The 123,296-nt window shown below is 40.6% G+C and overlaps 4 protein-coding genes across 4 annotated transcripts; 2 read left to right on the top strand and 2 right to left on the bottom strand.

The window, feature by feature from the left end:
- Positions 1-1,791: 1,791 nt before the first annotated feature.
- On the bottom strand, positions 1,792-42,478 carry LOC138194405 (transcription factor HIVEP3). The gene is given in 10 exon segments (XM_069143109.1): positions 1,792-5,469; positions 5,604-6,265; positions 7,025-7,126; positions 7,211-7,386; positions 10,596-10,741; positions 11,152-13,173; positions 13,328-13,611; positions 13,927-15,598; positions 15,600-16,259; positions 42,234-42,478. Coding segments are annotated over 9 exon segments (6,048 nt in total). The 5' UTR covers positions 15,924-16,259; positions 42,234-42,478; the 3' UTR covers positions 1,792-4,809.
- Positions 42,479-46,393: 3,915 nt separating this feature from the next.
- serinc2l (serine incorporator 2, like) lies at positions 46,394-53,882 on the bottom strand. The gene is made up of 10 exons (XM_069143108.1): positions 53,749-53,882; positions 52,553-52,714; positions 52,046-52,233; positions 51,858-51,937; positions 51,629-51,766; positions 50,899-51,068; positions 50,327-50,417; positions 49,111-49,261; positions 48,802-49,011; positions 46,394-48,079 (listed from the first exon to the last, which is right to left on the bottom strand). Exons 1-10 carry the CDS (start codon positions 53,785-53,787, stop codon positions 47,941-47,943), a joined length of 1,368 nt encoding a protein of 455 aa, XP_068999209.1. The 5' UTR covers positions 53,788-53,882; the 3' UTR covers positions 46,394-47,940.
- Positions 53,883-57,322: 3,440 nt separating this feature from the next.
- On the top strand, positions 57,323-60,236 carry stmn1b (stathmin 1b). Its single transcript, XM_069143107.1, has 5 exons — positions 57,323-57,408; positions 58,491-58,534; positions 59,273-59,445; positions 59,541-59,732; positions 59,829-60,236. The coding sequence occupies exons 2-5, from the start codon at positions 58,519-58,521 to the stop codon at positions 59,886-59,888; spliced, it is 441 nt and encodes a 146-aa protein (XP_068999208.1). The 5' UTR covers positions 57,323-57,408; positions 58,491-58,518; the 3' UTR covers positions 59,889-60,236.
- Positions 60,237-63,525: 3,289 nt separating this feature from the next.
- Positions 63,526-70,422, top strand: paqr7b (progestin and adipoQ receptor family member VII, b). Its single transcript, XM_069143106.1, has 2 exons — positions 63,526-63,662; positions 66,851-70,422. The coding sequence occupies exon 2, from the start codon at positions 66,864-66,866 to the stop codon at positions 67,920-67,922; it is 1,059 nt and encodes a 352-aa protein (XP_068999207.1). The 5' UTR covers positions 63,526-63,662; positions 66,851-66,863; the 3' UTR covers positions 67,923-70,422.
- Positions 70,423-123,296: the final 52,874 nt, after the last annotated feature.

The raw sequence follows: 123,296 nt of genomic DNA, 5'->3' as shown, positions 1-123,296 counted from the left end.
TCCTTAAAATCCTAACAATAATGAGTACAAACCGTAAATTTTGTTACAGAAATGTACAGCAATGTGCTGTGCTGGTGAAAGAGTAGTGCTTTAATTATTCTGCTTTTTTATGATAGATTTTTTTATTTAAATTTTGTGTAAAATATATTATATTTTAATGAAATGCAATTTCACATAACATAAACATCTATTTTTTTGCCCCTGGCCCTTCATCCAGATTAATGTTTGACTCTCCATAGGAAAACTTTTGGGCACCAATTAGAGCGTTTACTTAATAGGCTACACGAGCAGAGACATGCATCCTGATATGATCTAAAAAATAAGGGAAAGGGCCAAGACAATGGATCCCAGTGACTGTTGGAAAGATGTGGGAAGAGAAGAGATTAAAGGGGAGATGCAGTGATATGCTGGTATGTAAAGGAGACATTTTAAATGAGGTTCCCTTGGATTTCCAAGGCTGGTTTCTCCACTGGAACAAATAATAAATGAAATGATTGTTGATCACTGCTATATCTCCACTTCCAAAAAGAAAAATCACAGGACAAGAGGCCTTCTGTCTCCAGATTTGTCTCCAAATTCCAAGATTAAACCAATTTGTACAGCTCCTGATACAAAGACTGGCGCTATTTCAGAGATGATTCTGACCTTTTAATGAATCCTTTTCTGAAACATTTCCTGAAAACACATTGTTTTGAGCAACAATGGACAAACCTGCAAGAAGTGTAATACTACAAATGTTGCTGTACTCTCCAGAGTGATATTTTTTATATAATTTAACACGTTTGGTTTGCAGTAATTCATGACTCCACTGCAATATACTGTATGGACTTAACACCTAACACAAGCAGCTCTTTTAAATACAATTGTGGCAATTGCCAATGTGAAAGGTGTCGCTTGTAGTGAGATTTATCTGTGAATGTGCAGCTTCAGTCAGATTTGGAGAGCCCTATTAATTCATTTTACAATGTGGTGGTAGTCTCTGCAAATTCATGGTACTACCTCCTTTATAACTGCTGAATGTGTGAACAAGCAGCTGTTGGTAAACAAATTTGAGGCAACAACTTAAAGGGTGATGATGCGATATTTGCCCACCGTCTAAAGTGTGGTTTTATAATCTTGGGACTGTGTGAGTTGCAGAAAAGGAGTGTAACATGTAATATTGTGACATTTGACTAAATTGAAGCCTTCATCCATGATGGCTGGTGCAGGAACAGAACAGAGATAACGCGACTAATCCCTGCCCAGGCAGTAGGGCTCCTGTTCATGTCACACCCACATGGTGCCAAGGCAGATCAGCCATGCCAAAGACATGCAGATAACCAAATGGCAGCCTTAACACATGTAAATACAGTTCAGATGAGCAATGTGGATAATATCTTCACTGCTGTCATTTCCCAAATGATAACTGGTGACTTGTTTTCTGAAAGGGAAATGGATTAATAAATAGGAAAATTTGGAGTATGTCAAACTGTCATGTGTTGCCACAATGTGCTCACTACATTTGTTTTCCAATGAAAACATTTTAAGCAGACAGTGTTTGAGGAAGAATATAAATTGACAGGTGAATGTGTAACCACTTTACAGAATCAGCTGGTTTGTTTACTATAAAGGGAGATATAGCTTTCCAATAAACCTGACACCTGAACATTTAGAACGAGCCCCACTGTTCATTATGGTGTGCAGGTCCAAAGACCACAAAAGTTAAATATATATATGTTTTTTAAAAAAAAGATGAAAAGTTTTAGAAACAAAAGAGGAAAAGTTGAAGAACAACACACAGGACATAGAAACTCATTAAAAAGATTTTATGATACAATACAACATTGTGTAACAATATGATAGTTAAACCTTAATTTTAGAAAATGCACACATTACCATAGTCTGTTTCTTTTCATCCAAGATCTGAAAAGAAACTTTATCCATTGGTGAGTTAATCAAGATATTGTAGTGTCTAATATGTAACTTGGAGACTACCTGTTGGGAGGGGATCATCTTACATAAAGGGGTGTGTATTGTGTAACATGTGCTGTAACTGCCATACTTCACAATTATGTGCATTGTTAACATTCTTGCACCAGAGGTTATAAATTCAGTTCCCTCTGGAACACAGATGTGTGCTCGTCCTCCCAAAAGGGGAATCATCGCATCACGTGAGGTTGCCCCATCACTGACAAATGACAAATAGAAGGAAGCAAGCCAGAGGGAAGCAGACACATCAGTGTCTTTGCAGACTTCTGTCCTGGATGCTGTTTATTTTTAATTAGCATTGCCACCTCCTCAGTTGACTCCTTTGAAAATATAATCCACGACTAACCTTGCATGGCTCTGTATAACTGTGGTCAGCATATACAGGCTTGTGGGTGGAGGGAGGAGAAACATTCACTTCATTTTTTTTTTAAATATAATATATATATATAATATGTATATATAATATAATATATAATATAATATAATATATAATATATATATATATGTGTGTGTCTAAAAATACAAGTGCCTGCATGTTGCCTGTTTTGTAACGCGTTTTGTGGAACGGTTGATTTGGGCTTCTTTTCAACAAACTTGCTTGCTACGCTTGAGTGAGTATCATATAATCTCTGTTTTGCTGTGCTGTTAAACATTGTTGTTCAAAGGGCCAGTGAGAGTGAGTCAAAAACACTGCAGGGAGTGGATGGGAGTGATGCTGTTTATCTAAATATTATATCAGTAGTTGCATATGCCAGAGTGACTAGGACATTTCATTTATGAGGTATGACAATGCACATGTGAACAAGTGGACGTTTCCAGAAATTAGTTACAGAATCAACCCACAGCTGACCCAGATAGCCAACCAAAGTTCCTGGAGTTTATCATGTCATTTAAATTCATATTGGCTCAGAGTTGATAAGGTACATTTCTTTTTAAAGGTGTGTGTTGACCTGTTGATCCCAATCAAAACTAAATGAAGCCAGAAAGCAAAGGTTTCCAGTGCTCGTATAGTCAGGTTTAAGATCACAGCTCATTTATAAAGCAGTTTATCAGCTGCAATGGTGAGACAAATATTTTGCTCATTGGTGGCTTTGTAACGACATCTAGTGGTCGTACTGAAGTCACACTGCTGCCTTTTTCTCCAACAAGGAAAACACTGAGCTTTGTCCGGTTTGACTGTTATTAGTCTTGGTTTAAATGTGCTATTTAATCCTCATACAGACATTAGAGGTCAGAGGTTAATTTGGTACCAATGAAAATGATATAAATCGCATACTATGGCAATGACCAGATCACAGCCTACTTGAACACCCAGGACGAACATGTTCAACATCGCTCTCAACCACCATCATCAAACACGAAATGATGGGATATCTCTTGGTCAGCTTGTGATGGCCCAGTACCCTACTGAGAAAAGTTGTTTTAGTTGTCCACCTGTAGCTGCAGCTCCCTTCTAAAACTATTTTTCTTGTCTCATCATATTGCAATATTCCTTAGAAAAATCAGAAAAAAGCAAAAACACATCTAACACAAGATAAAACAACTTTGAAATATTTCACACAAAACGACTTGTTTTTGTGAAGGGTATAAAAAACCTTTCCTCAAGGCAAGATATCCATTCAAAAGGGCCGTTGCTACTAATCATCACAAGAGGGCCACAGTGTACCAAACAACTACACACAACTACCACAAGCAACCACAAGGTGTAATACAGAACTGGCTATAAAAAGGTCCAATTAGTTTAGCATCATTGTATAAGTTTATTATATAGTTATGATGTTTTTCTTTTTCCATTTTCCAACTTAACTGAAACTAAATACTAATCCTGTCAAAAAGACATACATTTGCCCTAAACCTCCCACACTGTGTTTCAAGAGGACTGTGGTTCAAACTCTTGGAAGAAAGGAAGAAGACCTTGAGGGAATCTGGTGCATTTTTTTTTATTTCTTCAATTACTAGAAATTTTGCTGTGTGAAATCTGCAGGGCACTTGATCTTCTGGTACCAGCCAAACTAAACGTCTCATCTTTGCCACCAGTTCAAATTACAAGAACATCATGAAAAAGACACACAGATGTAACAAAAAAAAAGTATTTTCTCAATAACAAAAAGTAGAAAAAAAACCAAAAACCAAATAAAAACCTTAAAACAATGATCATCATCAAATAACAATAAATAAGGAGCGCTCTTCCCTGTACAGACATATATTCTAATCTAAAATCTTTTGTAATAAAAATAGAACTTCAGTGCATTTCCTTTGACACATTTCTGCGGCTCCTTCAGTATTTGCGACTCTCGTTTACCCTGGCATTAAAGCAATGGCCTTTTAAACAGAAACAATCAAAATACCAAATATTTACCCTCCTGAAGAACACACACAAAAAAAAAATGCAGATATAAAATTTCACAGCCGTCTCTTTGTCTATCTGTACTGCACATCTCATAAACACAAATCTGGACAGAAAAGGCACAAGTAACTACAATTTGAGTAATACTGGACAAACAAAAATTTAATTATTTGGTCATTTACAAATTTATTCATATTCCTTTACACATACTTAAACAGACATTAAGATTACCAGTATCAATATAGATACAGGAAGGATATATTTATATATGTATATATATAATTTATACATAGGCATTTACAGAAACATTATTTTCAAAAAGAAAAAAGTGCATTTTTATAACAAACCTGAATATTGCCAAAGAACAAACATTTAAGTTAACAATAGTATTGAAAACTGTATAAAAACAAAGCAATACAAAAAAAAAAAAACAAGACTAGTGTAGCAACAATAAAGCAAATTGGGATGCACGATGCATCAAGGTGTAGACACTGTTAAGTGCTCTGGTTTGTCCTGGTCGAGTCTCCTTTAGCTCGTCCCTCCACCAGATCACTACCAGACGGTAGCTCCTCCGTCTCTGGCTGTTGTCCAATGACACACGAGGCTCCGGCGGCTGCTAGACTAAGGGGTGCTCTTGAACGACTGTCTCTGGCGCAGTGTTGAGTGGTCTCAGTAGCAGACCTGTGGGTGTGGACGGAGCTATGTGAGCTGCCATATTGCTTTGAGTCTGTGGTCTCCAACTCTGGCTTGGAAAATGTTAGTGCTGTGCTAAGACTGTGCCACCCTGACTGGCTGGTTCCTGCTCCCTGGTGCTCTGACCAGTGGTCTCCAGGAGTCCTAAGCCCTTGAGTCCTGGGGGTCCCGCCCCAGTATGATTCAAACCTGGCCAGCGTTGGCCCCTCCAGGGGGGGAGAAGTTGGGGACGAGGGGGTGGTAGGGTGGGACCTCGGTCTGGCCTGTACCATTTGGATCCCTCCAATTGGGATCATCAAATAAGGGACCTTGGCATGTTGGGAGTGCATGGGAAGATGGCTGAAGATATTGTCTGCTGTTTGGTGGCCAGGATAACCCTCACAAGTAGAAATACGAAAAGCAGGTGGAAACAAGTTGGTCTCTGACAATGTTGGCCCTTCTCCTGCTGTTCCACTTTTCTCCTGCAGAGGGGGAACGACAATATTATTACAATTCATGAACTTGTTTGCTTTATGCTTCTCCTTATAAATTTCAAAGCACAGATCTATGACAAGACTATCATAATTCATGACATACTTGTAAAACAATGACTCACCGCTTTGACATGGCCACCCTTTGTACCGGGGCTCTCCCATGGTAAGTATCCAAGGGTTCTGTACTGCACCCCAAGTGGCGAGGGAGGGGTTCGAACCTGTGATGACGGGTAGCAGCTGGGTGAGATAAGACAAAGAGGAGAAAGGGGTCTGATAGGAGATGGTCCTCTTTCAGGGGAGGGCGAGACGTGTCGACTGGGCGAGGACAGCTCGGTCCTGGGGGAGAGGCTGTGGATAGGTGGGGACAGCTCCAGGCGGGGGGAGAGGCTGCGGCTCGGGGAGCAGCTCTCACTGCTGGGGGAGAAGGCTCTTGGAGATGCCTTCCAGCCGCGCCGTGAGAACAGCGCTCTCCTTCTGCCTGGCGAGGCTGCTCGTCTGCCGGGCCACACCCCCCGCGGGGAGGGCTCCTGACTGGGACTGATGCCCCGGGGCTCAGGCTCAGTAGTGCCCTGCTGAGAGTGCCTACTGCAGCTGGAACGCCCCCCTGTTGACGGGTGGGTGTCTGATGAACAGGAGGATGGCGGGTCGTCATGTGATGCGGACTCCTCTTCCTCATCATCCTCGTCATCCTCATCATCATCGTTGTCGTCCTCAGACTCCTCCACATCAGAAAACTGGTGATCCTCCTGTTCCTCTGAGCCGCACACGCGCTCATCACTTTCTGCTATTGGTGCAGGCACAGAAAAACATTTAAATTAAATCCCTTCACATCCATGTAGTACATTTTAAAACTCCTCATGATAAAAATCCTCACACTGGAAGTCACAGAAATACATGAACAGAACAATTGTCAGGAACAAGCACCAAGAGTTAAGACAGCACGCTGTATCTTTCTGACAAACCTCACCCACCACCCATCAAACCCACGTTATAAATAGACTGCGGGTGAAAAGGCTGGAATTTAATTGAATAGCACCATGCCTCTATTCACAAACTGTCTCAACAGCCTTGTGAATGGAAAGACCGTTTAAATTGTGCGTCCTTGGCCGTTATGAGTGTAGTCTGTCAGCAGGAGAGGGGCAGCGAGGGACGGGGTTGCAGAGTTAGGTGAGGGAGGAGATTGTGAGTCGGCTGGCTTTGAGGCTCTTTTGAGGCTTTTACAGGAAAGTCAGACGTTACGCATTCAACTGCATGTTGTTATACGTCAGCAACGCACCCTTGACACTGAGGTGTGGTGGACAGACTGCTGCAACTACATCAAGAGACAGGTTCATGCTCTACAGTCTTCATTTATTTATCTTATAGATTTTCATATTTCTTATGCAAGGCCAGAGGGAGGAGAATAGAACATGGTGTTGCATAAGCTGTCAGTGCTGAGCAGCTACTATTCTTCACAGGCAGAAGTTCATTCAGCTGTGTACCAATATTTCCACAGTGGAAGCAAATACAGTACAGTGAGATGCAGCCCCATCCCCTGAAGTACCTGTTTCCTCGCTCTCTGGCTCGTCCAGTGATGACTCAGATACTCCCATTGCCTGGCATTTTTTCCCATGAGCCTTTGACTTCATGTGTTTTGTAAGGTTTCCTAGGAAGGAATAAGACAAGCCTGTGAAAGTTTCCCCTGAGTTACACAGTGCAAAGAAAATAGAAAAGTAACTTGTCCATTTACCTTTGGTTTTGAAGGCAAAGTTGCAGTGTTTACAGATGTATGGACGAACATCAGTGTGCGTTCTGATGTGCTTTTTCAGCATGCTAGGCTTCTTGCAGCGGATGCCGCACTCTCCACATATGTACTTTCCCCTGCCGCGACCTCTCACATAAACATATTCCTCATTAGACTTGTACCTAAAAGTAAAAGAGGAGAAAAAAAGTACAAAATAACATATTAGGTTGCCACAACCCCTATTAAGATTACTTTCGTGTATACCACCGATTTAGCTGAAAGCAAGAATTTTGAATGCCCAAATACCTGCCTTCTTCATTAACAGGTAAAAGTTTAGCAACATTTATAATGAACTGATTATATGGAATTGCAATTTTAAAGCTGCACTAATTAAATGTTGGGCCACAACGAAACAAGCTGAAAAAACAACATTACATGATATTTTTTTAAAAGTTATCATAGATTCAGTTATAATTGTATTTCTGGCCCACTGGTGAATGAAAATCCAATATTCACTCTTTCAGCCTTATTCTGGTCTCTGTCAATTCCTTCAAAATATTTTGTTTATTTAGCTCCTAAATGCAAAATTATGTTCACCATCTAATATCTATTTATCCCCTGAAAACAAGGTTGATGAAAATGAAGTTAGCAGATAATAAAAAGAAAAACAAAACAAAACAACAATTCTAAGAGCCTCTGTAGAGCTAAGGACACTGCATTACTGCAAAGTTGACCCTTGTCTGTGGCTTCATTGGCGCATATTTCACATTACATTCATTGAACTCAATGTTCCTCTAAAAAATTGATTAGAGCAGCTGTATTAATAATGATGAATGAGGAGGCTAGATTGTGGGTGCAGCAGAAATACGTACACACAAAGGACACACTCAACAAACAGAGAAACAAGGCTTCCTTTATGGAGACGGGTTGGGGAAGCCCCACCAAAACCCCAGCAGCACTGAGTCCCTTGGCTCTTTCCTCCACTACACCCTGGGAGCACAAAGAATACCAGCTATTCTGCTGCGATCGTGTGGCTCTGCCAACAACAGCAACATCTAAAGTGAGGAAGGGAAGCCTGGCTGTGGCCAACAAACTAAAATAGACACTATATATAAAAATCAAACAACACATTTAGTCTATAAAAACATTGTTTATACCCAATCTCGATGTTTACCGAAAGGCTATTTGTGGACACAGAGGGCGACAGACGTTTTATATCTAAATTAATTTTCTTCTGTAAAAAACTCCTGACTCATGAAGACACATACAATCCATTCTGAATTGTTAATATCCAGTGTTTGCTGACTGTGTTTAATTACAGGATATGCACCACATCTATGAGAAACCAGGCTGCGAATGCTTCCTATTGTATAACAGAGCCAGCAATCGCAAATCAAAACAAATTGTTACACAACTGTAAAATAGTCTCGACAGTGACATTATGCTGAATTCATTCAGGAGCTGTTTAACTGCCATGTATTTCTCGCTACTGCTAAAAATATCCACCCACATCTCAGAGAAAAAAGAACGAGGCAGAAGTTGCACTTCACTTATCGAGCATTAAATCAGCAGCATGTCTCTCCGTAGATTCAACCGACAATTTTGTTTTGTAGCTTTGCGACCACAGTTTTAGATTTGTGGAGAGAACAGCACTACCAACCAGAGTGTGACTGATTGATACATCCACTGAATTTCAGCGCAGTAGCACTGAATATCAGTAAAAGGCGATAATATTCAATCAATCACCATTTGGCCGTAAAGGAATTTGAATAATGTTTTTGACACACTGTATGTATGGGTGTAACTCAAATATTTTATGTGACTCAGGAAGGGCCCAGCCCTGTTCACAAGTGTGCTTATTAGAGTGTTACTACAAATCTGCAGTATCAACCACTTCCACCATGGAACTCAATCTGCATTTTTTCACAGAATAGACAGTTCAACTTGTGCTCACTAAGACGGATTAAAGCTGATGTTCCACAGATATTTGCTGCCACCAGGATGCCACAGCTATTGTGGCTGAATTGCTGAAACGTGTTTGTGAGAAGAAAGTGTTTTCTTTAGGTGTGTGGCACTATTAAACTCTAGAGACCCCTGCACTCCTCTTTCTTTAAAGGATCTCTAAAACTGGATCAGGATATAAATATGGTAAGCCACTGGAACATAAACAAAGATACAAGATGCATATTCATAAAAGAGTGTTCCCCAGAATAAAAATGATTTCTTGACAAAACGGAGATAGGAATAATGAGTCCTAACAGAGTCACGGTGCAAAACATTTCTGTTTTTTGTTATGCTCAAGACTGAGTAGCTGTGCTTATTTGCATGCATGCAGAAGAACACGCAGAGGGACATCAAGGGGTAGAAATACACACAGAGAGAAAGAGAGGACACAGAGTAGGTTAGGAAGGAATTAAAAGAAAATAATACATAGGTAAGTAAAACTGGAAGCGCTTCCAGAGTGAAAAAGGCAGCATGAGCAGAGGAAGAAGGGTGGTACAATGGAGACAGACAAGCGGATGCATGAAGAAAGCTCTGGGCTGTTTATGGATGAAAAATGCACTTCCTGAATGTGTGTGGCTGCAAATGATAAAGACTGGTAATTAGGGCCTTATCTACTGTTAAGCAGACAACTGCTTCACACTCAATCTGTGTGCACAAAACAAAGGCCTTAATTTGCAAGTGTTGACACACATGGATGCAAAAACCATCCCCAAAATCTCCAATATTATTACCTCCTTAATTCCTTTGTCAAATACTTTCCATATCGATCAAAAGAAATACAAGTATGTTCTGAAACATTTTACTCCTCTCCACTACTCTAATATTTCCACATTTTCGAATGCTGGGGAAACTTTTAGATCTGAATAGAGTAAATATGGGAAAGAAGTCAGGCTGCACTGGAAAATAACACTCAGGCAAACACATGCTCACAGTCATGGCTGTGATTCTGATTGCTTGCAGATTGTTTAATACTGTGCTTCTGTGTTTTCTCAGTAACTTTTAGTAACCCTAAAAATATATTAATGAGAGCCTCACAAAGTGAAGTTGGAGACAACCTTTTCCCCTTCACACACATGCACACTCACACAGGCTCTCACACACACAGGCGCCACCGCTCCAAATTAACACTTCTAAAACGCAGACATTCATGCCAGCAGTGAGAGGAAAAAGCTTGGCTACAGGTACAAATGAAGTCCCTGCGGCCCCCACGGCCTCCCATCTGTTACTGTAATTCTCTGTGCACTGTTGTCAGCTCTCTATAGTTGCTGTTTTGCTGTCATCAGGCACTGGTTTGTGACAGAAGAACTTGTATAATGAGACATTGCCATTATCCGCAAATATCGAATTAAAAGGTGTGCATCTTAACAGTCTCCCTGTCGGTTCTTACCCTCCTTCAAAGATGCGAACACGCGAAGGCTCACTCTGCTTGGAGGTGGAGGGACCATCCTTTACTCTGATCTCTTTATTTTCCTCCTTCTCATGATGCTTCTGCTCCTTTACTTCAGTGAGGGTGCTGGGTGGAGTGGCATGTACCTACACTCAAGACACGCATAGAAAAATTCAACAAAACTTAAGATAAAATATGAAGTGTTTTATTGGCAAAATAGCACTGCATTGATTTTGCATTGCCTTCCTGTAACACTGCCCACCACAATGCAACTGGGCCATTGACAGCGCGTGTCTTGTGCTAGTAGAGGCGAATGCAGCCAAATTACCTAAAGCAGAGATGAGGGCAACAGAGCTTTACGGGATTGTGTTTGACATCACCTAAGACAATTTATTGGACTTTAAACAGCTCACTTTGAAGCCACAAAAGGCTGTATAAAACAATTTTTCCTAACCTAAACGGACGTGACACTTAAAGGCATATATTAAAAGTCGTTTAACAGAGTCGTTTATGTTCAATTCTAAATGCAACAAGTGTATATTGTGTTTATGTTTACCTCTGACACACGTGGGGTCCTGCTACTCGCAGGGGACAGTTTTCCTTTGGGAGACATCGGGGCCGTGGCCATGGTGTATGTCTCAGAGCTGTGCTTCTGTTTAGAGCACAGTAGAGACAAGGCCACCTTAGTGCTGAGGCCGGGCAAGTTGGGGTTGTGCCCACTGATGCTCCAGGTAGAATAAACCGATGTGTGAGGGTCCCTCTGGGCAGATGGGTTGGGTTTGACGTACTTCAGGTAGCACCAGTTGACTGAGGTGGAGGTGTGGAGGCTGGGGTACGAGGGTGTGCTTTCAACCGCATCCTCCACAATTGGCACCTCTCCCTTTTTTTGACTTGATTCCTTCTCCTCCTCCTTTTCTTCCCTCGTATTTTTCCTTGGTACTTGGTTCTGCTGCCCCTCAACTTTCACAGTTTTCACTTCTACCCCATCCGATTGTTTCTTCTCTTCTTCTTCCTCCAGTTTTTTTCCAGTTGTTTTATCATCCTCCTTCTGTCTTGCCTTCGATTCCACTTCCTCCTCCTCCTCCTCCTGTCCCTCCTTATGTTGCTCCCCCTCCTCTTCCTCTTTTACCCTTTTCTGGTGATGCTGGGCTTCTGTGCTTAGCTCCAGACTGGCTGCAGGAGAAAGCATGCGTTTACTTCCTCCAGCCCCCAGCGGACCATATCCCTCCCCAGATCCTGAGGCCAGCTCTGTTGGCAGAGAAAGAGGAAGAAGACTCTTGATGTCTGGGGAGGGGACCTTCAAGTAGGTCCTTTGTAGCTTGTCCCGCTCCACCTGGCCCATGATGACCATAGCTGTGCAGGAAGTTGGTTCCTGTGAGCGGGTGGAAGCCAGAATCTGGGAAAGTGTGGTATACATGGCACTGGTAAAGGTAGGTATATGAGTCTGAAGGCGCACAGGAACCACAAGGGACACTACTGGTGTAAGCTGTGCAAGGCATGTGGCGATGACTGGACTTGGAGGGTGGTGTGAGATTGTTTCAAGGGACTGGTTGGTAAGGGTAGAGGACATGGAAGAGATGAATGGTCTGCTGTCTATAGTGGGAGTGGAAGGAACATGTGTGGTAAGTCTTGGAGAAACAGGCAAGTACAGAGACTGACTAGCTCTAGACCTGGAAGAGAACTGGAGAGGAACTAGAGGAGGAAGCTGATGGAGGGGAATGGCCAACCGTTCTGCCATGTGGATCTGTGCTGGGTGAATCTGTACAGGTGGAGATCCAGTGTGTGAATGCAAGAAAGCTCTGTGGATGATCTGGGTGGACAGTACTTCTGATATGGCAGTGGTAACGGGGAGTAACTGGGATAGAGTTCCTGGGGGGAATGCTTGCTGGCATCTGGGCTGCAAAGGGAGTACATCCTGAGAGGTTCGGAAGATTTGTGGCTGTAACAGTTGTAAGGCCTTTCCTGTAGCTTCCAGGCTGAACCGGGAGCTTACTTCAGTGGAGTAGGGAGGAGGACGGTTGAAGTGGGAAGGACCAGGCTTTGGACTCTCTGCTCTAGACAACTGACTTATATTGCCCCCCATCTCCTGCTCAGTTTCTCCTAAGGTGGCATGCTTTACAAGAAGACACTTTCTCCTTTCTTTCCAAGAGGATCCAGACTGCTGAGGGGACAGGGATCCATAGTCAAAGGACTTGCTTCTGTTCTCTGAGTTCTGTTCTGTTTGTTGTGGGCTAGCTGGGGCCTGCTCTGAAGCTGAGCGCCTCATCTCCTTGTGGCTTTGGTGATATTGGGGAGAAGCGGATGGCACCATCAACATCTGGGAGCTTTGGCTACTGGAGGCCCAGACGGCCAGCTCTGGTCTTGCCGAGTCCTCAAAAGAAGCAGAAAGGCTTGAGATGTTGCTTTCTTGACTGGGGCTGCGAGGCAAAGACAGAGACTCAAAGCTAGACTCCCCCGACGACTGTGCAGCTTCTGCCAGGCGGAGTCTTTTCTTCTTTGGTGGCAGCTTCTCTGGAGGGAGTTGGGCCAGAGTCTGGCTACGCTGAGGCCAGTGAAACTCCTCTACTCTCTGGACCTCCTGGGACAGATAAATAGTTTATCAATTTAGTATCCTGTGTAAGACAAACAGAAGCTGAGAGCTCACATGCTCAAAATTTAGTGTGAAAGAAGTGGAATTTTTTATATATTTTTTTAACTAATATAGCTAAACAGTCCTTTAAATAATCATGTACCTTGGATGAGGATGCTGTAACTGGGGGTGACACAGATGGCATGTCAGCATCAGGCTCCACAGTAACAAGAATCTCTGGCACTTGGATGTTTGGCTGGCGAATGAGGCGAGATGTAGAGGGTGATGGTTTTGGCTCAGGTTGTTGTGTTTGCTGACTCTCTCTGAGGTCTGGTTCCTTACTTTCCATAGATATACTCTCTTGCTTCTCAAAAGAGCTAGTGTGTTGGATGACTGACACACCCTTCCTGTCCTGCTGTTGGTTTGGCTCAGTCTGTATAGAAACACCTTAAGACAAATAGCAGAAAAAACAAGTTAGCTTTCATTATATTATATCGGTATTGGGAATTTTAATGATTACTGTTTATGGGTTTTATTCCCTCATCTACAGTATGGCAATATTTCACAGTACTTTTTCATTTCTGTTCTGGTTGTTTTAAAGTAATGATGTAGATATTGACTTGTTATGTATATGTTTTCCTTAGTTATTCAGGGATCTCAGACATTAAAAGAAGATCAAATGTTCTTAAAGAAAATAAACATATTGCTTACATGGGACTATACTATAATTTGATCTACTACTACATGGATACATAAACAAACCTGAGAGGGCCTGGCTGTGCTCTGATCTGCTTGGCACAGAAATGAGGCCTGCAGAGCTGCCTGACATGGCTACAGATCCAGGGCTGGGAGGATCCTCCTCCAGACTCTCCTCTTTCCTCCTCTTCCTCACAGCCATGGCCAGTGCTCTAAACTTATAGTGCATCATCAGGGGGCGATCCTCCCTGCATGTTTTACTCACATCCCTGCTCTCTTGTTCCTGTCCTGGGCAGATGCCTCTGTGGGCCTCGTAGCCTTCACTGTGTTGGAAGCGGGTCCCACATGGTCCACATTCAAGCACACTGGGACTCTTTTGCTGTTGTTGCTGCTGTGGCTGCCTGGCTGGTTCAGAGCCTCTGGCTGAGGAAGAGGAGGTGGGACTGGCTTCCTCCAACATTAACTCAGTTCCCATGGGAACCTCTATGGCAGGCTGGCGTTTAAGCATTCGCTGAGCATGGCCAACCCTTAACTCTGCTACCACTGCTTGCTGCTCATCAAATGACTGGCAGAGGCGGTAACTTCTGGGAGACATGGTGCCAGAGGGGAAGGACTCTCCCTGGCTGGTAGATGATGGCATTGAGTGGCTTCTAAGAAGAGGCACTGATGACAGCTCCTCTGTACCTGATGGATCTGCCCCGGGACTCTGGAGTTGCCTCAAACCACTGGGGCCTGCGGTTTCTCCTTTGGGATCGAATGCGTAGGGATCTTTAGGGGCAGTAAATTTGGGTGACTCCATGCTGCTCTTCCTGGACAGGGAGGAGCGACGGGGCTTAACACTGTCAATTTCACTGGTGTCTACTACTGCTTCATTGATAGTGATGAGCTTGGTAATGTGTTCTATTACTTGGGTTTTGGGTACAGCGAAGGGAATGCTCTTCTCCTCTGTTGCTGAGGATGAGGAATGTGAAGAATGAGTATGCTGCTGGTGTGGACTGCGCTGCTGCCCTCCCAGTCTTCCATATTTCCCTAGAATAATTTCTGCGTAGGTTTTGGCACTGGAACTGGGTGGGCTAACTTGGGATAGATCAGTACTGCCTGATCCGGAGAAGTAGCCAGACTCTGTGCTGCCCTTACTACCAGGGCCTAAGGAGGAAGATGAGGTGGACAGGGAGGAAGGGGGGTCATCTGGAGAAGACATGGGGCCACGTTTTCTTTCACTAAGCCTCAGTGCCAGTCTCTGCTTGACAGCCTGGGAGTCCTCAGGCTTCTGGCTCTCCTCTAAGCCTCCAAGGCGCTCCTTACTTCCTTTCCTCAGTTGTCCAAGCATCTTTTTGGAAGAGGATTTTCTATGTTGTCCCGTCTCCTCTTCAGACTCAGTGCTTTCACCCTCTGTGTGTTCCTCAGGGTCTTCTCCAATGCCACTGCCCTCTGGTCCACTCAAACTGGGCTCATCACGACTGGACGCCAGACCTGCTTTAATCCGATGGGCGTGGGACTTGCGGTGCTTGTACAGGTTGCTCTTGGTCTTGAAAGAAAAGCCACAGGGGGCACAAGGGTAGGGTCTTTCTCCTGTATGGGAGCGTATGTGTTTTTGAAGAACACTCGGCTTGGCACATGGACGGCCACAGAAAGTGCAAACATATTTCCCTGGTTTTTGTGGTTTCTTCTCCCCTTTTCTGGGTGAGCTGACCCCTTCTGGGCCCTCTTGGCTGGAGTGAGATGGGACCCCCATGACCATGCTCAGCCCGGGTGGAGGAAGTAGAGGGGAGGGATGTGGTTGATGAGGAAGCTGTAGAGAAGAAGCTGCCTCCAGACGGACCTGCAGTGTCTGAATGCTGCCATGCTACTGCTTGCTGCTGCTGTAACCGAAGCAGAAGATCGTTGCGTTTGGGTTGACGATTTTGTAGGCGACCCAAGGCTCTGTGGACAGGACGAGGATTAGGAGGCTGCTGGGGCTGCTGAGGTGGACAAGATCCTAATGAAGATTCAGCTGTCACGTTCTGCTGCTCTTGCCTTCCAGAGCGCTCCCCATCAGCCGGATGGCTGGGCTCAGCCTCCATAGAGTGGGGAGGAGGCCTCACAGACAAGTAATGGAGGGCTCTTGGAGCCTCATTGGTCTAACCGCATGGCAGCAGAGAGGTCAGAGGCAGGGGAACATCGACAGACTGAGTTGTAAATCAAAATGGATGACCTTTTTCAGTGTGGGCCAAAAGAGGACCAAATGAGGCATCATTAAAAGGTGCCCTGAAGCTGCATGGATGCAGGTAAACATGGATCATCTCTCTGTACAAAGAAGCTCTGCTTAGCCTCAGCCATTCTAACAGCCCTCCCAAGGTTGTCTCTGCATCTCCTTTGTTGGTTGCCAAGAGTGTTAGCCGTTCAGCTTCTGGATGGGTCTAAAACACAGAAAAAGACAAGAAAGCACAGAGTCACAAAACTGAAAACATATCAGTACATTTACTACATAAAAAAGTGCCGTATAAACATCCCCTAGATTAGACGTTTTTCAAAAATAAAAGCAGAAAAACAGAGTCATAATAAAAGTCCTGCTCTGCTGACTTCAACCAAAGCCAGAGCTCATTAGAGTAAACTTAGAAACAGAAAACACAATGGACCTTGCGTAGATGACTTTTTATCATTAGTGTCTTATTATCTAACTTCATTAAAAGTGCTTCTACTTATTATATCATGACAAATAGGCCTACATTTGTCGGTGTAGTATAGAGTAGAGTCCGTGTTGTAAAGAGAAGATTTTCAAGGTAATTCATCAGTTATTGCTCTCATCTATTCTGGTTTTAAGACGAAGGAACACCTACAGTAAATTTGTTTTGAAATGATAAATCAACATGTTCTATTATTGTGGAATTTTCAAAAGGCATGATAGTCTGAGCCCACACTGTGGAGCACTTATCTGGTATGTGCATAACGGCGTATCGATTAAAACCACTTAATTTAAAACTCCCTTCAAATTGAGACATCTACTCAAAACAGGCATACTGGAATGATATCTGACCGATTACTGGCCTACTTTGCAGGAATCAGAGCAGTTCAGGGCAAGCCAAGCAACACACAGCACAGGCACCAACAGAGGAGACTACAGTGTCAAGGCAAGGAGTCAAAACAAATGTTGAAAATACAGCCTATGCTTATCTGATCTGGCACTAAAGCGCAAGGGGGTAAATGGAGGGGGCTGTTTTCTAGTGGATAAGACGACTTGACAGCAGCTGGGTTTCAGCCTACGCCCCCACACCATGCTGCCACCAGGGTGCAGTGTTTATAAAAGGCCAAGAAAAGAGTGGTTGCTTGATACTGTGCCTGTTGTGACAGGGTCCTGTGAAAACTTTTATAAAGATGGATCTATTGTAATATTTCCCACTTACACACAACTAGAAAGCTGTGTTTATGAGGAGCCAAGTAGAGTGGCTCACAAAGGCTTAGAGATGAGTCTACGATGAAATCTCATCTTTTATCAAGATGTATGTCCCGTAATATTTCCCACTTACTACAAATCCTGCACTCCAGCTCAAGACTCGGGATTCTTGTACCACAGCCAATCACAACACATTGTGGGAATGGATGTGGCCAATCATAACATTTTAACTGAGCAGACATGCCCAATGTCTGACAGTCAAAGCACAGGCTCCTCCACAGTGTCATTCACTGTTCAAGACATCGATACTACTTTTGACTCCCTAACTCTGTCTGGGATCAGAGCTCATTAAAGGAGGACACCATGTGTGTTCACTTCACAGCTGCAGATCTCTGCACTGGCTGAGCAGCGTGTACCCACTCTAATGCCTGGCTTTGAGACAGAGGAAATGCACACACTGACTGAAAGGAGTCAAAAGGCAGGAAATGTATGTTTTTTTCTATAATATTAGAGCTATGCATTAAGTGGGAGTAAGGAGAGAAGTGAGAAGAGGTGTGGAAGAGAGAAAAGACTGAATCACTGATCCAGTTGCTGAATAAACAGACCCAGCAGAAGACTGCAGCTTAAGGTGCCAGTGGTGGCAATGCAGTAGTGACAGTTTTTTATAATGAGCAACATTTTTACTCTCTCCATATGTCTAAAAAAAAAAAACACAGCACAGTCAGCCTTCATTAGAGCGAGTTTACAGCAGAAATAAAAGAAAGAGAATCACTCTTCCTTTCGGAAACGACTCGACAGATTTTCGGCTCCATCTCCACATTTGCCCACATCTGCTAAGGGCCAATCATCTGTCCGGTGTGTGTTTCTGTAAGCGCTCCAATGTTTTGATTATAGCAGACTCTCACCATCAACACTAAGCAATTACGCAGCATCACAAACCAAAATAACGCCATTAAAAATCACCTCTACATTTTCTTTTTCCTGTCTTCCACCTTCTCAGCTGTGCAGGAGGACTTATGGTGGCACCTATAGCATTTTCCATGTGAAGATACTGAGCCAGAGAGAGACAACTCTCCTGAGCAATATGTAGACAAGTTCGATCGGGAGGGAATGAAGCTTACAAAGGAGATATCAGATCCTGACTGAGGGGTGTTGTTATCCACACACTTAAAGAAAGAAAATTGACATAACAAAAACAATAGATAAAAGATTAAAGGTTGAAGAAAAGGAGTGGAGGAAAGGAGAAAAAGATCAAATGTAGCAAGAGGAGCAACCAAGTGGAAAATAAGTGAGTGGGTCTAAATCTGTAAAGGCATGATGCTGTGCATAGAAATATGAGGACAGAGCAGGAGGGAAAGCACAAAGAGCAACACAAATTGCCCTTCTCAACCCTTCCTGTAATAAATATCTTTGTTCATGTAGTTGGTTATCGGAGTGTAAGTTTAATGATCTCAAGCTTAGCTGTTGATGCAGCCCTTAAACAAAGCAATTAGAAGGTTTTAAGGTTGGGAAGAGCACCGCTTACATTATTCATGGCAGTTGAGACTGAGTGGGGAAACACACATTCAGGGCCTTGCCAGGAAGATGAGCAAAAGGAATACCAGACATTAAGCAAAAAATATACACACACACACACACACACACACACACACACACACACACACAAACACACACAAACACACACTGTACAGCCTACAGCACACATGCAGTGTACAGTACTACTCTCCCCTGAGCAACACCTACAAACGCACAGCAGCCACAAATCTACTCTGACAGATCTGACCAGCCAATCAGCTGCAGCGCCCTGAGGTGACCTGCATTGGTTTCACTCAGCGGATCCTCCTTCTGTTTGACGAGGGGTTTTCCTCTCTCATCATCCTCATTCCTCAAAGATGACTTCATATTAAAGATGTCTATTACGTACAACACACTTATGCACTCTGTCTAAAATAACGTGTGGAACTATATAACAATAAAACGTCATTCTGTAAATGTGTCTAATCTTACTGAGAAAGGGAGGGGCAGGGTCATCCTCAGTCTATCACTATTTTTAGGCTCTTGTGTGAGCAGGAAGCCACTAGTACAACTTTTAATGTTGTTATATTTATTTGTTGATGATGAAAACCGCAAAGCTAATATTAGTAGGAGTTTGCAGCCCAACAAACTTTGAACATTGGGGCATTGGACCCCCCCCCCCCCCCCCCCCCCCCCCGAATATTTCCCCTTTTAGTTCTGAACCACTGTTTCCACCGAACAGTCTATCTGGTGATTTGTTGTGCGAACCAGTTTCTGGTGTCTGCGCCTAAAATGTGATTAACAACTGGCCCACAGAGACGCCACGACAGAATGAGTGAGGAATGTGTGCAGGGAGTGTGTACATGCAAAGGGGCTTTTCAGAAGAAACAGGCACTGATGCAGGTACCCAAGGGAGCCCTGACATACGGAGGAGCACAAACTCCATCTCCTCCACACACACACACACACGCACACACACACACACACACACACACACACACACACACACACACACACACACACACAGAGACACACAGCGACACCAACAAGCTGTCACAAATTGTCACACACTTTCTCCTTCCGTCATCTTTGCTGTGTCTATTAAGTCCAACAGTTATACTTCCAAAACTGTAAATCCCATTAAAATAAACATTTAGCACAACTCCAGCTCAATAAGTAGCGCCAGATCTTCGCAGCAGTTTTACAGTTAAAACTTCACAGGAGAGCACTGCCGGCGGAGTCTGTGTTCATTTCCTCATCAATACTCAGACGTATTCATGCAGCTGGTAATGACGGATACAAATATGGGCCAAACATTAAATTACCTTGTGCCCTGAGAACAGATAAACCCTCTTAAGTGCTTTTTAAAAAATCTGCTGTCATAGCCCCCCAAAACACACAAACACACGCACACACCCCTCTCTTTCTCCCCCTTTCTCTCTTACTGGCAGTAGCCTGGTGCAGGTTCCCATGGAAACCAACCTACTCTGAGCAACGGCAGATGGAGAGGGAGCTGGAGGTCTAAATTTATCTCCCAGCATCCTCTCTGACTACAGACGCACACTGGCAGCAGGAAGTGAGAAGGGGAACTGCTTGGCCTCTGCATGCATTTACAAACTGGCATGACCCTTGACTTCCAGTCCCCTCTGAGTGACGACAGGTCGATGTCACAGCAGACGATGACAGCTTTAACAACAACAACAAAAATCACAATCTCAGTGTAGCAATGCAACCTTTGATACCATACAGGAGTCTCTGCCACATTCCCAAAGTGTAACGTAAGCAGAAAGTTAAATCTCAGTGCTTGCTCTCCCACTGCCACCAAAAACAGAGCTGTCAATCAAACTCAGACCACAAATCCTATAGAGTAACACTAACCAATCACAGAACCACAGAAAGAAGTTTGGTTTGATTGTAAATGACTGAAAAAAAACAAAAACAAACCTGATGGCAGATAGAGCAGAAAACCTCACAGGCTAAGACTCACACTCACCCAGGGATATCACTGCTGTCAGGAGGAGCCGCACTAAGGAGGATGCCATCTGACAAAACACCACATACCAGAGTCCTCACTCACTCTCAAAGCTCTGTGAGGGATGCACTGGGATCGCTGTACCTCTGCGGCCAGAGGGTGTAGAGAGGGATTTCATAGGCCTTTGATAAGACTGGCAGTTCACAACTGTTGCAGTGTTCGTTTTGATTAAACACAAGCCGGTGAACTGTAGGTCAATGCCGGTCTTTAAATCAAACACAGTAGAGCAGAGCTTGGTAATGCACACCTCGACGGCAAGAGAGGAGGATTGCACTCAGAGTTTTAATAATATTCCCGGCAGCTCCTTTGGTGACATAATCAACTGTAAAAACAAACTGACCACAACTTGGACTAAATTGCAGGTTGTGGGGTTTTCCATCATTTTATTTGTGGCTAGGATGGAAATCATCTTTTTTTTTTTTTTTTTGTCCCTTAGTTAATTTAAATTATAGCCCAAAGTTTGCCTCAGATGTCTTTACCTCTGGTTGGAGAGGGGCTCTAACGTTTCACCCTCTCGTCCAACACAGAACAAATTCCATAAATTTTCCATAAACTCAAAAACCTCAAGCAAAATCAACAGAGGAGGGATCCCTCTTCTAGGAAAGACATGCAATAAGTGTCATACAGTACACACAGACTCTTGTGGTGCAAAGGAGACTTCTTTAGAACATTAATCAAATCTGTGACATTCATTTATTTCAGTGACACCTTTTGACACGCTCAACGTCTCAGGTATGTTGTCCTTACATCAGTGCAAAAAAAGTCTTTAAAATTCATGAGACAAACTTAAATCCTTTAACTTAAAAATAACTCCTGTAGTTGCTAACGTACTCGATTATAATGTGCCCAAGTTTCAAATAATAATATACGTTAAACATACACACATAATTCAACAACAACTGTAACTGTTGCAATAACTGAATAATTAATTTGCCGTAGCTGACAAGTAAAATAATGATAAGGAGGAAAAGACTGAGGAGAGAGAGGAAGACAGAGTGTGAGTGGGGTGCAGAGAGAGAGAGAGAGAGAGAGAGAGAGAGAGAGAGAGAGAGAGAGAGAGAGAGAGAGAGAGAGAGAGAGAGAGAGAGAGAGACAAACAGACAGAGTTTAGATTACCTGACAGAGCAGTCTGGTCTTCCCCCTCAGAGACGCTTCACAGGCACTGTGAGACAAGCAGGGAGAGCCAGAGAGTGAGAGCGGATATGACTGTTTGAGTGGGTGTGTTGCTGAGAGAGGGAGAGCAAAAGCGAGAGAAAGGCTGGGGGTGAGGCGAAAAAAAGGAGTGATGAAGAAAGAGGGACAGAGGAAGACAGTAAATTAATGTTTCCACTGTACAAATGTGAGGGGAGGAAAAGAAAAATCACGTAGCAAGAAGACACCAAAAGCGACTCGTACTCCTGTGGTATCTAAAAAAAAAAATCACATCATCTCTAAAACCGCATCATCAATTGCCATGTTTCTTGGTTCCAGTTTAACCTAAGTGTACAACACACTAGGACAGTTAAACCGAAACTATACACCCGCACATTCAGGCCAGGATCGTCTGCTGCTGTTTCTTTAACTCGAACACATTCAGCGGCTGTGACACACTGCCGACAGACAGGATTACAAACAGGTCTTACATGGGGTTTTCCCTCGCAACACAGAACCCTGCAGGCGATTCCTTGCAATTATCACCTCCTTATCAGCATAAATCATCTCATTGTAGTGGTAAGAGATAGAAAAAAAAAACACTACAGCCTTCCTCCTAAGTGACGAAGCCTTTGCCTACAGAAACATGACTCGTTTACGTAAATCCTCCAGCTACAGCCAGAGTGCCATTGTGCTGCATCTGTAAATGAATTCCAGAGTGGCATCCATTCAAGCAAGCCCCCGCATTACGCAGAACTCTGGTTAGGCCTATCAGCAGTGCAATTCGAGAGAGAGAGAGGGAGAGAAACAGAAAGAGAAAGAGAGAATTGAGAATGAACGGAGGTCCTGCTGTTCCATAGAGCTTTGCCTCACTGGCAGAGTGCAGGAAGTATGAGTCACACTTTCTAAAATAAACACACTCACACAGCGACGAGCCGGCACAGAGAATGAGCGGATGGCTGGGCTACTGATCAGAAGGCAGGCAGAGAGAACATGGATCCATACAGTCCAGCAACACGTGGTGGCCTGGTGGGATTCAAAGACAGATGAAGGGATGAGTCAAAAGGAAAAGATGATTCTCTGCCACTCTAATTGTTCCCTATATTTCTGTTTTGTTTTTCTTCTCAGCTGTCTTCCACACGCCTGCTTGTTTGCCGTCTTTTTCAAATATCTTTGTTCTCTTCACTTCTTTCCCATGAATTGTCCACATGTCCTCTATTTTACATCCTCTGCTTTGCATTTCCTCTCTTGTTTTATTTGGTCCCAGTCAATAGGAGTGTTGTTCAGGACTTGGTGATTACCCCTGGCTCACTGCTGCTGATGGCCGACTGCTGTACGCGACTGTGCTGGCCTGATGCTGAGCTACTATCACAGGCTGCTGCCTTTGCTGGCCTAGGCGTTGTATTGTGTCTGCCTGAATGTGCTCATTGTCACCCTTTACAGCACGCACCTTCTATACTGTACTTCCCTGTGAGGGACCTTCACCCATCCGTCATCCCTTTGTCCTCTGTTCCTCAGACTGTGGGGTTTTGAGGGGAAGGTGCGGAGGGAGGGCAGAGGCCCGGGAACAAAACTGCCACTGTGGCGATGATTGACGGGAAAGTTGCTCTACACAGACGTAACGATTATCAAGGCCAGAGACTGGGCAGCAGATAGGCAGATCATATTTTGGGCTGCAAGTTGTACTTCAGGACTGCTCTTTATTGTTGTTGTGTTTTTTCTTTTTGTATTCGTGATTTGCACTTCGGGACCGTAAGTTTTTGTTGGTGTGTTTTTTCTTTTTGTATTTGCGCTTTGCACTTCAGGGCTGCTCATTCTTGTGGTTGTGTTTTATTTTTATTTTTGTGTTTTGCACCTCAGGACCACAGATTTTTTTGGGGGGTTGTTGCATTTTCTTCTGTTGTTGTGTTTTGCATCTCAGTGCCACCGTATATAATAAACAGTAACCATATGCTACCCACTGGCCCAAAACCTGTCAGACTTACAGTATGCAAAATTGTTTTCATTTACAGTAAATGGAAACAAGGCCTCCCCTGTGGTATGTCACATGAGCCAATGTATTGCACACACCTTCATATATAATATAATACCAAGACAAGCAACACCTAAAACGCAAACATCATGCTTTATAAGAAACTTTGGTCTCTTTTGGAGCAGCCACAGACTGTAATTTAGACTAAATGAGTGGTTTGCGCATTTACAGAGTACCATACAGATGACATATTTTTGGACTTTCACCCTGTAAACTGCAGACACAGGCAGTAAAATGGGCAAATATGGGACTATTCAGAGAGGGTTCTCTCTGTTCTGAGGGTAGATTATTTCAGACATGTGGTCTTCCAGTAAACTGACCCCTCTCTTTGCATATGACTGTGGTATTATGATAGAAACAAAATCCATTTAAAGAGGGAGCCCACCTTGTGTATAAAAGCCACTGTGGCTCTGTATTGCTCTACCTGTTTGCATGTATTTGGAAAGAAAAAAAAACTGAGGGCAAAGGAGACATCCAAATGAGTTGTGTGGCTGTGATGGCCTTTTGGAAACGGGATGTCGAAACACTAAATCCGGTCATTACTCAATTAAATGTAACAATTTTGTCACTTCATTCTCACCGTCCACCTCATGAACTTGCATAAATCTTAAATACACCTTGCGTAACATAAAGTTTAACCTCAGCACTTTTCTCTGAAAAAAGACCATGAGAAGTGAAACATCTGTCAGCAGTCTATGACTGGAGGGCACAAGTAAACAGTATGACCAGATCAGAGAACAATTTCAGTTAGGGTCATATGTAGTCATATTTTTTAGGACCTTTCTTTGCTCACTGTAAATGTTTTTCTGAAAAAAAAAACCATTAAATACGGTAAACGGGTAAAGTAAACCAAAGTTTAAAATGCATCAGATAATGTCCATCTCTAAACACGAACAGACATTCAGTAAGCAATATAATGCAACATAAAATTAACTCAATTTGTTTTAAATCAGCACATACCTTATCAAAGGAGAAGTATAGAAGGCTAAAGGTTGAGGGATGCTCTAAAGTTTGTATGACCTATCTTTAGCTTGTAGTTGTTCCAAATGACTGCACTTTAGATCTGGTGAAAAACTTGTTGTCATAGAGAGGGGTGACAGTAAAACATTGTTTAAATATGGGAATTGTGGCACTCATATTCAGACAGCCTCTCCTGGAGGGCATTGGTACAATGGTACTCGTACGCACATAACGTTCCAGAAAAGAGAGAACTTCAAATCTGGGCTGTTTTCTTGCTGTCGCACAGCTGTGTGATGACGGTGTGAAGCCGGTGTCAAAGTTACAGAAGTTACGCAGCTCCCCATTCTGACTTGGGTTAAGGTGTGGGCAGCGGATGCTGCAGAAACCGTTGGACCATCCAACAAGCACTTCTGTTGAAGTAAACTGGCACCTTAGAAGAGTTGTCCAGTTAAGTATTGCACTCTTTCAATATTGTTGTACTGGGAATACAGCTAAAAATATATAAATCAATGAGACAGCCAGACATAGCTTTTATTTATTATATGCATTCTTCTACCTTTACAAAATCTGCTGCTTACATTACCACCAATATGCAACTTGACCATGTGCAATTTAGTTGGAGGTTTTTATGTATGTATGTAAGCAGCAGATAATGTAGCATCAAGCTGCTGAAGAAAAGGGATGGTTTAATAATAAATATAATAAATATCTAATCAAAGAATAAGACAGGATAATAATGTGAAACAAGTGGTGCTAACTTTATGCACAATTGTTGTTCATATTTTGTCCTAGAAGTGCCTCAAAACAAACTTATAAACCTGATCAAACAAAATAGGCCAGAGCTCGTGTAACATGCAACCAACCAGCCAGCTAATGGAGTTGAGCTTCTAGTCTTTTGTTGATGCCAATCGATATGTACCCTCAACTGATGAGATATCTGATCCTGTAAAACACTGACAGACTGGCCACCCTCTGTTTCACTCAGCACATCAGTCTGTTTTAATCTTAAGGGGCTTCTCTGCTTCTCTTTTTGTCTATTCCTCACAATTTCTCTGAGACACAGAAAATTGCACGACTCCCTCTTTGCACTCTTTCCCTATCGAGTTCTCAATTTTAGCCACAGAACACACTCATTATCTTTTCCATGGTGCTGGAGCATTAATAAGCATCACTGTCTATATATGCAGCAAAGTAAACTTTATAATATGAGGAAGGCTACCAGGAAATCATGTCTCCAGGGTTGCTGCGGGTAATGATTATGGAAAGTAGCTTGGCCCTGAGTAAAAGCCTTCATTGGTAAGTGATATCATACACAGAGGTAATCTATCATTAGCAATTTATGATGCTAGGGTAAACCCAGCTATAACAGTTATACTGTTTAAGTCTCTAAAAGAAGGTTTTGATTTGTACCTCAAAGGAAAACTGGTCTTCTGACAAGCAACAATTACATTAGGGACAGCAGCGATGAAAAAGCGACTCGGGGGCCTTAAAAGGAGTTACTGTAACAGGAGTGTCTGTCAAAGAAACTTCACCTATCTTTGGACATCTCGACACCATACGTCAAAACACAGCATGGGTGCACAGTGTGCAAATGAAATAATAGTGTAAAAGCTGGAGGGGAAGGAGGACGGGGGGGGGAGGGGGTTAAATATAGAAAGAGGAACTGACATTTTCAAAAGCTGTCCTCCCTGTGCCCACAAGTTTCACTGATGCGTGGACATCGAGATCACGGAGCACATTCTCCCACGCAGCTTACTGTACCCACCGTTCACAGTCGGCTGCTTTATGTTTGCTCTCTCAATCAATGTGCGAACAGAAACGAAACGCTTGAGGCAAACCTGTGATGAGATAAAGGTCTTCAGTTAATTGAACGGAGATGGGAGAAGTACGCAGCTGTGGTAATAAAACTAAATGATGACAATTCTCAAATGAAAGCGTAAAATATTTAGAAAGTTTTGAGATTATCTAGCAATGAAAACATGCTTGTTTCTGTAATTTCTCTATATTAAATTTGAGATCTGCCGCTACATGCTGGTTAATGCCAACTTTGTGTATTCATGGAGTCCCACAAAGTTTTTTTAATTATATGACAGCAATCATTTCAGTTATTTTTGTTTTCGCTAAAGTTGTCTATTTTTCTTTGAAGTCACTCAAGTGGATTAATCCCCTGTGATGGGAAAGCCTGAGCTAATTCCTCTTTTTGCAGCTGCAGTGCTGCATCCTGTGTGAAGAAGCTGCAGCAGGTACAACGTAGCACTGCTAGCTCTGCGCATGACTGGGCACGATGCCTGATCTGCACATCTCGCTAACCTGTCACAATGTTAATTCAAGCCTTTAAGCTGGAGCTGCTTTCACCGCTGCCTGCACAAACAGAGACACGAGGAAAGAGTCAACAGGTGGAAGCTCAACCTGAGTGTGTTCAAACACAAGGACCAGGACGCAGGACGTATCAACACGGCGTCCGGTCCTGCCTTCCTCTCCCGCCTTGGCTGATGGGCATCCTTCTGATCAGGGAGTTTACTCAAAGCCGGGCCAGGCCAAGTAATTGCTACCCACAGTGACAAACAAGTCCATTCAGCCTAAGTGTCGGTTTACAGTTTACTCTCCCTCCTCCGCTGTGAGCCTCTGCTGCCCATTCTGCTTGGTGCCACGCTGCATTAGTGGCCCGTCAACAGAGACTCTCCTGACGCATCAACACTTCGTCAGCCGTCCTTCAAACCCGATGCACTTGTATACAAACGCCATGTGCAATAACCCGTCTGTTTGTGTGTTTGTTTCTCTGAGAGTGGAGGTGTGTGTGAGTGCATGTGTTTGGGAGAGTGTGAGACAGAGAATAACAAGAACGAACAGAAAAACAGCGTATGGAAATGCGTAGGAGAAAGGCAGAGACGTAGAGAGAGGAGCCTCTTGTATGTGGCCATTTCATGTCTTCGGTGCACGGCTCCAACTAATGGTAGTCACCCTACTGTATCTGACGTCTGAGAACATCTTTTGAAAATGCTGCCAAATGTAAGTGTGGTGCTCGGCCTCTATATCTGGAGTCTGCCGCTGCAGGGCTGAATAAGACCACTCATCAATCACACATGGCAATCAAGACAAAAACTCAAACATGGCTTTAGTAAATATGTGTGTTTGCATGGAGTTGTGAAATAATGAATCAGCAGAATACGCAAATACTTGTGTATGCAACATGAAGGTTTCTCAATCCATGCGTACACTGGGTTTTTGGTGTTTTTCTAAAATACTCAGTGACAACAATAATAAGATACAGATAACACAGGCTGGATTGAAGATGGATCTTCTGGAGATTTAATGAGACCAAACATGTTAAATCATCATGCTGTTTTCACTGTGCTCATCTTATCTTTACAGTAACAGCTGTCAACAGCAGAAACAACAACAACAACAACAACAACAACAACAACAACAACAAACAGCAAACAACAACAACAATAAAGATTTCACTGTACTGTAAATACAAGGTCTAAGGCAGGGGTCTTCAACATTTTTCAGGCCAAGGACCTGCAAACTGATAAAGAGATGGAGCAGGGACCCCCTACTATATATATTGTATAAAATTGTGTTTTATATTAAACTGGAGGAGTGCAGGAGGCTTGGAGGGAGGTCCAGGCTAGTCTCGCGCTGTGAGTGAACCGGTGCCCAAGCTTGAGAGCTCCTGTGTGCCGCTGAATGTGTGCATTTCTGACTGAAAGATAACATCTTCTGCCTCCATTTATCCATTCGCTACAATATGTTGGATTCATGTTAATGTGTATTTAAAGACATTTAAATTGGTGGGAAAAAAAATAGGAAAAATGATCTAATCAACCAAAAATTTCAGGACCCCCTGCAGTACCTACGCGGACCCCCTAAGGGTCGCGGACCCCCTGTTGAAGACCTCTGGTCTAAGGATTACGACGTCAAGATGAGAGTAGATGTTTTCAAGCAAACTCAAATAAACGTAAATTTACCTCTGCGGCAAGTGGAGATTATTTGCTGTAAGAAAAACATTTTATCCCAAGAGTAAAACTATGGAGAACCTCCATGTGACCATGATCTGAGTCAAACATGGACCAATGTACCGCAAACCAACTGGCCCACTTTGCATTACCAGACACACAGAAACGTACCACTGGCTGCACTCATCGTTCCTGGGAGGTGCAGTCTGGTCTGGCCACGAGGGAAGGCCACACACAACCAAACTGTCTGGTTTCAGGGTATGGTATTATAACCCATATTACTGCAAATACACACTGCTTCACAATCATAGTGTAAACGACACACTTGTTACGGATGAACATTTTTCTCTGCCCTGACCACCCAAACTGTTCAAATTGCTCTGAAAGGTAATCGAGCCCAAAGGTCACGTGACCTGCGTTAGGGGAATTAGCGGTGCATTCCTCCAGCTGTCATCGCCACGTAAAGATCTGGTTTAGGAGAAATCTGACTCCAAAAGCCGAACTCGCCACCTCTCCTCCCTGCTCTCCCACCATCCCACTCGTCTTCAGAGCTGCATCCTCCTGCCTGTAAGCCTGATCATTTGAATACAAAGCAGAGAAACAAAGATGCCCTTAAAATAGAGATGCTGTGTGCAGAGTGTTTTCAAAGAAGCACACTGCAAAGACAGAGCGAGAAAACAGAGAAGGAAAGGAGAGCGAGACAGCAAGATGAACAGGCTTATGGAGAACAAAGTAAGACATTGTATTGATGTAGGATAGGTGGCTGGATACATTGATTTCCTGTTAGGTCTTGCCTGGTTACGTACAGCTGATTTGTCATCCAATACAGGTTGAAGCGCCGTCTCTGAACATGCCCTAAGCCAGGCTTCACTAGCCTCTCTGTATTGATATAAACACAGTGGATCATTATGTTACCGCTGCGAATGTTTCCTCGTCAGGAGTGTTTACTGTAAGAGCTTTCTGTCCAGCGAGGTTACTAGCTAATATTTCAGTCTAACTGTTACCTGAGGTACATGACCTCACGACTGCAGATTGAGTATCAAGCAGTTGCATGATGAAGCAAATTAGCCATTATAGAGGAGAAAGCTCCAGTTATCAGTTCTCATTCAATGAGACCTGTTTGAACTGGCTGTGAAAAATGCACATCTGTGACCACATGCTCATTAATTTAATACTATGCTAAACAGAAATTACCTGTACTCACCACAATCTCAAACAAGCTGCCCGTCCACTGTCGTTTCATTTTCCTTGTGTGAGGAAAATATTTCTCAGATAAGTCTGGTCTTTTCACTTCTATATACCATTGTTTTCCAACCAAATGAGCCACTTGACACAGTTCAGAAAAGCAAAATTGCAAATCAGCTCAGCCTCTCACATCTAACTGTTTCAATGCAGGTGGTCACAGTAGATTATGCAGCATAGAAATTGAACACAGCAACATGATAAGTAACAGAGGAGCATGGTTAATGTGAGTTTCCATGGAGAATTTGGAAGACACCAATGGCCGGACACAGTTTGGTTTGTTTACCTCTCAGTATAAGAAAAAAAAAGATACTTCAATTGAAATGTCGACTCTTTTAAAGAAACGACAGGAGTTGACCAGTTGCAGAAGCTTTTTTGAGCTCATAGATTAGATGGATGTATAAGGGATAGAACCCTATAAATAGCAACCAATCAGAGATCCCTCCCCAAGGTACCATGGACAAGACCTTGACACTGGTGGCAGTAGGGCGGTGTAGGGGTGAAGCTGTGATGCAGCATAGACTATTATGACTGCAGTGAGAAATGAAGCAAGATGGTCTGAATGTTCCTGATGATCAATGGATGATAGGAAAGCCTGCGCGCAGCACCCAGGGAAGTAACTAGATGACACCTGAGAGGTGGCGCTCAGTGTCACACGCTACCTGTTTCCTAATGTTTCTAGCATTTGTGCTAAACCAAGCTAGCGGGCTGCCTACTGTATTGGACATATATTTAAGTGGTATTAATCATCTTCTCTAACTCTCCACCAGAATGCAAATAAGAGAATTTCTCCAAACTGTCAAACTACTTCTTTAAGGAAAAGAAAACTAAACCTGAAAAGTCACCTATATGTAAGATCAACCTGGGTTTTCATATGACAACAAACTGAATTGTTTTCATTTCTCTGTGGGAGAGCATTTGTATCCTTGAGATGCTCAGAACAGGAACACCCTGTTATGCATCCCATGGCAGGTTTTTTTTTGACACCGTTTAATTTCTGTTGATAGGATTTCAAAAGTTTTCATGCTATAAATTCACTGCCTCTGTGGTCATCAGGCTTCAAATCACCCTGCTCCAGCTGATTTAGCTGTGCCTAGAAAGTGCTCCTCTTTTATGGATCTCTGCGACACACACACAATACAAATTCTCCAAATTCATAAAACATGAATTTGCCACAGATTTGACTTGGAGCTGTTTTTGATATGTAGAAAATGAAAAGGTACGTCAATTTATTTCTCATATAGCCTGTAGAAGCTATACCTGGGTGTTGTGAATTCTAACACAGCCAGGAGTCAAGTCTTTAGACATAATGCCACTTTTTTTGCTTTCCTATAAGAGTAAACTGATGGGAACTGAAACCACACTGTTTGCACATGTAACAACAATTTGAGGTACATGTTTCCATACTTTACAGTATGAACACACTTGCAAAATAGTGAGTGTTAGTCCCAAGGTAGATCATTTAGAACAAAGCAACTGACTTTCTTTCTTTAGGTATCAAATTATTCAATTTTCCTAATACAATTATACACAGTGTATGCATTATATGATTATACATTCAAGGAATATTCATTTCCACAAAAGCTGACCAATAAGGGAGCTTTGCTTGTCAGCTGTATTTTTTTGTTTTTTTTGTTCAGCAGATTCAGACTAGTTCAGTCAGTTTTGACAGGGAGAAAATCTATTTCAAAACAAAGTTCCCAAGTTCTCCACAAATATTTTAGGAAGTTACGTTCGGAGAGCAGCTGCACCCACAACGAGGGTTGATGGAATGGTAGAAGGTTATTGTTTTTGACATCACTAAAAGCTGGGTAGTGCTTTGCATCAAGCTAAGATTGGGGAAATAACTACAAAAAACAGTAAAACACTGTGCAATCCAATTTTCCTGTTTAAGACCATGTCATTGATGGTATCTGGATCCGTCACACTAAACACATTTGGTCATCAAGCATGTCACTTCCAATACAAGTGTCCTCAGTGAAGAGGTGAAGAAATGAAACAGCTACAGCAGCCCAAGTACTTCAGCAAACTCTACAACAGATGGACTGCAAACTGAATTTTCTAGAAGGATAAAAACTTGTTTAGAGACCATGTAAAAAGCTGATGAGGAAGTCATAAGCCTGAACCCACAAAATCTAAACAAATTGCAAGATGTGCCCTCCAGTTAGCAGCTAAGCTGAGAGGGAAAATCTAATCTACAAACCAAGAAAATCGAATCTGCCGACCCGCAAGTAGGATAACTTTCATTAACTGAAGCAGGCTGACTACAAAAAACTCAAACTGTGCATACCGTCAAAGTTAAACAGTATCTGAACAAATGCAACAAAGTGAAGGAGGGAAAGAATGAGCTCCACAGCTGCAGTTTGTGATTTTAGAAAATGGAGAAAAGGAACAGGACTGATTCAGATTTAATGATAACACTTCCCGGATTTTCTGGTCAGACACACATACTTTATGCTGTACAATGCAGATGCATATATTCACATGCCCAAAACACAAAGTGACACATACACAAACAAAGTCACATTAGTTAAGCCTGGGCAGACCTGATGTTGCCAGCCCACAGCTTTAATTTTACTCATCATGGTCAGGTAAGTCTTAATAGGTGTTTGGTTGAAAGAAACGTCATTTCAAAGCTCTACAAAGTAAATGATTAACCAGTATAAACTTCTCTTCTGTTTGAGGGTTAAATTAGTGTAAAACAAGGGTTTGTTGAATTCGATTAGCTCTGCTTATATAATATTGGAAAAATACTGGACCATCACCAGTGTTGAGCTGCTACTATAGAAGGTGTTATTTTTCAAACAGACAAAGTTAATGAACCCTGTGGATACATTTATTTTGTGAAAAACAAATTTAATGAGTAACTGAAGAAGTATTTTAACAGTAACAGTCTACTACAACCATGTTAGCAAACTTCAAGTTATTTGGGGATCACCAATGTTATGACAACCTATCCAAAGGGGACATGAATATATGTGAAGAATTCCTTTGCTATCCACCCAATGGATGTTAACATATTTTACTCCAAAGCAAAAATATCAATCGCATATGGCGGCACTTGGTCTTTCATCAAATAGATATATTTAAATCTGGACTAAAGTGACTGAGCAGCCAACTGAGAGGATCACACTGCCGTCCACTGAGCCACTCCCTAACATGGCTAAAATTTACTGCCATTACATAGCGCATAGAGGCTACAGGACTTCCTTGGCTTTTTCAGGATAACATCTTTGTACAGGCTTGTTTGATGACACACAGACAAAAGTTGTAAAGACTTGGCAAATAAGAGGCATAATACAATGTAAGATGCTATTCACCGTGAAAAACTGAACTGAGGATAATCTGATAACACTGTAGCTACAGAGAAAAGCAATAAACAGTGAATTACATGGATTGATGGGATGAAACACATACTCTCTACAAAGCAAACGGAGTTCTGTGGTTGCACTTCTTGAGCAACTAAAGAAAATGTTCAAACAAAAAGTTTAAGAAAAACAACATTTCAACCCAGTCAATACAATGAAAACTAAGCTATGACTTGTCTATCTGTAACGCTGATAACATGACAAATTAGACTCAAAATTGACACAAATGCTTTTCACATGATTTACAAGTGACAAATAATTTTCAAATGTGTACAATCATTTGTGCATAATTTTGTATAGTCATAACAATTGCTTGGTGCTGTATGTGTGAGTGGACCAAAACAGACAAAATGTTAAATCCTATTTTTCATGTGTAGATCATCTAATACACATTTGTGACCATTTCCAGTCTAACTTCTCTCCATATGGAATGAAAAACACACTATGACCAATGAAAGAAAGACTGTTGCTGGCCAAGCAACGGGGACAGCTCGCTCTCACAAGACCATGACAGATCATACATCTACCAGGCTGACAAAGAAACATTATACTTTCACCCTGACAAAAAAATATCTAACATTGAATCTAGCTCAGGATGTTAACTCAAGATCTACAATCTTAGTACACTGCTTGTTATAAAGCCAATTGGAAATCATCCCCTCACACAGAAGATTGTGTCTGTGTGTGTGTGTGTGTGTGTGTGTGTGTGTGTGTGTGTGTGTGTGTGTGTCACTCTCTTTTGCTCAAAGACAAATTGATTTCTCTGCTCTACACCCTCCAACCCCCTGTCCTCCCTCTCTCCAAAACTCGCTGGGGTTTCTCCTGATCTCCCTCTTCTGTGTAATTTAGGCACTCCCACTGTAATGGACACCCTACTCAGGGGCAGTGAGTGGGAATCCAGCCCCGCCACTCCAAAAACTGTACGCACAAAGAATCCCAATCTGCCTCTCAGATAGCACATACTACTACTTGGGGGCTCATGAGACAGAGAACGAAAGACAGAGGGTCCTGGAGAACAAGGAGAAAAGACGTCAGGGGAGCTGAGCCCTCTGTCTCTTCAGCTGGTCACATGCTACCAGCCATGCAGCCCCTGGTCTCCCTATGGGTGCAGGTGTCAGAGTGAAAAATGGCATCCAGCCCTGAGCCAGGGATGCAACAGGAGCACAACGTGTCCCCCCTGCCACACTTCCTCCTTCGCCCCCCTCCAATAGCCTATATTCACTGGCTCAGAAACCTGTCAATCAGCTGACACCGTAGATCAAGACGCGGGTCCTCAGAGGACGAGAGCAGTGCCATTAAGCTATTAGAGTTGCAGAGTGTTGATAAAAAAAAAAAAAATCAAAGTCTGCAGTGACAAAGCTGGGGTTGCTCCCGAGCATTGTGCTGACAGTGCAAATCTGGGGGGAGAAAAGGGAGGAGGTGGGGGTCTACCTGGGTGCAAACACTGGGACTGCTGACTGTTTGAGGTTGTTGAGGACGCTCGGATTACATAATAAAAACTACTGTAACACCTCAGACTGAGGAAGAGCTTCCTGCAGCATTCTCCATCTTTTTTACCCAAAACAAATGCTCCCATGTCTGTTACAGTCCTTTTTGTTCGGGCTGCAAATCCTAAATTATAACATGATTTACAATACACAGGTAATTACATTTTTATATTATGTGCCTCTAACTGAATATGTGCTACGGCATGCTCCAGATCATTTAACCCAGCACAGGATAGGACGGTACGGAACGGTTAGATGGATGGATAGGAAGATGGATGCAGCGTTTCACGTGTTGGCCTCAACTATTTACCTTCACTCTGCTTTTTTCCTCAACTTCAACCACAACCCTCCCCATCTCATCCATCTTGGCTCCCCGAAAGGTGATGAAAACCTTGGCTCTAACATCCAGCAGCAGAAGATAAACATGTAGCCCTATCATGAGCGGCACAAGGTTGTTTTTTTCCTCATCTGTTTACTTTCTCAATTAGTCTGTGTCAGCAGCTCTGGGGTTTTGCTCTGGCGAGAAGCGGGAGGGTGGGAAGGTGGGATCCCTTCATGGGGTGCACAAGTTTCTCGAGAAAGCGTGGCACAGACGATGTTGTTCAAAAATACCATGTGATCATGGAGATAAGCGCTGCATTGTAAAAAGAAAGAGATGTTGAAGCTACAGTGTGACAGAATGTCATCCATACCTTCTCTAACAGACGGATTCATGCTGAGCAGCACACTCACAGTACACACACTCAATGCAGTGCATTGTGGAGATGATTCACCTACAGCTGTGTCTTTTGTTTGCGTGTGAGGCTGGAGGATTATTTGACTATTTGGACAGGCACCAAAATAAACACAGGTTCCATCTTAAATCCAGACACAGGAAAACATAATGATAAACTAATATTAAAACCAGTAATACAGTAGGAGTGCAGACAGTTTTTGTTTTTTTGTCACTTTGTCACCTTAGTTTCAAGGACCAAACCAACAGCAACTCTGCAGCGTTCTGTTCCTAAAAATAAGGTGACAAACAAGAGCCGAGTTTACAACCGACAATCAGGTTGTTAACAAGCCGATCGATGTGCCTGACAAGCTGCCACTTTATTTGGAGGCACAACCAAAAGGGAGAACACCTGTAATGTCACGAATAATTCTTCTGTGAAACTGTGATAAATGCTTCCAAAGAACAGTGTGGGGAATGTTTACTATTTTTGCCTTTGTTTTCCTCTTCAAATAAATTTGGAAAAACATGGGTTTGTTGCCCATGTGGACTTACTTCAGAGCTTCACCTGACTTTGATATTTAATGTTGATGTATTTGATAGAATCAACGATCAAGGCTACAAAAATGAAACAAAATTGTAAGAAAACATATAATTCCTTTAACAAAACATAATGTACTTTACACTTTTACTGACTACTTTCAAGTTTTATATTTTTCAATACACCACTGGTGTCTGTTCTTATCTGACCGAAACCGAAATTAAGTACCAAATTACACAAATTACAGACTGGATATTTACAATGATGACTTATAAACACGAGCATGTTGTCAAAGTTATACTGGTGTGTCACATTGTACACAGATGGATGGACATCAGTTTATACCTATAGTAGAAAAAATAAACACACAATTCTAAAACGGGGAAGCGTAGTTTGCAAAACAGTTTGCTTGATAAATGAGATGATTAATCAACAACCAGAGTAGTTACCATTTACTTTTTGATTATTCGACTAGTTGTTTCAGCTCTAGACGCAGGTCAGTCACTCCGACTAGACTGACTAAAAGATGTGGACTACTGGAATTAGCCCGAGTATTTCACTCTGCTTTTTGTCTTTTCTCTCTTCCAGTCATATTTGCTGCTTTCCAAGTCCTTGTCTTGGTAATACAATTTGAAAATGTACTATCAAACAGGGACATTTCCACATGTTTGCTGAATTTAATTAGCCATGTGCAAAATGTTTCTCAGACTCATTCCCCAGAAATATTTAGCAAGACAACTGGTGAGCTTTGCAAAGTTTAGGCCCTCCCCAGATAATTCAGACTGATTTCACAAAATCAAACAACCTGGAGGAATCTTTTTTTTTTTTTTTTTTTTTTTTTTACTAACTGTTGCAATAATTGCAATGAAAGACTGTTTTCTTGCTTAGGCACAGTACAAATACAGTGTAGAGAGACAGGTCTGGTGGCGCTAGACCAATATGACAGGCACTCTGATTTTATGGAAGTACAGTGGCAGCCAGTTTTCTGTCTAGATCAAGCCAGGAAAGTTATCTGTAGGAATGCTCATGCAAATATTGACCTTCAATTAGGTGAAACAGACGCCCTCGCTTAGAGGCTGCAATATGGAGGCATCAGCAAAAACATTGTAGGCTACAGATAAACAGTTACAGAATATATATAAACATGCAGAGAGTGTACAAAAACACATCTTGTGTAAATACAGCCTCATTTGCAGGGTGAACTGACATCAAACGGAAGACAACTGCAAAAACTTGAACTCTTTTAAAGGTAGTTTTAACCTCAAACAGTATGCGAGCGCAGCATCAGTACGCATCGCAAATCCACAACAAAAATGAACAGTTCTCTCCTGCTAACACAAAACACACACAGACCAAAATCTGTAGTTTTGTGCCCTTTCTTGGGGTGAGGAGCAAATGACCTTCCCAACTGATGGCAGTCGACCACACTCCTGCATAATTAACAGCATCTAAAATGAGGTGTTCTTTATATGACCTTACCTGACAATGCCAAGGAACAGCTTGCCCCCAGAGACTCTGTGGTAAATAACAAATACACATGCATGTGTGCAACACTCAGAACATGTATAAACCATTTTGCGATTCAATTATTTATATTTATAGGATAATACTGCAGCGTATGGACCCAAAACATAAAGAGGAGGATACCCCAGAGCTCCCCACAAGCCAACATACTTCATAGCATGAAGGCACGCCAGGTAAGAGAGTGTTCCTCAAGGCTGAACATGGTACATAGCAAGCTGACAGCACCATGAGACAGACAAAACAAATCTGGATCCTACTGAAGGCGGCTCTACAGATTTCACAGGGCTTTTAAAGACAGCTAAAGGAAAGAGTCGGGGGGTTAGTTCAACCTCTCTGCTTCAGTGACAGTGACATGGCTGGGGAGGATTGTGCTGGAGCATTGCCTGCTGCCTTGATTTGCTCGGCAGATTCACGGAAGGGTTGGAAGGGTCCCCCCCCCCCCCCCCCCCCCACCACCACCACCAAAGCCCTCTTACCCACCCACAAAGCAGAAATCCCCTCGAATCCCCATTAGCTGTTACTGCAGGGATGACTTACACAGTGAGGCAAAGGAGGAGAGGAGAGGAGAGGAGAGGAGAGGAGAGGAGAGGAGAGGAGAGGAGAGGAGAGGAGAGGAGAGGAGATATATCATTAGGAAAGTTCCTGTACTGTCTCTTCCTCTCCTCCTTCACACACACAGTATATATGCATATCTGTAGACTCTGTACTGTCACAAGACTGGCACCAGTTATCTTTGCAGGTGTTATTTAATGAACACAGATAAGTGTGGTGAACAGACGTTTGGAGATTGTGATCTGTGCAGATGCATTATGGGCTGAGGGGTGTGGTCAGCGGGGTGTCTTGGGACTCAGTCAGAGAAAGCGAAAGATTTGGAAGAGATATCTGGTCGTGAAATGTAATACCTCGCCTGCATCATTGATCTATACACACACGAGGCTCACATCGCAACACAAGACCTTACAGGACTATGCCTGAAAAGAAGTGACATTTAACTCTAAATGTGGATATTCGCTAATTGAAAAGCTATAACTGCACTATATGTGTGTGTGTGTGTGTGTGTGTGTGTGTGTGTGTGTGTGTGTTTTTTTCTTTCAGTTATCAGCCTCTCCCCACCCTACCAGTGACATCCGGGTCAACCCCTTCCCAGACATACCTGTGGTGTGCAGCACAGAAGCTTACAATCACACTACAACAATAACTATTGCACAATGCAGGCCACTGTGGAAAAGTGCACAAAAATGCCCTCATTGTTGATAAAAGCAGAAAACAGATAGATTACAATATATACAGAAGAGAACAATAGAAAATATAAATCTAGTGAGGATGGCATAGCATATGACCCGACAGAAAGTTGGGAGTTGTTGTGATGTAATAAAGTTGCGGCCTATTTTTGAGGGAGCATTGCCATTACAAACAGCAAACCCTTTAACATTCCACTTGGCTATACAACTGCGCCAAAGTAGGTAATGATTAATTCTTATGAGGGGACTGTTTGAATGAGTTACCCCTCTGTTCCAGCGGAACCTGCGCTGCCTGCCTGGCTGTACGTGCACATCATCGGCCACATTACATAACCTGGGCGAACATGCACGGGAGCCACACTAACACACATCTACAGAAGAGACTCTGCTCCCTGGCAAGCAGAAGGAAACTCTATCTGCATTTGAAGGGGCAGCCAACACACTGGCCTGGGCAAGAGGCCGAGTGGAGGCCAGATACTGATAGACAACTGTATCTACAAAACACATACACATACACACGCAGTGACCCAAAAGATACAAAAGCAGAGCCACTGAGATGAAGCCACAAGATTGTATAACGATAATAATAAGATAAAAGGTCTGTTCAGAATGTGCTACATTATAATACAACTGAATGCCTGCAATAAAATTATTAGGCTGGTGGAGCATTTGTGATGCTGCCAGACTGGCAGTCCTGGCCTCCATTTTGCACTGTGTGCTTGCACGAGCGTGTATCCAAGGTCTTGTTCCTGGTTCACTCCGGTCTCCCAGCACTACAGTGGCTCTATTCTTCTCCGGTGCTTCAGAGAACAGGATTAATGCCCAGCAGCAGGGATGTGAAAAGGTTGTGTCCACCAGCCACAAAGATTTTACAGCCTGGGTGTGTCGATGTGTTAATTAATTTTTGTTTTGCATGATAAGAGCTAACTAACTAGAACTAACCTTCTCCCAAAGAAAACAAAACTTAAACATGCTCATACATGCAATTTAATACTTTGCGTAATCTGTAAAGCTAACAGTGGAGCATGAAGCCGAACAGACTGCGAACTAATCCGCTTGTACAGTTCGGTATCCCACGTCCACGTAACACCTAAACATTTCGTATCAAGGGTTCAGACTAAACTGTCAGTCTTGCAGTAGAAAAAAACAGCTGATCCCCTGATCCTTTGCTCCAGCATTGCCGTGGTTATCAAACCTTGTTATCTGTAGGAGTTGTGTCTGAAGATCTGAGCAGGAGCTCCGCATGACCCCCTTGGTGCCGATGGCATTTCATGCATTTAAATCAACATGTCGCCACCTGCAAGGCTGACTCAGTGGGTGAGAGCTGGAGAAGCAGAGAGCGTATGCCAGGTGAGTGTGGGTCTGTGTGCGCGTGTGAAAGCAGAGATGCAGTATATGAGGTGTTGAGTGCTTCTGTGTTAATTGGCAAAAAAAACATGGCCTGTTTCCATCTCCAGCTTTACTTGTGCCAGGGAGAGATATAGCCACACACAAACCTGTCTAACTAACTGACTGAGGTCTTCAGTGATCAGTGTTACTGCTGACAGAGTTATGTTGCCCTTTTATTGTACCAGAGCAAACTCATTGCACAAATCTACAGTTACGATACTGAATACCAGAGCTTTTTGTAATGAATTGGCACCAGTAAAATGTTGAATGGTAGGTATAAAAGCAGTTATACGGATAAGAGCACATTCACTTCCAGCTTTAAAACACAGTAATTATTCTTAACAAGCCACCCTCTGACATTTCAGCCAAGTTACAGCAATATAAAAACATAAGAGTGAGCTTGACTCGCAGCTGTTATCCCCCTCCAGGTTTTAAAAAAAAATGTCAGTAATCTCTAGGCACAGGTATTTTTCAAATAAAAGCTTCACGATGTCAAACAATCTTAGAACTTTGGAAGGAAATGGAGCAGTGCTCTCCTTCGGTGCCTGCTGAGCTAGCGCCTTTTCTTCAGCCAGCACCACAAGTGGTCTTGATCCAGGCAGGAGTGGAGCACTGCCACTTTGTGCTGATTCAATAAGAAATAATTGCATATTGGCCCCTCTCCATATATCCAACTTCACCGCCATGGACCGACACCTTACTGGGTTTTTGTGTTGTAAGGACCAAGAAGGACACTGCAGCTTTAGTAGTGCTATTGTTTTTTTTGTTAACATCCACATTCCTCTGGTTCCATTGATGAGGAATTTCCTCTTCTATAAAAAATGTGCAGCACCTGGTTTAAGAGCTTCCAGCATGCATAACCTGTGGTCTTCATCAACAGACTGAGTCAGTCATTTCAAGTGCTATCCAAACCTGACTTCCTGAGAAGAGATGCAAAAGACTGCCTCATGTAAAACTTCTAATTATAGATAGATAGGTAGATAGATAGATAGATAGATAGATAGATAGATAGATAGATAGATAGATAGATAGATAGAGATAGATAGATAGATAGATAGATAGATAGATAGATATAGATAGAGATAGATAGATAGATAAAACATGACTGTTGAATACTCAAGATGACTGTTACTTCCTGGGTTCATATGTAAAAGACTATTTTGCATAATAAACAAGTGAGACAACAGTGGCACAGTCGCTCACTGTTTCAGTATGCAGTGTACCTTGCAGTGTAAAGGTGAACCCTATGTGGGAACAATAAAACTAAATAATAGAAGGACTTAATTTGAAACACAGGGAACAGCTGCGAAAATAAACCTGTTTTTGGTCAACTCATCTATCATATCACAGCGAATCAAGAGAGTACAAAAGCATGATGTCATCCTGTAGAAATCTGGCAAATGTTGGTGCAGCCCATTACAAATAACTTCACGGTCTTGATCGTGAATCTCTTATTCGTGCGTGTGTCAGTCACCGCTGTTGCTCGCCTGACCTGGTTTGTTAATAAGGATAAACGGGGTGAAGTAAGGAAGGTACGTGACGAATCATGTACTGTATGCTGTCAGCTGGATGTACAGCGCCCCCGCCGCTACTTCAGCTCAAAGTGCTGCGCGCACTGTAGTTTGGCGTGCCCAAAATCCCCCTGACCTGACTGCTGCCGAGGTCCACTGCATGCAACACGTCTTTAATCATTCAGCATTACAACACGTAGCCTAAATCCAGGCAACTCAACTTCAAGGCTGTGGAAATACGGGTGGGATCTACTCTCAACTTCCCACCGTAGGCTATCACTCCTCTCTCTGACAACCACCGCAACACAAGCGAAACTAAGTAACAAACAGGCAATAAGATTTCGGGTAATATTTACCAGCTTGCTACAGTGCGGGCGCTGCAGCCATTTATCCCGTAGCGAAAGGGCCAGAAGTCCGCATTTCCTGGATTGCGATGCGCTGGATACAGCTGCGCTATGCCCGCGTTTCTGTGGCGGGAGAGCCGGAGGGGTTCGTTGTGCTTCCCACTGCTGTGTCAGACCGGACAGCGATGCCACATTCAGCTGATCGCCACAACAAAACAACATCTCGCCCTACGCAAACCACACTCCGCGGCTCCGCACCACCCCGCACGGCAGGTCCAGTGGGCGTCGCCCTCCTGTCAGCCTCCACCAGTGGGCTGGCGCGCCGGGCCCGCCGCGTCAATAATCATGAGGTGGCGGAGAATGCCATTGGTCGAAAGGGGCAGCCCCCTGGTTAATGCTATTCATTCTAATTAGCCAGACAGCCTCATGCAATGACAATATGAGTTTTGGTGACTGATTGTGTCAGGCGTGCGCTCCCGACCTGTGCGTCTTCAGATTTCTTATTGATTCAGCAACAGCCTATTTCATTTCCACCTCACACATACACACACACGTCCCTCCTACACCACACAAATTAATAGTCTACCTGAAGTAGTGCTGCCATCACCCCATAGACTGAATAAAGATGTTATGAATGTCATTATATGAGGCCACAAATCAATTAACTTATCCTGTATGACAGTGTGAACTCTTAAAGGGCCAGTGGCACTTTTGCAGTCATTTGGCACACTTCTGCTCTGAGTGCATTTCCTGCTGATCTCGTGACCCTGTCTGTCTGACCTCCTCACACCTGAGGAACCCCGAGTGGGAGAGTGAAGAGGATCGGCTACAGTAAAGGTCACTGACAGACACAGATCTGACTGTAGCACGCTTTGGTGTCCCTTGTAGATCAAATGGAGCTCTAAAGGCCAGCTGACCATCAGTGCGCACAGGTGGTGGTGGCTGGCAGTACACCTTCTCTTTAAACCCAGCATCACTGTCCTGGTGTACAAGTAGCCCATGAACGAATAAAGCTGCTCCCAGATATCATAACATCCAATAACTGAGGTACACTTGTCATGTGATGCGTAGTAGAGGAGAAACTGATGTAGAATAAGTCACATATCATGTCTTCTGCATTTGAGCACAGGGAACTCTTTTGTGTTTCATATTTTCAGAGCTGTCTGTGCATCTGCATACAGTACGCTAACTCTTTGTTCTCTGTGTTGAGAGCAGCGCTGCAGCAGAGAGGAAAAGGAAGGAAACGAAAGGAAAGCAAAAGTGGGAGGGGAGGGTGGTGAGGAGAGGTGTTGAAAAAGAGGAGAGGAATAAAGAGCAAAGAAAGACAGTGGGAGGAAGTGAGAGACAGAGCAGGAGATGGTGAGAGAAGTGCAGGGACATGCTGTGGTGTGAGCGCTCCGTACTGCTACAATATGACTCTGACAGGCTTATGTAACCAGACTGGCCTGGCATTTGGCTCACAGCAGACGCCGGCTGCACTGACTGTTATATAACTGCATTAGCTGCTCCTCTGAGCTGGGGGGGAGCATGCGCACAGGAGAGCTCAACACACACACACAAACACAATCAGACTTTCAGACTGGTAGTTTAGGACAGAGTGAAGGCATTGCACCGCAGCCTGGGTACTCTGACAATGTAGAAGTTCAGAAGAAGTTCATCCGTTTATTAGAAACAAGAAGATCTATCCCATTACTGGAGAGAAACTACACCGTGAATCTGTCAGGCTTCAGAATTTTCACTTCCCATCATCCAGCAACAAGTTTCCCATCCTGAAAAGCCTAATTGGGGTTTAATGTTGGGTAAATGTTTCCAGTGCACATGCAGTATGCCAGCAGGGCCTCAATTAGCTCCCTTGCATGCAACACATAATTTAATGGGCCTGGATTCCACCCTTAAAACCCAATTCCACCTCAGACAGGCATTTCCAGTCACTGTGTCAAAAGAGGTGGTCAGCATCAGCAGCGTTGTACTATTCACAGCTCATTTGTTGTAATAATGAACTCTGAAGCAGAGCTGGAATATTGTGATGATCTGTGTTTTACTGCAGAGGATGACCTTATTCTTGACAAGTGAATGCAAAATGCAGCTAAACGCTGACATTTCCAAACTAATGTGGGAAAGTGGAAATGGAGATTAAGGTCAGGGCTAACACTGCAAGTGATAACCATTGTCTCAGTCAATCTGCAATTAAAAATCCCAGGATGGCTCACCAAGCATGGCTGCAGAGCTGCACTAAGTGGCTCATAATCACCACATTACAGCCTCTGATCTCTTATTACAGCAACAAATTGCATGATGATAACATGATGGAAATTAAGGTGTGATTTATGACACTGGAGCCAATGGCCAAAGATGGAGAGTGTCTTCAATCTATCCTGGGGAAAAAAAAAAAAAACTAGTTCACATTTGTACATCTGATGATAACAGGGGAAATAAAAGTGCAATGTATAATGCTTATATCATTTTGTTCTCAGATGCTGTTGACTGTGTTCAGAAGCTGTTAAATTTCAGATGGGAGCAGTTGGAGAAAAGTAGAGAGTAAAAAGTGCTTTGGTTTCATGAAACTCCACCTGGTAGGCTTTTTTTCAACTATAAATACTTGAAACATAAAGAAATATAAAGTTTATAAGAGTCAGGGCAGTTTTTGAGATGCTGCATATCTTCTCCTGTAAGAGAAATGACATCACATCTATCGGTTTGAGTTTACTACAAAATGTCCTGTTGCACAAGACTCGGCAGGCATCCTCTTCTGTGTGTCTGTTCCATGAAGTGAAGTTATGTGTCAGGCTAGTGTGCCACACACCACTGCAAAAAGCAAGAGGACTGCTACTCTGCAAAACATTCATGCACATCAGCATTACACTACAAGTCAAGTGCAGGAAAACAGAGCATTTATTCATGTTGTGTCCATGGATCTAGTTTTTACTCAGTTTGCATTAGTGCTTAAGTATTAACTTTTCAAATATGTGAGTTCAAACAGGATATTTAAACAGTATCATTTTAATATTATTTTCCGATGGTGAAGAAGAACCACATAGGAGTGTACTTTTGTCTGCAGCACACAAACTCATGCTGGATCAGCTGTCCTTGATGCAGCAGTTATGTGATGCGAGGTGTTTTGTTGTTTTGCTTATATTGTAAATTTGATGTGCGTTCCTAATTACAGAGTTTATAGATCAGTTTTTTTTTCCTTCACTCTAATAGTTTTTTTGTTTGTTTGTTTGTCTGCCCAACAGTGTTTCTTTACTCTATTTAATTTGTAAGACCTTAAATTTCAGTCCCACAACTAGACTGTGACAGAAGTCATCACCTCAGGATTGTAATGGATAACGCTGAACGAGGGGGTGGTGTTGTTAGAGGGTGGAAGTCCACAGGAGGTAGTGTGTCCTGAGCATTTCCACACAGCGCCAAATGGAATGAGTGACAGCAGCAGCCAAAACCAACATGTCCTGCCTACCAGCCGGGCAAGTAGGAAATAACACAGCAGAGGCTGCGCGCGACCGCACTCACTGCTCCGTCTCTGAACCAGCAGAGAGGACGGCTCACTCACGTTTAGTGCTTTACTGGAAGGAAAAACACGGTCAGCACTACACAATCTTTTATATAAAGTCGGGCACTTTTAGTTTAGCTTTGGACCTACTTCAGGAAGATAACTAATCAATCAAGAAAGGGTCAAGACATCAATGGCTCACGTGTGTCACCAGTCACACAACTGCTGGACAGAAAAAAACAATGTCAACCATACAATTTGCTTGTGTTTGAGTTTCCTCTATACGTGATGCTTCACCCAGAGTACAGAACATCCTGTCCTGTTTCTACGAGCTCCGCCTCAGCCCCCAACTCCGGTGCCTCACTACTTCAATCTATGAAGTGATGTACAGAAAAGAAAGTGCTATCAGACCACCTTCGCCCTGGTCACCCATTAGAGATAAGGATATCTTTTGTACAAACAACATTCACAGGATTCCCTAAGTGTTTCCATATGCATTATTATTGTACCTCAGTAAATCAACGGTAAAAAAAAAAAAATCATCAGATGTACCACCCCTAAAATGTTTCTTTTTTTTTTTTCACTCAAAGTTAATAGTTGTGATTCGTTCATTTTAGAGGACACAACTGCAGCGCTTCCATTGAGGCTCCACCAAAACAAAGAGTGAGAGAGAGTTTCCAACTTTATTAAAAACTGAGTTTATTTATTAATTACAATATTAATTCATAGCATAGACCAGTGCCTTACGGCATGCAATGACTGACTCACCACAATATATGGCGAGGTGTAATAACCACATCAGCATTAGTGATACATTTGTTTTGAAATGCAAGACTACAAAAAGGCACTTGTTAGTGTTATGAAATATGACATGATGATCTAAGACCAGCAAATAATCTCCTTAGTGGGATTAATTGTACAAACAATGTTTAAAAAAAGAAAAAAAGATTTAAATTTATCACAATACTTTGAAAAACATCCTTCACAATACTCAGAAGCAGCCACAGAAACAGGATGTCCGATTCATGTGTGCCCATTGAAATTTGAGAAAAGAGTTAACAGAAAATCTTCTCAGGACTGTACCAAAAAAAAACACTCATTCCAGTTATATTGAAATTGAGGTAACCACCATATAATGCATAAGTACTGTACCACCATTACAACCATCAAATCACTATGAAAGTCAATACCATTTAACAGCAAGTCATCATTTCTGAAATGCATCATTTTGTTTTGTACATTACAGAATTTTAAAATCCCTTTTAACTCAATACCTCACTCTGCAACCCTCTGAGAATAATGGCATTTGTAAGAACACAGGTGGTGTAGAGTTCATCCTCTCACCTACTGAACCGTACCACTGCAAATTGCATGAAGCTGACTGCTATGGATCAATACATGTCACCCTGCTGCAAGCAGACTGCTACAGATTGTTGCCCGTGGCTGTCCAAGGCCAAACACAGTCAGACATAGAAAAGCTTAGCACCAGAGATAAATTACCTCGGGTTGGAGTAGACAAGGAAGTGCTGAGATTAGTCTAGCTGTCTGTGAGGATTCTCTGGCTCATGGTGCAATGACGTGGACATGAAAACAGCCGAGCAGCAACAGGGAAGCCCGGTTATGATCTATAGGGCGTGCCATACTAGTCCTATCTAGCGCTCACACTCGCATCAGTCTGGGGCTCCCGAGCGGGGCTCCCCTCCTTCAGTAAAGGAGTCCAGCTAATCAGGGGTATTCCAGACCGGGCCAATCCGAGTGATGTCATCTGAAAGGCCTTTAAAAGGGAATCTGAAACTGAAACATCTGAGGTATTGAGAAAGTGCCATGTTGCTTAGTCTTTATGATACTCCAGTAACTATGATTCAGCACAAAGATAATGGAGTTATACAATCACACCACAGAAGGTACGGGGTGGCCTATCACTGAGTCATTGGCAAATAAAATAACTTCTTCATCAACTAGACTCACCAAAAAAAAAAAAAAAAAAAAAAAAAACAGCTTCATCTTTCATACATCTGTAATGATTATTACAGATGTATGAAATAATAAACCAGCTGAAAGGAATAAAACAGCACAAACACAAAAATTTCAGAGGCAATTATTGAAAACATGACTAAAAAGAAATTAACTTTCTCTTAAGCATCCTTTGTAATTCCTTTTGTAGCATCCTTCAAACTTCATTGTACACTAGGCAAGAAAACAAAAGTACAACCAAAAGACGTGGCGTGTTCAGTTGAAATCCCTGTCAGGGAACATGAAAGGGGCGACGAGGGTCCAGAGGTAGAGGCCGAGGCCGAGCCAGCTGGAGCTCATCTTCACCCACACGGCTGGCATCGTGCTCTGCATGGCCTGGGTGTTGGTGTCTGGTCTGAGGGAGAACACGCAGGGAAAAGTGCAATGTAGTTAACACCAACTAAACCTGCAATGAAATCTATACTTCATTTAAGTTCAAAGAATATTCAGGAAAAAGGACTGAGGGTGAGTTTCTTCTAAACTGGGGTGATTTTATGAACCGACAGTCTGTGCTCCGAGGATGAAGAACTTTAAGGTGAAGTAGTGATCCCTCTGGTGGCTGTACTGCGGCCCTACAGCGACTGAGCAACAGTGACTGAAAATTGCAGATCTCGGACCTTTTGACATCAGCATCAAACAGACGTGTGTAATTCTTTGCTTTTTGTTTATTTGGCTTTTTCAGAGGGAAATATCTCTGATCATCACAACAAGAAGTTGTGCAATTCAACCACCATTTTATTAGTTGGTCACTGAGGAGCTCAAGTTTAATTGTGCCTTGCTTACGTGCAGATGAATGGTGGGTAATTCATGGGGGGCAAATGTCGTACTTTCGTATTTTGGTTTTAAGCCAAATAAAATAGTTGAGCCCAATACGGAGGCAATTGTCGGATTTGCAGCAAAACGGAGGCGGTCCAAGTAAAATGAACAGAAAAAGACAAGTTCTTGTCGTATATCTTTGTATAACAATTAATCGTGATCTCAAACTTCATGATTGTGACAACCTCGTCACATGTCGAGTTGTATAACATTCTGACCCCTTCTTGCACATCTGTCAGTCTGCTGGCGAAAGATACTTACTGGTACCAGTTGGTGAGAGTCATCATGATGTACAGGGACGCCAGACAGAGGTGGAAGTGGAAAAAGGAGTAGCTGTAGGTGACTCTCTCCTCCTCATTGTCGACGGCTCGGCGTTTGCCGTCCTCACCCACCGTACCCTCTCCCCCCGACCCTCCACCCTCCTCTGTCTGCATCAGCCTGTTTACCTGGGCGTTGCTGGATGAGCGGATACTAGGGGAGGGACGGACAGAGTGAGTTGAAGAAAAGTAAAAACAATACTAAACAGAACTGAGAGCACAATGTTGGTGGCTTTGGTACTGCAAGACTTACCTGGCATACAGAGTGCAGAAGAGGAAGATGACCAAACCAACGACGCCCTGAGCGTCCCACCACTGCACCTGCCCCGCGTTACTGTCACCGGATAATTCAGAGGTGCTGACATTTGACACGAGAGTCAACAGGCTGGGGTTACACTTACGATCTAGGACATCGAATATAAACAAACAAGATACGCTGTTAAGAAATGTTACACTCGTTATAAAGGGTTATTAAAAGATACATTATTCTACAGTGAGCCAGTTTGCACCCGACAAGAACGTGAATATTAAAGCCTTTCAATTTCGTCTCGGCTGTAATGGCAATAAAATGCTTTAATTTTTGGGTCAATTATGGCACTGAAGACGCCATAACCAACACATTAGAAATCAAAATCAATGAAAATAAATACATTCATCTTTTTTTTTTTTACAATTAACTAAATGTGAAAATGTTTTTGCTTTTTAAACGGTCGTCTTAAATTTCAAAACTGAAATTTTAAAACAATCGGAACATTTTTATACTACTGCATGTTACTGATGCCTAATAACCAATGTTTTTGTTGGCCTGCTCTGCATTAGAAAATAAGCAGCTGTTGTCTATAACTTCTAGGAAAATGTAAAAAGAGCCTGCAGTGATACAAAAACAAAAAAACTTGGCATGATGTGCATCTTTCCAAGGAAGTGAAACCCAACCCTATGCAAGTAATTCATTTTTAGTGTCATGTTGTACATGGATCTAAGATCCCTAAATGTTTTGATTAAACTAGAGGTAACACAGCACTTTTGCCCATTTTTGCTATTTACTTGGGAAAGACAGTTCACATAAAATGAGGCACAGAAGGTGTGCTAACTATTCGCAAAAAAAAACAGCTCTTTGTTTCTATAACGCGCCAGGCAAAACTCACCTGATCAAAACGCTGCAGCAGATAAACAGCAAGTATATAATGGAAACTGTGAGAATAATCACAACCGAGCATGCAACCAAAAGTTAAAGAAGAGTGTGAAATTTAGATTTAGACTTTATTAATCCCACAGTGGGGAAATCTAGTCGTCACAGCAGCATAGAAACACAAAGAAGGTGCACACAACATGAGAAAAATGTACAGACACGTATACATACAAAAAAGATAGATCAAAAAGAATTATTTTAGAAAAAAATAAGAGCAATGAACACAAAAAATGAATATAATATAAGAAAAATGTATAAATAAAGACGTCAGGAGACTCACTTGGATTGTTAGTCATTGCAGACCAGGTGACATACATGGTGTAGAGGGAGATGATCGAAGCCTGGAGCAGACCGGAGTGTGGCTGAGCTTCCTGCAATTAGCAGAATAAATATACAGGAATTTAACTGGCTGTAATGTAACAATGGCAAAATGTAAACTAATGGTAAGCAGCGTTGAAACAAAGGTTGTATTTTTAAACTGTGTCGGGTTGGGTATTGCAAAAGCTTTATTAAGTGTGAAAAAAACAATATGATACTAATCAGAAACAGCAGATACTGCTGTTTAAAATTGAAGCTAAAAGAAGACTTTGTCCACACTGTGAAAAATAAATATGAAAATTCTGTTTTCCTCTGAATACGGTTCAAGTGTGTTCTCAGGGATCACGCTCAACACTAAAAAGTCAAAACAACACTGTGTGCTCAAGTAATATTACAGTACCAAGAAAAATACATATTAGTGACATCACCTGCATTGCATCACTGTCAATATTGACTTATCACAAGGACAATTGGAGGTGACACGCTTGATCTCTTATTGTTGCTGCTACCTAGAAACTCATCCCCACATTGTACCTGTATCTTTGGTAAGATGGACACAATGGAGATGATGACGCAGAAGATAAGGTTGAGGCTGATGAAGACTTTGTGCTCTGTGCAGTCGTCCGGTTGTGTGTAGTAAACATAGAAGAGCACCACAGCGGTGATAGCCAGTGCATAATGGAGAGCAGTGAAGGACAGCAGGCCTGGAATTTACATGAAAATGCAGACGCTTGAGTGACAATATAATAAAAGTGTTTTATAAACACGCACACACACACACACACGCACACACACACACACACACACACACACACACACACACACAGATAACATTATGAGCAGCACTCAGCTCAGGTATTACAGTGGTCTATGCAAGCTAAAGTTAGCCTTTGCGAATGTTGTGTGTGAATGCAACTGCGGCCGTTCATAAACAATAACTGTAACATTTTAGGATGTGAAAATTGTAACGACATGTTTGTTAATATAAAGTTAACAACTGAGACTCAATGTGAATTCTGTGTACAGATCTGAATTCCTGTCTATTAGGTGCTTTGATCAGTTTTCAGTGTCTCCAGTAGCTACGCCATTTACTGGAGATACTGGACAATAACAACAACATTCAGTACTTTCTTGACAAGTACTGTTGAATTTTCATTTTTAGGCACTGACCTGGTATCAAAGTGTCGATACTTGTGACAGGCTAGTCTACCAAGTCAAACCATCTTCAGATGTGTAGCTTATCACTGTTTTTAAGTAAATGTACCTGCAAACCAGCACTTGTTGTCCCTATTTTCAGCATTTTCTACCCAGGCCTTGTTCCAGGAGTGGGCAAAGTCGATGAGAAGGATGAGTTGGATTAGAATGAAGATGAAGGATCCCACCAGTCCAAAGTAAAACCACACTGTGAAACACAAACAGGATATAGTTTTCTGAAGCCGTTTAAAGGGGATATACAGTATATATATTGTAATTTGACAAAGAGATGTTGTTACCAGAATCAAATGCTCCATCCGGGATGAAAAAAGCTCCCACTGTAATCCCAATCAGGATCAGAAATTTAAAGAACCAGAACCTAAAATATGAACATTCACAAGCGCGCCATCAGTCCAGACGAAGGACAGAAATAGTTTTCAAATCTTCCTCCACCCCTGAACCAATATAAGCCAAATTATGCTCTTACCCATTTTGAATAGCTGCACGTGGGTCTTTGCTGCTACGGACACGAATCATGATGGCAGAGAACAGAAAGAAGAAGCAGGTCATGGCAAAGCACATGCGAAACACAGACTTGTAGCCCACGATGACATCACAGTTGACCTGGTTTTCAATACCAGGTATAGACGTTCCTCCCTGGCAAAATCCTGGGATCTATGAAACAAAAGAAAGCCAGATAAAAGCTTGCAATTTAACCTGTACAGAAAGCATCTACTATAGAAAATATGTGACAATACGTGGAGGAAAATAACAGACATTTTTGTACAAATATTACATGTAACAGATGATTAGATACGTCATCACAAACACCTCCAGCTTCCAATCAGATATTAGTCAAAATATGCCCTTATAGCATACAAGAAAAAATAGTATAGCACAGTAATACTGTAGTTCTACAAATCTGAAATAATCCTCAAAATGCATTTCATCCGTGCATATTATAACGTGATGGCATTAAGAACACTGATCTCACTTTGCGCAGCTGTGTTTCCATCCCAGGAAGGATCATGATGACGGACACCATGGTCCCCAGCAGCAAAAAAAAGGAGAAAACCAACCGTGTGATGGTGGAGTTATTGGAGGAGGGACAGCAGCCGCACAAAAGACATGGTGCCGAGCCACACAGGCAGGAGGCCTGCGAGTGATGGAGAGGAGGGCAACGAACAACAACAACAAAAAAAAGACAGAGTTAAAGCTTTGGACATGACACAAACTTAAATAATCAGTAAACAACCAAATTAATGTAACCAACTGCTGAGGCATGATAGCCACACTGAAAACACTAAATTATTAAACATGATAAGGAATTTCCAGTAATACATCTATGGGAGATGACCCACGTCTCGGACTGACATACCAATTTCACAATTCAATCTACTACCCCCAGTCCTGTCGTTATAGGTTAGGTAGTTACTTCATTAATCCCCAAGGGGACTTTTTTTTCGCTACAGCAGCATACAGGAAAGCAATAAAATAATAATAAAATATCAAATCAAATAATAAAAAGCAATAAAATAACAGTAAAAAAATATTAAATATAAAATGCACAGTATATACATCTATATCTATCTATATCTATATTTGTTAATCAAATTTAGAGCATAACTGTGGCGTGGCTTTTGTAAAAGGTTAGTCTCCACAGAGGAAAAGCAGACTCCACCTTGTTCAATAATGACTTGGCTGCCCTGTTTAAATTCTCCAAGCCGGTGCCACAGTTTAACACCGTTTAACACAGTTTAACACCGTTTAACACCGTTTAACACAGTTTAACACAGTTTAACACCGTTTAACACAGTTTAACACCGTTTAACACCGTTTAACACAGTTTAACACCTTTCATTTACTGTCAATAACTATCCTGCGCAGCCAACGCGTTATGACGTCACCCAAACGGCCTGTTCCGTTCTGTTGACACTTCCTCACTATTTATTCATGTCGCCGACTTCCCGGACATTTCGCTGCAGCGGTGTTTGTGTACAGTGCAGCTAAAATAGGATGTTAACGTACTTTAACTGGTTAGTTATCATAAAAGGCATTCACGTTAGCTGTCATGTAATTAACGTTTATCTGACACTTAACGTCCAGCCGATAGTTCAGCCTAACGACAGGGCGAGGGCAAAGAAAAGCTTTCCGTAAATGTCGACGATAATATTGATATGAGATACTTACACAGCTGGCTAAAGAGCACAAGGCCAGGCAAGCCCCCATGTTAAAATGAAAATGCTGAAATGTATGGTTGAGTACCGACGCCTTCCCTGTTCCTCAGAGCCTGCTGTTCCTCAATCCCGTGAAATCCTACTAACAGGATATAGTGTCAGAAATCGTGTTAGATTTTCAAAATAAAACTCTTCGCAGTTCTTCTTCTTTTGCGGAGGTTGTCATCCATGTTGTTGGTATTTTACTGCCACCTACTGCTCTGGAGTGTGAATCAGACAAAAGATTTTGAATTTATTAAATCTTTCCTTCATTCCCCCCCCCCCCCCCCCCCCCCTTCATGCTTTACACCTCGTCCTGGTATGAAATAATGTCATCTTAAATGCAGTATGCTCAGCCCGCTTGGAGATTTTTAGTGTGAAGAAAATTGAAAATTGCTTTCACCTAAACAATTTCCGCTTATAACATTATGATGCAGTTGAGGAATGATAGCACATCTATGTGTGGTTAATGGGCTGTATTTTGGCACTGTTCATTTCCATCGATCCAAAAACATTTTGCGAAGCAGAATGGACAGGAAGACAGTAAATGCTTTGAAATCTACCATCTGTCCTTTCTCTCAGGATCCCAGGAGATTCAGTGCCTGTTGTTTAAAACTACATGAATAGCAAGAGAGAGCCTGTCAGGTGCTTACACAAGCCTCTTCAAAGTATCTGCTGTTGGTAGTTCACCAGCACAGTGGGGAGTCAACAGTGACTGGGTTATTAATAGTCCCTGTGATATCTAACCTAGAACAAGGAATCAGTGAATACTCAATGAATTCTCTTGCAAGTAGGTGCATTGAGAATTGGTAAGCTTAGTAATATTAACTAATGTGAAATCTCTCAATTCACCAAAAACTGAAAGGAAAAATAATACATGTATGTAATTAAGTTGCATGGTTAAGGCACATAGCCATGACACACAATTTGAGCTCTACAGCTTAACGTGAGGCAACGTTTCCAGCCCCCCTTCCCCCTTTGTCATAACTTAAAAAAAAAAAAAAAATCATACTATAGCATATTGTCCAAATTATTTTAAAAAAAAGTCATACTACAGCAAAAAGTGACGCAGAAATCAATTTTGGGTGACATTTTAGACGACATGACTATAGTATGACTTTTGGGTCACGTTTTGACCGCCACGCCGCACACCGATCGACCAAATCAAATTCTTTTGATAATTTTTAATTCCAAACATGTTAAGAGTGCCCAGACTAAATTTCAAGTCGGTCTGACAAAATATGTAGGAGGTGTTCCTTAAAGTGTGAATCGCCAAAAATGGTGACTAAATTCAAAATGGCGGACTTTCTGTTGAGTTGATGTAATGGCGCATTGGAACTTTTTTGTACATCTCAGTGTGTCCACTGAATTTCGTGCATGTAGGTAAATGGAGCCGACATGCCAATCCCTGATGGCATGTCAGCTCCATTTACCATTTACCGTCGGTGCTCGGGCCCTAATTATTGTAAAAAAAATTTTTTTTTAAAGTAACACAAAAGCTGCTAAAAAAGACTGCTTACTATTAGCCTATACAATTTGATACGCTTTTATTTGTGACCACAAGCAGACAAAATAACGCATCAGAGTTGTCAGTTTTATGGTATTTTTGTGTAATTCTGTTTTTATTTAACACCTGTGGGGTTTTGTTTAAAAGACATTCTTAACTAAAGGTAACTGTAATATACTGGATATTTAGTCCATCAATATTGAGATGAATCAATTTCTAGGCAAATGTACTGTATTCTCCTTTTTAACATGAAGCAATTGGCTGCCCTCTGGAAACTAGTTATCCTCAGGAGTCAGTTTGTATTTGTGAAATTCAGGTGATCAGGTACTTTTTTTAAAGACTGTCGGACCAATCTCTGTTAGTCATTGGGCACGGCTGCTCACCCCTGTGAATCTTCTACAATCACCTCTTTGTTCGGGCACCGGCGGGCTCACTTGGCTGGCTGCAGTTGGCAGCTGATGTCTGCCTTTCTTTTTTATTGTTTGTATGCAGCTGCCAGGATTATAACTTCCCTCTCATCCATCACTACTCGTTCATCACTCACTCCAAAGCCTTTCTTGTAGTTTTCCCTTTGAGCAAGAGCTGCAATAAAAGAAACATGAAGGAATAAAAAAAAGTTAAAAAAAAAGAAGGTTGATTTAGCTTTTTAAATACTGTTGTTGGATGTGTGAAAGGTGAAATGCAAACGTGTGCAACAATAAATTCAGAGAATGGTTTACACCTGGCCTAAATCTATAATTTGTTGTCCTATAAAATCACCACAGATTAGAAGAGAAATGAGTTTGCAGGTTTAGGGGTTGTCTGGAAACAGCTGGCTGCAGGTGTATTTCATGAACGAGTCCGTTGCCAGTTTAATGATCCTGGAACTTTACTATTCTTTTGGGCTGTAATGAAAGTGTCCATTTCTTTTCAGAAACCGTATTCAGACAGTGGAAAAAAAAGGTGTGATTCTTAAAAAGGAAAGGCTCAAAAGGACCAAAGTCCTTTCTAAGAAGAACAACAATACTTACATGAGTTTTTGTTATTTTGTCTAAATGATGACATAAACAGTGACACAGAGTGCCTTATAAAAAACATCATACTGTACATTATCTGGCCCTGTATATCAGTTATTACATTTCAATTATATTTAACATTTTACTTATCACCTTAATATTTCAGGATTTAATGCAGGAGTTGGCATTTCTGTTGTCAAACTGACCCAAACACAAGTAATGTCCATCATCATCATCATCATCATCATCATCTATTCCGCCTTATTAATTTGACAGCTTTAGTTTTTTTTTTTTTTTTTTTAATCAGAAGTTTGTATTTTCTTCTTTCCTTTCAGTAATTATCTCATTACCCCTCAGATTTATCTGCTGTCCTTCGATATTAAACTGTATATGAAGTAGTTCAAACAAGCTCCACCTAGCAGCTACAACAGTAACATGCTGCAAACATACTGCTTCACTATTAATAATCAGATATCAATCATATGTCAGTCACAGGGACCAAACCATACTTTAACTCTAATACTTTTAACTACATCTTCTTTCTAATACGCTTTTACTTAAGAAAGATTGCACATGTAGGATTTGTAATGGAGTATCTTTACACTGTTCTAGTGGGACCTTGTACTTTTACTTAAGTTGAGGATGTGACTACTTCTGAGACCCTCAAACCCGGAAATGACTACAATAACAACAAACACACGAGTGAATTGTGAATTTCATAGGGAAACCTACTTTGCTGGACCGCTCGAGGTAATACTTAAGAGCTGGTCCTTTTCAATGCAGCATTTACTGGGTTGTGTGTTTAACATCACATATTTGGCTAATGTGGATGATTTATTTCCGTAAAGATGTGCCATGCTGTTAGTGTATATGTCTAAGCTGCCAGCTTTGTGACTGTTTTTTTTTTTTTTTTTTTTTTTTTTTTTTTTTTGGCCTACTCTTCCTCGCGCGTGCGGCTTCAACACTTGCTGTGATTGGTGGATTTGGCCCAATGACTGCAAACCTTCCCGGTGACGTTTACAGGGTTAGTGGGTTTTTGCGCGAAGGTGCAGATGTTGGCGGTTTGAATAGAGGAGAAGAAGAAGAAGAAGGTGGCTGAGGTCTGCTGCTCTTCAAGCTGAAGCATTTGACGGTGAGAACAATGCCCTCAATGCAAATGTGTGTCCTCGCTTTCAGACCGTCCAGACGAAGTGTTGGCACAGTTAAAAGCCTGATTTGCACACCTTTTGCAGGATTTTTAAGGATTCAGTTCAGCATCAATAAAGTCAGTCGAAGTTATTGACGGAGTTTATTGTTATGGCCGCTGTTCAAGCAAACGTGTTTACTTCACTGACATTTTCCAAAATTAATTTTTGAAAATAGTTTTTTTTTTTTTTAAAGTTGTCTTTTAATATCTATCCACATATTATAAGACAGCGAGTTAATTTACATCAAGTTTGTCTTATTTCTGTTTTGTTTTGAGTCCTTGTTACGTTACATTAATCCACGTTTTGTTTAGTTTCTAAACTTTAGCGGTTTCGTCAGGTGCTTCATTTTTCTTGTCCTTGTTTATGAATGTAATGTTTTCCATTTGTTTTTCCAAATGACGTTTTTACACCTTTGGTTTCATTGTTTTGTGTGTGTTTGAGGAGGCTCTTGTATTGCCCCTCCCCCACCATTTTTCTAAGAGCATGTTGCAGAAATGTACGTGCAACCTGCAGGTTTTCACCTTTTACCCCTCAAACTGACTCGCATCTATTCACAGTGACCGTTCCCTTGTGTGATCATATTTTGCAGGGGCATCAGAGAGGTGCAGAACTTGTTTTGCCTGGCATGTCATGTTGTGACTGGTAATTTACCAGATTATGTAACTTTACAACTGTACGATGTGCTACAGCACAATACCTCCTGTGTGATTCAAATGAATGCCGTGACAAGTATTAAACAATCAACACGAAAACTAACATTTAGTCGAAGTCTGAATGGTGTTTAATGAAGACTTAAACAAACTGTGGTTTGACTCTGAGGTTAGAAAAAGCTCACTGTTATTTTAAAGACACGCTCGCATACTTGAGCGATTATCTGTCAAAACGTGAGCTGTTAACATCAGTTCCATTTCTTACGGATGGACTTCAAAAGTACTGCAACCTTTAAGTAAAATTCATACTTTTCCAATGTGTACACCAGCTTTGCTTGATATTAATTTCCTTTTTTTCCCCCTTTTTTCTTCTACAGTGGTATTAAAGTCAAAACCTCTGCTAAAATGGCTAACTTTGGAGGTAGGTGCAAACTATGCAAATAATGAATGTACGAGAACAACCAGGCTTTTGGGATGCAACAATACCCGAAACGTTCAATAAAAAACTTAATTGAGTATAGGTATACATAGTAAAAAACAAACAAAAACTGACCCAATAGTGTATAATTGCTCAACCAGGAAATCTTCCCACCAGAAGAATAGTACAACACAAAGTTGTCCTCCAGACCTCTGAAGCTATATGCGAGACTCAAACATGTTGTTTAGACATATATCAGTAGCTGGAGTCCTTTGATGTGGTTTGTGTTGCAAGTTGCAAAAGCAGCAGTTAAAAACTGTCCTTGTTTTGTCACATGTTGTTTTCATTTCTTCTTTGTAAAATGCTAAATTCTGCCAGCAGGGATTAGTGGTCTTTGTCTGACCTCTCTCAAGGCAGTGAACCCTGAAAAGATAGGAGGCTTAACCTACTTTAATGATCCTCAGGCAGACAACGAATCTGATTGGAAGCACTATCTTAGACTGGCAGTCGATTGCTGATATAATTAATCAATTAACCAGTTTAACTGGTTTAGTTAACCACATAAACTGAATACAGTTTATATACCAAGTAATTCTCATCACATGAATAGAAAACTACGGCTAATATTGGAATTTAATTCAAACATTACAAAGTTGTCCTTTTAACTCGCATCATCACAGATCTGCCATAACTTTAGCGTCATTTTTCCCAGTCGGCACTAACAAATGTCTTGTTTTATAGACATCCAAGTAAAGGAGCTGAACAAGCGTGCATCAGGTCAGGCGTTTGAGGTCATCCTGAGGCCCTCAACTCCAGATGCGAAGGTGGAATTCCCATTGTCCCCCGCAAAGAAAAAGGAAACTTCACTGGACGGGATTAAGAAGAGACTGGAAGCTGCAGAAGAAAGACGCAGGGTATCTGGACAAACAGCACCATTTTCTAACACGTGTAGCACATGAGTTAAAGATTCATGTTCTGTTAACTTACTGCGTGTTTATCTTTTCGTCAGAGCCACGAGGCTGAAGTGCTGAAACACCTTGCTGAGAAACGGGAGCATGAGAAGGAGGTCCTCCAGAAGGCCTTTGAGGAAAGCTGCAACTTTAGCAAGTCGGCACAAGAGAAGCTCGAGAAGAAGATGGAGGCGAACAAGGAGAACCGCACCGCCCGGATGGCCGCTCTCAATGAGAAGTTCAAGGAGAAGGTAAGCTCCTACTTCTGTACCGTCATCTCATGTTGGCTTATTGCTGTTTTTAAAACTAGTGTTGTGATTTATTTTCTTATTTTTAAACACCAACAGGACAAGAAGCTTGAAGAAGTGAGGAAGAACAAGGAGGCAATGAAAGAAATGGAGAATTAATTTGTTTCTGATCTGGAAAACAATCTTTACATTTCCAAAGACAAGATATATTTTTATGACTAAATTCTTCTTCATGGTGTTAGTCTTGACTGTGCTGTTTAATCAAAGTTGGTTACACTGGTTAGATTTGGTGTTATAGAGACTGTTTTTTCTATTCATGTAGATTCCTTTTTGGCAGCTGAGTACACTCTATCTTTTTTTGGAGCATTCGCTTGTAATAAGTTGGTCTCCATGTTTCTTTGTTGACACACATCATATATAGTTGTAACCTGTTGATAATGTAAGTTTCAATTTACTGTAGGATACAGTGTCATGGTTTCACCATTAAAATTTGTATCCTCCATTTAATATGTTTTTGTCCTGGATTGTTTATTGTATTTACCTTTCAGTAATTTGATATGAAATGTTGGAAATAAGCATGTTAAAATATCATCACGTGACACACACTGTTGCAGGTTTATAGTTACACACCGCTGACACCTAGTGGCAGTTATAAAGCATTGATTTCCAAAGGTGGTCCCAAAATACATCTGACAGGCCCACAGATAAAAGAAGACAGGAAAAAGACGTGTTATAGAATTATTAATTACTTAAAAAAAAAAAAAAAAAAAATAATAATAATTTTTTTACTGTTTATGTTTCTTAAGTCCAATAAAAATCCTTTTGATTTTTTGTAAAATCCATTTTGAATGGATTTTTTGTAACAAATTAATTGTTACAAAAATTAATTTTTTGTAACATCCATTTTGAAATCCAAAATGATTTGTTTTCTGCTTAGCTTGGCTTCATTTGACCTTGTTTGTGTGACCACACCCAATACACAGAAACACTTATGTGTAGTTTTACAATTGCACGTGTTTACATTACACAAAGTCACCTTTAGCCACGAAACTTGACAAACAATTAAAAAAATGTAAGATTGCTTTGCACCTGACAGGTTGTTGCTTGAGTGCAATGATGTCGTGTTGGTCACACACAGCTCAGTCTGCTTTTTGAATCAGAGAAGTCGTTTGACATATTTCCTATTGTAAAGTGAAGTTAACAGTACTTCATATTAACCAGGCAGTCTCCACATGGCAAAAGTTTTTCACGAGGAGGAAAAGTGAAATTCTTTTGGCCCACTTGATTTTATAGTCCAGCCATTTTGTATGAAGATGTATTTTCTGCACTTTCAGGCTGAGAAACTGGTGTAGCAGAAGCTAACAAAACTATAATAAAATAGTAATGCTAAAATAGTTTTCTTTCAATATCATGAGTCACTGGAGAATCAGGGGGGAAATACAATATTATGCTTGCTTTTGCAGGTGTTCATCTGTTTTCCCTTTTGAACTACTGAATTTTTTGTATCTTTAAGTTATGTAAAAATATGGATAATTATTTGGTTGCTATCATTCACAAACAAAGACATTGTCTCATTCTTGTATCCAACATGAGTTGGGAAAGTGTCAAATTTCTGTCAACTTGTTGCATGTGTTGAGTACAGAAACTACTTGAGTCTTTGTGGTGTTTGTATTTGATGTCATTTTGAAAATATTTTTTTCCTAAAGCAGTGTTTGCACATGGACCTCGGACCGCCTCAGACAGATTTGAAGTGATACCTGCATGCTACATGACCTGCTGTTGTGAGTAAGTAGTCAGAATTCTTGTCAGCATTTATGGGTTTGTTTAGACTTCCTTGCATCTTGCACAGGTTTGCACTCAGCACCCGGTCACTCAAACTGAAAATGTCACTCGGTGCCAGGTGGTATCTGTTTGTTGCCGAGTTCATAAAAGTTGTGTATGGTCACAGATATTTTTTTTTAAGGCTGCTTGACTTGTTTGATGACTCCAGTTCTCCAACATTTAGATTTTACAGTTGTAGAATTTGATAAGTTGTTTTTTAAAATGTCTTGAATTGAATATCAGGAGTTGTTTTTCTCTTACTGATGCATTCAAAGAAGCATTAAAGTGCCATTGTCTGTTTGTGTATTCAAGCAAATTATATCTTATTCAGTGAAATAATTCATAGTGTCAGTAAGGCATCCGTCATTTGGATGATTTGAAGCGGTTTAACTCCAGAGATAAAAGTTTAAAAAAAATGTATAAATGAACAATTAAGCACACTGTAAACCTAGAAATGATTTATACATAGATCTCACACATAGCGGGACTCGTGGATAAACCATTTTTCTCATTTTACATCAATAAGAAATTAAACCCCCCCCCCCCCCAAAAAAAAAAAATCTTCTTATGCTCAAATCCAACAAACAACAACAATAGAAATGTTGCTCTTTTGAAAATTATGACCTGAAACGGACCCATCCTACATGTAATTACATATCATTATCCCTTTCACAAATGTTCTGGGTGGTTTTTAAGTTTTTTTTTAGCAATTTAAAAGTTTGTGTTCACAGCAATTTAGAACTGTGTTCACAAGAGTGGAGACTGTTTTCACACACACAGTGCTGCACAATCCCATCTTTGTCATGTGTTTGTAAGAAACGGCTGGAGTCATCCGCCCAGAACGATGTCCCGTCGTGCAGTGTTCCTCGTGTGTCAGACCACACAGCAGACTAAAGTTGGCACGACTTCAAGAACCTTTTCTCACCCGTTATTGTGGAATGACGTTTCCTGGCTGCTATATACTGATACTGCTGATACACGTGGCATCGATTTTCAGCTCATGTTCTCACAAAGTAAGTTTTTTAGGTTAAGACACAGGCCATCCAAGGATGGTTAAATAACCAGGGGGCCAACACATACTCATTGTTATCGTAGGCACTCCCTGAATCCATCTCTGTAAGGAATATACACTGAGTAGGATGGATTGAATGAAGACACAATGCAGATCTTTCAGTAACACTGAGACTAACAAAGGAAACGTTGTTAAGAACGCCAAAGGGAAGGATACAGGCCATAGAAGTGACTTGACCGCAGCAACCAAACAGGGAAATTTGCTTGTTTTGATTATCAAATTAGATCCACACGTGTCCAATGTATGAATGTAGACATGTACTGTAGACATATTGGCTTTGTCCCAATATCAAGGACAAGATGCAATCTAAACCTTATTTGAGTGTAACTTCAAAATTGTGTGGCCACTGTGCAATTCACAATCCACAGGGTGGTGATAGGCCTGCTTGTTCTCGTGATTATGGGATAAAATGATGCATATTGAAAGAAATAGCATGTAAAAAATTCTATTTCACATTTATTGAACCCAAATCCTGCATTCCCCCCCCACAGCAGCCTAATAGACAAACTGTATGGTACTTCCAGAAGAGATTATGTGCAAATGAGAGCAGGAATATTGACATGTAAAAATGTTAGTTACACCCAGGTAAATAAGGATTAATGAATAGTAAAATATATCAGTTGAATTTGACTATTAACTTTACATGACTTCTATGATATGTTAAACCAGGCTATAGCCAGTAAACTAGTTATGAGGTCAGCTATAAGTCAGGTTGGGCACCTATAAAACCTTATCTGATATGGCTGTTGGAAGAATTTCTATGGAGAGTGGGTGGGCTGATTGACTGAGCGGCAGCTGTTATTGGTCAAAACTGTGTGCGCGACCGCAGGAAAAAGCAGCACCGTGTCTGCTGATTGGCTAGAAGAGCCGACCGTCAAACTGGCTCGTCCCCTCCCAGCAGCTGCGCTGAGAGCCGCCAGGGCTGCTCCCATCACGGTCATCCTCTCTCCGTTTAAACAATGTTATCCACGTCCTGCACGGCTCTAATTCATTCATCGACTGCTATATCTAAGGCTTTTGATTGATTCCACCATCGACAGGTAAGTTCTCTTTTATTAGTGCTTGGCCATTAATTATCTAGAATATTTATGGTATTTGGTCGATAAACGCTGGCATTCCGTGAGATGCGCCTCGAACGCAAAACCTTGCCAGCTTTTATCAGCGTGCAGCGGCAAATCCTATCTTCATTCTACACAGCAGAGGTTTGTGATGTCCGTAAGGTATTGAAGCAAGCCGAGGTTTGGTGAAAACGTGCATGCAAATTTATCTCGGACACTGGATGTCAAATGTAAGCAGACGTGCCGATCAGGCGCAGATCTGCTGCTGGGAATTTATTGCAACAGGCCCATATAGGCCTGAGTTTAAGCTACTTTTCACTCAGGCGACCATTTTTCCTCAACCATCAATATTTCAAGGTTTGCTGCCCGTGTTGGAAGCCGAGGGTGTGGACATCGGATGGGGCTATGTTACGTAATCTCCCATTCATCACTCCACGCCTCTCCTCCTTATCCTCGGCCCATGTTCATCCCACACAGCCTGATCTCTCCGAGGCTGCTGCCTCAGTTCTCTCATTCTCTCACTCAGCAAGTGAAGAAACTCGGAAAGATCTGGAGTGAACACATCAAATCAAAGGCTGATTTAACCCTGGTCAACCCTCTATGTAGAAAAAAATAAATCAAAGCATAGTTTACCAAATTTCATTTCAATTCTTGGTGTTGCAACCAGAAAACAAAATGGATATTGACACATAAAATGTATATTGACACAAAGTCATATTTTTCCTTAAATTTTACTTATAGCGGCGAAAGATTTCTTCAAGTCCTTTACGTAAGAAAAAAAAGCTACTAATACCAAGAACCATGAACATACTCACGAACGAGTAAAAGTCCTTCATTAAACCGTTATTTAGGTAAAGTGTATTATCAGTCAAATGTAGCCTGATTGAAGTATGACAATTAAAAGTACACCCGCTATGCAGTAAATGCTCCCTGTTTATATTTTACTGTTATATCATTTTTTGGGGTTAATATTACTGTTGCATTAATTTGGATGTGCAATCTGCAGATCTGTATATTTAAGGTTTTGCTTATTTTAACCACGTTATGTATTGTTGGTTAGTTTAATCTACAGTAATGCATCATATTCCATTAGATTATCATATGTTTGTATCGTTTCTGTTCTATAAGAACCATGCATCTGTAAAAAAAAAAAGTCAAAAGCTCAGAAACACAATGCATTTTCCAGTGAATCCAAGAGGGTTTTTAAATGATTTTTCTTAGCGTATAAAAGAACACGTAACCCCTCTGTTTTTCAGAAAAAGTCAAATTCAAAATCCCCACATTTGAAGATATGTGTTTTTTTGATGTACGGAAAGGATATAAAACTGTGATCCTAAAAGTAATTCAAGCTTAAAGACAAATGTACTGGAGTAAAAAGTAGAATATTTGTCTCTTAGATTTAGTGGTGTAGAATTATAGCCGTGTTTAAGATGTATATTCAAGTAAAGTACAAATACCTCACATTTGTGCATAAATACAGTACTTGTGTAAATGCACTTAATTACATTCCACAGCTATATTTACCTATGGTTGTGTTCTTGGAAGAACCAAGCAAGTAGATTACCACTTTATCAAATAAGTGCATAGCCTACTTCCTACTTATTACTGATGCGATTGTTTTGGCCTCTTTTTGAGTAGAAATTTCTTTGGAGGCGGAACTCAGGCTTTTTATCATCTGTCTTCTACTATTTATATTGACCTAACCCTTTAACATGTCTGGCTGTACTTGTGGCTGTGGTTGCTGGATTAGTCAAACACAGATGCTCCTGTCAGGTTTCTGTATCGTCTATTTTTACAGCATCACATTTTTGACAGCTGCCACTGTCTTTTGTATAAAAAAAAAATCATTTTCCTGCATGTCTTAAACAGACGTTGTCAAGTTCTGCACTTTTCAGGAAGTAATTCCCTGTTTCCAATCATCGATACGGAGAAGGCCTCACTGGCAAGATTTATGAATATAAGGACAGCGAAGGTCAGAGCTTTATTGGACCTGCGGTCCTGTGGTGTGCAAACAAAGTGATGCATAATGGTGTAGAAAAGTTTAAAGGCTTGAGAACACAGACAGAGGCACCAATCAGATGGTCAGCAAAACAAACAAAAACCTCAGGAAACATCAGGATTATTCAGCTCTCCTAATGAAAACTACACTAATCCTTATTTTTGTTACTAACAATTGATTCAAGAGCCTGTTTGAAAAGTCATGAAAGATCAACATTGCAGTTATGTCCACGGAGTTTTTTACTTTGCCAGTCTGTGGGTGATTGCTTTGTTTTTCAGGCCTAAAATCACATTCTCATCAATTGAAGATGAAGCCTCAGCAGGCAGACAAAACTCTCAAATAAACCCACTGAACACCAGCAGCCCTGCACCAAACAGTGGAAACACACACTTAGTGAATAGCTGGTCAACAAAGTGGAGCATTGAGCCATTAAGATGTCATATTTCTTCTTTTTAATAACATAATAAAAAGCCTATGTTGTTTCACTGCCCCCAGTGGCCAAAAAAGAAAAGAAAAAATTACTGCTGCTTAGGTAAACATTTCATGTTTATTTTAATACTTACTTGTCAGTTAACCAGATGTATTCATTTACCCCAATTTAGAGTTGCAACTAAAAATGAATTGTATGATCAGTCAATCCGGGGATTACTTTATGCGTTAGTATGAGAAATACATTGAAAAACAACCAATATCCGAGTACCCATATGTGACATCTTCAATGTTTAGTTCAACCAACTGTACAAAACAAAAGATAGTCAGTTTACAGTCATGTAAAACAGAAAACTTAGAAATATGTAAACTGAGACCCTTCAAAGTTTTGCTCTTTAATTGATTTGAATGATGCATACTGTAGATTTTAATTTATTTTTCTAATTTCTCTCTTCATTGACCAAAAGACTTCTTAACTACTTCTTTGCTTTGATGATGATGATGATACTTTACTTTCAGACAATTTTTCCTGCTTCACAGCAGCTCCATTTGCTCTATCACAGAGAGTTTGAGTGAAATCCAGCCATTTAACATTATAATTAAAAAAAAAACCTCAGTAGCAGTGCACATAGTAGACAGTACATTCTATACATGCAGACAGACCTGGAAACAAATGTGCTTTAAAGCCAGACAGATATTGACTCACTGACCGTTGGTTCATTCTCTCCACCCTCCTCTGTAGTCTCCAGTTTGCCATGGCAACGGTGGTGATGGAGCAGATCGGTCGCCTGTTCATCAATGCGCAGCAGCTGCGACAGATCCCTCAGCTGCTGGAGTCGGCCTTCCCAACGCTGCCTTGCACCGTGAAGGTGGCTGATGTGCCCTGGGTGTTCCGCGAGCGTCACATCCTCACCGGCTACAGGCAGCCGGACCAAAGCTGGCGTTACTACTTCCTCACCCTCTTTCAAAGGCACAACGAGACCCTCAATGTGTGGACCCATCTGCTGGCGGCCCTCATCATCTTGGTGAAGTGGCAGGAGATCTCAGAGACAGTGGATTTTTTGCGAGACCCTCATGCTCAGCCCCTCTTCATTGTGCTCCTGTCAGCCTTCACCTACCTCTCTTTCAGTGCTCTCGCTCACCTCCTCTCTGCCAAGTCAGAGGTCTCCTACTACACCTTCTACTTCCTCGACTATGTGGGGGTAGCTGTCTACCAGTATGGGAGTGCTCTGGCACACTACTACTACGCCATAGAGAAAGAGTTGCACACTAAAGTGCAGGGGTTCTTTCTACCTGCTGCAGCTTTCTTGGCTTGGCTTACTTGCTTCGGCTGCTGCTACGGCAAATATGCCAGTCCTGAGCTGCCCAAGTTTGTCCTCAAGCTCTTCCAAGTGGTGCCCTCGGCCTTGGCTTATTGTTTAGACATAAGCCCTGTGGTTCATCGCATTTACCGCTGTTACCAGGGGGGCTGCTCTGACCCTATTGTGGCGTACCACGCCTACCATGTGCTCTTTTTCCTAATCAGCGCCTATTTCTTTTGCTGCCCCCACCCAGAGAGTTTGTTTCCTGGGAAGTGTGACTTCATTGGGCAGGGCCACCAGATCTTCCATGTGTTCGTGGTGGTGTGCACCTTGATGCAGATCGAAGCGCTGCGAACAGACTTCACAGAGCGCCGCCCCTTCTACGAGCGTCTTCACGGAGATCTCGCACACGATGCCGTTGCACTCTTCATCTTCACGGCCTGCTGCAGTGCTCTTACTGCTTTTTATATGCGCAAGCGTGTACGTGCCACTCTCTACGAGAAGGAGGAGTAACAATTGAGATGATTAAAAAAAGAAAAAAAAAAAGAAGTCTTATTTATCTGTGGTGAACGTTTTAAAATAATCCAAATGTTTTTGTCGATGAAAGTTAACAGTTTGTGACAGTGACTTATGATTATTTCTTCTCGATGTGATCTGCCAAACTACAGTGAACTAAAAAGTGATTGAGGGTGTGTTTTTGTGACTTACAACAGGGAAAAGGGAATCTTGTAATTTGTCTGTAGCAATGCAAGTAGTACTCAAACACTGGAAAAAGTCCTTGCATCTTTGGTCCTCTCTTTTATTGGTGTGGAGGTTGTTTTTAGTCATAGTTAAAAAGAATGTTTTACTTCACCGTACAAAAACAGGCTCTCGGTCCAGATGAGCAGAAAAATTAAGAGGCTGGTTTCTTTTGATGCCTTTTTAATTAGAAACTGAATAATCTGACCGTCTTATTCAAATTGAAGCATTTTAAAACATGCAAGCATTTATTTTTACAGGTGTGTGATTTACAGGCCCACTGACACTTTGTACAACAGAGTGTGATGCTAATTCTAATTCAGTGTTAAATTGGTCTTCCTCTTGATGTACCTTTCTGGCATTTGATAATTTTTCCTTCAGATTTTGCCCCTTTCTGTAAATTTCAAAGCAGGAGTTTTTCTTTTTAAATTATTTATCAAGGCACTAACAGTGTGCCACACAAATGTTTGAACTCTGTCAAGAACCCAATTTGAAAACCAAATATTGTACCTCCTCCTAATAAAACAGGAGATATTTTTCTTTGGGTGATAACATTCTGTTGAAAATGAGGCTGGCACTCTGCGTTGGTTAAGAGATGGCTGGAAGATTACTGATGTCTCTTTGTTGCTGTGACAATGTTAATCTTTTTTATTCAAAGGGCTGGAACTTCAGCTTTTGCCTTTTCACATCCCATGATGTCAATGCTTTGCGTGCATTGTTTTCATAGTTGGTTGATCAGATTTGAGTCACAAAAGCCGTGTCTGGCTGGTGTTCTGCTTTTAGTACATTTTGTTTTTGTATGATGAATATGTATGTGCCTCTACGCATGTCTTTTGGTATATACTGTGGATATTAAGTGTGTGAATGTCTATGAAAGCTTAGCTTCGCACTTCTTTCTTACCCTGTAAATAAGCTGTATTTCTCTCTCGAGTTGTTTGCATCCCATTATTCTCCACATAATGTCATTCAGAAATGAATGCAAATCTTTTTTTCTGGTGGGATTCCACTTCTATTTTTCTGCATCCTTTCAAAGCCCGTTTTGTGTTCGGTGTCCTCCTGCCTATCAGACTTCAATGGGTATGAATACATCATTTCATACTGCTGCACTGTTACTCTGAAGAGACCTTTTATTTTCTCTCTTTGGTTGATAACTTTTCTGATAAAAACAAATATCACACAGAAATGGCTTCACTGATAATGTTGCTTAGATTTTATATCTCACAAAATCTCAAACGTCAGAAGTGATCTTTGTTGATGACTGCACTCTCTGTTCATGACGGTGTTTAATGTGCCAATGAATCTGTTGTTGCTTCAGTGATGGTACTATTGAATGATGAATCCAGAGACAGTATGTCAGAAATTAAAATGTTCTCTTGGCCTGACTACAAACACGTTCCTAGTGAGATTTAACCATAACGCCCTGAAATATGAACCTTCCAACTTTTGACTTTTGGCATTTCCTACCTGTTCCCATCATGCACTGCCTGAATCAACACTGTATATACTGTAGCTGTTAAAACTGGCTATGTTTACATGCATGGAGGCTGTTAATGTGTGGTTATTCTGGATTTGTGTTGGTCTGTGGGAATGTCATAATTCAAAATAACCTGGGTAAACCTCCATTTCAGAGAAACCTCCCTTGTTGTGCAGGTATAGATTGGTGGGCAACAAAACTGAAGCTCTCGCGCACAAGGCGAATGTAGTCTTATGCTTTACTGAAAAGGTTCATTATAGGCTAATGATTTCCAGCTGGTAAATGATATCTGTAAGCATTTCATCTGCCCCACCTGTAACCAAAGTTTGTTGTTCTGACCATTAAAAGGACCAAAATCATCACGGCTGAGATGATGATGATTCCTTTCTCCCTTGTTATGAGAGAAGCCAGCATGATTTTAAATAGGAGGGAGCAGTTGGAAAGTGACCAGTATTTTTTGCTAAATAGATTGTTTGTTGCAACATGGACACTGGGTCACAGATTATGGGCATAATTGCATGCAGTGTAAACCTGACTAAGATCTTAACTGGAATATGGCCAGCACTCCATGTGAATGTGTGTGTGAGTGTGTGTGTGAGTGTGTGTGTGTGCGTGTGCGTGCGTGCGCATGTGTGTGTAAATGTAGCCTCTGATACCACCCAAGGTTTCCCTTTATCCCTTTCATAAACGTAGGGTGAGAGGGACCAGAATGTCATTTGCCTCTAAAAAAAATATGTGTATCTGACTGTACTAATATTCTGTGGTATTTAAGAAAATAAAGTGTTACCGTAACTTCACAAATTCTCCTATTTATTTTTTACAGGAAAGGGATTATATGGAAGTGAAAGAAATACCATGATAGTTCAAACCTGGAATCTAATGTTGGAGTTTAAATTGATTGATCGATAGCATTCAGAGACTTTACTTTGCAAACCATCTGTATAAAATAATGTATTTGAAATCTTCTCTTAGAAATGTTTATGTCATTCCAAGTTGATTTTAAATATTTCAGTTCCGAGTTCACATAATTTATGTGAAGAATTTTTTTTTTTTTAATTCATGTTGTCAGTTTTTGTTCAAAGAAATGAAGTTGACTAAAAAAAAGAAAAAAAGTTGCTTAAGCTAATTTCAATTTTAGACCCACACACACACACACACACACACACACATGCAGAGTTGTGTTTCCATCACCTCAGAAGCCATACATAACACAGATTTTTTATTTTTATTTTGAGAGGAAATCACTATAGCATGGGCCCAGAACACTTTAACCACAAAATAACACAGCAAGGAAACAAATCTATCAAATAATAGTTTAAATAATGTAGAGAAGGTGTCTGCCTCCCGAAACCACACCGGGTGCTGGTTCCACGAACCCCAAATCCACTTTCCTTACCTTAGCCTAAACTTGATCTATGTTATGACGGCTTGCTTTTGGTCCCCAAAAGGGAGGTGAGTCCCCATAATGTTACTCTGTAAACAAATTTATGTCCACACAACATTAGTAATACAAGTAAACACACGTACATGCACACAGCTACCAAACATAACTAGCCTGAACGAGTTGTTTAGTTATTTTCTGTCTAATGATCAATTTGATTCGATTCAATTCAATTTAATTTAATTTATATACTGCTGAAACATAACATCTGTGACTGGAGTTTCAACATCTCTACATTTGAAAAGCTGAGAAGAAAAACAAGTGCTTTTTAATTGCAAAACCTGAAATGAAACAGAGAACACAGTTCAAAGGGTTACTTTAAAAGATATTTCAGTGGTATTTCAGTTTGAGAAATTAAGTTTTGTATGTAAAGTAAAAATGATTAAGGTCTTTTCTTTGCAGGCACAGATCACAACATTAGTAGGCTTATGCTTGAAATCATTCGAGCTTAATGCTGATTGTATGTCATATTTGTGCATTTAGGTCTACACAGCATCAGAAAGAAGACTGAAATTACAAATGACTTTAAAATCGTGTGAAAGTTACAGTGTCATTGCAGATCTTTTTCATCAAACCTTATTTTAATTTCCTGACACACTAAAGAAGTCAAGATGCAGGACTCCTGAACACAGATTGTTTTTAACCCATGACCTCATCAATAATGTTATATGGTCACTGAAATGTACAGCAGATAGTTAATTTTATTCACACACCCAGTTCTGATAATGGTAAAAGTAATGGACCTGGAGTACATTTATGAGATGGTAGATGTAAATAATTGGCAATAAAGACATGCCTGCTCTGAAATCTAGTCGTTTCTAATACACTCAGTGCCCCGAGGTTGTATTATTAGTCGTTGCTCCAACACCACTAGAGGGCAGCCTTGTTGTTTGGTAAGACAGTCACAGTTTAATCGCAGCATACTGAAAGGATTGTCTCATCTTCGGATAAAGGTGACTCTGGAGGTATTTTGAGATAAAAATGTATTGTATGAAAGAACATTTTATATATGTCATGTTTTCTGAGGGGTTTTGCATCATCATAAAGGGCTGCTTATAAGAACACCTGAAGTGGACAACATAAAGGTATCATTGTGAAGTCTTCTGATATTGATTATTGAACATAAAAAAAACAGTCTGTTTGATTATTGAACTTCAAATTAGACAGCTGATAAATAACCTATTAATCAAAATAGGATGATGAAAACCATTATGACATTGTGGACGTGCTTCTCTTTTTGCCTCTTAAAGAATAGTTTGTTTCTGATCTTATTGCATTAAATATGGCAAAATGAAAAGAAGATGGTTTAATTTAACTGTACAGTATGGGTACATTAGTAAATTATAGATTAGCACACAGTTATTTTCATCTTGTAAATGGTATCTAGCTAGGGTAAAAAAAAAAAAAAATCATCCTTTGGAGTTCTTCTGGATAGAAGAAGAAAACCGAAGAATAAAGCTTTCCATTAGGGGGCGCAAATGATCTGTATATTTTCCTCAAATATCCATATAATACTGATGTATCACAGCACTTTAACATGAACTTGCAGGTTAATCAAGACCGTTTTTTAAAATTCCTTTTTTTTTTATTGATAGTGATGCACTGCTGTTACAACAAATCACAATATTCATTAAAAGCCATCTCCAGCCTGGATTACTAAACAACATACCGCAAGTTATTTCCATTGCTGAATTAAATCTTCAATGAAAACAATTAAAATGTAATTATTGCCGCAAACATTTGCTTAATAGACTCAAAGAATAATATTGCATGATTAAATCTAATGGTTTCCATACAAATGATCATCTGGGAACAATAGTTGGAGCAGCATCTTCCTCGCACTGCAGTTCTGTGGGAGGCACATGTGGTATATACTGTATGCATATGCATGCATGCTTTGAATGTGTGAATGAGGTGGCTCGGGTGTCAACACTGGCTTTTGTTTACATATGTCTATATTTCTCTGGTTTATTTCAAAAAATTTAAAGTTTGTGTGGGTTTACAGAGCATTGTGTCTTTTGTTGATATTTGTCAGGAGCTTTGCTTATGATGATTAAGATGGCTTACACTGTGCTTTCACATGAGGCGAATGTCTCATCGACTACATCCTTCTGTCTTTCTCCTGCCTACATACACACATACATAACATTCATATCGTGAGTGAGTGGAAATTCATATTCTGTGCTAATTAGAACATCTCCATATACATTTTCCAGTGATGGAAAAGAATCATTGAAATTTAAAGCAGAAATGGGCTCTTGATATATCCACCTTGGATGTGATTAATTCATAGTATTACACCCTCTGACGGTCCTAAATCAAATGGCAGAGATAGTGATAATTGCCTTACAGCCTGCTTCCTGTCCTCTAACTATCAATTGCTTCCCCAGACTCCATCAATTTTCATACGCCTGCCTCTGGAGCAGATCACCATCCCTCTCCTCCTGGCTTCACTCGCCTCCACTCACTCTCTTCTGGTTCCTCTGTCTGCGAGTTGCTCTGCAAAAACTATTGCTCCTTTTCCTTTTTAAACACTTCATTTGCTTTGTATGATTTGTATCAAGGTTACCGAGGTAATATTGGGTGGCCTTGGTCTCATATTGTGTTTTGTAATTAAAGCTTTGACTTGCTAGAGGGAACAGCTTTGTTCAGAGTTATTAAATCGTATTCTCTTTTTGCCAGGTGACAGACAGCCAACTTCTTTTTCCATCTCTCTTTTTTTTGTTGAACCTCCTCTGTGCTGCCAGGTATTTTGTTCCCACATCCTTTGTTATTGTGGCATTTTATTTGGTCTCTTGCTTTTGTTATTGCTTGGAGAAAAGCTTTTGGAAAATTGCTATGTTATGAGGGATGTAATCATATGAAGAATGCAACAATGGATTATAAGACTGTAAATTAGAAATGAGTCAAAATTGAAAAGTGTAATACCTCTCCTCCAATCCCTCTAATGTACTCATAACTAATATTTGTAGCGTGTCACTGCATGTTAAACACGACACAGCAGGACTATCAAATAGTTCTCCCTGAAATCTCATTTTCAGGGAGATTTAATTGTCATTTCAGTATAATCAATGATCAAGTAAGAAAAGTGTTTTTAAAAGACTGAAATGTTTAGTTGGTCTAAATTGCTTAAGTCGTACACTGAACAAAAGCCAAATCACATTAAGTGTTCAGCTGTCTATAGACTCGGTTTTACTAAAATCAAACAGGAATTTGAAAAATCTGTACTCTTGCCAAGGAAGGTTTGTTTGTTAGCTTGTTTGTCAACAGGATTACAGAAAAACTAACAGCCTGATTTTCATGAAACTTGGTAGGATGGTGAAGCATTATTCTATATCTGATGTGCTATTTCAGCAGTTAGCAATGACTTCTCTCTTCTTCACCTGCTCTTTCCTGTTTAGTTTTTCTCCTTTAGTGATAATGGTATTTGTAATGAATATAGTCTTTTCACAGCATTTTTTGGCGAGCCTTATTGAATTGGAAGCGCGGCTCCGCAACATGGAAAATAAACCATTAGCTGCGGTAGCTAATCAGGCCCCATAAGGCGCTGTGAGCCGACCCAACATTGTCCCTGTTTATTGTCTGTCAGTAGGTCCTGAGCAGCCGAGAAGCCAGGCTGGCTGGGCGACAGTACGAAGGAAGTATCGCCCAAAACAGAAGCCCACGGTAACCGGTAGTGGGAGATGGTTTATTCTCTGCCCTGTCACCAAATGCTGCTCATGTTGGAATTGTTGGGTTTCTCTCTTTAAATTTGTAAGGTGTTGACGTTACAAAATAAAGTGCCCTGAGATGACTTGTGTTATGATTTGGCGCTATTTAGGTAAAATTTTATTTAACTGAAAAATCCAGTAGATGGTAGTAAACTTCAACAGTGACAAAATATAGGCTAGTCTAGATATACAACAACTCCATAACACGATCCATGTTCACGGGTACCAGTAATTCTCTGGTAGACGCATGTACCTACTCAAGCGTAATACAGCAAGCTGTCAGTATGGAGCACTGGGGGATGATGGTTTCATGTACCAGAACTGGTACAACAAGAGATGTCAGACAGTGGATTTTGACATTATTCTCATAGTTTTATAGATATTTCCAGGTGTACACTATAGAGCGGAGGTCGTGGCACATTTGCATATCATAGAAGAGTGGACTATCGGCCTTGGCTAAGATATGCATTCTCTGAGTGCCCTTCTCGCTCATTTTGTTGAGATTTGAATTATTAGTTTGAAGAGCAGTGCTCATTTGCTTTCTTCCTGAGAGTTAGATGAGAAGATCGATACCATGCCTGTCTGGCAAATATGAAGCTGGAGGAATCAGACCTTAGCTGAACCTGAAGACTGAAAAGAAGGCGAAACAGCCAGAGTGGTTTTTCTGATGGTCACGAAATCCCCTTAAGATCACCTCTAAAACCCACAGGTAAAGCCTTGCAGCCCATCTTATAGATTTAATCAGGTTTGCGAGTTCTACGATATGCTGAAAGCGAAACATAGAACCCCCTGGAAATTATTTTTTTTGTACAAACTAAACACGACATGGATTTCTGGTGGGTGAGTTTTACTTTACCTTCAGACAGAGCCGGGCTAGCTGTTTCCCCCATTCCTGGCCTTTGCCCAAAGCTAAGATGAATTAACTGTCTCTTGACTCCAACTTCACATGTAATAGACAGACATGACAGCAGTACTGATATTCCTATCCAGTCCTAACACGCAGCAAGAAAGCAAATAAGCACATTTCCCTTTATGTCTTTCGCCTTATTTTGACAGTTGCCCATCTCGAGAAATACATGTGAAACAAGAAAACAAGAGCAGAGACAGACGTTTATGACATGCAACAAAGGGTCCATGGCGGAGAATTGAATCGTGGACATCGTAGCTAAATAAGTGCTTCAACTGTTAGACACCCCAGTCACATTAATGTTACACAGTTTTGCACCTTTAAGAGACAAAGCAAAACATTTTGATTATGCTGAAACAATTATCTGGCCTTTTGTAATTTTAGATTTCCTACTTGTGTTCAAACTACATTGGGACTTGCTCTTTTATAGTGCTTTTTGCCCTGTGTTGAATGCCATTGCATTCAGAATCGCATTGAACAACTGGAGCAGTGTTCCTCATCATCATACTGTGTATTGTGAAGCAGACTGCAGTAGACAGAGAAAGGCTAAAAGAATCAAAAGCATAAAATATAGATAACGGGGTAGACAAAGCAAACTATGTAAGCAACTGTGAGACTGATGATCCATTTATATTTACAAAGTATGAATGACACTGACTTTGTAAAAGACATTGTAATGTTTAATGCTAAAACTAAAGCAAAATAGCATGAGAAAATCGGCCTCTGTTTTCATAATCTCACAAACAGTGCATTGTCCTTGGTAACACTGATATATATTGTAGTGCTTCCTCCACAGCCCTGTCAGAATTTAATACTAACTTAATAGATTCAGTCTGTTCCAAAAGAGACACTCCTTACCTCCTCTTCATCTTTGCAGTTGCCTTGATGCTGCTTGCTTCACCAATCAGCTCGCCCACTGATCGGGCCTATTCATCATGAGCTAGTTGAGGAGATACTGCATGCTGGCAGAGGTGAGGAAGAAGCACGTGTGTCCTATCTGAAGGTCTCTCTCTTGCCAAAGCCCGCAGCCGCTCAAGGATAATGAATTCCCTCCTCGTGCCCTTTAACCTCTCTGTGTACAGCAGGGTTACAGACTCCCAGCACATTATACCCAGATAACCAGAAAGTGGGAAACTTTAAGAAGCCTGGACCTTGTGTTTTTCTCATAGCAGGCTTGCGCTAGTTCAGCAGAGGGAGTAGACAGACTTGTTTTGTGAGTGTTATTGTTTGAATAACCTTTTGCACAGAGTTCAGTTCAGGCGTGACAGACTACGCTTTATGCTTTTGCAGTGCAATTTCTTTACTGTAACTTAAACCTTTTGATTTCTTTGTCATCTGGCTTTGGCTGTAACATTTGCAGTGCCTTTGCTATGTCCCAGTTACTGTATAATCTCTAGATTTAGTTACATTTGAAAAGAGTTTTGCTCATTCCCCCTCGTTGCAGTGTTTGTGCTAAGCTAACTGGCAGAGTGTTTATTGGAATTGGGCCAAAGGGTTTTCTTTATTCAATATTGAATAAAATACAGCATTAATGGATTTTTGCAGAACCAAATGTCTTCTCTCCTCCTCTCACCAAAGAGTCTATATGTTGTATGCTCTGAAAATCAATCACCTGGTGAAGAGTCCCCTCCTCCTCCTCTTCCTCCTTCTCTGCCACAGTATGTTTTCTCAAAAGACTCCAGATGGCTCGGGATGCTATTTTTTTTTTTAGCCCCATCTGCATACTTCCTTTGCTGACCTATGTTCCTTGATACACACTATTCAATTACCCACGCACCTGCAGCATTGGTTTTAGTTTTCAGATGGAAATGTATGAATAATCTTTTTGAGTTTCCTTCTACTGAGTTCACTACTGTTAGTATCTTTTTTCTGGAAATCAGTGATGAAGAGTTGTTTTATGATGAGCTGGATTACATAACCTTTCTTCTTTCAGTGAATGATGCAAGTCTTAAGCAAGACAGAACAATGGTCACATGGTGGATGCTTGAAGCATCTGTTTTCAGTTAAAAACTCTGAATGTAATTCTTGGATTATGCAATTGGACGGGCTCAGTTATATTGCTGTGACTTTTTCAGGGATTACATCCACACTGAGGATTAGCACAGAAATTGTTAAATTGAATGTTGGGAGGTACGGAGACGATAAAGGGAAATGGTGCTGTACCTCAGTTGCTGAATAGACTTGCTCTTCTTCAAAGACCAGAAGACCTGAGAACCGTTTTAAACTGGCAACCCTCTCTGATCCCCCTTGTTTTACAGTCTAAACCGGCTTATTCAGCAACAGTTGACTGATTTTGTGTGAAAAGTTGTGCCACAAATGTACACGAGAGGAAAGTCTGTCACAGCATTGCAAAAAACACTATTAGTAATTGTTGTTGCAAAACTGATTAAAAAAAAAAGTATGACAATTATAAATAAACTAAACACCAAACTATAAGCTTTAAAATATTAAAATGCTCTATAACTACAGCCCGAGGTAATATCAGAAAAATGGCAGAATCCTGATTAAACTTTGACTCTTTAACACACCACACATCTACTTTCTTGTTGAGGTTGTCCTCTTAAATTCATTGGACTGTCAAGCTACTTTTTAAGTAGTGAGACACAATTATTTTAAAGCTGCTTTCATCAATTGTTCACGTTTGAAGTTTTATAGTAGCAATGGATCAAATGACTCACCAGCCACACAGAATAGAGTTCTGTGTCAGATCTATGGAGTGTTTTAATATCTTTCAAATTATTGTTTGGGTTTTATGCCATTCATCTTTATTGTTTTGGCTCAGTACCACTGTTCATAGAACACCTGCTTTGGATGTTATCAGTCTAGTAAACAACTATTGTCAGTTGTCATCACTCCAATACTTATATACTTCAGAGTGGAAAAACTTCACCTGCTGCTGGGCCAGAAGTTCACAATTATTTTAACCTCTAGCCCTTGACAGGAGTAAAGGACACATTCAGGTGAGGTAGTGCAAAGAGTAAGTCTGTCTAGGGAGTAGCATTAGGGACACTTGCCCCTGTCTCTGATTAGCTCTGACCCTGATATTCTTACCCTGACCAGTGTCATTATAGCCAACCTTTCTGAAAAGGTAACACTAACATTTGATACCCAACTGTAAGAATTACTGCAAGTGCTACTGGCACTGAGTTACAGAAGTTTGAACACACTGAAATAGAAGATTTTTTTTTTAATTTTTGCCTGATTCATTTTATTAGGGGACTACAGTGTATGACCTATTCCAGACAAACATTTTATAACAATGCCACTGAAAATCAATATTTCACACGATTTTCTGAGGGTATGTCCAGCAGTTTAAAATAAACCAACAACAAACAAACAAGCATTTATATAAAAGAGAACACATCACACTATTTACAATAACACAGATAAACACCATGACGTTTATAAATGTCCATCAGGCATTGTTTTCACGATTAAACTCTCAAAAACTATCGAACCAAACCCATACTGCCGCGGCAGTTCTCTTCACGCATAAACCCGCCCACCAAAGCCCCATAACCTAATTTTCAGAACCTCATTGGCTATACAAAGCGTCAATCATCAGCAATTGCACTTCCGACTGGCTAGCCCTGTAAACAACAAAGAAGGGACATCCACCTCTGTTTAATACGGACTCCAATTGGCTATTGTAGGCTGGTGACCGGACGTGGAAGCTTCATGAGGTGTCAATCAAACGTGCAAAGTGCAGACGCTGTCGAATCCAGAAGAAAGCTGTTATGTACTGCTAACTCCAGTTAATGATCTAACATAAGTGGAAAATTATGAACGCCAGCTGCGGAATTTCAAATGATGTAACAGCGGGTCGTCTCAATTTATATAATAATGTGTTGTGGACTAAATCATTCACTGGATTGGATTTACTAGACATTTTCTGGATTTAATGGACCCTTTTTGTTTTGACTTTTAAAGATCTTTGCTGGACCATGATATTTAATTGGTGAGTTACCTCAATACCGTAGTCATTTGTTTGCTGGATGGCGGTCTGAAAAAGCTGTTTGCTGTTCTTACTGTGATGATTGTATCTCAAAAAGGTTTATATTAACTGAATTACAATATTTTTGGCTTTCCAAAGTTATCTTAACTGAGTGCACAGGTAAACTGTAGCAGTGTGTCAGCTGAAGATGTTTACCATCCAGGCTTGGGAGTTTTATTTGTCACCATATTACATAGTATTTTGCTCATGTCGTGATCCTGTAGGAATGATGACTCTATATTTCCATTGTTCTGGTAAGTAGTGTTGACAGGTTTTGATCTGCGCAGGTGCAGAACAGGTGCGCAGCTACCATAATGATCTGTTCTGGTTAAATGTGCATATTATTGCAATTTAGGGTATTTGAATACCAGCTGCAGAGTTTTAGTTCAGATGTTTTATCTGCATTTTTTATCTCTTTATATTTTCTCTGTATCACTGAGATAAAGAAAATACTTCACTTGTCTTGTTTTAACAGCTTAATTAGTACAACAGGTAAACGGGTACACATAGTGCTGTCAGTCAGCAAGAAGACATTTTGGAGCCACAGGTGGTGTTATACACATATTGATATTATTTTACACAGATCCATATTGGTTTGTGAAATCAAGCCTTGTAAAAAAAAAAAAGAAAAAAGAAAAAAAAGTCCTGCCTTTGTTATTTGACTCACAGTCATCTAAACCTCCAAATCCCTGTGTTCATGTTTCACATCCATTTTCTTATCTGTTTAGAAAGCGAGTTGGGAGTATTAACAAAAAGACTCTGACGATATATATATATATATATATATATATATATATATATCGTCAGAGTCTTTTATAAGAAGAGAACTTCCATGCCCATCACTCTGAAACAATGCATATAATGTGATGTGTGTATCTTGACAAAATCTAAATAGAAGTGTCTGAGGGAAAACAAGGAATGGTTGGAGGCAATCGCTGCAGTTTGGAGCTCCCAGCTCTGCGAATCGACAGAGGCTGATAGATGGCGCTCGGCCTGACACCACTGGCACAGTAACTAAATCACAGAGAGGAGGGGCAGGGCTGATAAAAACTCTGGGACTGTCACACTGTTTCTGATTAAGGTTTTCTCTCAGCCTCTCCATTGTGTGAGAGCAGTACTTACACTTGGTTTGAGAGAGGTTTTAGAGATGCTGGGGGAGAGGTGGAGAACCTCCTTCTCATCCTAATTAACCTGAGCACTAGTTCTGTGGGAGTAGAGGATGGAGCAGGATGTGCATTCAACATGTTTTCCATATAATCTGTGTCAGTATTGATTTTGTGCTTGACTTTGAGATTACATTATGCAATCAGGAACATTAGTGATTTAAGGTCATTATTATTTTATATAGACATGACCATCATTTCAGAAGCTTGTATTTCTAAGGGGCTAATTGCCAGTTAGATAAGTGGAAAAATATACCAACATATATATTTATATCTTTTTATTATGGCTGTGAAAAACAAACATGCATGAATTCTGGCTGCATTGCATTTGCAATCAAATTCAAAATTAGTTATGCTGCGATGTGGAATTTATTTCAGCACTTAAATCAGCTGTAGATTCTGTGAAAGACAGATAATTTGCTCACATCAAATAAATTCCTGCTTTGAAGATAACTCTGGTTTGCATTTTTAGTGGAAGCTCAAGAGTCCTCTATAAGAATATGCCCACGAAAGAACCACAAGGTATTTTAAGCTATGTAAAGAGCAACTCCTTGTGGTTTAATGAAGCACACACCCACAAAGCACTTGTGAGTCATCTCTCTCTGCTCATGTTGACAGCTGGCTCAAGAACTTACACAGGAGCATCAGATAAGTAAACTTGCTGTTGTGAAATGAAACTTGGCAAAAACGAGTTTGAGCTAATGCAGCTCAGAGTTTGGAATAGCTAATATCTACATCTTTCCACAAGAAGTTTTTTGTAATCCCCCAAATGGAGAGAAATATAATAATCATACATTTAGTTGTAAGTAAGTAATCAAATGCGATAAATGCTTAATGTAAAATATTTCCAATGCAAACTACTAAATAGATGTTTTAAGAATTGTCTTGAGAAAAAGAAAAATTATTTACAATGTCTTTAGGAGTCTTTAGCAAACAAGTCTCAAGCAAACAAGCACAACCTGTGTCAAACAACACACTAAGCCAGAAATTTAACTACAAAAGCTGTCAGCACAGTTTAGCAGTATTATTAGCTGTGTTGTGAACTCCATTGTACTGAGCTGTTGTGAAGTCTGAAATACTCATATTAATATACACTAATATTCAGTATCCTTGCACCACCATCCAGCAACGTGTACATGAGTGGTGAAGCTCCTTCAAAGTGTTTCCAACAACGCTAAATAACATAACCCACTATAAAAGGACAAAAAAATAACAACACCGAGGAAGCTTTTTAGCGGATCTTTAATGATTTTAATCTCTTTAAAGGGTCAAACCACTAATAACAAGATCAGTTTTACTTCTCGTCTGTGAGAATAGCTATTCAATCTTATCATATTCTGCTGTTTTGACTTGAATTATTCCTGATATTTAAATCTAATCTTTTTCTGGAAAAGAAGTTTCAAGTTGTTGGAATGGCCGTTTATTTTCAGATACTCAGAGTCAATCTGGCAGTTTGTGGTTTTGGCATGTCTATTTCTTTTGATGAAAAAAACCCCCCAACAACTCATTTTATACTTCAGATATGAGAACAACAGGCGCAGTCCATAATGGATTTAATCTGGATATTGTAAAATATATCTGATGTTGGTGACCGTGTCTATCTCACAATGGCCTCAGCCCAAAAGCTCAAACGATGGTATGTAGAGGCACAGATGGTAATACAGTTGGAACACATATACAGAGTGAATATAAACATATTAAGCCAAGTGAATGAGAGGAAGAACAGATGCTGTATTAATTTACTTGCTGTTAATCCAATAGTCAGTGGCATGCCACACACTCCTTCCCCTCAGCATGAAGGTCTGCTGACACAGAATTGGTATTCTTCTGCAGGCACAACTTTCTGGGGTAAATATTTATGGAGGGGACTGGCATGAGGTGATAAGGAGTAGGGGTTCATTCATGATAACACAGGGGAATGTAAACAGAATATTTAATCAAGCACAAGTTTGTATCTCTGGGATAATAACATTTCAAAGCTTTTAAAGGCCTACCTTAAAGCATTTTGGCAAAAGTCAAGGAGGATTTCTCCAAACTATTTGCCCCCGAGCAGTGTGCTTTTTAGTGTCTGTTTTCACAGGGCTGTAATAATCACAGACAAAAACATGGCGTATTTGTCCCAGAATCCAGAGCACTGTGGGCTGCCAGCCGAACATAAAAAGCTATCTGAATGCACACGACATGCAAAATAAAAACTAAACTAGCGGCTGCATATTCTGATATGGATATATCACAGACAGGGCATTATTGTGTTTTGCTCCTAAATGGCCGCTTCCTCCTTCCTTCAAAACACTTTTTTTTTTTCCCTTCTCTTTTTGACTATAACTCTGAGCTATCGTGTGTAGAAGAATGATTAAAACCTAGTCATGGCACAAAAATATTATTTCAAAACTGCTGATGTCTATATTATGAATTAACATTAGAATTGTTCATTTCCATGTGAATGTGTTTCCACTTTACATATGATAGTCATTTTTCAGTCCTCACAAGATGTGACAGAAAACACAGAGCTGAGGTGTGAAAGTGCAGCAGAAATCGATACATAATTCAGATAACAAGCCCCAAAGCACTCATATTCACAGCTGAATAAGCCATGAGTTAATAGTTTCAGTTCTATTGTAATGGCTACGAGCAGTAAAACTGGAATCCCGGTGTGAATGCAGGAAGTATTCAAGCGACTGAATCAGAAGGTCACAAATTCCAGCCTCTGCATGTAAAATGGTTTGTCTTTTCAAACTTGTAATATAATGTTGACTAAAATAAATGACTTATCAAACAACACATTCATCCTTCTGCATCGTCTCCTTTTGGACGGAGGAGAGATATGCATCATGTAGAAAAAACACACAGTGTACTCTGCCCTAAAAGCGGAGGACAGGAGCAGTGAAGTAGTGAAGAAAGGGTTTTCAAATGGGCGGGGGAAAATTTGTAACACATCGTTCCCTTTCATATATTCCTCTTTCGGCGGATTTCTTTACACCATGAATTACTGACACAGAACCATCATACGCTAACTAGTGTACAGATACTGCGTGCAGCCTTTCAATAATTTGCAAGGGGAACAAAATGATGAACTAGCCTAAATAGATTTACTTATTCAAAGGTAACAACTAAACCAAGTTGGTGTCCAGTCTCAACTTGGGAACGGGTTAAAAGAGTCTGGAGATACACAACCTTCAGAAGATTTGTTTTTAAACATTTTTCAAACATTGGCAATTTTACAAAAACGAAGATAAAGTTGTTTTTCGTATTCTGTTGTATTCAAGAAGGTTACGGGGGGGGGCAGAATTTGATATGTTTTGATAGTTATTCTTTGGTGAATGTATTTATTTTCTGTACTAGCCTTAAAATTGGACTATTTTCATGGCCAAAAACACAACTGCAGAGACACACAGCATGTAGTAGAAACACAGCGCTGTAGACGTAACTATGTTGAAGAGATTTAAATGTGAAGATTTATTGCTTCAGAAACGTTTGTCTTGTGCCATTTTATTTTACCACTCGCTGACTTTTTGTGTTTTGGTTTTGTGAACTTAATCATGAATGAGACTGATAAATGACCATAAAATAACTGCAATCCATTTGCATATTTTTTTTAATTGACATTAATTGAAATTCAAACTTTACAATATGCAGGTTGTTTTCTCATGAAGTCGATTTCCGGGAAAGGAAGACTGAGGATTTTGAGCAAGCGGGAGGCAGGATGATGATGGCCACTGCTAATGCTGCCTTTGGAGGAGCAGAGGAGCCTCTGTGGATTTGGACTCACTGGATTCTCCACTTGGATTACAGGTAAATTTACACGGATATGTTGGGGGACCCTAACTGAACTGAAACTACATAGTTAACAGCATACAAATTTATGGGGGGGGGGGGGGGGGGGATGTTGCCAATGCTGCCACAAATGTAAAAGAATACAACATAAAAAAAACTGCTGTCAAATGGTGTTAGAATGACTCTGACTGAGAATTAGTGTGTGGGTTGATTTATTATCGTGATCGACAAAAGTGGAGGAACTGACTGAGAAATAGTTTAACCGGGAAAGGGTGGAGAGTGAAACAGTATAAGCTTTAAAATCTTTTCAAAGGAGATGCTTGGCAGCAAAGACCCCAATGTGACAGATGGCTGAGGGAGGTAAGGGAATAGAGGAGAGCAACAGATCAGACCTGACTCAGGATTGAAGGATTGGAAGAAGAGAGTTTTTGGAAGTCAGGATGAGAAATGGGCGATGAGAGGAAGGATTGCAGGATTGACTCCAAACATGAATCATCTAACTTTAATGACAGTTTGGAGTGTCCCGACACGCAGAAGTCTTTCTAGTAGTTTCAACGAGTTTCCACGAACACGAAGCATTTCATTAGAGTGCTCTCTGTGAAGTGCATTGTTATGCTTCATTTCGTTCTCATGTTGAGCCTTGTGATGATGAGCAGGATTTGTTGCCTCTCATCTTGAACCCGGGTCATTCTTATTTGCATGCAATTACAAATTTAGTTGTGCAAAGAACATGTCTGCTTTACATAGGCTAACAGGAGGCTCAATGCAAATGTTATGGGTAGACCTGACAACGTGAGACTTTTTGCTGGCTTAATTAATCCTGATCATGCTTGACATTGCAGGGGTGAAACCAAATGAGTTCGTGAAAGCTTGGTTTTGGATGAGGGTTTGGCTTATAGTAATACTCAATTTTAAATGTGACGGTTCAAGTGAGAATGTCAGAGAGACTGTCGAAACATACCACTTTCCCGGTAATGCCTGCACAGATTCTTGAATTGTGTTAAATGTTGGAATCAATACTTGCAAAATTAGAAACATCTTGCGACAGCCTGAAGTTCAGTAACACACGCATTGATCTAAAATAGTTTTCCCCTCACAGATTTCTTGGGGAAGCATTCTCTCTCCTTCTTGGCATGGTTCTCTTGACCCAGGAGCCAGGCTTACTGAGTTTCCTGGTTCATCTGTTTTTCAACATTTGACACTTAACACAATCTGTTGTGCTTAAGTACAACTCACCCGCAAGTCCAAGTCTCACTGCTTGATACCCAAGCACGGCTCCACCATCCTCTTATCCCGTTGCTCCTCCTCAGGGAGTCTGTGTTTCGAGTCTCCAGGTTGGTGGATAGAAAGTGTCCAATCTTTCTGCTGCACTGGGTATTCAATCTTGTCTTTTCCCTCTCTGTGATGATCTCGGCAGCCTCCCCGAGCTTTATCTTTCAGAGGGGAGCAACTATCTGCATCATCTTCCTCCCTCTGTAAATTGTTTTTTTTTTTCCCACACCTCTGCTAACTTGTTGTAAGTCATCAGTATGATTTAGTGAGTGATGCTTCACTGATTTTAGTCTCTCAGTAGTGAATCAAAAGAAAACCAACAAGGTGGGCAGCAATATCTCTCTTCTTAAATATGAGATGCTATTCCAGCTTTAAGACAGAGAAAGACAAGACGAGGGAGGGGCGTGTGACTGGACGTAGTGTACTTGTAGCAAGTTTAAAAATGGCTCTGTACCAAAGAACATAAATACACTATAACAACTTTATATAAAATCGCCAGTGTATTCGTATATCAGTAAAAGACTTGGCAATGGACTTGACCATAAGATACAGCACAAACTTTGATATGCACCATTAAGCCATTTTAAATTGCTTGTACATCACTGAGCCATTTATTAAAGAGGTTAGCAGTTATATATGGATTATTAATTTCGCTTATTATTGTGATTTAATTCATGTTATGAATACCCTTTTCACATCCTGGGGTGTACAGGTCATGACTGAGCTTATTCATCTCAAAGAGAGTGCAGTATATTCTTTAAAAATATTTTTGGGATCCTTTGCTCTGATTTAAAGTTTTCGAATTAATTGCTTAAGATGATGTAAAAAATGTGAATGGAAGAGATGAAGGCGCTTGCATAGAAATATTATGAGGCAAAGAAAACAGCCTGCTGTAACCCCCAAAGCAAGGCAGACCCGCACCTGGAGTTCACTTCAACCTAAGTCCAACTGTATGACAGTCAGCTGTGGTTGGAGCTAAAATGTATGCAGTGTAGAGAGATACACATTATTATTTCAACACCACCTACAAATCCTAAAATTTAGAAAGGTGACAGTATCAGTATAGAAGGTCCGTTTGGATCATGTAAAAACATGTTTCCGAATCCAAAGATGAGATCTTAATTCATGGGTATGAGACAAATGTCAGCGCAAGATTTGACGTTTTAGTGTTGGACCCTATTGAAGCCCAATCCACAAGTAAACAAAATTACAGCCTTAGCACCAAAATCTTTGAATATAGAGACTAGACAGCAACAGTAGACATCTAAATCTATTATTAATGTCAAAGAGAGATGCAGTAACAGTCCCTGAGAGGTCTTGGAGGGAACTGAGCTACTGTTCTGGTGGAGGCCAGGCATTTCTGGGAGAAGAAACTCACTATGGAAATGATTTGAAACTTGCTGATAAACAGACACATCACAATAAGCTGTTCTGGAGCTTTCAGTCATGCCACACTGTCTTCATACTTGGCTTGCATATCTAGAATTCCCTTTTTCCTGGTTTAATACTGACTTCTTATCCAGGTTGTCTTAAAAGTAGAGATTGACTGTGATTTCTTGACATTCAAAACTGCAGTTGGCAAAATAATCTTAATAACTCTCAGCAGCTGCTTTTGGAGCTTTTGAATGTATCAGAAGATCTTGCTCAGCAGATTTAATAGACTTTCTTTGTCAAATGCTTGTTTCCAAAGTGAAGAATTAACTTTTAATATTTACTATAGCACATGATTCATTGCAGATTTTGTTTGGATCAAGAAGAAACCTCTGGGGCTGAAAGATGAAGCCAATGTGGAGGTGTCAAAACCATGAGTTCTTCGAGTAGCCACTTAAAGTTCATTGCCTATAGACCCCGATGTTAAAACTCCTAACTTTAAAGCAGAAATAAAAGTGTTAACAGCTTGGTACAGAAAACAGTTTTGATCTCTTATAGCTAATTTTACGATTCATGATTAACTGGATGAGGGGTGAATTTTTATATAACTTTCCTGTTTGAATTGTAATAGGGCTTAAAGGGACTGCTTTGAGTGACAGGAAGGTACCTCCGCTGTTTTCTAGTTGCCTACAGATTTCAACCATAGACTTTTAGCAACGTGCATTTTAAAAGCGCGGTAGTTCAGGTGCGAGCAAGTGCAAGAGAGCGTCAAGAGTAACTAGTTAAAGGCTAAAGTAAAGCCATTTGATGTTTTGAGCTTTCTTTTAAAAGTATTTACTGAGCTAGCTTCCCTGATATCGACAGCTAGTGTGTTCCACAGCTTTGGAGTGTAGCTGACAAAAGCTGAATCCCCAATTTTCTTTCTGCTGTTGCTGGGAACCTTCAATAAACCAGTAGCAGATGATATCAATGTTCTTGAAGGCACATAGTTAACCAGACAGTTAGCCATGCAACTTGGTTTGAGCCCATTAAGAACTTTGTATGAAGAGGACGACCTTAAAGTTAATCCTTTAAGGTAGCCAGTGAAGAGCAGCTAAAACTGGACTGATGTGCTCTCTCTTCTTTGTTCTGGTGAAGACTCGAGCTGCAGAGTTTTGGTTGATCCGTTGTTTTCTTTGGGAAGCCAGTAAAAAGTGCATTACAGTAGAAATGAAGGCATCGATAAACTTTTCAGCATCTGTCTGATTTATAAACGGCCGCACCTTGGCTATGTTTCTAAGGTGGAAAAGAAAGGTTTTCGTCATCTTATTAATGTGGGCGTGTCTAAGATGACAGCAAGACTTGTTACCTCTGATCTTATCCACAGAGTTAGTTGCTTATTTTCTAAGATTTCTCATTTTGTTTTGGGGCCAAGTGGAAGGATTTCTGTTTTTATCCTCGTTTAAATTTTAGGAAATTATTACTCATCCATTTAGTTATTGCTAAAAGACATTTAGTGATGGAGCGCATAGCTGCATCATCATTTGGTTCAGCAGCAATGTACAGTTGTGTATCATCTGCATAACTATGAAAACAAACGTTGTGCTATCTAATGATGTCCACCAGTGGCAGTATGTAAAGTGAGAATAATAAAGGACCGAGGCAACTCCCTCGTGCAACGGCTGTCATGTTTCACTGACACTTGATCTCCAAGGCTGACATACAAATGTTTCCCTTTTAATGTATGTTTTGAACCAGTTTAAGACTGTCGGACAGACCAACCAACTTCTCAAGGCGATTGATCAGGATTTCATGGTCAGTCGTATCAAAGGCTGTGCTTAGATCTAAGAGGATCAGAATTGAGACCTTACTTTCGTCAGAGTTTAGTCGGAAGTCGCTGATTATTTTAATAAGTGCAGTTTCACTGCTGTAATGTGCTCTAAATCATCAGCATGTTAACACTGTGCTGCTTGTATGGCTGTATACTTGCAATCAGGTACGTTTAGACACAATAAATAAATCAGCCTCAGTTATGACTTTGCTTACCCTTAGTGTTTTTTCCACTATATTCCATGGCTGTCTTCAATAAATAGAGTGGACAGAATAATATTTGGTCTTAATATTTGTCTTACATCATGTTGTTTCACATTGCAAACATTGTGCACTACGCGCAGAGAACTAAAAAAAAAATTCCTACACATTTCTTCATGTGTTGGAGTGCAGAGCGCAGTCACGTACCTGGCTGTTTCATAGCAGCATGATGTCTGTTCTGTGAATAAGGTTAAAATCCTGTAAAATGGTTAAAAAGACCATGTCATGACAAAGAAAGTATAAAATGTGTTAAAAAAGGGCTTAAAACAGCGAGAACGTGCTAAAGTAGGTTGAAATATTGAGAAGCTGTTATTTATTCATTGTTTATTTCATTCATTTTTGTTCAAAGTTAATTCAGTATTGCCTTATCAATCATCTACTAAGTAGCCTGATCAGCTATCTAGAGATCGATTGCTTCTGTCTTTGCCCGCCTACCCGGGGAATTCGCGGTGGTTTTCTCATTCCAGTAAATCTATTCCGAGGAAACATTATTTCTCCCCGTTTTCAGATATGTTGTTGTTGTTCTCGGGTAGTAAAGTGACTGTAATAATTTCCAAAATGAGTCCGAAGTGCCAAGAGAATGTAGATGTAGTATTTTGAGTGAGTTAATGCTGAGTTTTGTTGAGCAGTGTGAAGCCGCGTTCGTTAGCAAAGTTCAACCATAACTTCACCGAGTGATTCAGCCATTTTGTGAATTCACCTGTCGATGTAATGCAGGTATGTAAAAGTGTTTAATACAGTTTGTATTGTGTATGTAGCAACTTTGAGAAGTTTTATATGAGCTAATTCAACCACAGTTGCTTGATGATTGCCAGTCAAGGTATGTAATGCGAACTTTGTGCTCTGCTGTAGCCAAGTGTTAACTATTTTGTTGAATTGTATATTGTACATGTATGTAATTCATTCCAGTAAATACGTTCACTGAGGAAACATCACATGTTGTCATACCGTACTTGTTAATAATTGTTGGATGACATAAACGTCTTTACGTTTTACCATAAGGTTGCACAATTAAGAAATATATCATATGATCTCGTAGGCAAGATTTTTTTTTAGGTGTCTTTTAAAATAGAGACTGCAAAAACAAAACAACCTTTGACACTGAAACAAAAGCGTTAGAGATGATTGTCTTGGTGGACTGAGGATTTGGATATTCTGCCTGAATAACCTGTGGATGGAACATTGTGAGTGTCCGTGTTTGTCTGAACAACAACAATAGCATTGAGCCAATTGTTGCACTTACTATGTTTTTTAATTAAATTAAATTTATTGGACCTCTTTTATAAAATAGCAAACATTTGCCACCTACTGAATACTATATATTGTCGTATATAAAGTCGTATTTCAATGCGTCTTCTAGAAACTGGTGTAAAAACATTTAAGTAATTTAGTTCAAATTAGTTCAGCTTTTAGGTTTTTAGCATGATGGATGTAAAAAAAAAAAAAAAAAGTTAAGAACGTTAGGGAGATTTCAGGACCATGGAGCAGTTTGTAACAAGTAGAGAGAAACCATGAAGGCTGGAAAAGAAGAAACTTCATGGAGGGGAAAAAAAACACTTGAGAGCACTAAAGATGAATGCGTCTAAATGCTAAGAATTAACATAGTTATCTGGTTTCAACCACGTCAGCAGCAGAGAGGACCTGGGGAGCAGGGCTGCAGGACAGGACCAGAGATCTGTAGCTGTTCCCCAGAGTACAGAGGGCAAGCGGGAAGTAAGGGAAATCAAGTAACAAACTTTAGCCATGTCTTAATGTTGGCCCAGTTATACAGTATATTATATTCATAAAAGTAAACTGTCATAATGCATCATGAGAACCAAAGCTGTTGGATATTTTTTTTTTAGCATTACTATGAAATAAACATTACATGATAGCAGTGAATAGACAATGGAGTCCTGGTGTGGTTGGCCAGAAAAGGGATTGGTTTCAAGACATCTTCTATTAAAGTTTTCTCTCAGCGTAAGGACAGCAGGCTTTCTGAATATGTTATACAGCTACAAAGAAAGAAATACTGCATATCCGATTTTTTTTAAAAACGGCATCAAATTGAGATTATCATGTGTGACACTTCCACTCTTGAATAGTACTGTAAGAATAAGGTATTAAGACACCTCTACAAGGGGCTTTATTGTGTGCAAATGAACAAAATGCGGTCTCTTGCAGTGTCGGGCAGCTGCCCTGGGTCAGTCTCGGCTGTGTTTATGTCAGTCTCTGCGCCTGCTAACAGACGATTCTCCTTCAGATAGCTGTAGGCCTCAGAAGATGCCCCTGGTCAACATCCCCCAAAAAAATCCTTCAAATTGAACAATGTTTGTTCCTCTGTATTATTTCACAATATTATATAAATGGGTGAGTGAAGATACTCGAGGGATATTCGTGTGTTAGGTTGACAGAGTGAGAATTGTGTTCTGTGTCATGGTGACATAAGTTATATCAGCCTGTAACTGCACAGCATAGCATTTGTCAATTAAATTGAAAACAATTTCACCATTATCCGTTAAATAGTGCTAAATCTTCAATACAAATACTGCTAATTGAGCTGAAATGGCTCTTGAACCACAATTCATCAATGCTTCAGTTTCTTTAGTTGCACTCACTGCTGTTGTTGCGCAAGATACAATAATTATATGAAGAAAAAACTGAACCAGTTTTGGTCCAAATAGGGCATTATATGCAGATCTCTGCACGTGACTTGTGGAAGGAGGACAATGGAAACATGTTGGCTTAGAAGCAAATGGGACAGATTGTGACCGACTTATTGAGTCTGTCTTTGGCCAAAAAAAAAGGAAAAAAATAAGCCCAAGCAAACTAAGTAACAAAGACATCGATGTTATTCACAGAAAGAATTAAGCCATTTCTGTCTGAAAGCCAAGTCTTAAGGCTGCTCCAGTTTCTTAATGTCATTTGTTTACATTTTCGTGACTAAATCTGAGAGCAGGTTCTTTGAACTAATATGGCTATTTCAACAACAGTGACACCTCTTTGAAACCCGCAAAACTCTTTCATATATCTCCAAGTTACAGGCTGTGTTTTTGAAAAGCCAGCTGGTGTCAGTTGAAAATGCTATTAAAAGTTGACAAATGCTTTAGATTACAGACAGCAAAGGTTTTGTTTCTTTTTAATATAAACCAGGAGTGGAGTCAGGTGGTCGGTCAGACACAAATCACTGAAGCATTACTTATTACAGACAGTAGGGAAAGCAATTTTAGCTCAGCTGGCGAGGACAGAAGTATTGAGGACAGACAGACGCGGGATCGGGGAAGAGGGCCATGTGCTGAGAAAATTGGAAAGAAAATGAAGGGGTTAAAGTAGTACGGTGCATTCAAAGAAATGTTGAGAGATTACTTGATATGCTCCACTGACAGAAAAATCCTGCTTTATAGACCGACAGATAGTGCTATGGTGGTAAGGGACATGGATTTTTAAGTGGAAGAGGGTGAATTTGAGACTGAAGGCTGGGTAAAAAAAATCTTCATGACAGCAGGTATCCATCCTGCTGGAGCATCATTGACCGAAACACTGAAACCCTCCCAGCTCCAGGGATGCTATATTTTAACTGATGTCTTTATCGAGAAAGGGAAAGAGAGAAACTATTTTTTTTTTTTCCTTCAAGAGATCACCGGAGTAGCGCAAACAAAATTGCTACTTATTTTCCAATTTCCAGTAATTTCCTGTGTGGCAGAATGCTTGGTTAAAATAATTAAGGTACTCGCGCTGTGTTCAAGAACAAGTTTTCTGCCCAAGATGTGTGCACAGATGTGCAGCCAGCTGAAAGGACCCACAGTAAATGTGCACAGACTATACAGAAGGTAGAAAAATCTAAAGAAGGGCTGAAAAACGGGTTTAACATTAATAAAACATACCCCAGCGACTCAATCAAAAACACAGCACGATCCAGAGAACATAGATTTCCATTAGCAAGTGTTTACTTTCATAAGACTGTGACATTCCTCTCAAGCTTTCTTTGAGCTGTAATGGCAGCGCATCTATTAAATGAATGCTAAAACATTTTTGTATGTGACATTTAACAGATTAAATGCCAAAACAGCTATGACTTTTGGGAGTATTATTAAGTGTAGAAGCAGACGCATTGAAGTTATGACAGACCTGTCTTCACACTTAGATTTTTTTTGTTAATATAATGTCACAGAGGACTCATCTGGTTTACTGCGCGTGATGAATCCTTCTTGTGCCTCTGTCTTTTTTATTCCACTTCAGAATGTGTTATTTTTTTACAGCTCTGACTATAATAATATACTTGGTCAGGTTATTAGGTTTCTACAGACCAATTTTTTTTCTGTGATCAACAGTCTTGGCCCACTCTCATCTCACATGCTTCAGGGATGAAAACGTCTGCCAGTCCACCACTTCAGTCTAAGATGGAATATTCAACTATTTAAATGTATGGCCATGAAATTGCTATGAAATTTTGTGAGATTTATAATTCCAAAATAATTAATTTTTGGTGATTCCTTACTGGGTTCATGTTTTTAGTTTTTAGTTAGACCTGCCAGATCATTCTGATCAACTTTTTTTTTTTTTTAATGTGTGGGAAGACTTTGACTTAAGGTCAAATGCCTGCAAAACACATGAAATTTCCTTCAGCCTTAGCTCAGCCAAATTACTAATAAAGATTGTGAACATGGTCATTATATCCACGCAACGTCAGCATTTTAGTGTTGTCAATGCTAGCTTGTTTGCATACTGATATTCATATTTATTTTAAAACACAAAGCACCATGCTGTAGATTCCAGATGATCTGTATCATCCAGCTACTTATGAGCTCGTTTAAAAAGATATTTTCAATGTCCTTATGGATTTTTACCACTTTAAAGTGTTAATTATTGTTACCCTATCACATCACGTTAAACATTACAGGGTTCCCACGAGTTGTGGAATATCAGAGAATTTATAAAGCCCTTTTCCAGAAATTGAAAGTCAGGGGAGTTGATAATTTTTTGGGAGAAGTCATGGAATATCAGGGAATTATATTTGATATACATACATGATCTTCCATGTAGTATTTTTTATCGCCTTATTTCAGGTGTATTGCCTGAGTGGTTTTATCCCCTTTCTGTTCGTTAACAAGTGGCAAGCACTTCAGTGAAGATATGCCTTTTGTTGTACCTGCTCAGGAAGGCAAACATGCCAGAAAATATAGACTTTAAGAGCTGTGGCTACAAAATTAACACCAAAGACTGGGTGATAAGAATAGACGACAGAAAGGCTGTTTTTCTGTTTATTATAGGTCATGGAAATTCAGCTTTTCAGTCCGCAAAAGCCCTGGAAATTGATATTTGACTTAGAGCGGGAACCCTGACATTATTCCGGCTAAACATCAGCATGTTAGTATTGTTACTGTTTCGCATGTTACCATACTCAGATTAGCATTTAGCAAGGTTCTGTTTTGATAAAGCACAGCCTCACTGAGCTGCTAGTATCAGCCTAGCCACTCGAAACGGTGCTCGATTGTGCTGCAATTTTGTCATACTAGTGGCCAAAGTGCATGAGGGGAGCAAACAGGAAGTTGGTTGGCGGCAATCTCAGTCACTCATCCACTATACACACTTGGCCTAGAAGGATGCTAATGCACAAACTCTCTTGGCCCAAATTTGTGGAAGAGTGCGGAACATCCGGGGACCTCATAGAGGAAGCTTGGTAAGCCTTTTTTAGTCGGCCTATATATGCTGTCACTGCTCGATCTGTCAGTGGAATCCTAATTTGTTCTATGTATTCTTAGGATGGCGAAGGCATGACCCACCCCACTCTGCCTCTGATTGGCTTACCGTGATATTCTTACCCTAATAATACCTCCTCGTGCCTAAACCTAACAAACTGGTTTCTGGTACAAATCAGGTTTCCAATACAGATGCGCTCGTGAGCAACTTTTATTCAAATGAATGAGGCACCATCTTGTAATCCAGTATCCTCCTCAATGCATCTGTGGCCAGTACGATGTTATGCTCCTTTTACCGTGCTGTGAAACTTTATTCAGAAGTTGATAGACGTGTTGAGAAGAAAGTGAGAACGAGATAAGGTTGAGCACAGTTTTTTACTGTGCTTCGCCACCGGACTGAAGGATAATGTGTGTTTTACCAACCTTGTTCTCAGCGCTGTTCCCGTCAGAGGGCTCTCATTATGACTAAGAGATCGGGCTGCAATGCAGGAGAGGACACTTTTTTGTAATTTACTCTGGAAAGAGCTTCAGCAAGTTGGCATAAACACACTGTACTCTCCGTTGCATCACTCCGCAGCTAAAAGCTGACTGCCTTTGCAAAACATTTATCTTGTTAGCTTTGGTTTAGTTGTGCTTTGAAGGAGATAGAGTGGTGTGAAATGCTACATTAAAGGCTGGATGTCCTCTTCCACTTTAAAAATTTGCCTCAAGATAAATAGCTGCCCGTTCCACAGGTCGCCATTTCCAGGGTGAGCTCAGTAAATAACATTTTGTGCAACCCTCTGTGTTTTGGAATCGACTGTTTCTGACCATTACAAAAAAAAAAGACATGCCTGCTGATGCCTGTTAACCTTTAGAGTCTTTGAAGAAGACATGCTTTGCTTGGATAAAAATAGCCAGTGTGAAATGACACGTCATATTTTCTTTAATCAAGATATGCCAGCTTTTCTTTTAATATCTTAAGAACAAAGACTTCAAAAGAGTCTCAGAAAAGATAATGCAAAGCAAATCACTCTTCATATTTATGTCATCTCTCACCAGACAGCAGATGTAGTGTATTGCAAGGATAATTTTACTTTCCAGATGGTTTGTGCTTAGACAAATCCTTGATTATATGTTTTAAAACCTGCAACCATTTGCACCATTCTCACCTCCATCCATCAAAGGACTTAATTTATGCTTCTAGTGTTTTCATCAAAACAGTAATTCCTTAATTAAGTTTGTATTTAGACTGATCACAATCTCATTAAAAGCTATCTCAACTTGGAAAGTGCCTTTGAGGGGTACGCACCACAGTAATGACACAAATTACAGTGTTATTTATATCTATATAAATATCTATATATATATATATATATTTCAGCACTTAGTTTAGAACATTTCCATACAGTATTTTGCTTTAAGCACACAAACTAACTCACATGCACATTTGACCCAGCGCAAGGTGATGAAAGTGCTACATAAAGCACAGCAGATTTGCACGTTTAGAGCTAGATGTAAATTTTACAGCATTATATTTGTTGCAGCATCTGTATCCCATCCAGCTGTTGAGTGGAGGCAATCCAATAACACTTGCACGCATTCTTTCTCCGTGAATCTTGTTTCATGTGGAAAACCACAAGTCGACAGCTTGCATATCGGCAAACATCTATTCAAACATTCTTATAAATGTGGAGCCTGACTCGGGTCTGTATTTGCATAATGAAATCCTTTGTTTATTATTGTTATGCACATTCATTTCACCAAGGACCATTAAACAAGCACAAAGTAGTTAAAAAATGTGGACGCTATGGTGTGGAATATGAAATGAAAATGCAAATGTGGCTCAATTCCGATATCTCGTCCTCTGTGGACCAATATAAAACCAGCAAAGCAGGTAGCGCATACTTGATCTGTGGCGTTTCTCCACAGCGACAGGAACCGAGTAGAGGACCACGGGGAACGGAGCCAAAGCAAGATGTGGATGATGACACTTGATTTCCTTTCATGAACGAGGCTCAGGTGGATACTGAGAGTGTGTGGGAGATGGAAGAGGACAGGGTATTATTAACATGTGGCAGATCAGATCAGCACTACTGTGCCATCAGTAACTTCCTGATTCCTGAGAATTTTGAACAGCTACTCATGAACCTGTTGTGAACACAGACAAACAGGAAACATTAAAGGTCAGGTCACTGAGGATTTGCTTGTTCATGCCGCTTTCATATTCATCAGATTGTATGTGTGTGTGCTTGTGTTTGTACATCATGTTTGTACACATAAACACAACAACAAATAGGTCTCCTGTTCCCCACTCACAGAGACTCTCACCCCTGATTTAAGTATAATGTTATAAATCGGTGCCTGTGTGTGCTATCAGAAGGGTGAGAGAGGGCAATAGGTTTGCATTTGTGGTAGAATTACCTTCGCCCAGCTACACGGTGATGTACTGTTGTTTCTGGGCAAGTTGCCAAGACAACGTGACTGGAGCTGAAGTGTGAAGCAAGCTTACATAACCGCAAATCTGTGTCTGAGCTGTGTCAATGCCATGTAGTAACCCAATAAACAAGACAGTCAAAATTCATCCACAGTCCCCTTTATCTTTTCCCTGCAATGTCTTGACTTCATATTTAAGAGTTTACTTTGAAGTACATCACTTTTTACTGACTTTGTATGGAAGAATATCTAAATACGAATATTTAACCTTGCTAAATGTTGCAAAATGTAATAAGTGGAGTTAGTTAGTTGTGCACTTGCAGTGAGTTAGATAACAGAGAATGGGATGTTTTTTTTTCTTTTTCCCAACCATTCATCATGAAATTTAAGAACAGAGGATTTTTCCAAATGTTGGTTGACATGACCTCTCCTGTTATCATGAGTTTTATTCAACAAAAACAAGTTGTTGAGTTCTTTATTACACCTAAAAAAACATGATGATTAGCACGAGGGGGTTTGTTTTAATTTTCACTCCAGAACTGAAAACACATGTGAATCATCAAGCAATTTAAATTGTTCTTAATTGACTTGCAATTTATAGTCTGAACAGCTTTTTAAGCAGCTGATAGCCTAAACAAGATGATGAGTACAGCCAAGCAGTCAGCTCTTTTAGGATCTGTGACACAGAGGTGCTTTGTACTAAATGCTGACATCAACATGGTAACATAACATCTTTGTTTAGGGTGTTTGCATGCTGACATTTGGCTACGTAGCACTGAAGACAATGTAAGCTGATGATGGTTGCATGTTGTTTTAAAAAGTATTTCAACCATAATACTGAAAAGACCCCAAAATGTTTTGAACTATTGACAACCCGCTAAGAAACTTGCATCACTGAAGTCATCAGGACTCATTGTCTGGGTATAATGAATGTCTGAAATGTTACGGCCATCCGTAAAATACTTCTTGAAATAATTTTAGTCTCGGCTAAAATATGTGGACCGACCGGCAACTATCACCACCCTCACAGTTTGTTTTCTGGTGTGGCAAAAACTGTAGACCCCCGGTTGAATGTGATTTACTCACTCCTGGTCTAAAGTGATCTCAACCCACTCTTTTTTAAAATCAACCGTTTTGCTGTTTATTATACCCACATTTTGGTTCCCATAACTGTTTCTAATCCTGTAAATGTTCAGTACGACCACTGCTGCATCCCGACCCAAAGTGTTGGCTCTTCCATGTGCCATGTGTTTGCTGAGGGCTCTCCGGTTTTGCAGACAGATCTGTACACTCCTCACTGCACTTCACTGCATCTGTTGCTCTGCTGATGTTTAGGTATGCGGCCCTTTGGGTGAACTAAGCGTTGCCTTAGTGCTTTGCCAGGTTTGTCAAAATCCGAGAATGATGTGGTTTGCGTAAATTCTCTGGCACTTTTCAAAGACAGTGGGTTGAAACAGGCCCACTCGGGGAACCACCCACTCTTCTCAAAGCCTGTTGGAAGTGCTTCAATTCCCTGGTACTGTATTAGCCTTGTGTTGTTTTTTTTTTTGTGTGTGCTTTAGGGTGCAAGGTGTGAACTCTGGCCAATATATACTCGAGTAGATGCTGAGAATCAAACAGGATGAGCTGTGGATGTGCGTTTTGTACACCTCATCTTCAGAGCGTTCAGGGAAATGGCACAGACTCCCAATCTGTTGTTATGCAAATCCAGCTTGGTGAAAATGTTCTTATCCTCTGAGTTGATGTGTTTTCAGAAAGGCGCCACTGTTTTTTTTTTTTTTCTTTCCACCCGTGTACCTTCCACATAACTGAACCAGTGGCTTGGAAGTTCCCACACCAGTATGTGTTTATTTCCTTATTTCTCAGGTGGTTTTATGGGGCACAGATGGAACCACAGCAGAGCCTATATATAAGGAAATTTGAGGTGTTGAAGTATTGCCTTTATCCTGCTATTCAGAGTTTGGTCCTGTTGTTTCTGCCGCTGTCTCTGCTTGTGTTGTTGGAATACATATATATATATATATATATATATAAAAAGAGTATTGTTTTATATCATGACACCGCTGTTTGATGTATTAAATCCACAGAATTGTCCACATGCTTCTAGCTAAACATTTTTAAGACAGTGGATGGACTTTTGTATACATTTGCATTTGTAGCTGAAGACAAATGGTTGGAACAAAGCTTTTTATATTTACAATTCTAGAAAGGAAAATGTCCTCTTTTGTAAACATTCAATGAAATACAGTTAGAGATGATTAATTTCAGTTTTGGAAGTAATTGAGGAAGAGTTGCAAATCCTTCTCTATAGGCAGTGGTTGGTTTTTTTTGTGTGGTTTTCATTAAGATGATCACTTGACGCCTGTGGCTGGGATCAGCTCTCTTTCAGTAATGTCTTGTTTAAGCTGCTCTCCACAGTGAGTATTAATTTTAAATTGTCCACACTTGTTCAGGACATTGAGACACACACACTCATTTCCTTAGTGTGGTGAACAAGTAGAGGGCATATTACTGACCTGTGACAGTGACGAGCACGCTCAAGGGCAAAGAGCAGGAGAAAATAAAGAGTCTGCAAAAATTCCCATTGCTTTGACATTTGAGTTTTTACCACTGCGGACAGGACAATACCTCCTCATCTGTGAAAAAAACTAAATATAAACTGCTGTCAATAGTTTTACAGTGTCTTATTTTATTTCTACAGTATTGTACGATGCCACTGACTCGCCACAGGGAGGATCATGTGTGGTAAAGCCAAAAGATCAGAGGAGGAATTCAAATTTTATTTCTAAAGGGATTTTCACTGTGCAAATGCAACTCCTTCAACAACCCCCTTCACAATGTCATCTCCCCTCAAGCCCAACGAATGTGTTTCAAAATCCTCCCAAACATTCGACTCTCAGTGCCCGGCACTGTTGCCATGGAGGCCACCTCAATATCAAGTTTCCCTCCTCCTAATACGGTTACAGGCCACATGAACGGCACATTTCATTACGACCCCTCCAAACCAGATTAAAGCTGTTTTGCCCTGGAACAACTGAAGGCCTGAACCAGCTGTCATAGTTCATTAGAGGGCGGGGCCGGTACAAAAGCTGTTTTCCTGGTCATTGAGAGACAGGACATACAGTATGTCACGTCTGAGATCACTTTAGTGTTGAATATTAGCACTTTATTTTTTTAGTTCTGCTCCCTTTTTATGTGTGCCAGCAAATTTCTTGCATTAAAAGGGGAATAACAACAGATTTATAACCAACAGCACATAACGTTTTGAAGCTGTTATCACCAGCGTGAGCCATTACAAATCTTCTATCATCACTTTCCACCATCATGCTTAATGTCCTCCTCTTTGCTGCCTCTCCTTGTCTCTAAGGAGCTTTGCTTTAGCGAACACTAACAAACATAAAGCTCCCAGAAACAAAAGATGAACTGTCAAACATAGCCAACATGATCTCCCACACACTAAGCAATGTCTTAGTCTGCTCTATAGCCAAATATGCTATGCACAGGGCTGGCATTCCAGTAGGCGGGTAAAGGAGAATCTACTATAGTCGGCGACTCTAATGGATTTCAAATGTTTCATACCCCTGAAGATTAAGAAGAGAGTTGATAATTCCACTTTAGCGAAGGACATTCAGATTAAGCCTCTTCAGAAAAACAGAACTCATCTGCCACTAACAGGACTCCCGCTAGGTGTGAAATTTTTGGTCTACTGGTGCAGAATCAGTCTGCTACACATCCTCCAAATGGCCGTAGCGGCTCTATTTGATAGTCCTTGGTCTGCAGAGAATTGCTAATCAATAAGCCTATCAAGCCCCTTATGTTTCAAGGTCGAAGGCATCTAAAATAGACCATATTTAACACTCCTCATCCTCCATGTTTTATCAGTGTTATTCGAATAGCATTTCTTAAATCTCGAGAAAGTGAAGTTCACAGGAGCCAATGTGCCATGTAGATAATCTGTATTCCTGTAGTATCTGTAACTGCCGGTGTAGATGTTATCAAATATTTTGATACGTGCGAGTGAGGCACTAAACCTGTCAAAAGAAGCACGGTCATTTATATTTTATTCAGATTTAATGGCTCGTGAGCTAAGGGATCCTCTCCTGAATGTTTTGATGAATATTCCATGTCAGCAGATACATAATTTCTCCCAGTAATGATTTTACCGTAGCACCACATGAGGAAACAAAGTAAATCTTGCTGTTCTTCAAAATCACCTGCTGAGATAATTTGCACTCACCAGAGGGATTTTTTTTGGTGGGACATGGATAGATGTGAAGAGGTGTGGAGTTACAAAATAAATATATGTGAGGACTCCATTTTGATTTCCCCTCTCCTTTATTTGGCAGTAGGGGGAGCTAGTAGGCCAGAAACTGAGTTGGGAAGTTGGTTTCTTGTGAACTCAGAGCTGGAGCTCAGGGTTTTCTCCTCAGATGTGGTGTATGAGCTCTTCAGCAACACAAACACTGCTCCCTTTTGCTGCTACTGAGTGCGCACAGCTCCGTGCACACAAAATACTCACACAAGAAAAAAAAAAAAAAATCAAAAAAAAAAAAAAAAAAAAAAAAAAAATCAAAAAATCAATTCCACCACATTCTGTTTTGCTTTGACAGATAAAGTGTGAGCTGGAGTGACTTGCTAGTATCCCCACCATCCCCACCCCGCTCACCAACATGTGTCACACTTTTAAATATCGCTTGCTTTATATTGTATGAGGAATAATCCACATAATAGGCATCTCTTCTACCTTTGCTGTCACGAAAATGGGAATTCAGCAGCTGAGCAATATAGCTGAACAGTCCATTTCAGAGTGATTTCAAAAATAAGCCACCGTCTGGAAGTATGAAAAAACATTCCTCACTTTGCCAGCAAAGATAAACAGTGCAGCGGTGTTGCACAGTCTATTGTTGTGCTTCTCTTTTCTAAAGGTTAGAGCAGCAGCTCTCATTACGTATATGAAAGTGCTTCAGTGGTAACGTACCTCTTATGACAGGGAGCTCACATTTGGTTTGATTCTCCCCTTTTCTGCATCTCCCTCCCTGCCCCCCCCCCCCCCCTCCTCTCCAACCCCCCTCTCGGTGTGTCACTGAGTTCTCTAGATCTCCCTGTAAAGATCTGTGTTCGTGATATCTCTGAATACACTCTATTGTTCCTCGCACATTCAAGTTGTTGTCTTCTCTTTCTCAAAGAATTTCCTTGAGAACTTCACTGACTATAAATTATGTGTAGCATAATGTGTCTTTAATGTTCAGGGCAATCTGAGCCCTTTAAAGATATTCTAAAGGAGTCTTTGACGGACCTTTGAATGCTGGTATTGAAAGTCTTTCAAGTGAATGAGTTCAGTGAAAGGTTTTAGTTTACAGAATGTCTCTTCTTATGTTAATTGGTCCCTGTGAAGGTATCCTTTTAAAGAAACATTGGATCGATGCAAAATGGTTGAAAAAAAAACAGCTAATGCACTGTACATTTTATACTCTATTATCATAGTCAGAGGCTGCGAAGAAGGCAAAAAAGGTTTGTATGGGAAAATCCTTAAAGTCACAAATCAGAAAGCTGTAATGTATAAAAAGCTCACCGATGACATGAATATACCTGTAACTCAGGGACCTTTGACATGACGGAACATCCTAAAGGGGTGATCCAGGGATTTAATAAAACACTAACAAATGAGAACAGAAATCCTTTGTAACAAACTCTGGGGTTTAAAAAAAAAAACATTAAGGAGGCAAATTTTGTTTGTCTCAAACCCACGGAGGACCGCCTATTTGCCAGAACCATGGGAGTGACATGCAGGGATTTATGGTGTTGCACATTAGAGAGAAAGTAGTACATCAGAGGCAAGATATGCCTGCTTTCAATTTTTTGTTTTAGCAGAGTATGTCATATTATCATCCGTTTGTTTTGGTTCGGATCCTTAAATCACATTGTGTAAATGCACTCTGGGCTTTGGCCATCTGGATCTTAAGCACCACAGTGCTCCTTAGTGGTTCTGGTTTCCATTGTAGTAGTTTCCCTGAGCAGCTACTGACAGCCGAGAATGGCAGCTTTATGAGGCAGGAAATTTGTTCCTTTCTTCTCATTAGATGTAAAGAGAAAGGAATAGATATTATTATGAGATGTGCTTCATTAAAAAGGGGGCTAATGGCTGCTCTTTAACACGGCTGTCTCGGCAGACATCAGTGCTCTACAGTGATTGCCACTGCAGCCTCAGCATCACTTAACTTCATATTAAATCGGCCTTTGCTCTGTCTACTCTAAGCTGGGGTTGGAAGAAGAAGCCAGTCAGCGGATTAATGAAGGCAGAAGGACCTATTCTCTTTTCTTTTTCTTAGTGAGAGACACTTTAACATCGGAAGAATAGAGGCTAAACTCATGGAGGCTTTTATTGCGGGAATTGAGAAAGACATCTAGTCGAGCTAGCCAACATTAGCCCTGTTTTCAATGTGCAAACACTTTTCCTATTCCAGACCCTTTTGTGATTAATAGTTGTAACAATTTTCATTTTCATTATTGAAATACTGCACATCATGTTAGAGAGGTGCTCATCGAATAACTGTTATATGCATGAATATTAGGTGTAATTACTGCGTCTCTTTCTTTTTAAAATGTTATAAGCTATTATGTGGCTTAAGTGCTATTATTTGCTGGGATTCACCATCACCAGCTTTTTACAGTATAATCTTATCAGTAGCATAATATTTTGTAACACCCAATGGCCACATATAGTCTCTACTGTCTTCAGATTCCCTTTTGAAATATTTGAATCCCTCCCAAGCTATGCACACTCTGGGTGAGCATATGACCACAATAATTGGTGTTGGAATTGGTTATGATGCAAGGGGCACCAGCTCCAATTTTGCCAAGAGCACCAAATTGGTCATGACCAGCTTTGCATTCACATACACACTACTAAAAATACATGCACACATACACATACACATACACACTACTAAAAAAACAAAAAAGGTCATATGCTGCCCAGACCATCTTCAAATGTGATCGGATCTCAGTGCGTCATTAATGTGAATTGCATGCATTCACACCTGTACTTATACTGTCCACTTGTGATCAGGTCAGCCGAGACGGATTAATGGCAGATGTGAACGGAGCCTATGATGTTGTGATCAGGGCGGTGCAGTGGTTAGCATTGTCGCCTCACAGCGAAAAGGGCCTGGGCCTCTCTGTACGGAGTTTGCATGTTCTCCCTGTGCCTGCGTGGGTTCTCTCCGGGTACTCCGGCTTCCTCCCACCATCCAAGAACATGCATCTCGGGTTAATTGGTGATTCTAGAAATTGCCCTTAGGTGTGAGTGAGAGCATGAATGGTCTTTGATTACGTCTGTCTCAATGTGTTGGCCCTGTGATGGACTGGCGACCTGTCCAGGGTGAACCCAAAGTGAGCTGGGATAGCCCCCCACTCCCATGATCCTGTTCAAGATATATATATTTATCAATGGCTTCATTGTCCTATTAATATGGGTTTTATGTTAACATTTATAATAAATAGTCCTCATGATCATAACAGCGTGTGCCACTATATAAATCGCACACATAAAGCTTCTTAAGATGTCCATTTGGAGGCAACAGACTCATAAAATGTTAACATGCCCTGAATTTTAACTCAGATTCAAATCAAGCTTCTTAACTGAGGGCAACAAAAATGAGAAGTGAGCCTTAGAATCAATTTCAAGATTTCTCAGTCAAAATAAAAATGAATGCATTATTTATTCTTTTGAAAAACTGGAAATTCAGGCACTAACAGAACAAAAGGAAGAAATACTCATGACTCATGATTATTTTCTAGCATACCTTAGGGTAGATTTGACAGGAATGGAGGAGCCTCAATCCTTCAGACACTGTCTGCTTCATTCACACATACTGTATAGCCATGGTCTCAGTATTGCTAAGTGTAATGGCAAGATTTCATCAGAGGTTGGAACACTACTATTTTTTTTGCATATAAGATGAGGATGTACATAAAAAACAGGTTTTCTACTGTTTCTCGGTTTCGCATATCTTATTGGTTTCCTGCAAACCAATAAAAAATAAAAGAACATGTGAGCTTCAATCTACCTAGCCAGATTTATTTTTCAATTTCAAATAAGCAGGAAGAAATTTAGTTTTTAAAATGAACAAATAACTGAAGAAAAATATGACGATAAATTTAGTTTTTGACATTTATCATTTTCGCTAAGTGGACCCTGCAACCTTTGTGAATGCCCTTGAGTAGACAGTAAGCATAAAAAGTCCTTACTCACATTGTGGTGTTTGGTTTATGACCAGTAAAGGACAAGTGAGTTGTTGCCATGCACACCCTCTGTTCTGACTTGTGGCCTCCCACTGGGTGATGCTGAGGAAACAGTTCAGCCACTTGTCCAGTGGACACTTGTTTAGTGTTGACAACGTTGCTTCAACAAGGCTAGAAATGGAATGCTTGGCAGCTCAAATGAAGACGAACTAAGACGGAATAATCAAGTGTCATTGTGACAAATGCCTATTTATCAGAAGCGGATGTTAAAAGTATTTATATTCAAATGAACTTGTCATCATTAGTTTGGGGGATCATCACCGTACAGTAGCTCATTCCTGCTTCATATGGTTTCCCTGCTGTGAAATTCTCACAAGCTCTTTATTGTAGGAAATTGAGGCTGAAGCTTCAAAGACATAGCACAGGCCCCTACCTGGTTGTTAAATGAAAAGAAACACTTTGCTACAATATTTGTTGACCGGTCCAGGGATTTTAATACTGTTTATAATAGTTTGGTAGCTGCATTGATTGATGGATGATTCTGCTTCCACCATACTAGTTTCCAGAGGGTTGATAAAAGTGCTCAAGGATCACCATCAGGCCCACTCTCTGCATAAGTGATATTTATTTGTCCATGAAATATGAAGAGGGCAGAAATGAAAGGTTGTTTAGGTTCACGTTGCAGCAAAAAGCTTCACTACCCATGGTAACATGTGACATTTCCCAAAACATGGGCCAGTGTAGGATTTCCAACGTGTCCTCGAGAAACAAGAGTAGATCATTTGCCAAAATGATTTACCATTTCACTGTTGGAAAATACCAGAGGCAGGTGTACCGAGACCTTCGCTGTCATAGTAACAATAATAAACCCGTGGTTAACATCGTGACACGGTCTCAGTTTGGTTGGTTTTAGGTGCGAAAACTACTAGGTTGGGTTCAGGAAAACATATTTTTTGGGGTTAAAGAAAGTATGTTTGTTACGTAAGTTATATTACGTATATAAGTTAAAAACAGGCCATGTTGACTTTGTTTCCACATGAGACATAAACAGACATGAACTGGGTAAAAGTTCTGTGTTTGATCCAAACAACCACCCCGACCTGCTCCTTAAGCAGAATCTGTAGCTCTTTACACTACTTCACTTGACTCCTTTCTTTGCTCCTCTCATAATGACTATGGCCAGTAGGGGTCGTAATAAATGTAAATACGGGCCGTATTCAGGCAGCAACCGACTGTGACATCACCCATTGGTTTATAAACTGACGTTTTAAAACCTGGAGTTTTGCATTTTGGCCATCGCCATCTTGTTTTGTTGGAGCCGGAAGTGACCAATTTTGGACAAGCTTAGGTCAACGCACGGCCACCTATGGACTCATTTTCAGGAGGACCGCCAGAACACTGATCAGAAGGAGTGAATTTAGCTAATGACACCATAATAATGGGAAAAATGTATTGACGTTGTATTTAATGAGAAGTTAAATAGCAGTCTACGCCAGAGGCTTTTAGGAGCCCGCCCCTTGTGGCCGTCAGTGGTATTGCACTTTATGGCCCTTTCCGTGTTGGCTGCCTGCACAGATGACCGCGGCGGCCGTGTTCAAGGGCGGGACGGTCTGAGGATTTCGCAGTAGTGAAACTGTTACAACACAGCTCAACTGTCACAGGATCTGTGGAGACTACACTGCTTTGATGTGGCCCACAGTGATGTTGACATAAGGAAGTAGTACAAAGAGCCGCACAGACTCAAACAAACACATGCAGACATCCACACAGCTGTGGGTACACAAGTGATATGAAACTGTCTATGACCAGACATAAATTTGCAGAGAGACAGAGAGTGAGGGAAACAAAAAAGGAAGGGGGAGCGGGAGTGCAGGAGAGGAAATGGAGGGTAGAAAAAGAGATATGGAGGGACATTGCCCTGCGGGGATCTGTTTTTCTTTTTGCAGTGCAGTCAGACAGTATTTCCATGCAGTTTCTTTTTACATTATTCCACCAATTGTTATCAAGCCTGTCCTTGGGCAACACATTGGGTTGGTTAACTACCCAATATAGGGCATAGCATATGCACTGACAGCACAATACTTTTGCCTCAACAATGTTGCAAACAATGAATATGGTAACAGCTCCCTGTCTGGGAACAACAAAAAAAAACTTGTTCAACTGAAAAAGCGATTCTTCAGCATGGCTTATGTGTGAATAGCCCAGGCTGTGTGTGATAATCTGCCCTTTGGCGGAGAAAGCAGTTTCTCAACAGCTTTCCCAAGATGTCCATAGGTGGTTCACCTCCTGACCCCACTGTACCAACAAACACATTCATTTCAATTTGTGTCACTTCATTACACTCTGCCATTATTTAACATCACAAATTCTTTACGTCTCCTTTGCTATGAGGCTAAGATGAAAGCTCTGACGACCACTCCCTGCTCTCAGTAGAAAGCTTGCCCAGATACACTTTTCATCTGAGCCTGTCACACACTCAGACTCGCCTGTCAGCTAAATGAAGATAGAAGGACCCTCAGAAAGTCTTTGTTGTTTTGCTTTAGTATTTGGGTTGTTTTCTTTTGTGTGCACACTGTTTTGATTTTCTCCATCGTGGGCCTCATTCCATTTCTCACAAATCTGATACGTGTTTGTGTGTTTGTGTTTGTGTTTGTGTGTGTGTGTTCATGCATCTGAATGTGTGAGTGATTGGTGCATTTCTCTTCAATAACCAGGTGCATGAGAAGCAATTTTGATGCAAATAATTGGTGACTTGACCTTTTTAGTAGTTGTATCCTCTTGTCCAGGATGAGGCATATGAGACATCATTATAAAGGGAGGATGGCTATTGTAATGAAGTCACTATATGATTTGTGTCTACCCTCAGTACTATTAATGACCTCATGTACAAAACAACAACAGTGCAGTGACATTAAACATGTGGACACTGCAGTTTTTTTTGCATTTCCCCCCCCCCTTCTTTTCCTGGATTTTGATGGCTTTATATCCAATCCAGATTGCTCTGCAGTGCTAAAAACCATGAACTCAAAAACAAACATCCCTCAGAGGCGTCAGCTGCGCGGGTTTTCCGGCTAATGATCAGAGTTTTGAGGCTGATGACTGCAAATGCTGAGTTGCTGTGTCCAACTGTACTGTCTTTTTGTGTTTGTGCGTACAAAGGAATGTGTGTTTGTGTGTGTGTGTGTGTGTGTGTGTGTGTGTGTGTGTGTGTGTGTGTGTGTGTGTGTGTGTGTGTGTGTTTATGGCATCTCCTCTGACATGTTTTTTTAAATAATTCAGTGATTGCCATATGTAAATTATTCCATGGCACGCACTCTTCTCAACAGGAGGAACAATTTGAAAGATGAAGCTGCTACAGGCATTTTAAGATGAACAACAATTTCAGTGCAAGAACAATATGCAGAGGTGTTAAAATATTCAGCATAGCCTGCAAACAGTCTTTGCCTCTCCCTGGGTTATTGTGCACTGAAATATGCAGTTGATATTGGCAAAATAACCACTGTAATGATAACTCTAAGTATTTGGATATAATGCCTTTGCATTAAAAGCTAAAATTGCCCAGTCTTCATTAATATACTTTTTTAAAGGATATTTGGAGAAATGGGGACTTGGAGTGTGCACTTTTATCACACATCTCCACAAATTTACTGACACAACAGGGTGTTTTAGTTCTTTATTTTGCTTTGCTGGGTTTTGTAATGAATCACAATTCAGAGACCTGTGCCTTTAATCAATACAAAGCGCCATGCCAGCACTATCTCTGCCTTATTACAATATGGTTAGAGTCATTGGAAATGAGTTCCCAGCGAGCGTCCCTCTAGTTCTTTAAAAATGCATAGGATTAAGAGGGAACGGTGTGCTGCAGTATCAATCAAGCTCAACCAAGTGAATAAAAGGACAGGGGATAGGAAAATTGACGCGACACAGTTACCACAGTCATTTTTTTTTCTGAATTCTTGATGCTCTGGCACTTTCTTTCTTATACAGTAGACCGACTGTCAGTGTAGTATGGGGTGTTGGTAGATTGAGGGTAATGATCAGTGGGTGGCATTATTTAATGCCATTAGAACAGAATTTCTCAGTCTCAATTAATCAAGTGTGGGTTGAAAAGTACATGTAGAAATGGAAATTACTGCTTTAGTGCCCCATTGAAGGTAGTTTTAAATTCATATGAAATTGCAGTTGTGGGCTTTTGAACATGTTTTTTTTGTGTGCTGTCAGTACACTTTACTTGGCCACTGCCGAAGACAGCACAGCAATTCATGATGAAAGCCAAACCCCTGGTGGATTCATGTCAGTGATGTGAAAATGCTCAAATGTGCTTCCTGTGTTATCTGCCGCACCAGCTGACATCTAGCACATAAAACATGGCCATGTATCCCTTCAGGATCAGGCTTTGTGTCTGCGAAAAAAAACCAAAATCAAAACACTTACACATCTATGGCATATGGATAGTCAGAGGCTACGAACGTGGGGATGACTTCAATCAATTCAGATCCTTCCAGAGAAAAGCAACAGATGAAAATATTCACTTAGGTCGGGTTATTTGCGGAATGTACCCAGTAGGGTTGCACATAACCACTAGTAGTGTGGAAGCAGCACAATGACGACTGAAGAAAGTGTGAGAACAGTAGAACCCAAAGAATTGAAATGTTCCTCAAAAGTTGGTTTATTTTTGGTGAAGTCTTTCAGTTCAAACTTCCATCTATAATGTGTCTGCAGTGACAGTCAGTCAGGTTTATGTTCTACACCAAGAAGAAGAGCCACAGCTATCGAGCTGGCATCTGTACGGACCTGTACATGGTGGAACCCTCCTAAAAGCAACACTTGGAGTGAGCTGCAGAAACTTTTCAGAATATCCTTCCTGCTGTAAAACTCTCCTGACATGAAGGTGCACAGGTTAGGGCCTGAGAGAAGACTTTGTGTGGCAGAAAAGAATCCCAAGTACTGAACTAGAGAAGATGAATGCGGCATCGTGAGCGGGAAGAGGAAAGACATGAGAAACATCAAATTAAGAAGAAGGCAGTGAACACCAAAAGTTGGCCTTCTGTCAAAATCACAGCCAAAATGCAACAGTCTGAAGTCTACCGCCCACTGGCAGGGAAAACCCCAGTTCCCTGAAGAACAAAAGAAAGGAAGATATTCTGATAGAATAGACTGAAAATGGCTGTGAAGAGGCAGCAGAGAAAGAGAGAGACCAGGAATGTAAAGGTGGGCGGTGGAAAACATGGTTGTTGAGAGTAGAGCTGGGATGTCTGGGTTTCCTCACCCAAAAGGTGTGGAGTCTCGTCACAAAGACATACTGTACACTGGGTCAAGCATTGCAATGGGAAAAATTTAGCTGAAAGCCAGGAGGGGACTCGGTGACCTTGAAACCACTGCTGACCCAAAATCTAAAGAGTGACCTGATGACTGCTGCCCTGCGTCAGTAGTTTCAGCCCCTCCAGCACCCCAGCATCCAGCTGTAGGCTCTGACGGGGCTTCACCTCTATGTGGGGAGTGATGAGGCTGAAGCCCAGACACAAAAATCTATGTTCTGCAGCTGTAATGACCATTTCAAACATGAGCTGTCTGACTGAAGTGCATGCATAGTCTGGAGCCTCTGTATTCATGACACCTACAGTAGGTGCCACAATTTATACAACAGGCTTCATAAAAAGTATTTTCAACTAAAGGTACATTTAAATCTACGTGGATGAGAGGATAACAGCTTGAAAAATAATACAAATATTTACAGTTGGTTAAACTGAGCTTGACTTCAACATTAAACAAACAGTTATGTTGTAAGGTCACAAATATGCAAATTAGCATTTTGTGGACCATTAAGTGTAATCTAGTGACATCTAGCTACGTTTGGAGCAAGTTGAAAGTAGTTGGAAACAGCTCAAAGCACCACTGCCGATAAGGACACTAAACAAAATCTCTCTTACCTAAATCACAACCACGATAAAAAAAATACCACTTTTCTTGGAGAGTAAGTTGATACACTTCACATGTATTTTAATCGGATCCAGGGTTCATAAAATGCAAATGTTTGACTGAAATTTTGAGAGGACCTCCCCACCACCTTTGTTTTTATTTACCTCTCAGGTTTAAGGTCAGGGAAATACATCTCCCTTACTCATTTATTCAGCTGGGATTCCCTCTGTGAATAATCGTGACATTTTCCTAAAGGTTAGAGCAGCGAAGCCCTAAAGCCGGTTTAAAGACTCTGCCCACTGTTGTTCATCTGCCTTGCAAAAGAGAGCCATGAATCTGACAAAAAACACCTTACAGTAAAGAGAAGCCCATTAGAAATGGATTTTTATTCACAGTCTATTCAGCTTCACCTCGCCTCTGAAACCACGGAGTATAATCCGTTGATATGCAAATTTACACAGTTTATGTCACATGTAAAGATTGAAGTTAATATAATGACAAATAATGAGAAATGCTTGAGTTAGAAAGGTTGCAATCTGGTTCACAGGAAGCAAGACCATCCTTCTGTTACCACTGGATGGATGGTGGACTAGGATTTCTCTTTCACCATATTAAATCACCTCCTGTAACATGCAGATGTTGCGAAATGACTCTACTTGCACTCATATCCATCTCTTTCGCATGGTGTGGATAACCAGCCATGATGTTGTGTAATTGCTTTCAACATTTGCTGTCCAGATGTTGACCATAACATCTTCAATCAAAGGTTGACTGAGCTCATATTTCTTCGCTCTTTTCCAGCGATATAATGCTTTCTGCTTTCACGCCACAGAGCAGTGCAGCCATGTTCATCCACCTTTGGCCTTAAACTCCTCAGCTGTGAGGAAGGTGGTTGTAGTGGGCTGCCTGGATGGTTGAAGGAAGAGTGAGGACATCTTTTAAAAATTCACAGATCATCAGTTGGTTCGAGGTTTTGTTTCATCTTTTGGGTAAAACAAGTGTTGTATCTCCAGTTCACTGTTTTTATTTTGAGTTTGATACACTAATTCGACTAATGAAGCTTAAAAACAAATATCAATAAACAACAGAAGGACTATTACTTGCTACAATGAAAGAAAATACTGAAATAAGAAATAAAGTAGAATTGAAAATGGGTTCTGGGTAAAACAGTGCAACAGATGGAACAACAGATTAGTCTGAAATTGCAGCTTTAATAAAAACATTAAAGTTTCAACAGAAGAGCCAAATAAATAGGTTAGATGATAACTTGCTACATTGTGGTATTGAATATACAGTGCATTGGATTTTGCTCTCCATTGCAAACTTTGATTTAAATTTCCTTCTGTCAAAAAAACTAAGAATAAGATATCAAACCAGACCCAAAATAAAAGTTCCACATGATAAAAAAAAAAGTAATTCACAGAGTGAATTAGAAATAAGTTCACTTTGTGAGAGTGAACTGTAACCCACTGAAATACAGTTCAGTCTCACAAAGACAGTTTCATTTTGTGAAGTAAAGTTTGACACTGATTTGGGATTCAGTTCTCTGCGCCTCAGTGAAAAGACTTACTGGTTTTCCGAATCACTTTTATTTGTTGGCTTCAGGTGCGTTCGAGCGAGGCAAGAACCTCCAAATTTCACTTTCAGTCACTGGTTGCGCCGCCAGACAGCCTATTTACTGTTCCCATTGCACTGGCCTCTAGTGGTGGGATCAGACAACTCCTCACCGCTTCAGTCTTATTCATAGACTTGCACAAGATGACTTGTGAGTGTGTGTCTGGTGTGTCTGCGTAACAAGCATGAAAAACAGCTCACAGGTGGAGGCAAGCCGAGACTCCGAATGCAGCAAACCAAGTTATACACTAGTGAAATATTTTGGCAGTTGAGCATGTCCGACGCTCATGCACAGAAACAACAGAGGAAGATTGAAGGGTTTTAGGCCAGAAGTTGACGTATCCTGACACAGTGAAGCTATATAGAAACTGTGAGAAGTGAGTATGAGTGTCAATAAAAAACACTTTAAAGACACATTTTGTCCTTTGTATCTGTTTTTGTTCAGGTATCTGTTTTTGTCGGCTTTTTTTTTGCATGCAGTTAGAGTGTTTTGTATTGCTGGTCGGAGTTTGAATTCTGGGTCTGAGGCTGATTACATTTAGTGGCGAGGTCCTCTGTCCTCTTGTGCAGGGAGATGTGTGCATGACTGTCAGACATGGAGCTCTGGTTCTGTGTTTCTCTGTTAAGTCACTTTAATATAATAACTGATAGCGCTGGGCAGGAACAATCTCCTGTATCGGTCCTTGTGACAGCGGAGCTGGAGGAGTTTATTGGAGAAAGTGCTCCGCTGTCCCTGCAGCAGGTGGTGGAGAGGGTGGTCAAGATTATCAATATGGATAATCATTTCTTCAGCGTCCTCCTCTCCACCACCTTATCCAGACTGTCCAGTTTGCAGCCAATGATGGAGCCGGCCTTCTTAACCAGTTTGTTAAGTCTGTTGGTGTTGCCGGCTCCAATGACATCAGTGCATTGCAACTTTAAGCTTCACTGGGAATTCAATAATTATAAATAGCAAAAGATAACATTTCTGAATAACCTCAAGCATCTTTTTCATATTGGACAACACACATGCCAATACCGATATATCTGTGATAGGCCAATATCATCCGATAAAATCCCCCCGGCTTTAAACCTTGTAGCGTGCAATTTGGAATTTCATTTACAAAATCAGCCAATAATTTCAACATCTGAGAGTTGAGAAGTTGAGTAATTGCAGTATATTGTAGAAAATAAATGTCCATGTTTTTAAATTATTTTTCATTACATTGTTCACATTCATCTTGAAACCCCACAGACCAATACACACGTGACAGACTGTAGATAGTGATAGGAAACATCTCTTCACTGCACACACGAGTCATTTGCTTGCTTGCAACAGATCACATTAGATGGAGAAATGCCTCATCTGTGGTGTTGACTTCATGAGCCTCGGGCAAGCTGGAACTCAAGCGCAAGGTGAAACGCAAAAACTTTTCTGCCCTTTAAAGGACTGTCGTGCTCTCAGATTTAGCTCCTGACAATGCATAGGTTCAACAACAAAAAAAACTTCAGTGATTTATTCTGTCAAAAAGCATCTCGGCACGTTTACCGTTCAGCCTGCCAAGCCCCCCCAGTGTAAAACAACGACTGTCACTGTTTAACATGGCCTCCATACGTGCAGCATAAAATGCTTTTACACTATAATTATATGTGACATAAATGTCTGCAGGGTCTGTTTGCTACCATGGCACCTTGAGGTAGAGAGGATTTCATGTGAGTGTGTGTTTGTGTGTGTTGGAGAGATTGAATGAGTAGCTGTGAGGAATGTATGATTGACAGTGAGTGCTAAAGACAGCAGACCATCTGCACACACAGAAGCCTCCACGCTAGCATGGTAGTGAACTTGACCTCTATTTATTGTAGATTGATTGGGCTTTTAATTCACCCCACAGCTGTGCAGCCCAGCAGCAGTCAGTCCATGAGTCGCAGAAACAAATGGCCGACCGCATGGTGAAACCTCATCTTCTTGCCACTTAACCGGCGCCTGATTTTACACTCCACTGTAGGTGAGAACACGTTCTCTGCAAAGAGGCGTGTAGAGCGAGATGTACATACAGGGCTGCATTTTTACATGACATGACAATCCGTACACGTTTGTCTTGTCTGCGAATTGTATTTTAGCATTCGAAGGCAAATTGATTTCATTGTCAAAAAGAGTACGAGTTGTCTGAGGGGTGATTCTCATCTCATTTTGGTGGCAAGGGATGCAGCTATTTCCTGCAGTGCACTACCCTGGCTCACGCTGACTCCTACTCACAGCTCCAGCTTTCTTCACTCTGTTTATACCGTGGAGACCCTGTTTGCGTTAACATTTGCTCCATCAGTGTTGTCTGCGGCTCAGTCCGATGATGCTAAAGTCAAACGTTTTTCTCTAAATGTAGCTGCAGTGGTGGTAGAGTTTTGGCACATATGGTGGTCAAAGCTGATTGGTTTAAGGCTGCTGCAAGAGTTTCAAAATTAACCCGAGTTCCACGCCCATGAGGATGCAACAACTGGAAACTAATCCCAATGGCAGCTGACCAGACCCTTATATACTCCCATACATTCACACAGTGATTTTGGGTCCGGTAACATCAGGTTAGCAGTGTAATGGTGACACCACTACTTTCTAATTACTCTTATTGCTCATCAAGCTAATAATCTCATTTATCTTATAACCAGTATAAAATGGGAAATATTTTCTTGCTTTTTTTTTTTTTTTCTTGTAGAGGGTTAGGTGAGAAGACTGATCTTAACTGATCTTCTTTAATAATAAATGATTCCCCCCAAATACAAGTATTTTCCATAAACAAATTGAGATGTCCTACAATGTTTAGTTTGTACAGCGAAGGACATCAGCTTGAGATAATATGCAGCCTACAACACACAGGAAAAAGTCAATAGTTAATTTTCATAGTACATCAAATAATGGATAGATACATAGTTCTTAATGTAGGCATTAGCCGTATGGATTGTCCAAAATTTGTATGTATGCTGTTTACTTCTTTTTTTTTTTTTTTTTTTTGCCAGGTGGCTGAATTGGCAGAGGTGACATTGTCGACACTATATTCATAAAAAAAACACTGCATTTCACACCTTTACTGGCACATTACTGGATCTCCAAAACCAAAAAGCACATTTGTCTCGCAAGATTTTTGACACCCCTAAAGCAACCAAACTGCTAGATGCTTGATATCAGTAATTATTACAACCGCAATGTCAACAAAGGAAATTTATGCAGCTTTGGTTGAATAAACGGCACAATCACTGGATTTTAGAGGCAACAGCTTTGAATTACTGTGGCAACAGAAAAACTAGGGGACATATCGGAGGTCATTCATCCATAATATCCCTTTGTTTTTTTTGTGCAGCTCCCCCAACTCTTACCTGAAACTCACAAATTAGCTGATAAATGCAGAGACATTGTGAAGTGCCGATTCTGGTAACGACAGCATTAGCAGCTGCCGTTATCTTCAAGTTCAATAAAGCATTGACAAGAGGTTTTCCATGAGCTATCTAGGGAGAAGCAGCAGAGCACAACAGGGGACATCAAGAATGACAATGTTCATCCCAGGTTTTCATTAAGATCTCTGCAGAAAAGCTACGCTTTGCATGGAATATAAGCTGCCTCCCTCTCATCCTATCATGTACTGAAGCGTGCGCCTCCCACTGCTTTTAGATTAACTTTGTATTCCTTCTTTCACTGTTGAAGCAAGGCTTTCATATCATCCCACCTGGCATGTCGTTAACTCCTTCAGCTGATAAATGCAATTCACAGCTTCTAGTCTTCCTAATTCAGCAATGCTGCACAAGCTACGCCAAGTGAATAAATTAGATTCAGTATTGCAAAGTGTCACAGAAGAAGAGACACTTGAGAGCAGAGGTTTGTGAAACAGACTTCGATCAGTGCTCATTTCATCTTGGATCTCCTTCACTCTGTTTCTATATTTCTAATAGATTTGGGTTTCATGGAGATTTTTACTTGTCTCGTCTCTTTGTTTTTCAAATAGCTGGTAGGCTTTCTGACAGACTTCTTGATGATACAAAGCTACTGTTTCATCCACATGACTCATGCTAGATATTGGCGCTCGTCTCTTACTTCAGAGGGAAGAAACCCTTCATCTGAAATACGGAAATGCCTACACTTAACAAAGAGGACTGGGAGGAATCATCACATCAAATATATGCAGTCTTAGAGAGACAAAAGAAGAAACAGTTTACCTCACGCAATCAAAGACAATAGGGTGCGCTCACTTCAAATAAGACGTAATGCTTAATGTCCAATCATGCCAATCTTAGGATCCAACAGTAAAATCATCATGAAAAGCCAATTCAAAGATGTGAGTGCTGTTTGCCATTGGGATACATCCTTGGACTCTGACTGGGTCCGTTGACACTGATCTGTTTGACACCGCAGTGATGAAGGATATCCATCTACAGTATGTGAATCTGTTAAATGTCACTTTCAATTAAAATCGTGCCACATTACGACCCTCATCCTTTCCGCCTTTTCATCACTTTAAGGCCGAGGATGATTAGTGACACTTAACTATTAGGCGCAAACTATTAGGGGGGGGTTTACATTAAAAGCTCCGGCTTACCGCGGTGAAGGAAGGATGGTCTTCATGCTCTGTCATTTGTTGAACTGGGTAAAGTCCTCTGTCACACATAATTAGACCTCAGAGAGCCGTAAAGACCTGCAAAAGGGAATGACTGAATAGATTGCCAGGACCCCTGAAAGCGTAGCACAAGATGGGAATATGTGTCTGCAAGAGTGAGAACAGAAGCCGGCAGACAGGAAAAGTGGGAGAAGAGGAAGCCATTATCCAGTATGAATCTCCATCTTTTTCCTGCCAACCTCCTGTCTGAATTCCACTCCAATGAATATCCCACTGATAAAACAATTAGACCGAGACAAAACACTGGTTTGAAAGGCATTATTCATGCTCGCCAGTAACATATTTTCTACGGCTTCACTGCATATTTCATATAGACAAAGTCTTTAATTATGTATTTACACAGTCCACATGAAGCATGTATATAGGATTAGTCAAAGCTGAACCGATAGCATTGTTACCACATGCGTCAAAATGTCTCTAAGAGTTGTGAGAAATTGCATACAAACCCCTGGCTTCTCAGGCTGATTGCTCTGGTCAGTGAGAACCTATCACTCTTGCAGAGCGGTGCATTTAGGCCCGTTTCCTCCCGGGGACAGCTGCTTGAGGCTCTTCCAGGCGCGCCGGCCCCCATTCGACAAAGGATGTGATGGGAGACGCCCGTTGTATTTGTGGACAGGTCTTATTTATCTCCGAAAAGGGCATCAGAAATGGCTGGCCCGGTGATATATCCAGATTCATCTTCCCTGTTGGATCTGCTTTTCACTCGTGAGCTGGACGTATGGCCGATATTAGATCGCCGTTAGCACTAAACCTGTAGCCACTTTTGTCCAAAGATGCCCACTATATATAACACTCATAATACTTTCTTAATCTATTTAAAACGTGATCAATTATTGTGTTTAAAGCTGTCAATTAAGAAACACTCTCCCCTTAAATTTCTTATAATCTACACAAAAACACTTTCCTGTAAAAAAAAAAAAAAAAAAAGATCTCACTGTATAATTTCCATAACCCATACGGAAAATGCATAGGGAAATGAAAGAAGGGCCTATACTGGGTAAAATCAGCGTGAGGCCAGTAGTTTGTAATCTTTATCACAACAGGAATAAAGTGCATGCAAAAAGTCTGCCGTGGGAGCACAATGTGAAATGATGGAAAAGTCATTTTCATCATCAATCCCTTCTACCAGGAGTGCCACTGCAGCCCTGAGTGCCCCCTGGTACATTGATTCAAAGATGAAGGGGAGCCTCAGCAGCAGCGTGATCCTAAACGCGATGACACAGGACTCTGTGGCTGATTCTTTGGACAGGTGCATGCTGGGTGATTTATGTGCAAGTCTTCTCGCAGGTCCCCAGGAGCAAATATTGACTGTTTATTTCTCCAAGCTTAAGGCACCGGGGAGGCAGCAATTTCTTTATTTTTGGACCTTAGATAAATTGAACCCCGCAAGATGCAAACGCACCTGACAGGGAGCCATTTTTTTATTTTTTTTTTTACCTACCCATCCCCCGCACACCATTGAAGAAGGAGAGAGAGGAAAAAGGCAACTTAATAGCGAACTTTATTGATTTGTCATTCCTCTTCTCAGACATCTATACACAGCAGGGACATTTCAATTACATAGGGGCTTTCAGATAGCTTCCTCATCTCACTCCCCACCAGGACAGGCCACCTGCTGCAGAGCAGTGATGGACACCTGCAAATAATTCTGCATATAATAGCACTTATATAGATTCATGGTCCTTGCCTGTATACGTTTGTGCATGAAATCACCAAACCAGCCTGCACGGAGGTTGCAGAATAAAGGTTTCAATAGAAGTGCATCTGACCATCCCAACTGAGTGTTTGATCTGTAAGTTATTGACAAAATAGTTCTTAGTCATAGTCAAGGACATGGTGAAGGTTAGGTGAGGAAGCCACTTTTTCCATCAATGCAATGATATCAGACAGACATACAATAAAACACAGCATAATTGAGAATATAACCTTGATTTGCCCTTCAAGGATACAAGATACATCCAAGAATTTAACATGCTGAACACACGATGTTCAATCTGGAGGGTCCTGTTTTTCTCTCTTTAATTTGCCCTTTACTGGGAAATGGACTGCACAGGTTTTTCTCAGCAAAGTCGGCTCCTGGGGGAAATTGTGTTTAGCGTTATCGGTGGGAGATACACGAGCTCAGTCAGCCAGAACAAACAATTATTGTACAGAGGGCAGAGCCGGGGTGTCCGGATGAAACAGCCCCACATGCTTATATTACCGAATCCAAAAAGTAATAAAATGAGGATAATACATTATTGAATAATCGGGATAAGAGAGAGCTGCTCCTTATTCAATGATGTGTGTTAATATTTCACCTCTTTCATTCTCTTTGTCACCCTTATTTGTACAAAATTTTTTGGGATAAACAGACATTCAGTGAGAAAACTGCTAAAAGAGAAACTAAATAACTGAACACAGCAGTGTATTCCTCCTCTGGCTTGGAGAACAAGTGCTGCAATGGGGTGAAAAAGTCAGAGACAAACTGTAGATCATACTGAAAAAGACAAGTCTTATTTATCTAGCTGTCTGATAGTCTGTTTTCATTTAGCAAATGGATACGTTTTGGTATTTTGTTACAAATCTTTCCATAAATCAATCTTCCTAACGAGAGGCTTTTCACGAGCATGATTGAAGAATATGTACCAAATGGCACAAGTCAGTTTTCCTTTATCAATAATATTTCTTTGCACAAAGCTTAATTTTTCTTTTTCTCTGCATTATTATTATAATTGTTTTGGTCAATACTCCCTCTTGTTGACCAACAGATAAGCAATACAGTAAATTATGCTCTTGATCTAATATTTGGTGGTCTAGTTCAAGTAGACAAAAACAGTGTGCTGAAACTCATCATTGATGCGGGTGCTTTCGTTGTTTCATAATTAACCAGGGGTGCTCATTAGAAAGCAGAGAGTCATCGAGCAACTGTCACGGGTGTTTTCCCAAAGCCAAACTAAAGGAAAACTTCCAACAAGTCGTGATGTATTAGGAGAAAAACACACACACACAAAAAAGCAATCTCTGAAAATGATTATATCAAAGCCCTTTTTCTGTTTTAAACAGCCATGGGAAGCTTTTGTCTACCGAGTGAAATAATGATTTTATAGCTACACAAGGACACTTGGCAAACAGAGCATTTTGTATTGGACATTACTAACTTCAAGTTAAGTGTTAGTTATATGTGCGTTGGCGCCAGGGTATCTACCACTATGAATTAAAATTTGAATATCTACAGAATCTTCTTCCTCATATGAAAAGTTAAAGTCAGCCTCGCATCCAAGCGGCAACCAACAGTGACGACACCCACTGGTTTATGAACTCTGCCGTTATGAAGCCTCGAGTTTGACTTTGCGGCAATTGCCATCTTGCGACTATAGTACACAAACAGATAAGTATTGATAGCCACCAGAGAAAAACCTAGCTGTAATCATCTTTAGTGATATATCATTCCGCATGTAAGCACATCCTTGTGTTATGTTAGATTAATTCATTGTTTCTAAGAATGACCAAATTATTACCAGGTGGGTGTTCAATCTCATGAAGACATGCTGAGCTTCAAACCTCATTCTTGACCTGAGAAACAGTAAGAATTATCTCAGGGTACACATATAAGATTTCCTTCAGTCATATTTTATGACCTTCAGTGTAATGAGATTAGTGTAATGAGATTGAAGAAGTATTTATGAATAAATAAGTCACGAGTGCTTCGTTATTAAATACAAGTAATTCATGTCTTTAACACATTAAAGAAAAAATAAATGTAAAGATGATTATAACTTACTTTTTTTTTAATCATCAATCATTCCTTATGTGTTTATGCAACAGATGCTTTATAGGACAAGTCATAATTGTTGACAAATAAATAAACAAAATGTTCTGATACATTTTGTGTACAAATGTGTACATTTTGTGTGTGTTACAAACCATGAAGTGCTTACTGGCCTAATTATTAAACAGTATGTAAACACGTAATGGTTTGTAAATCAGGGCTGAAGAGCGAACACATATGTTGCCCAATACTGTGGACGTCAACATATTTGATCTGCCTGTCCACCATAATTACTGCGATTCTTTATGAATGCAGTTTGTGCATTTTAGGTCAGTCCTTGCTCTGTTACACTGACTTCCTATTTATTTTAGAATCCAGTTTAAGATGCTTTAAATTACATTTAAGGCATTTAATGGTAACTACCTACTCTCTGCTTCCCCCAACCTCCATCCTCAGCACCGGAAACTTAGCGCCCTTTACCAAGAGATATTAAATGGTCCGCTGTCTTGTTTATATGCTGCTTTTATAGAGCAAATTTACTATTTATCCAATTTTATTGAGTGTATTTGTGGAGCACTTTGTAACTGTGGTATTAAGTGCTCTATAAATATATTCTGCTCGTTACCTCTGATTTTCTTTTTAGCTTTAAATTAATTTCCATGCCCACCAAAAAAAAAAAAAAAAAAAAAGAAGCTCTGTCTATTTTCCAAGTGGAAGTATATTTGAAGGAGGAGGATGCTGACTAAACAGATACTCAGAGCCAGCCGCTGTGGAGAGATCACTCAGAGAAATGCACAGCAGTGACAGATACCGTCTGGCCTACAGAGAACATACTGTGCGCAGACACATCCTACAGACTGTTTACCTGCTTTTAGTTCTCGTCTTCCTCCACATCTCAACTTGCGTAGCTTCTGAGGAGGCTGCATCAAGAATTTGCATGGATACTGATATCAACTCTGCATGCAGTGTTAGAAGTGCTTTTTTGAAATGCACAAAGAGACACATGGGGAATATTCTGCTAAAGACAGGGTAACTGCTGGTTGTTATTGATCTGCCTGAGTTGCTGCATAATCTTTAACCTTTTTAATTGAGTCTGAATGTGCTTTTGGTTTGAAAACCTGAAACAAGCAGCGTTTAACACCGACTCACCGATATTAAAAACACAAAAGAATGCTGATATGATTATTTTAGTTCGCCTTGATTTTAAAGTGATTTTGTCTCAGGAAGATAACTTCCTTTTAATTACAAGACTATGGATAATTAACCCTGAAATGACATTCATTGTAAATTGCTGACTCTTTTGTCTTTAGTAGGGCCCGGGCACCGATGGTGCAAAAGCCCTATTGTTATTCAAGTGATTATTATTCTTTTCGTTCCTTATTTCTCGCTGCAAAGAACTTAATTTTTGTCAGCTTTATCATATTCAAAAACTCATGAAAGTTGGTATACACATCTCTCCCAGCAAAATTTTTTTTGTATTGTAGTGGAGTCGCGAGCGTAGCCAAATGGCTCGCTAGCGCCCCCTAAAGAGATGCCCCGGCGGCTATATTTACCTACTTGCACAAAATTCCATGGACGTGTATCACACCGAGACGTACACAAAAAGTCCAATGCACCATTACGTCAACTCAACAGGAAGTCTGCCATTTTAGGCGATTCACATATATTGTACTTTAACGAACTCCTCCGACGAATTTTGTCGGACCGACTTGAAA

The sequence above is a fragment of the Embiotoca jacksoni genome, unplaced genomic scaffold (genome assembly GCF_022577435.1).
Source record: "Embiotoca jacksoni isolate LCO1_2020_lvr unplaced genomic scaffold, fEmbJac1.0.p SCAF_11, whole genome shotgun sequence".
Lineage (NCBI taxonomy): Eukaryota > Metazoa > Chordata > Actinopteri > Embiotocidae > Embiotoca > Embiotoca jacksoni.
Note: the sequence above shows the minus strand (reverse complement) of the source record. Positions and strands in the feature narration are given on the sequence as shown.

What these genes read in the sequence shown, in the direction of transcription:
- paqr7b (XM_069143106.1), top strand. Translation starts at nt 66,864, where the DNA reads ATGGCAACGGTGGTGATGGAGCAGATCGGTCGCCTGTTCATCAATGCG.
- stmn1b (XM_069143107.1), top strand. An exon ending in CTGCAGAAGAAAGACGCAGG is followed by an intron (nt 59,446 to 59,540) that starts GTATCTGGACAA and finishes TCTTTTCGTCAG; the next exon opens with AGCCACGAGGCTGAAGTGCT. An exon ending in ATGAGAAGTTCAAGGAGAAG is followed by an intron (nt 59,733 to 59,828) that starts GTAAGCTCCTAC and finishes AAACACCAACAG; the next exon opens with GACAAGAAGCTTGAAGAAGT.
- serinc2l (XM_069143108.1), bottom strand. Translation starts at nt 53,787, where the DNA reads ATGGGGGCTTGCCTGGCCTTGTGCTCTTTAGCCAGCTGT. An exon ending in GGATGGAGCATTTGATTCTG is followed by an intron (nt 51,767 to 51,857) that starts GTAACAACATCT and finishes TGTGTTTCACAG; the next exon opens with TGTGGTTTTACTTTGGACTG. An exon ending in TTCTGCACTCTGTATGCCAG is followed by an intron (nt 49,012 to 49,110) that starts GTAAGTCTTGCA and finishes TCCCTCCCCTAG; the next exon opens with TATCCGCTCATCCAGCAACG.